At 40.6% G+C, this 144179-nt stretch overlaps 1 protein-coding gene across 2 annotated transcripts; it reads right to left on the minus strand.

The window, feature by feature from the left end:
• Positions 1-30940: 30940 nt before the first annotated feature.
• Positions 30941-121281, minus strand: ZFR (zinc finger RNA binding protein). Of its 2 annotated transcripts, XM_032136003.2 has the most exons (20): positions 121151-121280; positions 120758-120857; positions 96654-96936; positions 94474-94618; positions 91775-91993; positions 83581-83828; positions 80713-80904; positions 79912-80203; positions 76475-76671; positions 73937-74056; positions 71858-72003; positions 67916-68078; positions 66094-66299; positions 65168-65318; positions 63142-63283; positions 57703-57800; positions 56740-56835; positions 40784-40895; positions 40568-40665; positions 30941-32540 (listed from the first exon to the last, which is right to left on the minus strand). In XM_032136003.2, exons 1-20 carry the CDS (start codon positions 121185-121187, stop codon positions 32361-32363), a joined length of 3225 nt encoding a protein of 1074 aa, XP_031991894.1. In that variant the 5' UTR covers positions 121188-121280; the 3' UTR covers positions 30941-32360. The 2 variants fall into 2 exon arrangements, with proteins under 2 accessions (XP_031991894.1, XP_058286008.1); XM_058430025.1 differs by lacking the exons at positions 30941-32540; positions 40568-40665; positions 40784-40895; positions 57703-57800 and having other exon boundaries at positions 56760-56835; positions 121151-121281.
• Between the last annotated feature and the right edge of the window lie 22898 nt (positions 121282-144179).

The following is a 144179-nucleotide window of genomic DNA, read 5'->3' on the forward strand; positions in this document are numbered from 1 at the left end:
AGCCAGGATCGCACCACTGCACTCCAGCCTGGTCGGCAGAGCAAGACTCTGTCTCAAACAGAAAAAAAAAAAAGTGTCAAATCAAGTGTTAACAAAGCAGTAAGGAATAAGTTTGAGTGTTTGATAATAAAAGACTTTGTCAACTTCATTTTTCCAAACCTTTTCCTTTCTTTGTGTTTCCAACAGGAAGAATATCAAGAGCCCTTAAGAGATTTTTATTTACTCTACGAAGTTATTGCTAAAACCCCCGTTTTTTAGTCAAGATTGCAAAGAAAATTCATTTCAGTTCTACATTTGGTGCCAAGCGTTGTTAGTTGCAGATAAATAAGATAGAATCCAGCTCTTAAGAAATTCAATCTAGTGGAAAAAAACTGATAAATATTTGCAGTTAATTTTTTAGGCATTAGGCACTGTGCTAAGTACTCTCATTGGTGACCTTGATTTTTACCCTCTTAATCTCCATGTGCTCCCCCTTCCCAAATACACTCCAAGTAAATATAAAATCTTAGTGAAAACAAATGTGCTTGCTTTTGCAAACATAGTTTCAACACAAGTCCTGCAGCTGTTTCCAGCTAGATTGCCACCTGTAAGCCTATTTGGTATAGCTGTGCTGCAGCCGCCGCTGAGTTTCCTTGTCCCTGTTTCCAGGTGACAAAACAGAGATGCAAGTAATTTGGCCAGGTCTCAACAACTAGTCACCGAGAGAGCTGGGATTTCAACCCAGGTTTGTCTCATTCGAAATCCCAAGTTCTTAGCATTATAATTATACAAATTAGAAAGGAGCGCAATGAAAGTGTGGTCAATTCTATTTGGGGAGTCCAAGTTGAGGCCATCCTTACAAGGTTGAGAAGAATTCTGCACAGAAATAGAGTTATAACTAAGCATTAATCAGGCTGCAGTTGGGCCTGCTTCTGTGTATTGATAACTCAACTTCAGGTAACACTAGGTACTGACCATTTGCATCCCTGTTGTTTCAATAGGTAGGATTTCTGGCTCTGGAATCATAAGGGTTTTATTTAAGAATTGCTTAGGCAGATCCTAAGTTCCAGCAGAATAGCCGACATCAACCAGTTTAAAGACCGCCCCCCGCCCCAACACACACACACACACACACACACACACACGAACCGAATCAGTGTGAGAATACAATTTCTTCATCTCTCTGTCTCATGACTTCGCCCTGCACTTTTCAACCAATTGATGATCTCCACACTTTGGTCCACTTCAAAACCCTTAAATACCCTAGCCCCAGGCAGGGTGCAGTAGCTCACACTTGTAACCCCAGTACTTTTAAAGGTCAAAGTAGGAGGCTCACTTGAGTTCAGGAGTTCAAGACCAGACCAGACAACATAGTGAGGCCCTGTCTCTATGAAACATTAAAAAATTAGTTGGGCATGGTGGTGCAAGCCTGTAGTCCAAGGTACTCAGGAGGTTGAGGTGGAAAAATTGTTTAAGCCCAGGAGTTTGAGGTTACGGTGAGCTGATACGTCACTGCACTCCAGCCTAGGTGACAAAGCAAAATCCTGTCTCAACCCCCACCCCACCCCCAAAAAAAACCCTAGCCCAAAACTCCTTGACTCCTCAGGGAGACGAATTTGATGAGAGAATCCTGTCTCCTCATCTTGCAGCCCTACAATTAAACCTCTTTCACTGCTGTAACCTGGTGTCTTGGTGTATTGACTTGTCCAGTGCATTGGGCAACAAACCTATTATGGTTACAAAATAAGGCTTCATAAAAAAAGATATTCCTCATGGGAGTGTTAAAGTATACGTTTCTTTGTCAAGACTAATATCACTATATTTTGCAGCAGCCTTCACTTTTCTAAGTAGAATGGCAGGGCAGATTTTTAGACACTGAGAAAATGTTTCCATTCTCACTTTTCAAAGTATTTTGAATTTCCATGACCTTTCACCATAGTTGTTAGTAAATGTGACTATGTCCAAGGCTGGCTTCTTTGGACATGAAACTAGTGCAGTCACACAGAATCTCATACTTAAGAAGGCTCGGAGGCCAGGTGCAGTGGGATTACACCTGTAATCTCAGCACTTTGGGAGGTCAAAAGAGGCAGATTACTTGAGTCCAGGAGTTTGAAGCCAGACTGGGCAACATAGGGAGACTCGGTCTCTACAAAAAATACAAAGAATTAGCCTGGCATGGTGGTGTGCACCTGTAGTCCCAGTCTCAGCTACTTGAATGGCTGAGGTGGGAGGATCACTTGAGCCCTGGAGGCAGCAGTGACCCATGATTATGCCACTCACTCCAGCCTGGGTGACAGAGCAAGCCCCTGCCTCAAAAAAAAAAAAAAAAAAAGGGCAGGGGGCGGGGGGCTTGGGGTTTAATCCTTTGTAGTTTTGGCCTCGAGCTTTTTTTTTTTTTTTTTGGTGGCAGGGGGAACGGAGTCTCACTCTGTTGCCCAGGCTGGAGTGCAGTGGCGTGATCTCAGCTCATTGCAACCTCTGCCACCTGGGTTCAAGTGATTCTCCTGCCTCAGCCTCCTGAGTAGATGGGATTACAGGCGCCTGCTACTGTGCCTGGCTAGTTTTTGTATTTTTAGTAGAGACGGGGTTGCACCATGTCGGCCAGGCTGGTCTTGAACTTCTGACCTTGTGATCCACCCACCTCATCCTCCCAAAGTGCTGGGATTTCAGGTGTGAGCCACCACTCCTGGCCAGCCTTGAGCTTCTTAGTAATTTTATCTTTGAGTTTGTGTTTTAAGTGAAGGTTAACAGTTGATGAGCAATGGGGCACACACAAGGGGTCTTGGCGCCTCAGCTCATACACAGCCCCACCTACCAGCCCCTCCTCTATCCTCCTGGGTGCCTGCTACCCCATTGCACTGTGGTTCTGCCTAGCCAACTCCACACTGCTGCTCACTTCTACCCAGGGCAGCAACCAGGCCTCATTGCCCAGAGGTGTGGGCGGGTGGAATCTCCTGTGCTGCCGTTGCCATCCATCCTCCCGGTAGGTGCCTGGGCACGTCTCACAGAGGATCAGGGTGAGGCACAGCTCCCCGACCCTCTCTGGTGTCTCCGGGTTAAGGCGGCAGCTATCTCTGCCCTAGGTTGGCAGTGCCTCAGCGACTGGCAGGGGCTTCCGCCCACCCCCGTCCAGGTGCCAAATATGGCATGGGTGGCAGAGGCAGCCGTCCCTTAGGGGTCACCCATCCACTATGAGAAGGGGGGTTGACTTCCCCACTCCCTGGCCAGAGCCCCACATTCTCATTTTGTGCTTGGCCCTGCAAATGATGCAGCCAGCCCAGCCTATTCCCTGTCTTATCTCTGTGTCTTTGGGCAAAGTACTTCCTCTCTCTGTGCCTCTATTTCCTCACCTCAAAATGAGGGTGACAACAACAATAATAACTACTTCACGGTGGTTAGGGGACTGTATTAGTCAGGTTCTCTAGGGGGACAGAACTAATGCTATATATATATATAGATATAAAGGGCATTTATTAAGTATTAACTCACACAATCACAAGGTCCCACAATAGGCCGTCTGCAGGCTGAGGAGCAAGGAGAGCCAGTCCGAGCTCCAAAACTGAAGAACTTGGAGTTCGATGTTCTAGGGCAGGAAGCATCCAGCATGGGAGAAGGATGTACGCTAGGAGGCTTGGCCAGTCTCTCTTTTCACATTTTTCTGCCTGCTTATATTCTAGCTGTGCTGGCAGCTGACTAGATTTCACCCATCCAGATTAAGGGTGGGACTGTCTTTCCCAGCCCACTGACTCAAATGTTGTCTCCTTTGACAACACCCTCACAGACACACCCAGGATCAATACTTTGTATCCTTCAATCCAATCAAGTTGACACTCAGTGTTAACCATCACAGGGACTGTTCGGAAGATTAAACAAGTTGATTCAGGTGATGTCTGGTACACAGCAAGAACTAAATAGGTGATAGCTATGCTCTATAGGATCTCACCAAGTAGAACATAACTTACTCAGTTTCAGGGATTACAGAAGGAAAAGCAAAGTGACTCCTCCCTGCTAATTAATTATGGGACTTGGTTAAAGAAAGAAGTTTGATTGTTTGTCTTTGTCTTTAACTTCTGGCCCAAACCTTGGACTAGATTTTTAACTTCATAGTTTTGTTTGGTGTTTTGTTTTTTTTGTTTTTTTTTTTTGAGACAGAGTCTCACTCTGTCACCCAGGCTGCAGTGCAGTGGCACGATCTCGGCTCACTGCAAGCTCCGCCTCCCAGGTTCACGCCATTCTCCTGCCTCAGCCTCCCGAGTAGCTGGGACTACAGGCGCCCGCCACCACGCCTGGCTAATTTTTTGTATTTTTAGTAGAAACAGGGTTTCACCGTGTTAGCCAGGATGGTCTCAATCTCCTGACCTCATGATCCACCTGCCTCGGCCTCCCAAAGTGCTGGGATTACAGGCATGAGCCACGATGCCCAGCCTGTTTTTGTTTTTGAGACAAGGTCTCACTCTATTGCCCCCGCTGGAGTGCAGTGGTACAATCATCGCTCACTGCAGCATCAGCCTCCGGGGCTCAGGTAAAGATCCTCCCGTCTCAGTCTCTCAAGTAGCTGGGACTATAGGCACATGCCACCACGCCCAGCTAATTTTTGTTTTGTTTTGTTTTTTGTAGAGATGAGGTCTCACTATGTTGCCCAGGCTGGTCTCAAACTCCTGGACTCAAGTGATCCTCTTGCCTCTGCCTTGCAAAGTGCCGGGATTACAGGTGTAAGCCACCATGGCCCGCCCTAGATTTCAAATTTCTAGTTCATGACACCAAATTTCCCATCTTTCAAATCATCCTGTGTCATATAATTACTTTATCCTGACTTTCAGTATCCATTTGTGGTCAGGTTAGTTTGCAATGTGATGATTCCGATAACTTGACACTATTATGGGATCCTTGGGCATGTTGCTTTTCTGGCCAGAAGCCTCTGTGGCTGGTGGCACCTTTGCCTGAGTTTGGTTTGGGCCCCCTGGGCCCACTCATCCTGGCAGGCGGTTCAAGGCCTGCACTACCAGCCTCGATTCCATGCCTTCAAAAAGTCTGGAGCAGAGTGGCTAGGGGCGTGTGAGTGAGCAAGCACGGGATCCAGCCACTGTGCACAGTCAGGCATGCTGGCTGCTGCAGTGCGGCAGGCAGCTCCAGGTGCCAGCTCACTGTGAGGCTGCAGCTGAACCAGGTGCACTGCAAGCAGCTTCCATAGCTAGCACCAGGGAATGCGGCGGTGCCTGGAAGCTTGGAGGCTCCAGGAACCACTGGCCCCAAAGCAGGAGTCACAGCCCTGGCTCGGGTAGCTCCCAGGTCTAGACTGCCTGAAGGGCCACAGCTCTTCTCTCCTTCTCTCTTCTCTCCTCCTTGTGGCCCACAATATGGTAAGGGGCATGTTTCAGCCCTGTTTGTGTTACTGCTATTTTAGCGCCACCATTTGGCAGGTCCCAGGTTCTTGTCCTGCATCCGGGAAGAATGAGGTACGCAGACAAGTGGAGGGTGAGCAAGATGAAGAGAAGCTTTATTGAGCAATAAAATAGCTCAGAGGAGATCCTCAGTGGGCAGCTCTTCTCCATAGTCAGGGTGTCCCGATGAGTGTTTAGCTCTCAGCAGACAGGACAGCTCTTCTCTGCTGTGCAGGTCGTCCTGACGAGTGTCCTGCTGTCAGCAGAGAGAATAACTTCTCTCTGCAGCTGGTCACCTTGTCGTTTTCCTTAATTTCTCCATCCTCTGTTAGAGTCTGGCTGAGTCCAGGCGTTTTTATGGGCCTCAGAGGAGAGGAAGTGCATGCTGACTGGTCCATGGTAGGCCATGGGCGGGCCCAGGAAAAAGCACCACAAGTTCCCCCTCTGGTCCAGGGGCCTGGTGGCCCAGCCCCCAGACTTCAGGCCCTCCCTGGTTTGAAGGTGGGGCTTCACCAGGGACCAGACCCCTTCTGCGCAGGAGCCTGCCTGCCTCCTGCTGCTGTTCATGGCACCCAGGCTATTCATGCCAACGGGCGCCTGCAGGCCAGTGCTGGGCCTGTCCTCAGCACCCCCTTGGCCTCTTTCCCATGCTTGTCAGTACTCAAAGTCTGGAGGGGGCCAAGGTGGCAGGGGCTGGTGTGTCAGTGCTGCTTCAAGACTGTGCACACCCAGCTGGGCTGTGACAGCACCCATGCTCAGCCTCAACTCCACCCCATGATCAGAGGGTGTGCCAACAACAGGAAGAGGCCAGGAAGCAGGAGCAGACACCTGCAGGGGTAAGGGGGGCCTTCCTGGGCCCGCCAAAAGTGCAGAGATGCCTGGGTCCGCAGCCCCAACCTGGGAGGCTGCAGCCACTCCTGGGAGGGTGGGGCTTCTGCCTGCTTCTGGCTCCTGCCAGCTCCCTAGAGTGCAGTACAACCCCAGGCCCAGCTCTGCCTTAGGGCCCCTCTCTGCCTGCCCCTCTGTGCCTCACCATGCTGCTCCCCAGCCAGTGGGCAGCAGGCTCCGGCGCTGGTGGGTGCTCCGAGGGGTGGGCTTTGGAAACTGTCTGCCTCCTCCCCACACCCTCCCCGTGGTGGTGGCAGGTGAGAGTGGCAACACGGGGCCAGGGGCCAGAGAAGTGGAGGCTCCGAGCCTGGGGGTGGGTTCTGCCTGGGTGTATGAGGGTGGGGGAGCGCAGTCAGCTGCCTCAGGGACACAGGGGTCCTGCTGCCACCACTGCCACTCTCATAGCCATTCCTGCTGCCACTGCCTGTACTGCCCCCAGTCCCAGCTGGTGTGATGGCAGCGGCTGCTCCAGATGGCCCACAAAACACACAACCTAAGCTAGTCGCGTGGTGGGAGTCTTGAGGAGCCTACTCTTTGTGATCTGTATTCTGCCTTCTTCAAAGCACAAGTTAATGACCTGGTTGGTTTATTCATCAAGTAGGGGTTACCAGTGGTCACTGTGACTCACCTCTTAGCCTCTCCTAATAAGACTGGAAGTTCTCAAGAGCAGGGATGGTCTCCTTTATCATGAGCACCTAACCAACCACTGACACTACAATATTAAGTGAGTCTTCAGTGAGGACTGGAGAAATGAGGACTCTCACCCATTAGGGTGTGAGTGTCAACTGACAGGGCAAGAGGAAAGGTAATTTTGCAATGTACATCAAAAATTGTCTCACAGCCCGGTACAGTGGCTCATGCCTGTAATACCGGCACTTCAGGAGGCCAAGGCTGGGGGGATCACTTGAGGTCAGGAGTTTGAGACCAGCCTGGACAACATAAAAATTAGCCAGGTGTGGTGGCGTGTGCCTGTAATCCCAGGTACTTGGAAGGCTGAGGCAGGAGAATTGCTTGAACCCAGGAGGCTGAGGGTGTAGTGAGCTGAGATTGGGCCACTGCACTCCAGCCTGGGTGACAGAGCAAGACTCTGTCTCCAAAATAAATAAATAAATAAATCGTCTCAGGGCCTTGACTTCTAAAAGTTTAGCCTACAGATATACATGTGTAAAGGTTGTAAAGTTTCATGGTTGAAGGCAGATATTCTGGACTCAGACTGCCTAGGTTCAAGTCCTGCCTCCACCAATTACTAAATATGTGACCCTTAATGATGCATTTATCTTCTTGGACCTCAATTTTCTCACCTACAAAAATGATGGTTGTGAGGATGATAATGGCAACTACCTCACAGGGTTGAATGAGTTAATAAATATAAAGTGTTTAGAGTGTTGACATATATTATATGACAGCCAAGATATAGTGAGTGATTAAAGCAAGGTGCAGAGCAGTATGCGTCTGTAAAAATGGGTGGATTATAGACTACATGTATCTCTTTTTTTCTTTTTCTTTTCTTTTTTTTTTTTGAGATAGATTCTCACTCTGTTGCCCAGGCTGGAGTGCAATGGCACGATCTTGGCTCACTGCAACCTCCACCTCCTGGGTTCAAATGATTCTCCTGTTTCAGCCTTCCGAGTAGCTGGGATTACAGGCACATGCCACCATGCCCAGCTAATTTTTGTGTTTTTCAGTAGAGACGGGGTTTCACCATGTTGGCCAGGCTGGTCTTGAACTCCCAACCTCAGGTGATCCTCCCCCCTCGGCCTCCCACAGTGGTACCTATCTCTTTATAGTTGCATAGAACATCTTTGGATAGATACAAAGGGAACTATAACATTCATTGCTTTTAGAAAGGGAAATTGGGGCTGGGTGTGGTGGCTCACACCTATAATCCCAGCACTTTGGGAGGCTGAGGTGGGCGGATCACGAGGTCAGGAGATCAAGACCACCCTGGCTAAAACAGTGAAAACCCGTCTCTACTACAAGTACAAAAAATTAGCTGGGCATGGTGGCGGGTGCCTGTAGTCCCAGCTACTCGGGAGGCTGAGGTAGGAGAATGGTGTGAACCCAGGAGGCAGAGCTTGCAGTGAGCCAAGATCGTGCCAATGCACTCCAGCCTGGGTGATAGAGTGAGACTCTGTCTCAAAGAAAAAAAAAAAAAAAAAAGAAAGGGAAACTGGGCCAGCCACGATGGCTCACACCTGTAATCCCAACACTTTGGGAGGCTGAGATGGGTGGATTGCTTGAGCTCAGAAGTTCAAGACTAGTCTGGGCAACATTGTGAAACCCTGTCTCTACAAAACATACAAAAATTAGCCCGGCATGGTGGCACATGCTTGTAGTCCTAGCTACTTGGGAGGCTGAGGCAGGAGGATTGCTTGAGCCCAGGAGGTAGAGGTTGCAATGAGCTTAGATCACACTACTGCACTCCAGCCTGGGTGACAGAGTAGGCCTCTCTCTCAAAACAAATAAATAAACAAACAAACAAACAAAAGGAAACTGGGTATTTGGAGAAATTATTGGGAAAAAAATGCCCTTTTTAAACTTTTGGATTTTGAGCCATGAGAATTATTTCCTAGCCCCAACAATAAATAAATTAGTTTTTTTTGCTGTCTCAATGTAGCTTTTTTTAACTGAGGTGAAAGTCGTATAAGATAATATTAGCCATTTTATAGTAGGAATTAAAGTAATCTAAATTTTAACATAAAAACATGAGCCTTTACCAAGAACTTCACCATTTTCTGTTTCTGCCTGTCTTGGTGTGGGTCACCAAGTCATCCCATCCAAATGTCTGCTCTCAATGCTACCAGCTCTTTTAATATCTTCCTTAGATACTGTTGGAAGTGATCTAGAGTTAGACTCTTTCTGAATCCTTTTTTTTTTTTTTTTGGAGATGAAGCCTTGCTCTGTTGCCCAGGCTAGAGTGCAGTGGCATGATCTCGGCTCACTGCAACCTCCGCCTCCCAGGTTTAAGTGATCCTCCCATCTCAGCCTCCCAAGTAGCTGGAATTACAGATATGTGCCACCACACCTGGCTACTTTTTGTATTTTTAGTAGACACAGGGTTTCGCCATGTTGGCCAGGCTGGTCTTGAACTCCTGGCCTCAAGCTATCCACCCGCCACAGCCTCCCAAAGTGCTGGGATTACAGGCGTGAGCCACCGCGCCCCACCTTCTTTCTGAATTCTTTTTTTTTTTTTTTTTTTGAGATGGAGTTGTGTTCTGTCACCCAGGCTGGAGTGCAGTGATGTGATCTCGGCTCACTGCAACCTCTGCCTCCCTGGTTCAAGCGATTCTCCTGCCTCAGCCTCCCGAGTAGCTGGGATTACAGGCACCTGCCATCATGCCTAATTTTTGTATTTTTGTGGAGACAGGGTTTTACCATGTTGGCTAGGCTGGTCTTGAACTCCTGACCTCAGGTGATCTGCCTGCCTCAGCCTCTCAAAGTGCTGGGATTACAGGCCTGAGCCACTATACTCGGCCTCTTTCTGAATTATTAAGCATCTAGATTCTGTTTGCTATCTTCGTCTGTCCTCATGAATATGTCTCGGATTGACTGGAATAGGTCCATGTCTTTTCTTCTTGAGAGCTACTGCGAGCTCCTCACGGTCAAAGGCCTCTCCTGCGCTCCCCGATATGCCCTGTTACCAAAGTGCCATCCTCAGTGCTTTGAGTAGATCAACAGATGGACAGAAAAGCCTTCAGGACTTGACTGAACCATGGGAGCCGCGGGGACGAGGACACTGTGCCCTCTACAGGACGATTTCAAAAGTGGTGACAAGAAAGGTATTCTCAGCACAGACTGGGAAATTCTCCCACGTAGCTGCACAAGATAAAGGAAGATGACAAAGGAGGCTGGGCCTGGTTCTTCCCTTCCCTCTGTCACCAGGCCTCCTCTGGGCACACTTACTGGGCCCACAACCACATCAGGCATGGAGTAGAAGCTCAGCTTGAGCTGCAGGCCACCTGGGGGCTATAGAACTGTAACTCCCAGGGCTGGGAGAAAACTCATTTTGAAGGCAGGGTCACAGGGCTCGGAAAAGTAAAACAACTCGCCCAGGATCACAGTGCTGGTCAGTGCCATCCTGACACTTACTCTGACCATGTAACTTCTGAACCCTGATTCTAAGCCAAGTGGTCTGATGCAGGCAACTGAATGCGGTTATTTTATTTTATTTTATTTTTTTGAGACGGAGTTTCGCTCTGTTGCCCGGGCTGGAGCGCGGTGGCGCGATCTTGGCTCATTGCAAACTCCGCCTCCTGGGTTCACGCCATTCTCCTGCCTCAGCCTCCCGAGTAGCTGGGACTACAGGCGCCCGCCACCATGCCCGGCTAATTTTTTGTATTTTTAGTAGAGATGGGGTTTCACCGTGTTAGCCAGGATGGTCTCGATCTCCTGACCTTGTGATCCGCCCACCTCGGCCTCCCAAAGTGCTGGGATTACAGGCATGAGCCACTGCACCCGGCCTGAATGCGGTTATTTCTGAGCTTTTTCTTTGTCAATCCGGGCCTTATGAGCCAGTCACAGTTCATTTCCAGCTCCTCTCTCTGTTTTCCTCCCTCTCCCCTCTGGGATGAATTGAAGGCTCTAGGAGTGCACAGAGCCTCTATCTGAGGTGGGATGGGTGGGATTGCCCATCTCCCTGACTTGGGTCCCAGGGCTGGGCTTGTCCGTTCCTTGGCAGGGAAGGTGCTTGGCTCAGAGGGTGCCAACTCAGGCCTGCCGTCACTCCTTCCTGCTCCTGTGCAGCTCGCTGGCTCAGTGCTTCCTCAGAGATGCAGCTAAGTCCTTTCTCACCCTTTGGCTGGCTTATGCCATGTCCTTGAACCGGTGTGCTCATTTCCTCTGCTGGGCGGCCTCCCAGTTGCACCTTGGCTCTCTCTCCTAATTACTTGCTGTGTCTCACTTGAGGGCCGTGGAAAACTTGGGAGACATAGAGACAAGCTCTGCAGCACCCGGAAAGGCCATGGCTCCATTTCAACCACTCCATACCATGCGTGTGCATGTGTGCACATGTGTGCATGTGTGTGTGTGTGCATGCAAGTATGTGTGTGCGTGCGTGTGTGGCAGGGTCGAGGTCGTTGGTCAGGAGGTCTACCAGCTACAAAACTCGCAGACAGAGGTGCAGGGCTCAGGCCCATTCTTCTCTTACATCCCCCAAATGACAGGCAAACTGTAGGGAGGCGATAAGTGGAATGACACTACCTCCTTCTCCCTCTGCTCTTTCCGGACCTGTCTCTCTCCTGGCTCAGAGCCGTCATGGCGCGTGTATGTGTATGTGTGCGCAGTCATGTTGGGAGGGAAGGAGAGTCGGGGTGTGGAAGAGGGAAGTAGCAGCTAGAAAAACCTGTTGTGTTCCCCATTTAAATTTCTCTTGACTCATTCCAGGATAATAGAGGTCAAGTTCAGGCATCTGACTTAGGGATGATCTCCATCCAGGAGGGAGGAATGAAGAAGCTTGTTGATGTCTCAAATTATTAAGATTGACACAATTAAATGCTTTACATGTCATTCAATCAAACAAAGGCTGCACATCACAAATAAAAATAATGTGTTCTCCCTTCTGGATTTTATCTGAGATCAAAGCATTAAGTTTAGATCTGAGAATTTCTGGTTGGGCTGAGCTGATCAGGGAAGGGTGAGAACAACCAGGCTCTCTGTTCTTTAAGCTGAAGGAAGATGACACTGAGACAATCTTCTCTTCCTTCCAAGTTTTGTTCAGGGCTGAATAGGGTTTGAAAATCTGGAAGAACAATGAGAAGACACCTCTTTTCCACAGGGGAGGGCTGCTGGTGTTTGGAGCCTAATGATCTTAGAAGGAAGCTGTTGCTGACTTAGGGGCTGGGGGAACCTTCTCAAATAAAAACAGGCTAGGCGTGCCTCACTGCTGGGATATTTGATCTTTGCTCAAAGTGCAGTCAGACCTGTTTTGGGCTTGGCTAACCGTTCCCACTCACTGAAGAGCTAGCTGAAAGGCTTATTGTTCAGGTGGCTGTAAAAGAAACCAGAGGTTGTGAAAGGCCCACTGTTTAATATTTGTAAAGGTCATCTGCCTCAGGGTTAAAATGTAATCAAACAAATTTTTAAAAAATCCTTTTTGTCCAAAGGTAAAAAAGAGAACATAAGCAATAGAAATTGTTAAGCTGCAAAGAAACATCTCTGTATTTTACAGAGTAACTTTTCTGCTTCGGCATTGTTCATGATCAGCCGTTTCCCTGTCCCCCTACCTCCCTCCAGAACACTGGAGTCTATTCACCATTCATTCACCTGGCCTCTGGAATGGGTTCTGAAAGCAGCCAAGTACAGCACCAAACAAGGCAACCTCAGATGCTGCAAATGTCTTACACATGTTTAAGTTGTCTGAAAAGAAGTTTTATGGGTTAGCTGAACTGGGAGGCCAGAAAGGGGGAGGAGCGGCGAGGGGAGTCTATTTATTTTCTCACCCCATGTAGGACGACATCAACTGAAAAGAAAATAACAAGAGAAACTCAGTTTGGAACCACATAAGGGCAGAGAAGTAATCCATTCATTTTTAGAAAGCTCCGTTCTCCTTTTTTACTGGTCTCTTCATGTCATCAGGACAACACCTTTCCCCATCCCAGAGGAAAGACTGTCACACTCGGTCAGAGAAGAAGCATCTCACAAAGGTCTGTGAGGCTGAACTCAGAGAGAAAGCAGGACATGCATATATGTGGGGAGGTGAGAGCAAGGACTTTGCTCTGGAGGTTACTGTTGGTTATAACACAGGGAGAAGTCAAAGACAAGACGAGAAGGACAGGTTGGAGCCACAGTTGGTGGGGCTTTGAATACCATGCTAAAAAGTTTGCAATTTATCCTTAAGTATGTTGCAATTTACCCTTAGGATAATTTTTACGCCTTTTAAATTTAAATTTTATGTTATATTTTATTTTGAGACAATGTCTCACTGTGTTGCCCAGACTGGTCTTGAACTCCTGGCCTCAAGCCATCCTCCTGCCTCAAGCTTCCGAGTGGCTGGGACTTATAGGCATGCACTACCGTGCCCAGCTTACAGCTTTAAAAAAAAGAGAATTATTAAGTCATCATTATTTAAGAATTATTAATTAATTCACTATTAAGCAGGAAAAATAATTACAGAAATACTAGAAACTAGATATTAGCAATTTTAATCAAATAGAAATCAAAACCCCAAACAAAACAAGCCATAATCATACTACACAGGGTAACCACAAGAACATTTTGGGGAATAATGGTCTATATGTATATTCATATCTATTCAAACAAAAAAGAATAATGATTTACACCTGTTTTTTGTTTGTTTGTTTGTTTTGAGATGGAGTCTGGCTCTGCCACACAGGCTGGAGTGCAGTGATGTGAGCTTGGCTCACTGCAACCTCTGCCTCCCAGGTTCAAGCAGTTCTCCTGCCTCAGCCTCCCAAGTAGCTGGGATTACAGGTGTGTGCCACCACGCCAGGCTAATAATTTTTAAATTTTTAATAGAGATGGGGTTCACCATGTTGGCCAGGCTGATCTTAAACTCCTGACCTCAAGCAATCCACCCACCTCGGCCTCCCAAAGTGCTGGGATTACAGGCAAGAGCCACCACGCCCAGCCTACACTTGGTTTTATGACCTGATTTTTTTTCACCAAACATTATAAAGTAGATTTCTTCATATGTTATTCGCCTACATAGTTATTTTGTCTTTTCCTGACCTAACATTCCTGAGGAGTTGACACCTCTCATGAGTAACAGGGATTGAAAAAGGAATAATATTTAAAAATGAGGCACTCCCCTTTAATTAATTAATTAATTAATATATATAAGGGGCCTCACTCTGTCACCCAGGCTGGAGTGCAGACCTCTCGGGCTCAAGGGATCCTCACACCTCAGTCCCCCAGTAACCAGGACTACATGTTCATACCCCCATGCCCAGATAACCTTTAAAATTTTTGCAGAGATGACATCTCACTGTGCCCCCAGGCTGGTCTCGAACTCCTGGGCTCAAGCGATCCTCCTGCCTTAGTCTCCCAAAGTGCTGGGATTACAGGTGTGAGCCACCACACCCAGCCAGCACTCTCCTTTTGACTTACTGTTCTATATATTAATTTAGGTGATTGGGCTGTATTTCACTAAAGTCCTTATGGGACAATTTCAATTGTTTTTAATGTTGCACATTTGCCAATAATGCTTCAGTGTATATATATATACTATGTATAGTATATATATGCTATATATATTTTATATATAGCATATATATACTATATATAGTATGTATAGATACTATACTATATATAGTATGTATAGATACTATACTATATATAGTATGTATAGATACTATACTATATATAGTATATATAGTACTATATATAGTATAGTATGTATACATACTATACATACTATATATAGTATGTATACATACCATATATATACGGGGCCTCACTCTGTCACCCAGGCTGGAGTGCAGTGGTACATCAGCTGAAAAGAAATAACAAGAGAAACTCAGTTTGGAACCACATAAGGGCAGAGAAGTAATCCATTCATTTTTAGAAAGCTCCGTTCTCCTTTTTTACTGGTCTCTTCATGTCATCAGGACAACACCTTTCCCCATCCCAGAGGAAAGACTGTCACACTCGGTCAGAGAAGAAGCACCTCCCAAAGGTCTGTGAGGCTGAACTCAGAGAGAAAGCAGGAAATTGGATTTGAGGGAGTCTGTTAAAGATGTTAAAAGTTTAAAACACTTAATATTATGCTTAACCAGTTTGACCATGAGGTGAGATTTTTATAAACCTTTTGTAATCCTTTACAATTTTTGTGAAAGATTTTTTTGAGATGGAGTTTTGCTTTTGTTGCCCAGGCTGGAGTGCAATTGGTGCCATCTGGGCTCACCACAACCTCTGCCTCCCAGGTTCAAGCGATTCTCCTGCCTCAGCCTCCTGAGTAGCTGGGATTACAGGCATATGCCATCGCACTTGGCTAATTTTGTATTTTTAGTAGAGATGGGGTTTCTCCACGTTGGTCAGGCTGGTCTCAAACTCCCAACCTCAGGTGATCTGCCTGTCTTGGCCTCCCAAAGTGCTGGGATTACAGGCATGAGCTATTGCGCCCAGCCGAGTAAATCAGGTTTTTAAGAAAACCCTGTTGTGTTTTTTTTTCAATGTTCAATTTATGGAAAACCAAATAATAACCCTTTAAATTTAGTCAGTATGTTCACACACAAATTTTTTTGTTTTTTTGAGACAGAGTCTTGCTCTGTTGCCCAGGCTGGAGTGCAGCGGCATGATCCCAGCTCACTGCAAGCTCTGCCTCCCAGATTCATGCCATTGGCCTGCCTCAGCCACCCAAGTAGCTGGGACTACTGGCAGCTGCCACCATGCTCAGCTAATTTTTTGTATTTTTAGTAGAGACAAGGTTTCACCGTGTTAGCCAGGATAATCTCGATCTTCTGACCTCGTGATCCACCCACCTCGGCCTCCCAAAGTGCTGGGATTACAGGTGTGCGCCACTGTGCCTAGCCACACACAGAATTTTTTTTTACAAGATTAATTTTTCCACAATTTGCTTCAACTTTTAGACTTATGTTATCTAATTTAAAAATCCTTTCATCCTTTAAATTAGGCAAAAATTTACATTCTCATGCCTTTTTATAATCTTTTACCAAAAACATATTTTACTTTCCTCTCACACTTTGTACATGAACCTATTTCTCCAGTAGTCTCAATTACATGTTTGATTGATAACTCTTAACAACTTTTACTTTTGGTGCATAAATTTCCTTTCATGAGTCCTTTCACGACTTACACAGACCATCTATGACATTTTTGGACTTTGACTTGTCTTGAACATCTCTCTTTTTAAATAACCAGTTATTTTATTTTAGGACAAGAATTTATTATACAAGGTCTTTCTTATATAAAATCTCTTTTCTTTATAACCTTCTTTGTATAGTTAGGGGGCACTGTTAATTCCACGTTTGCAGGCCTTATGTAGAATCTAAAGCTCCAAAATAAATTGAACAATTTTTAAAAGTCAAGGAAGCAGTTTATGACCTTAAAGCATTTAGTAAACCTAATATCCAATCTGTATAATTTAGACAAAATGTTTTTATTTTGTCAATAATCTTTAAAGCTGTTTTTATTTCCCAAAGAGCACTAAAGTTATGTGAACTAAAAGACATTATAGTTTTTATTTTTTTCAAAATATTTGATTTAAGCACTTATTTTTCTTTAAGCCAATTAATTAGAGCTCTTTTATATAAACATTATACACACAACACATATGTAACTACACAGACAGAAGAAGATTAAGTAGCTGTAATATTTTTAATTTACATTTTTAAGTTTCTTAATTGGATTATTGGCTTTTGGGTAGAGTCCTTGGAAGAAACAGCTATGGAAGCATGTAGTTTCTGCGGCCTAATAAGTAGGCACAGATGGAGGGCAAAAACAAATCCCCAAAATTAAGGGTCTCTTTTTTTTTTTTTTTTGAGATGGAGTCTCACTCTGTCACCTGGGCTAGAGTGCAGTGGCGCAATCTGGGCTCACTGCAACCTCTGCTTCCCAGGTACAAGCATTTCTCCTGCCTCAGTCTCCCAAGTAGCTGAGATTACAGGTGCCCACCACTACACCCAGATAAATATTTTGTATTTTTAGTAGAGATGGGGTTTCACCATGTTGGTCAGGTTGGTCTCAAACTCCTGACCTCGTGATTCTCCCACCTCAGCCTCCCAACATGCTGGTATTACAGGTGTGAGCCACTGTGCCTGGCCAAGGGGCTCATTTTCTTTTTTTTCTTTTTTTTTTTTTTTTTTGAGACAGAGTCTCGCTGTCTCCCAGGCTGGAGTGCAGTGGCGCGATCTCGGCTCACTGCAGCCTCCGCCCCCCAGGGTTCACGCCATTCTCCTGCCTCAGCCTCCGGAGTAGCTGGGACTACAGGCGCCCGCCACGTCGGTCGGCTAATTTTTTTTGTATTTTTAGTAGAGATGGGGTTTCACTGTGTTAGCCAGGATGCCAAGGGGCTCATTTTCATATTGTATCCTGGATCCCCCTACAAAGGGAAATCCTATTGGAGAAGACAGTGTAATGTTACTACTATGTATTTCATTATATGGCAAACTAAAGCCAATCAATCCATTTTGTAATTAGTCCATCTCCCATGAGAGTCTCATTCTCACTGGGGTTGGAGACATCTCCATGCTTCTTAAGGGTGGCCAAGAGTATGTTTCTCTGATACAAATGTGTAGAGCTGAGTGTTTCCCCATAACTGTCATTAGACACCCCTAAAAATATATTTTCTACCTAGTTATTACACACCAAATCTCTCTTATAATGTAAAGTAGTTTCTGATAACCTCAAAAGTAAAAAATGGTGGATAATGTAATACAAAACAGATCAGAGACTTAGATTTTGAAAGGAGTCTATCCATTTTCAATTTTGGGGATTTCATGAAGAAAACAGGTTTTTCCAAAAACGGGCTCTCTAGCATCTCCTGTTTTTCCCAAAGGGTCTCAGGCTGTTAGGGCTTGAATATCTGTTTTTAATTAAGCTGACTTTTAAAAATAGTGCTCTTTTTAAAAAAATCTTTTTAAATTTCTTTTAAATTACCCTACTTTAGCCAGATCAAATGGCCAATATTTCTGACTTTTAAACTTTACCAAGTAAACTTACAGGTGTTCTGAGAAAGGAAAATTCAAGATGGTTACAGAAGGGGAAGACAATCAACAAATGGTAATGGCTATGCAGATATTAAACAAGAAAGGACTTATTTTCTAAGTCAGGAATTGAACCTGGGCTGTCACTGTGAAAGGACAAAATCTTAGTTACTGAGTTACAGCACTGGGTGGTTTATATTGCCTTTTCCAGAAGGAGTCTAGAGTAGTTAATTTTGAGCTTGTAATGGCTTTTAACTACTTAGGGTAATTTTTAGAGTTAACTATGACATGAACTTTAAAATTCTTCTTCCTTGGAAGGTGGAGACCAAGAGAAAGTACCGTCATGTTGTCACAAGGTCAAGTTCCCAAGGACATAAAACAAGATGGAGACCTCATCCAGTTTTCTTGTTTGTTTGTTTCAGTAAGGTTTGTTATTAACCAGTTTGTTGAGCCATCTTGAGCAGCTGGCTTATGGGGTTTTAAGCCCATGTTCTATCCTAAAGAACTCCTCTTTATGACAGAATGAGATAGGAAGACACATAAAGCTTACCAGATTGGCTATAGTTCAAAAATAGCCTCATAAATCCTTTTTTTTCATTAACCAAAACTTCACAGGAGATAATGATTTTTATCATTCATTCAACCAGTTCGTACAGGGAGAGAGAGGCAGAAGTCTGACTGGTAAGAAATTTTTACTGTTTTGCTGACATGTCAGGCTTCTGGGTTCCCTTTCCCCAAGTGGCCCTAGTGACCTGCTGGCTGCACCACAGCCCTGGGGGCCAAGCTGCAACACAAAGGAAAATAATATTTTTCTGTCTCATGGAACCACAGGCAAAAGCCTCTCAATTTTGCAAGTTGCCACCCAGCTGGCTGCATGGAGGCACCAAATATTAAACTGGCAAGGCTCAAACTTGCCCCGGTGGGGCTCTGTCATCTTTAAACCATTTTTAACCAAGAGGGACTTTACTGAGGGGAGGGCCTCTAACCCGATGCCATCCTTTACTCAGGTAAAATGTACCCCATTACTTATTCAAAGTCAGTCAGTTGGTGCTGTAGTCTATTTCCTTTAGATGGGGATAGTAACTAAGTTAAAAGGTTAGCAGATTTTAATTTTTGGGAGTCTTTATTTTTAAATGTACTTCAGTCTGTCGTGGTTCATTCAGAACGTTCCACTGTAAGTTACCTTTAGTAAGATTTCATCGTTTCTGTAAGACTATGCTATTTTTTGTGTTTAACGTATAAGTCAGAAGGAGCTCAGTTTTCCAGAAATTAAGGATCCCACTTTTATCTAAAATATTGGCTTTACTCTCAGGTGCCCTTGATTAACTTATTCAATGATTTTTTTCCTACCTAAGCATATAAGAAAAATGAAACAAAGGGGTAGAACACAAACACCCCCATGAATTTTTAAAAGTCAAATCTTACACCCCCTGTAATATTACTGTTTACCACCAGTTTCTTTCTGATTCAGTCAGTTGTAAGAGGCATCTCACTGGATCCAAGCCAAGTAATTACCCACTTCTTGTACTATCTGTTAAAAGAAAAAATTCAGCCAAATTAAATTTAAGGGAGTTTAATTGAGCAATGAATGATTCACGAATCAAGCAGCCCCCAGAATAACAGCAGATTCAGAGAGACTCCAGCACAGCCAAGTGGTGGAAGATTTATAGACAAAAATGGGAAGCGACACCTATGGGTGATGGGACTAGGCATGTACAGGATCATGGGACATAGAGAACCTTTTTCTTCCCAAAGGGGAAACTTGAGAGCTAATGTGATGCTGGAGAAGATCTCTTTGCTAGTGACAAGTGGCTGTCTGACTTTTGATTCAGCATTGCTGCAGTGGGTGAGTGTTTCTCTGACCTTGCCTTCCCCACCCTGCTGCAAGCAATGCTTTTTTCCCTTTCTCCATTTTTTCTATTACTGAGGGCAATTGTCCACTCTTTGATCTTGCCCAGAGACCACATGCTGAAATTCCTGGTCAGAAGATCATTCCACCCCACTCTGAGTGGCTTGAGTTTGTAACCATGTGGCAGTACTTTCTTTTGGTCTCTGCCATTCAGTGGACCACAAATTTGGAATTCATGTCATAGTAAGCTCTAAAGATTATCTCGAGCAGTTAAAAGTCATTGCAAGCTCAAAATTGGCTGCTCTAAGCCCCTTCTGGGAAGAGCAATGGAAACTGCCCAATGCTGTAACCTGTGAGGTTACTTTTGGTAAAATTCAAAAGCCAGAAATATTGGCAGTTTAGCCTGGCTAAAGTCAGGCAATAAGAGATTAAAGAGGACTTTTTCTTTTTCTTTCTTGTTTTTTTTTTAAGAGCTCTATGGATAAAAGTCAGCTTATTCAAGCTGTAACAGTCTGGGACTCCTTGAGAAAAACAGAGGAGGTGCTACAGACCGTTTTGGGAAAAACATCTGTTTTCCTCATGAAATCCCAGGAATTAGAAGTGAATAGATCCTTCTCAAAATCTAAGGCTCTGTTCTGTTTTGCTTTGCGTTATCTGTCGGTTTTTATTTTGGGGGGTATCAGAAATTATTATTATTATTATTATTATTATTATTATTATTATTATTATTATTTTGCGACAGAGTTTTCGCTCTTGTAGCCCAGGCTGGAGTGCAATGGCGCGATCTCGGCTCACCTCAACCTCCACCTCCTGGGTTCAAGCGATTCTCCTGCCTCAGCCTCCTGAGTAACTGGGATTACAGGCATGTGCCTCCACGCCTGGCTAACTTTGTATTTTTAGTAGAGACAGGGTTTCTCCATGTTGGTCAGGCGGGTCTCGAACTCCTGACCTCAGGTGATCCGCCCGCCTCGGCCTCCCAAAGTGTTAGGATTACAGGCGTGAGCCACTGCGCTGGGCCTCAGAAATTATTTTACATTATGAGAGTGCTTTGATGTGTAATAGCTAGGTAGGAAATATACTTTGGGGATGGCTAATGGCAGTTATGGGAGGATGCTCAGCTCTTTGTACGTTTGGATTAGAGAAGCATGCTCTTGGCCACGTGGAAGGTAGGGCAATATCCCAACCCCAACACTGAGAGATAAGACTCCCATGGGGAATGGGCTAATTGGCTTCAGATTGTTTTGCAATGAAATGTAAGTTGCCAGGCATGGTGGCTCACGCCTGTTAATTATAGCACTTTGGGAAGCCAAGGCAGGCAGATTGCTTGAGGTCAAGAGCTGGAGACCAGCCTGGCCAACATGGTAAAACGCCATCTCTACTAAAAACACAAAAATTAGCCAGGCATGGTGGTGCGTGCCTGTAATCTCGGTTACTAAGGCATGAGAATTGCTTAAACCTGGGAGGTGGAGGTAGCAGTGAGCCGAAGTTGTGCCACTGCACTCCAGCCTCGGCAACAGAGTGAGACTCAAAGAAATGCATGGTAAAATATCTGCACTGTCTTGTTCTGTTGTGTTTCTCTTTTGGGGATCCAGGATTCAGTATAAAAATGGGACCCTTCATTTTGGGGGTCTGTTTTTGTCTTCCAGCTGTGCCTGTCATAGAAACTGTATGCTTTCCTGGTCTTTCCCTCCAAGGGCTCTACCCTGAAGCCCATAATCCAATTAAGAAACTGGCAAATGAGGCTGGGCGAGGTGGCTTATACCTGTAATCCTAGCACTTTGGGAGGCCAAGGCACGTGGATCATTTAAGGCCAGGAGTTTGAGACCAGCTTGGCTAACATGGTGAAACCTTGTCTCTACTAAAAATACAAAAAATTGGCTGGGCGCAGTGGCTCAAGACTATAATCCCAGCACTTTGGGAGGCTGAGGCAGGGGCAGGTCATGAGGTCAGGAGATTGAGACCAGCCTGGCCAACATGGTGAAACCCCGTCTCTACTAAAAATACAAAAATTAGCTGGGCATAGCGGCGCATGCCTGTAGTCCCAGCTACTTGGGAGGCTAAGGCAGGAGAATTGCTTGAACCCAGGAGGTGGAGGTTGCAGTAAGCTGAGATCACACTACTGCTTTCCAGCCTGGTGACAGAGCAGGACTCTGTCTCAAAAAAAAAAAAAAAAAAAGGTCAACCACAGTGGCTCACACCTGTAATCCCAGCTCTATGGATGGCCAAGGTGGGCAGATCATGAGGTCAAAAGATCAAGATCATCCTGGCCAACATGGTGAAACCCATCTCTACTAAAAATACAAGAATTAGCTGGGCATGTTGGCATGTGCCTCCAATCCCAGCTACTCAGAGGCTGAGACAGGAGAATCGCTTGAACCTGGGAGGTGGAGGTTGCAGTAAGCCAAGATCGTGCCATTGCACTCTAGCCTGGTGACAGAGCGAGACTCCATCTCAAAAAAAAAGAAAGAAAAGAAACTGGCAAATGAAAAATCTTACAACTACTGGATCTTCTTCTGTCTGCCTATTTATATGTGCTGTGTGTTTTGTTTATGTATGAAAGAGCTCTGATTAATTGGCTTATAAAATGAGAGCTTAATTCAAATATTTTGTCAGAAAAGTAAAAGGTGCAATGTCTTTTAGTTCATGTGACTTAAGTAATTTTTGGGAAGTAAAAACAGTTTTACATGCAAGGTGTGTAAGAAAAGTGAAATGTGTTTTTGGTTTTTATATATATATATGTATTTTTTTTTTTTTTTTTTTTTTTTGAGACTGAGTCTTGCTCTGTCACCCAGGCCCAGGCTGGAGTGCAGTGGTGTGATCTCTGCTCACTGCAAACTCCACCTCCCGGGTTCACACCATTCTCCTGCCTCAGCCTCCCAAGTAGCTGGGACTACAGGCGCTTGCCACCACGCCTGGCTAATTTTTTGTATTTTTAGTAGAGATGGGGTTTTACTGTGTTAGCCAGGATGGTCTTGATCTCCTGACCTCGTGAGCCGCCCACCTCAGCCTCCCAAAGTGCTGGGATTATAGGCATGAGCCACTGCACCCGCCCCAAGTAAAATATTTTAAGGAGGCATGGGAATGTGGGATTTTTTTTTGCTTAAAGGGTTAAATGATTGTTTCAAGTTAGGATAAAGCTGACGGTTTGTGAAAAATTAATGGTTTTTTTGTTTTTGTTTTTTGTTTGTTTGTTTTTTGAGACAGAGTTTCACTCTTGTTGCCCAGGCTGGAGTGCAATGGCATGATCTTGGCTCACCGTAACCTCTGCCTCCCGGGTTCAAGCGATTCTCTTGTCTCAGCCTCGAGTAGCTGGGATTACAGGCGCCTGCCACCACGCCCAGCTAACTTTTTTCTATTTTTAGTAAAGATGGGGTTTCACCATGTTGGCCAAGCTAGTCTCGAACTCCTGACCTCAGTTGATCCGCCTGCCTTGGCCTCCCAAAGTGCTGGGATTACAGGCGTGAGCCCCCGCACCCAGCCAAGGTTTTATTAAGAATTGGGTTTAACATTAATAGTACATTAATGCAAAGGTGAGACTGGCTTATTTGGTATAAAAATCATATAGGAAGCATTGCCAAATATGAAATGGTGGCTTTCTTTGCACTATATTTGTATAAATACATTATTGGTATGTGTTCCAAAATTATGGGAAACTTCTATAATTCTGATATGACTTAGTGTGTGTTATTAATACTTATGTTATGTAAAGTTATTGTGTGCCATAGAGGTAACCAAAATTCCTAATCTATTGTGGCTTAAATAATGTCTGGTCTAAGAGTTTTTGTCATCCACAGACTATTGTTGTTTTGTTTTAATCCTCTTCAAAAGGTGGTGTATATTAGCTATAGGACTTTGACAAGTGCTGTTGAATGCAGGTTTCTGACAACTTTGAAGACTGTGACATTAGAATAGAGGAAAAAACTTTCAGGACTCTCATGGAGAGTTGAAATGTTCACGAATATCAACAGGAGTTAACTGCATGGACTGAACTAATAGAAGACTGAAGTAATCTTTTTTGACCTTTTGCTTAAAATATTGCTAATCCTTTGTTTTGTTTTTCAGAGTCAAGACAACTTTTCTTTTGAGCTATTTACAGCTTTTAACAATTGTGTAAAGTATATTCCCGTGAACAAAATTTGGACTATATTTGTTTTCTCTCTACCTGATTTATCTTTTCAAAAAAAGCTTATTTTTGCAAGCAAATCGGTCTTAGTATGATTTGTGTTTAGTAAAAATGGGAGACTGGAAAGAGAAAAAATCAGGTTTCAAGAACTATGATACACCTGTGATTAGATTCTAGTCTCATCAGTAGTTTTTAAGTTTTTTTTAATTCTGCAATTTAGACCAACTGCTTATTCCTGTGAACCAACCAGTGATCTTTGGCTACAGCTTAGAAAAAACAAGAGATGAATGGGTACTGTGAAAAAAGTCTGGATAAGTATTCTAATTCTAGGCACATATTGGAATCAGCTGGCAACCCTGTATCAGCTTGGTTCCAACAGTTGCCCAGTTCATGGAAAGTCTTCTATTTAGTTTACTTGGGATAATTTTACTTATTTTGCTTTACTGTTGTAGAATATATTGCTGTTGTACTCTTTGTGTAGGAATGCAGGATAAGCTTACTGAATGTTTTCTTAAATTGAACACTTAATATCTTCTAGATATTACCTTTTGTTGGAACTCAAAGTTATGAATGGCCCTCACCATACTGATGCTTTCTTACTGAGTGCCTCTCTACCACAAATACAAGAGACCCTACTTTGTTAGGCAGGAATATCATTGCCCTTATTCACCCTGAAGTTACAGAAGATGGATCTTTGTCCCTCTAGAACTCAGGATTAAGGGTTTTCTTATAAAAGGCAGGGGGAAAATATGTCAGAGGCATTCAAACCAGAGCAACTCCATCTTGAATAGAAGCTGGGTAAAATAAGGCTGAGACCTACGGGCCTGCATTTTCAGGAGGTTAGGTATTTGTAGTCACAGGAAGAGTTAGGAGGTTGGCACAAGATACAGGTAACAAAGACCTTGCTGATAAAACAGCATGCAGTAAAGAAGCTGGCCAAATCCTACCAAAACAAAGATGGTGATGAAAGTGACCTTTGGTCATCCTCACTGCTCATTATACATTAATTATAATTCATTAGCATGCTAAAAGACACTCCTACCAGCACCACGACAGTTTACAAATGCCATGGCAATGTCAGGAAGTTGCCCTACATGGTCTAAAAAGGGAAGAAACCCTCAGTTCCAGGAATTGCCCACCCCTTTCCCAGAAAACTCATGAATAATCCACCCTTTGTTTAGCATATAATCAAGAAGTAACAGTAAGTATAAGCAGTTGAGCAGCCCAGGCTGCTGCTCTGCCTATGGAGTAGCCATTCTTTATTCCTTTACTTTCCTAATAAACTTGTTTTCACCTTACTCTATGGACTTGCCCTGAATTCTTTCTTGAGTGAGATCCAAGAAATTGGGACCCCTTTCCAGTAACAATACAATTAAAAATTTTGTCATCTAGAAATATCTTATTTTCCTTTTAGCTCATCTATGTTTTCTTCTTCTTCAACTCCCAATGCCCTTTCTTCTACCTCTTTCTTTTAGTCCAGAGAGCAGACAGGATGACAGGCACGCTACTCCAATGTGACTGAGATTTTAAGAAGGTAAATGGACTTGGTCTCTCCAATGAAAGGACGGATTTTCTTAAGGCTGTAGCTTGCTTAAATTTCAGGCCTTCTTCCTGATATTTCTTTTGAAAAAAATCAGTGAAGAAAGCACAAGTGTTTCTCTGTGGTTGTCTGTTACATTAAGTAGAGGAGGATTAAATATCCTAATGTATAGGAAATGCCTGATTACAGAATTTAAAAATTTAGAATAGAAAATAACTAGAGATTTTTCCCAAGCTTAGCAGATATGGTTCCATGTTAAAGTTGGAAGAATACATAGGTAAAATGTCTGGGGTCTGAGATATAATAAAATCAAATGCCAACGGGGCTAGCCTGGTAGACAAATAGGAAATGATGGAGGCTGTGGTAAACTGCTCAGAACAGGTTATGTCTAAAATTTATCTTCTAAAGGGAGTGGCCCCTACTCTCAGCTTTAGCAAATTGTTACCATGTCAAAACACAAGCCCTGTGTCATCAAGTTTTCTCATTTTTCTTTTTCTTTTTTTGAGATGGAGTCTTGCTCTGTTGCCCAGGCTGGAGTGCAGTGGAATGATCTTGGCTCACTGCAATCACCACCTCCTAGGTTCAAGAAATTCTCTTCCCTCAGCATCCCGAGTAGCTAGGCCTACAGGCATGCACCATCACACTAGCTAATTTTTGTATTTTCAGTAGAGACAGGGTTTCACCATGTTGGCCAGGCTGTTCTGGAACTCCTGACCTCAGGTGATCTGCCCACTGGGGCCTCCCAAAGTGTTGGGATTACAGGCGTGAGCCACTGTACTCAGCCTGAACTCTTAATCTTCATGTATTTTTAGAGTAATCAGTTCCTACAATCAATTTAATCACCTTTTCATACTTTTATTCAATAGGTTGCTTCTTTTTAGAAAAAGGCTTTCACATTAGGTTTGTTGCTAAACTGAATAGTCCTTTCCAAACTCTTTTAAAGACCCAATTTCTTTAATATTAAATAGCATGTCTCACTTGGGATTATATTAGAATGAGGTGAATATATTAGCTTTGTATTTAACATAGAATCAGCTTAATTAATGTTAAAAAATATTTTTCAGGCCAGGTGCAGTGGTTCACACCTGTAATCCCAGCACTTCGGGAGGCCGAGGCTGGCGGATCACTTGAGGTCAGGAAATGGAGAGCAGCCTGGACAACATGGTGAAACCCTGTCTCTACTAAAAATACAAAAATTAGGCAGGTGTGGTGGCACTTGCCTGTAATTCCAGCTACTCAGGAGGCTGAAGCAGGAGAATGGCTTGAACCTGGGAGGTAGAGGTTGCAGTGAGCCATGATTGCGCCACTGCACTCCAGCTTGGGGGACAGAGCAAAACTCTGTCTCAAAAAAAAAAAAAAATTCAGGCTTTAAGTTAGTAATATAACTGTTTCATATTTCCAGATTTTATTTTACACCCAATATTATTACATTAAGCAAGATAAAGGAAGACTAAAATTACCTAGACTACAGGTAATCAATAAAATTCACCAGGGCCTGTTGTGGTGTGGGGGGAGGGAGGAGGGATAGCATTAGGAGATATACCTAATGTTAAATGACGAGTTAATGGGCCCAGCACACCAACATGGCACATGTATATATATGTAACAAACCTGTATGTTGTGCACATGTACCCTAAAACTTAAAGTATTAAAAAAAAATTCCTTACGGAATGGGGATATTACGATTTGCTTAATATTCCAATTAATATACTGATAACTATAGATACATGATTTGGCTGATGACAAAATACTCTTAATACTAAATTTAAAATATAGTTTAGTTTTGCACCATATAGTATATTATGGTCACTGCTATAAAGCATTTATTAAAGCATGATCCACAATTTGTATCAGAACCATGTACATTTTTTTGTTTGTTTGTTTTAGATGGAGTCTCGCCCTGTTGCCCAGGCTGGAGTGCAGTGGTGTGATCTTGGCTCACTGCAACCTCCGCCTCCTAGGTTCAAGTGATTCTTCTGCCTCAGCTTTCCGAGTAGCTGGGATTACTGGTGCGCGCCACCATGCCCAGCTAATTTTTGTATCTTTAGTAGAGATGGAGTTTCATTATGTTGGTCAGGCTGGTCTCGAACTCCTGACCTCGTGACCTGCCTGCCTCAGCCTCCCAAACTGTTGGGATTACAGGCGTGAGCCACCTCTCCTTGGCTTTTTTTTTTTTTTCTGAGACAGAGTCTTGCTCTGTCACCCAGGCTGGAGTGCAGTGGCACGATCTTGGCTTACTGCAAGCTCCACTTCCTGGGTTCACGTCATTCTCCTCCCTCAGCCTCCCGAGTAGCTGGGATTACAGGCTCCCGCCACCATGCCTGGCTACTTTTTGTATTTTTAGTAGAGAGGGGGTTTCATCATGTTGGCCAGACTGGTCTCAAACTCCTGACCTCAGGAGATCCACCTGCCTCAGTCTCCCAAAGTGCTGATTATAGGCATCAGCCACTGTGCCTGGCTTTTTTTTTTTTTTTTTTTTTTTGACATGGATTTTTGCTCGTCACCCAGGCTGGAGTGCAATGGCGTAGTCTCCCACATAAAATTTAAGAAAAACAAAAAGTCTAATTTGGAATGATCCTATAGTGATTGTTAGAAATGCAGCTTCTCTATGTGTACTGATACATAATAACCTCCAAGACTCCAGGATACCTTAAATAAAAAGCAGCAAGGTGTAGATCATACACAGTATGCTATCATTTTTGTAAAGAACAAACACGATGCATCCATTTATGCTAACACATACAGTGATCATCTGTGGAAGGACACACAAAGAGCTGACACTGCCTCTTGGAAGGGAGATAACATAATTGGAAGGCAAGGTAAAGGAGAATACTTGTTTTATGCTATACATCACCTTATACCTGTCAACTTTTTTAATATCATGTGTATGAACCACCCATTCAAATAAATTACCTAATATAGTCATCTTAAACTGCAGATTCTCAGGCTTTTCTGGCCTACCTCAGTAAGAATCTTTGCAGTTAGGGTTTAGAACTCAACTTTTTAGAACAGGGTTTTGCTACATTGCCCAGGCTAGTCTTGAACTCCTGGGCTCAAGGAATCTGCCTGCCTTGGCCTCCCAAACTGTTAGGATTACAGGCATGAGCCACCACGCCTGGCCAGAAATCTTAACTTTTAGAATGTTCCTGAGATGACTCATGAACAGTCAAGTTTCAGACCACTGCTATGAACATTATCATCTTTGTATGACCCTGTATTTGTCCTTTTTTTGTTTTTTGTTTTTTTGAGACGGAGTTTAGCTCTTGTTGCCCAGGCTGAAGTGCAATGGTGTGATCTCAGCTCACTGCAACCTCTGCCTCCTGGGTTCAAGCGATTCTCCTGCCTCAGCCTCCTGAGTAGCTAGGATTACAGGTGTGCACCACCACGCCCGACTAATTTTTTGTATTTTTAGTAGAGACGGGGTTTCACCACGGGCAGGCTGGACTTGAACTCCTGACCTCAGGTGATCTGCCCGCCTCGGCCTCCTAGAGTGCTGGGATTACTGGCGTGAGCCACCGTGCCTGGCCAGTATTTGTCCTTTACTGGGAAAATTTTTTAAATAAAATAGCTCTGTCAAATTCAAAAAATGGTGGCTCCTCTAAAGGAACTGCTTATAAATTCATAACACATAATAATGTAATGACCATGCAAAAACAAGACTTCTGCTTTTTTTCAGTAAGCAGAAAAATTATTTACAATACTGTTGACTTAAAAAAATCAGGCCAGCCTGTAATCCCAGCACTTTGGAAGAACGAGGCAGGTGGATCACTTGAGGCCAGCAGTTCACAAGACCAGCCTGGCCAACATGGCAAAACCCTGTCACCACTAAAAATACAAAAATTAGCTGGGCATGGTGGTGCACATCTGTAATACCAGCTACTCGGGAGGCCGAGGCACGAGAATTACTTGAACCTGAAAGGCAGAGGTTGCAGTGAGCCAAGATAGCGCCACTGAACTCCAGCCTGGGTGACAAGAGCGAGACTGTCTCAAACAACAAAATCAGGCCAGGTGTGGTGGCTCATGCCTGTAAATCCAGTGCTTTGGGAGGCCGACGTGGGTAAGGACTCCTTGAGACCAGAAGTTTGAGACCAGCCTGGGCAATACTGCAAGGCCTCCATCTCTACAAAAAAGGAGCTGGGTGTAGTGGTGCACACCTCTAGACCTAGCTACTTGAGAGGCTTAAGCGGAATTGCTTGAGCCCAGGAGTTCGAGGCTGCTGTGAACTATGACCGTGCTACTGCACCCCAGCCTGGGGTACAGAGCGTGACCGTCTCAAAAAACAAAACAACCAAACAAAAGAACTGTCAAAGCAGAGGATACTACGGAATATTCAATCCAAGTTACTCTTTCATATAACTAATGTGGGTCTAGCCACAGCTATGAAAACAAGCTATGTAAAAAATACAGAAATAATTATTTTAGTAAGAAACTTTAATGGTACCAATTGCATTTTTGGATGAAGACACTCAAACCAAATGCAAAATTTTGGTCCCAGATGGGCTGAAAACATCTTTAGTACATAATTGGAGGGTGAAGGAAGCAGCCTGGCAAAGTGCTGACCATGAACTTTGAAACTGTCATTTAAACAGTGACATAAGGTGTATAATCTACATTTAGCCATTCTGGGCTTGTTTCCTCATCTAAAAAATATTATGTTTACTACCTACAATTCACTTACGATAGTTTTAAATGGGAAAATACATAAAAAGACCTAGCATGGTGCCCAGAATCAACATGTAGTAAAGGTCAGTTCCCTTTTTTTTTTTTAAGACAGGATCTCACTCTGTCACTCAGGCTGGAGTGCAGTGGCGTGATCTCACTGCAGCCTTGACCTCCCAGGCTCAAGCAATCCTCCTGCCTCAGCCTCCTGAGTAGCTGAGACTACAGGCATGTTCCACCATGCTCAGCCAATATTTTTGTATTTTTAGTAAAGACGGGGTTTCGTCATGTTGCCCAGGCTGGTCTCAAACTCCTAGGCTCAAGCAGATCTGCCTGCCTCAGGCTCCGTAAGTGTTAGGATTACAGGCGTGAGCCATCATGCCAGGCCAGCATTCTTCCCTTTTAAGAGAACTGTGAGGAACGAAATTCTAAAAGAGAGTAAAATGAGACCCAGAAAAATTTAAAAAGGGAAAAAAAGCCTTGTCCAAGTTAAACAGACAGTACAGGTTGAGTATATCTTAGCCGAAATGCTTGGTACCAGAACTGTTTTGGACTGTGGAATATTTCTATCAGTTGAGTATCCCTAATCTGAAAATCTGAAATGGTCCAATGAGCATTTCCTTTGAATGTCATGTAGGCCCTCAAAAAGTTTCAGATTTTGACAATTTTCAGGTTTTTAGATTAGATAATCTATATGTGATGAATCTGGGAGAAAAGTCTGAGTCTCCTACTCTATTTCCCCCGTGGTCTCCTATGGTTTCCTGGCCCTCTAAGACTCTGGGGGAAGATTCTGACCCTAGAAAGAAATTAAGCCAATATAGTATTGAATTACAAAATTTTCTGAAAATTATGTGCTTAAGCAACAAACATTTGTCAGGAATAACAAGATGCAGTACTCAATAAATTTGAATATGATTTTACTGAAGCATACATCATTTCAAAGCAAAAGTAGTTTATGTTGTCAATTCTAACATATAATACATTTAAGTCATTATATGAATTTCATTTTTTGTGTATTTCACTGTAGTGCTGTGACAACAAAATGACATCTGTGTACCAGAGCATACATATATCAACAGTAAGATGTAATTTTTCATTACATCACTGCTAGAATATTTAGCTTTGTGTAGGAGACATAAGCATGTTAATAAGATGGCCACACCAAATAATTTTCTGTTTTTTTCCTTAGATAATCTTCATTTTTTATCAGTAATACTTTATCAACCTCACTGTTAACAGAACTGTAAATTATCTGGGTGATGGGGTGTGTGGAGAAGATCATCTGTGTTATACTGTAATAGTTGCTAGAGTAATCTCACACACACCAATAAGGAACTGTCACCATAATTAAGGGCTAGTTACTGTTGTTAGTTGCACAATGATGAAGTTCTTTTGAAAATATTGGTTAGCCCACTTATATGTGAAAAATGCCCTTTCCACTTATACACAAGAAAAAAATATTCAGAAAGTTATTTTTGGCCTTGCTATGTCAAAAAGTCAACTGTACAAAGATCTACGTGTTAAACCTAAAATTATAATTTTAAAAGTCTATTAAAAACAAAAAAGTCATGCATTTTTATTATCAATTATGCAGAGGCTTTAAAACTGTTGCAAGACCATATAGTATATATTAGCTTTTATACTGCTAATGCACAACTAACAGCAAACTTGATTAGATTAACAGAATTCTGTCTTAATTACACCTTTATATATCACACTAGAGACAAATGCCACAAGATCTGCAGAAACATTCAGTTCTGAGCACTCGAATGGCAGGGTAACTTTTTGTGTTGTAATCCTTCACATATAGAAAAACAAATTCTGCAGTCTCACGTTACAAAAAAACGTACTGCTGTAAAATATTAAGAAGGGGTAAAGGATATCGTCTATAACACAAAGTAACTTACAACTAGTGTCAAAAAGCAAACAAAACCTCTAAATCAAAATACACAGAGCAACTGAAGCACAAATCCTGCATTAAATACAGTGAAGATTTAATAAGACAATGCACTAGTTAATAAAAGACACAAAAATAGGGGGGGAAGCTAGGGCAACCAGAAAATAAAAAAAAAATAATGGGAAAAAATCGGAACTACTGTTTTCCCCCTAGTCGGAGTACATTTTTTTTTTTTTTTTTGGGTGCCTTTCCATTCAAATAATACCTAACACTGTACATTTTTTAATGACATAGAAAAACTTGGTTCTTCCATGAAATCCTTTAAATTCTTGATAAATTTTTCAATGTAGACATTATTATGAATGAAAAACAGCCAACAAGTGGGCACCTGTTTTTTTAACACTGAAAATTTACAGACAGTTTTTAAAAATTATCATAATCTTTTTTGTCTTTTTTCCCCTCAGCTTCAAACCCATCAACTCCATCACTATCTCTTCTTCGTTTCCTGTTGTTGTGGATGTTAAAACGTTGGCTCATTTGCGGTAATGGATCCATGCCTAGAACTTTGTGTATCTGGCGGAATGCAAGGAGTCTCAATGCAAACTGCAACAAAGAGAGTCAGAATTTTGAGTTAACTGAAAAACCCCAAGTAGTAATACTTATTACATTTACCTCCCTCCAAATGCAACATTAAAAAGCATGTATAATGAAAGAAATATTTAAAGGAATTACTTTCACAACTGAAATAATCTGTTATGTTCTCATGTTTTTATTTCCTAGCTTTTCTGTGTGCATGCCATTTTGTTTTCTTAAACATTAAGTAAAAAAACACAAAACTTTAACACACACACAAAATTACAAAAATTATGAGAGGTGACATCAAAGAAACAAGCAGGATGTTGAAAACAAAGAAAAATGGGAGCTACCTGCTTTAACAGAATGGTTGCTGATGGCCTTCCTAGGCATTTGGTAGACAGTATATAATTTAAGAACTGTAATTATACTCATGTGGATGTACCAAACTTATTTACCTAATTTTCTACTGGTAAACACTAGGCTGGTTTCAGTACTTTTTTTTTTTTTTTGAGACGGAGTCTTGCTCTGTCGCCCAGGCTGGAGTGCAGTGGCGCAAGCTCGGCTCACTGCAAGCTCCGCTCACTGCAAGCTCCGCCTCCCAGGTTCACGCCATTTTCCTGCCTCAGCCTCCCAAGTAGCTGGGACTACAGGTGCCCGCCACCACGCTCAGCTAATTTTCTGTATTTTTAGTAGAGACGGGGTTTCACTGTGTTAGCCAGGATGGTCTCAATCTCCTGACCTCGTGATCCGCCCGCCTCGGCCTCCCAAAGTGCAGGGATTACAGGCGTGAGCCACCGCGACTGGCCTCCAAGTATTTTTATTACTGTATTACAATGAATGCTTGTTTTAAGATGTTTCTGTGCACTTATGTGAGAAGTTCTGGAGAAAGAACTTTTATTAATCAGTGGGACCGCTGGACATATAAAAGTGGTAAGTACTAACAAATGAAGCTCCCCAAAATTTATACTGATTAATATATCCACTAGTAATATGTATGCGAGTCTGCTTCCCCCCTTCTGGATACTATAAACGGAAAAATATTCTCACAAGTATGATGGGCAAAACAGTATCTAATTGTTATCTACAACATTTTTGAGACATGGTCTTACTCTGTTGCCCAGGCTGGAGTGCAGTGGTGCCATCACAACTCACTGCAACCTCGACCTCCCTGGGCTCAGATCTCACTCAGCCTCCCGAGTAGCCAGGAACACAGGCTCACACCAACACACCTGGCTCATTTTTCTATTTTCTGTAGAGACGGGGTATTTTCGCCATGTTGCCCAGGCTGGTCTTGAACTCTGCCCACCTGCTAGGATTACAGGCGTGAGCCATCATGCCCAGCTATAACTTGTATTTATTTATTTTTTGAGACAGAGTCTTGCTCTGTTGCCCAGGTTGGAATGCAGTGGCGCGATCTTGGCTTACTGCAACCTCCGCCTCTAGGGTTCAAGTGATTCTCCTGCCTCAGCCTCCAAAGTAGCTGAGATCACAGGCGCGTGCCACCATGCCAGGCTAACTTTTGTATTTTTAGTAGAGATGGGGTTTCACCATGTTGGCCAGGCTGGTCTTGAACTCCTGACCTCAGGAGATCTGCCTGCCTCGGCCTCCCAAAGTTCTGGGATTACAGATGTGAGCCACTGGGGCCAGCCAACGTGTATTTTTTAATCAATCAGTGAGGTGCAGCATATTTTTGCTGGCTCATTTGCTTAAGTTTAAAGATACCATATGAAATTTCCAATAATATCTTTCACGGCTTCCTGTATTTACAGCCTTCTTAAAAAGATCTTGCCTATGTAAAAATTATATTTTTCTTAATATTTTGATAATTTATGTGTGGCTCCTTAAGTCAGTTGGTATTTACTTGTATATATGTATAGCTTAATTTTTTCCTTAGATGATTAGCCAGTTATCTCAACACCACTTTGCTGATGATTCATCTTTTTCCACTGATTTGAAGCATCAGGTCTGTCATACATTAATTCCCTTATATCTAATGGTCTACTTCAAGGCTCTTCCATTCCAAAGGTTTATCTGTCTACTTCCGTGCCATAACTACATTGTTTAAATTTCTGTTGTTTTATAGGATGTTTTGGTATCTGGTAGAGTTGAACTTTTCTTAGCAGTTCTCTTGTATTTCCAATTCCAAATGAAAATTAAAATTGGCTGAGTGTGGTGGCTCATGCCTGTAATCTCAGCACTTTGGGAGGCCAAGGTGGACGGATCACTTAAGTTAGGAGTTTGAGACTAGCCTGGCCAACATGGTGTAACCCCATCTCTACTAAAAATAGAAAAATTAGCTGGGTGTGATGGCGTGCACCTGTAGTCCTAGCTACTCGGGAGGCTGAGGCAGGAGTATCGTTTTAACCAGGGAGGCAGAGGTTGCAGTGAGCCAAAATTGTGCCACTGCAATCCAGCCTGGGTGACAGAGTGAGACTCTGTCTCAAAAAATACAAAAAGAAAATTTAAGGACGGGTGCGGTGGCGCAAGCCTGTAATCCTAGCACTTTGGGAGGCCTAGACGGGCGGATCACGAGGTCAGGAGATCCAGACCATCCTGGCTAACACGGTGAAACCCCGTCTCTACTGAAAATACAAAAAATTAGCCGGGCGTGGTGGTGGGCGCCTATAGTCCCAGCTACTTGGGAGGCAGAGGCAGGAGAATGGCATGAACCCCGGAGGCGGCTGCACTCCAGCCCGGGCGACAGGGCGAGACTCCGTCTCAAAGAAAAAAGAATTTTTTTAAATCGATTTTTAAAGTTCTATCCTCTTCTCCCTCTGAAATTTTAATTAACCTCTTTTTTTAAAATTAAAAAAAAAGGGGAGAGGGGGAAGTTCAGACCAAATGTTAATTAATCCTCTTGGCTGAAGGGCATATCGAGCTATCAGCAGAACTGAGAGCCAAAAAGAGCCTATTGTTTTCCAAGATAAGGGAAGGGAAGGCAAACTTCTCACTGAATCATATCATCTTACCTTGTGCTTTTACTTCATTTTTCTTTTATTAAAATTTATTAAAATCTATTAAAATTCTAAAGCTTAGCCGGGCATGGTGGCTAAGCACTTTGGGAGGTGGAGGTGGGAAGATCACTTGAGCCCAGCCTGGGCAACATAGGGAGACCCTGTCTCTACAAATAATTAGCTGGCCATGGTGTCGCACACCTGTGGTTCCAACTACTTGCAAGGCTAAGGCAGGATTGTGTGAGACGGGGAGGTTGAGGAGGTTGAGGCTGCAGTGGGCCCAGATGGTGCCACTGCACTCCAGCCTGTGTGACAGAGTGAGACCGTCTCAAAAAAAACTGCAAAAACAAAACCAAAAAACCCCTAAAGCAAGTTTGTCCAATCCGTGGCCCTCAGTGTTGAATGTGGCCCAATACAAATTCATAAACTTTCTTAAAACACTATGAGATTTTTTTGCGATTTTTCTTTTTAGCCCATTAGCTATCATTAGTGTTAGCGTATTTTATGCATGGCCCAACACAATTATTTCAATGTGGCCCAGGGAAGCCAAAAGACTGGATACCCCTGCCCTAAAGCTTAAAGATATGCTAATATCTATTTAATGGGTTGTTTACTTTCAGCCAGAAGCATGTGCCATTCACTATGCAATCTTAAAAATGTACTGATACTGTAGCTGGTTTTCAATGAGTCTAAGTTGCTCCCTAACAGTAGCCAATGCCAAAAGATTCCTTCCTTAGAACACAAAAAAATGTGCATCAGTACAGAAACATTGTGTATGACTGAAATCACTATGATTAGAAAAGAAAATCCTTGACCAGGTGCGGTGGCTCACGCCTGTAATCCCAGCACTTTGGGAGACAAAGGTGGGTGGATCACGAGGTCAGAAGTTCAACACCAGCCTGGCCATCATGGTGAAACCCCGGCTCTACTAAAAATACAAAAATTATCCAGGGGGTGGTGGCGCATGCCTGTAATCCCAGCTACTCAGGAGGCTGAAGCAGGAAAATCGCTTGAACTCAGGAGGTGGAGGTGAGCTGAGATCACGCCATTGCACTCCAGCCTGGGTGACAGAGTGAGACTCCGTCTCAAGAAAAAAAAAAAAAGAAAGAAAAGAAATTCCTTGTTACTTCATGAATAAAAATAAAACTTTCACTACATGACCATGTCTATGTAAGACTATCTTTGGCACCAATTTAAAAAGATTTCTTAAAATCTTGAAACTAGGGGGACTTCAGAGACATGATTTAATCTATCCCTCCATTTCTAGGGATATACCCACTTAACCTAATTCAAGGAAATTTTACAGTCACTTGATTAAACAGCAACTTTCTCTACATAGTTACAGCCTTCAATGTAACTGGACTCTTTTTTTCTGGTAAAATTCACATACCTTTAAAACGTATACCTTTAAAATGTAAAATTCAGAAGCTTTCAGAATACTTAGAAAGTTACTCAACTATCACTATTATCTTATCCTAGAACATTTTCATTACCCTAAATGGAAACCCCAAGCCCAAAAGCAGTTACTCCCCAACCCCTCTATCCTCAGTCCCTGAGAACTACCATTGCCTATTATGAATATTTCATATAAACGAGATAATTAGGATAAAGTTTTTAAGGTTCATTCATGTCACAGCATGTGTCAGTACTTTATTTCTTTTAATGGCTGGCTGAATAATATTCTAATGTATGACTGTATTTGTTTATTCACCCATTCATCAATTGATGGACATTTAGGTTGTTGCTACTTTTTGACTATCACATATAATGCTGTTTTGAACATTTGTGTACAAGTTTTTGTGGGGACATATTTTTTTCAGTTCTCTTGAGTATACATCTAGATATGAAAGAGTTGCTGAGGCATATAGCAATCCATGTTTAACTTACTGAGGAGCTGCTAACCTGTTTCTCTTTTCCTTTTTTTAAGCGATGAGGTCTTGCTATGTTGCTCAGGCTGGTAATGCACTCCTGGGCTCAAGAGATCCTCCTACCTCGGCCTTGCAAAGTGTTCAGATTACAGGCATGAGCGGTTGCTCACTGAACCCTCAACTTCCCGGGCTTAAGTGATTCTCTCACCTCAAGCCACCTGAGTAGCTGAGATTACAGGTACATGCCACCATGGCCCAGAGCTAATTAAAAAATTTTTTTATAGACATAAGGTTATGCTACGTTGCCAGGTCGTTCTTGAACTCATGGGCTCAACCAATCCTCTTACCTCAGCCTCCTAAAGTCTTGAGACTACAGGCGTAAACCACTGTGCCTGGCCCTAATCTGTTTTTCAAAGTGACTGCTGTTCACACTATTTTAAATCCCTGCTCTGATTTTGAGATAAAGGATAGTTACTGGTTTAGTCATCCACATAGGAATTTATTGCTCCAAAACTTTTCCCCCAAGTTAGATAATTCTAGTTGCTAAGAATTTTGGCTCATACAGCTGCTTTGAAAATCCTGAAAGTCTCAAAGTCATCTGTAGTCAGGACTTGATACAGCATTCTACTTAAGTCTATAATTATTAGGGACTTTTGCCAGTAGTTTCTCTACTTCACTTAAGTTGTAAGACTGTTAACTTCCCAGGTGAGAACTAGGAATATTTATCATCATAATATACTAATTCTTTTTTCAGAGAGACTTATAAAAGGTCCTTCCTAAAGATAACATAATAGGGTTTTCTTCTACATTAATAGAAAATATCCGAAGATATCTCATATATAATAATGAATATTTATACATTTTTACCACAGAGATATTCTTACTAAGCATCAGCCTATTTTTTTTTTTTTTTTTTTTTTGAGATGGAGTCTCACTCTGTTGCCCAGGCTAGAGTGCAGTGGTGCGATTTTGGCTTACTGCAACCTGTGCCTCCTGGGTTCAAGCGATTCTCATGCCTTAGTCTCCCAAGTAGCTTGGACTACACGCACTCACATGCCACCACACCCGGCTAATTCTTGTATTTTTAGTAGACGCAGGGTTTTGCCACGCTGGTCTCAAACTCCTGACCTCAGGTGGCCCACCCGCCTCAACCTCCTTAAGTGCTGGGATTGATTACAGGTGGAAGCCACCGCACCTGGCCCAGCCTATGCTAATATTTTATGAGTTTCTAAATGAAGGAATACTCCAGTAAGTAAAACCAATATAGCATTTGAGGTTTGAGTGAGCACCCTACAATCTCTTGTTCTGCATGTGGTTTGTAGGTACTTCTAAGGTCTGACAAGAAGAGAAAATTCTACCATATTACTGGCAATTATTTAGCAGCAAGCTGAATTTGAAGATTGATACAAATCATTCCCATACAAAGACATTTTGGAATTTTAATCATCATCGAGGATTAAAGGTTTATTTTATAATCCATTTCCTTCTTGGGAAGGGATGATTAACCCTATAACTTTTGCCCGTTTAAAGGTATGTTAAACTATGTACACCTACCTATAGAAAGGAATTTTAATAAATGACAAAGGCTGTATCTGGCAGAAGCAACTTGAAAAGGATCACTGGAGAAAAGACATATAGGGGCATACAAGAATAAAGGCAGACACTGTGGAAGGAAATAGGGAATCATTCCAGAGACAAAGGAAGGAAGAGGGACATTAACATGGGCACTACAGGCCACCGAAAAACAAACTGAAATTGACACTGGTACTTCAGATTTCACCAGTTATATATGCACTAATTTATGTGTGCATGTGTGTATAGCTCTGGGCAATTTTATCACACATGCCACCTTATGTCATGTAACTACCATCACAATCAAGATGGTTAACTGTTCTATTGCCACAAGACCCCCTTTAGAGCCATGCCATTCCTTCTTCCTATCCTTAACTCCTAGGAAACACTAATCTGTTTTCCCCCTCATGCAAGTATTATGTCATGAGTGCTACATAAATGCATTATATATTATGTAACTCCTTTACTTTTATTAAGAACACTTCTAAATGTTCTCCTGAACATCCTCCTAAAATCAGACCACTTTCTTTAAGGTCACGTTTTTAGAAAAGTAAGCATTCTTCTTAATGAATTTTGTTAGTTTTCAAGTGTTTCCTCCTGAATTTCTTTTCCCTTAGATTTATAACTAATTCCTTTAAGTATTAAAGGGAGAAAGAACAGACACTCAAGGCAACTATCTTCTTCCCTAGAATATAAAATGAAAGAAATAAAAACAACGAATGCATAAGAATTTGGTCATGTTGTGAGTCTGTAAGATATCCATACTATTCTATTACTACTCTCTCTCCTTCAATACCATTTCTGGCATAACAGTTTACATTGGTCCTGACATCTTTCAAATTCCAAATTATTCAAGATAACCAATCAAGATCTTAAATCCAACAACTCCTAAGCATCTTAGAGTGGATTATTGTTCATAGCTAGTATGCTTTTTTCCCCTACTCAGCACATTTCTGGAATCAACAAAGGGAAGCTATACCAATCTTAGGTTGATTTTTTCCATTCACTCATTAGGTTCAATGTTTTTTCTTTTTCATAATTATTCAATAGGGTTAATAAGATGATGATAATACTAGCTAACATTTAAGATCCTTCCATATACCAGGTGCTAAGATGGTTACACATATTAACTCATTTAATCTTCTCAACAATCCTGTTTGAGACAGATACTGCTTTTATATCCATATTATAGATGAGATGGCAGAGTTGGTAGTCAAATCCAGGGAGTCTGTCTCCAGAGCCCACATTTTTATTTACTTTATTTGACAGTGGCAGGAAAGGTTAAATTATAACAATAATGACCATAAACACCACAGCAAATTACTTTTGTACAACCAGAGGACATAAGAATTTCTGTTGATCTTGATACATAACCTATTACCCAGATTTAATGAGACACTGAAAATATTGCTGTATTTTTATAATATATAATACACTTACTTAGAAATGCCCATATAATTAAATAATAAAATTTTAAACTCTATTAGTGAAATCTAGTTTTGGGCAAGCTATTTTAATATCCTTTCTAGGGGCTTGCTTACTACAGAAGCAAAAGAATGAATATTATATAGTGACTTACAATATTCCTTAAGACAATAACAGAAAAGTAAAACCTTAATGGAGTAACCCAATAGGGCTCTGAATTTAGGAATACTAGTACCTGTGCACTGGATGTGATGTCTTCACGCTGCTGGTCAGTCATTGTTGCCAAGGTATCAAAGGGATCCTTTTCACAAGGATCCAGAAGTCCAGGACTACCTATAGCAATCACCACAGGGAGAGGAAATCATTAGCATTGTCCACTTATAAAAAAAATTATTCAACCAGCAAATGAGTAAACTTCATTTCATTTCATTAAAAACAAAGTAAAAGTTACCTTTAAGAATAATCCCTGAAGAAATGCACTCAAAAACTCTTCTCAGTGCATCCCCAGGGCTCTGAGGGCTAGAAGCACTGCTGATTGCTTTCTCTACTAATAACTCCATAGCCTAAAAATACAACATAAAAATGTGTTTAACAGCTCACCAAAGGAATTACTCATTTTCAAACACTAGAATGAAAAACTAAAATTTTAAAGATTGAAAAAGCTACATAGAACAAGTCACAAAAACAGAAAATAAATATTACATATAATATAAAAACATTCAAAATTAAGGAATAGGCCGGGCACAGTGGCTCACGTCTGTAATCCCAACACTTTGGGAGGCAGACTGCCTGAGTTCAGGGGTTAAAGACCAGCCTGGGCAAGATGGCAAAACCCTGTCTCTACAAAAAAACCCCCCAAAAACCAAAAATTAGCTGGATGTGGTGGCACGTCCTGGTGGCCCCAGCTACTTGGGGGACTGAGGCGGGAGGATCGCTTGAGCCTGGGATTGTTTACTGGCTGCAGTAAGCTGAGATCACGCCATTGCACTCTAGCAGCCTGAGTGATGGAATGAGACCATCTCTCTTCACAAACAAAAAACAAACAAACAAAAACCCAATGCAGTGAGTGGTGTTTTGAAGGGTCTCATGATAAAAATTTGTATTTAGATTTTTAAAAATTGAGACATAATTCACATATAAGATTCACTCTTTTAAACTGTACAATTCAGTAGTTTTTAGTATATTTACAAAGTTGTTCAATAATCATCATTGCCTAATTCTAGAACATTTTCATGATCTCCAAAAGAAACCACATAACCACCAGTGTCATTCTCCATTCTCCCTTTCTTCTAGCCCTTGGCAACCCCTAAATCACTTCCAGCTTCTACAGATTTGCCTACTCTGGACGTTTTATACAAATGGAATCATGTAATACGTGCTTTGTGTTTGACTTCTCTCACGTAGCATAATATTTAAGGCTTATCCATGTTGTAGCTTTTATTTAAAAGTTTAAATGAGACTACTAACAGCAATTCAAAGAAACTAGTTTGGAACCACTATGAAATCCTTAAGATGATAATGAAAGCTGAAAAGACATTAGTGAGAATCCATACTTTTGGCTATACACTAAAAAAGGTCATGGATTTATTTATCAGAGGTAAAAACTACGTCAACCCATTCACTCCAAGGCCACTTCTCAGAATCTCTTTACATTTTAAGGGATGGGAATTTAAAGAAATAGTGCACATTAACAGCTATGAAAAATAAATGATAGCTTCCAGCACGATTGGAAAAAATCTGAAAATAATGAATATTAATAATGATAAATTTAAGTCACAATTTAAAAAATTAAGACAGCTCAGTTTATTACGTTGAAGAATGCAGGAAGATGTTCAAGATTCTTTTTTATTTTGAGAAAGGGTCTTGTTCTGTCACCCAGGCTAGAATGCAGTGGCATGACAACGGCTCACTGCAGCCTCAAGCTCTTGGGCTCAAGTGATCCTCCTACCTCAGCTCAGGATCACTTGAGCTCAAGAGCTTGAGGTTGCAGTGAGCTGTGGTCGTGCCACTGAACGACTGGGACAACAGGCGCAGCCACCATGCCTGGCTAATTTTTGTAGAGATGGGGTCTCACTATGCTGTCCAGGCTGGTTTTGAACTCCTGGGCTCATGCAAACCAACTGCCTTGGCCTCCCAAAGCCTTGGGATTACAGGCATCACAGCAACAGCCCCTCAAGACATTTTTCATTTTTTATGGATTTTCATTTTAAAGTTGTTTTAATATTTTAAGGGACAAGCTTCAGCCATCTAGAAAACTCTATGTATATGTATGGAATATGCATGTGCATGGAATATTTTAAGATGTGAAAAGACTGAGACCCTTGAGGATAAGGTCAGTGTTACTCATCTTGAACCCACTTGCCTAGTACAAGTAGCCAGAAATTTTGTAAATACTTAGTAAATGATTATGACATGGAATGATTTTGGAAAGAATGTGAGAATAATCCTGACAATTCAGTGATAAAATAAACCAAGAGTAGTAATTAGCAAAATATTGATGTTGTGATTAAAACACAAAATTGAAGTCATAAAATATGCAACTTTCGATAAATGCCTCAAATTTTTACTGAGTACTTTTAGCAAATTTTATGAGAAAAGTGAGGATTAAATAATCAGCTACAGTTCAGGTATGTCAAGACATAAAAATATGTTTCAAGTAACTCAAAGCTTTTTCAAAATCTGTTTATTGATTGGCTTTAAGAATCAGGCATTTCTGATTTATACCAGCAGGTAAAAGCAGAAATTAATTAAAAGTCAAGAAAGAAATCAATTATTTATGGAACACAAAAAAGTCAATATACTTAAACACACACAATAAAACTAATCAATAAAACCATTTACTGTGAACTAAGCAATTAAAACATATTAATTTTCTAAAGAACATAGCTATTCTCCAAGCACATGTCTACAGTTAAAAGAACAATGAAAATAGACTATAATTCAAAAGTAAAAAGTTAATATCAAAAATAAATAGAATCAAATTAAGGATTACAACACTTCAGGTTGTAATATAAAGGGTCTTGGAGGCTATAATTATATAAGAGAATAACTTATTAAGAGTTACTATAACTGGAGACGGAAAAAGCTCCCCATATTAAATGATTAAAAAAATCAAGGATTGTAATATTTGCTTTAAAAGATTTTTTAATTTTTTTTTTTTTTTTACAGACAGGGTCTCGCTATGTTGCCCAGGATGGAGTGCAGTAGTTATTCACAGGCACGATCATAGCACACTGCAGCTGAGCTTGAACTCCTGGGCTCAAGTAATCCTACCTCGGTTTCCCCAGTAGCTGAGACTACAAGTGAATGCCACTGCACTCCACTGCAATATTTGCTTTTATTTTTTGAGAGACAGGGTCTTGCTCTGTTTCCTAGACTGGAATGCAGTGGTGTGATTATAACTGCCTGTAGCAGGCTGGGTGTGGTGATTCACGCCTGTAATCCCAGCACTTTCGGAGGTCAAGGTGGGCAGATCACCTGAGGTGAAGAGTTTGAGACCAGCCTGCCCAACATGGCGAAATCCTGTCTCTACTAAAAACACAAAAAATTAGCTGAGTGTGGTGGCAGGTGCCTGTAATCTCAGCTACTAGGGAGGCTGAGGCAGGAGAATCACTTGAACCCGGGAGGCGGAGGTTGCAGTGAGCTGAGATCGTGCCACTGCACTCCAGCCTGGGCGACAAGAGTGAAACTCCGTCTCAAAAATAATAAATAAATAAACAAATAAATAAATAACTCACTGTAGCCTTGACCTCCCAGGCTCAAGTGATTGACCTCAGCCTCCTGAGTAGCTGGCACTACAGGACCCACTACCATGCTTGGCTAATTTTTATTTTTAGTAGAGATGAGGTCTTGCTATGTTGCCTGAGCTGGTCTTGAACTCCTAGGCTCAAGCGATCTTTCCATCTTGGTGTCCCAAAGTGATGAGATTGGCCGGGTGCAGTGGCTCATGCCTGTAATCCCAGCACTTTGGGAGGCCAAGGTGGGCGGATCACAAGGTCAGGAGATTGAGACCATCCTGGCTAACAAGATGAAACCCCGTCTCTACCAAAAAATACAAAAAAAGTTAGCCAGGCGTGGTGGCGGGCGCCTGTAGTCCCAGCTACTCGGGAGACTGAAGCAGGAGAATGGCGGGAATCCGGGAGGCGGAGCTTGCAGTGAGCTGAGATCGTGCCACTGCACTCCAGCCTGGGCGACAGAGCGAGACTCCGCCTCAAAAAACAAACAAACAAACAAAAACAAACAAACAAAAAAACAAAGTAATGAGATTACAGGCGTGAGCCACTGCACCCAGCCCTATTTGCTCTTTAAAAACACTCATGAAGTGTATTTTTTCCCTTCCCATCTCCAGTTATAATAAGAGTAACTCTTAGTAAGTGGCAGGCACCATGCTAAATGATCACTTACATGCATAATTTAATTCAAGATGGAAAAAAAACCCATAAATTTAAGCTAAAAATAGTTTTGTCCCAGGTCATGTAGCTAGGTGACAAAGCTGAGATTTGAAACCAGGTCTTTCTGAAATCAAAATAATGCTTTTTTTTTTCTTCTTTCCCTTATGTTTTCTTTCCTACTATGTTTCAATAAGTATCTTTCATCAATGGGTGATCCAGAGAGAAAACATGAACTAGTTTCTGTGAATATTAGTTTCCAGCTCTGGTAAAGATAAAGACCTTTGTAAAACAAACAAAACAAAGCCACCTGATGAGATTTCAGTAACATAGGCACTTTCACTGGTGGGAGTGTAAACCAGTAAAATCTTCCTTTAAAGCACAAGTGGCAAACTGTATCAAAACTTTTTTTTCCCCCCAACAAGAGACGGAGTTTCACTCTTGTTGTCCAGGCTGCAATGGCGTGATCTCAGCTCACTGCAACCTCCACCTCCTGGGTTCAAGCGATTCTCCTGCCTCTGCCTCCCAAGTAGCTGGGATTATGGGCATAATCCACCACGCCCAGCTAATTTTGTATTTTTAGTAGAGATGGGAGGTTCTCCATATTGGTCAGGCTGGTCTTGAATTCTTGACCTCAGGTGATCTGCCCACCTCAGCTTCCCAAAGTGCTAAGATTACAGGTGTGAGCCATTGCACCTGGCCACAAAATTTTAAAAGACACACATTAATTAGCCCAGCAATGGCAGTACTAAGATTTACAACAGGGCTATTACTACATAACAAAAGCACAAAAAATATTCTGCCCAGCTCTTAATTTGTAACAGTCTGGAAACAATCACTAGCACTAGGAGTTCTGGCTAAATAATAGTAGTAGCAGTTATCCTCTTCATTATAGCTACCACTTACTGAGTGCTTATCCTTGCTAAGTGATGCTCTAAGTCTTCACATATATTAACCAATTCTAACTATTATAATCACATTCTGAAGGCAGATATGACTACCATTCCCATTTTACAAATTAAGATGTTTATGCTCTTAAAATGTGATTTTATGAATACCATAACAATGGGCAATTGTACATACAAAAGCCACTTACATAGTCCAGTTGACATGGATCACTATTGATACATGCACAACAGACTTTGATTTGTAAGCCCATTTGCAGGTTGTTGCATTTTTGTAATATATTTACTCACAGCACTTTATTTTATATGGTGAAATGTATGAAAGTCTTAATAAAAATGGTCATGTCTTGCAGGGAAAAGGTTTACTTACGGCTTTTAGTGATTTAGGGGTATGCATACAGTTAAATAGATGATTTTTGTTAAGGGGTATCTAAATGCTGAGTTAGTTCATGTACCATTTGCTGATTTTTTTGTAAGCTGAGACTGTTTGTTCTTTGCCCTGAGATGTCAGTGTCCTATCATTTTAGAACTCTTTGTTGGTTCTATCAGCAACAGCTAGGAGAACTGTTAGTACAAACCACCACGACCACTAAAATCTGTATTACTTACAAATATCTCTGAAAGCCAGTAAAATATGTGAAAAGAAATGTTAATGTATTTCAACTGATATTTGGGCAGGAAGAATAATTATAGCAGTTTTCTTCACCTTTCTTTGAGAATGATTCCTTTACATTTGATATATCATTCTTTAAAACAAAACAAAACAAAACAAAACAAAACAAAACAAAACAAAAAACTGGTCAGGAATGGTGGCTCACACCTATAATCCCAGCACTTCTGAAGGCCAAGTCGGGAGGATCCCTTGGTTCTAGGAGTTTCAGACCAGGCTGGGCAACATAGTGAGACCTTACCTCTACAAAAAATTTAAAAAAAAAATGTAACCAGGCATGGTAGTATGCACCTACAGTTCTATGTACGTGGGAGGCTGAGTTAGGAGGATCACTTAAGCCTGGGAAGTCGAGGCTGCAGTGAGTCATGATCATGCCATTGCACTCCAGCCCGAGTGACAGAGTGAAACTCTGTCTCAAAAAAGATAACATTAAACATTTTAAAGTGAATAATTCAGCAGCATTATTATACTATGTTGTGCATATCAAGTTCCAAAACATTTCCATTACCCCAAAGTAAACCCCCTTACCCATTAAGCAACTTATCCCTATTTCCATAGAGACATGCACTGTCTCTGTGGATTTATATATTCTTGATATTTCATATAAATGGAATCACACAACATGTGACCTTTTGAGCCTGGATTCTTGCACTCAGCATACTGTTTTCAACGTTAATCAATACGGTGGCAGAGTTTTGGTGTTTTTTTTTGTTTTTTTGTTTTTTTTCTTGAGATAGGGTCTCGTGATGTGCCCAGGCTGGCCTCAAAATCCTGGGCTCAAGAGATCCTCTTGCCTCAGTCTCTTGAGTACCTGGGACTACAGGCATGGGCCACTGTGCCCAGCTCAGTAACAGATTTTTTTGCTTAAATACTCATCACTGTCTAGAAATAAAATATATAATAAACATTGTGTGTGTGTGTGTGTGTGTGTGTGTGTGTGTGTGTGTGTGAGGGAGGGAAGGAGGCAGAGGGAGAGGGACAGAGAGAGACAGACAGACAGACATGGTCTTGCCCTGTCACCCAGGGTGAAGTGCAGTGGTGCAATCACAGCTCATTGCAGCCTCAAACTCCTGGGCTCAAGTGATTCTCTGACCTCACCTCCTGAGTAGCTGGGACTATAGGTGTGCACCATCTCATCCGGCTAATTTTTAAGTTTGTCTTTTGTAGACATAGGGTCTTGCCATACAAATAAGGCTGGTTTTGAACTCCTGGCCTCAAGTGACCTTCCCACCTCGGCTTCCTAAAGTGCTGGGATTACAGGTAGGAGCCATTTTGCTAGGTCTATAATAAACATTAAAAAAATTACATGCCTTTTATAAGTTACTGCAGTTATACTATTATAAAGGTTTAGATAGCACACAGCAATTCTGATATCAGACCAACATTACAACAGAACTCTACCTATATTTTATTTCATCACCATGGATTCATGACAAAAGAACAACTAATCTGAAGGCAGAACACCATTTTCAATCCTCACTGCAGTGGTAAAGGAAAGGCCACAAAAGCAGGCTTTGTTACTTAAGGATTTTTTTTTTTTTTTTTTTTTTTGAGACGGGGTCTTGCTCTGTCGCCCAGGCTGGAGTGCAGTGGCGCGATCTCGGCTCACTGCAACCTCCGCCTCCCGGGTTCACGCCATTCTCCTGCCTCAGCCTCTCCGAGTAGCTGGGACTACAGGCGCCCGCCACCACGCCCGGCTAATTTTTTGTATTTTTGGTAGAGACGGGGTTTCACCGTGGTCTCGATCTCCTGACCTCGTGATCCGCCCGCCTCGGCCTCCCAAAGTGCTGGGATTACAAGCGTGAGCCACCGCGCCCGGCTTACTTAAGGATTTGTTCAAAGTAATCTGAATGCTAAATAAAATTAAACACAATACAGTTCATAAGAATTTCAAATTTATTTGATAAAAGAAAAAAAGTTACTCCTGTTTATGACAATAGCACAGACCCAAACTGAAGATCTCTTGCCTCCAAAACATGATTAAGAAATATATTAGGGCCATGCATGTTGGCTCATGCCTATAATCCCAGCACTTTGGGAGACCGTGGCAAGAGGATCGCTTGAGCCCAGGAGTTTGAGACCAGCTGGGGCAACATAGTGAGATCTCATCTCTACTAAAAATAAAGACATTAGTCAGGTGTGGTGGCATGTGCCTATCGTCACAGGCTCTGGGAAGGTTCAGGCAGAAGGAATGCTTGAGCCCAGGAGTTCAAAGCTGTAGTGAGCCAGGGTTGCTCCATTGCACTCCAGTCTAGATGACAGAGCAGGACCCTGTCTCAAAAACAAATAATAGAATATACACACTACTGCCTTTCAAGAAAAAATGTAATAGCTTGAATCAAACAGGAAAAGGCCAGTGACAGAGAACATTCCTGAAGAACAGAGTGTTTACCCTGCTTAGCCTTGGCTCTCCAGAGATGAGGGTGGGGATGACAGATGATTCAACAAATCCCAAAAATTTCACCAATAACTTTCAATTTGGAGAAAGGTAAAATGAATCACATTATAAGCAGTTCCAGAAGAAATTTTCCTAAAAGTAAAAACTCCATCTGACCATCTTCTATCTCACCAGAGAAAAGAAAAACACTAGAATTTGCTATCCTGAAGACTTTGAAAACCAGGAAAGAACAGAAGCAATCAGGAAATCAGGAAACAGCAGAAAAATGGTAGTCATTCACATCTAACTATTTCCAATAATAAATGCATTTGGCTAAAATGCAGATAAAAGAAAAAATAAAGGTAAGATCTTCCAAAGGAATTAGAGGTAGGGAAAAAAAAACTTCATAGAGCCCCAAATTAGCTTCACATACCCAAATGCTCTCTTGGTTCGGGGGAATATAAATTGTTAGTGAAAAGAAATGGTAAAACAGGTTCAGGAAACAAATGGAGCAAATCCTGCAAAGACAAAAGCTCTAGGAGTCTATTCTTGGGCTGAAACCTGAAACTGAAGGGGTGGCAATAAAATCCAGCACATTTGGAGTGCCATAGTATATTTGATAAAGACACACAAGAGTGTAGCCTACATTTGCTAACAAGGCTGCAGGTAGCCAAATCCTACTCCTTTTCATAAGCAATCCTCCAATCATATCTCACAGGGGAAGGAAAAGAAGAGTTATCAAAGAAGATGAGAATAGATTTGCATGACATCTTTGTACTTGTGTGGAACATAGCATGAAAACTAGTGATAAAAATCTATTCTGTAGGGACTCTGGGTGATAGTCACAGGTCAATGTAGGTTCATTAATTGTAACAAACATACTACTCTAGTGTCGGGGGGGCTGTGTATGTGTGAGGGCAGGGGATATGTGGGAACTCTATATGGTTGACCCTTGAAAAACATGAGTTTGAACTGTACAGATCCACTTATATGGGAGTTATCTTTCATCTCTGCCACCAGAGACAGCAACAGCAATCTTCCTTCCTCACCCTTAGCCTATTCAATAAGAAGTTGAGGGCTGGGCACAGTGGCTCACACCTATAATCCAAGCACTTTGGGAGGCCGAGGGGAGCAGATCACTTGAGGCCAAGAGCTCCAGACCAACCTGGCCAACGTGGTGAAACCCCGCCTCTACTAAAAATACAAAAATTATCCAGACATGGTGGCGCGCGCGCTTGTAATCCCAGCTATTTGAAAGGCTGAGGCAGGAAAATCGCTTGAACCCAGGAGGTGGAGGTTACAGTGAGTTGAAATCACACCACTGCACTCTAGTCTGGGTGACACAGCGAGACTCGGTCTCAAACAAACAAACAAACAAACAAAAAACAAAAAAGGAACAAAATGACTGAAGTTAAAAAATTAAGCGGTATACATTATACCTTGTTGAGAGCAGATCTCTTAAATAATCATAGTTTATAAAAATTGAACACATATTAGGCAACAAAAAAACCCTGTAAATTCCAAAAATTGCAAATAGCTGACTACATTTTTTGAATCACAATGCCATAAAAACTGAATTATTATTTACAAAAACAAAAGCAACCCTCCTTCAACTGAGCAGAATATAAAAATTCCCTTGGCTGGGTGCCGTGGCCCACGCCTTAATCCCAGCACTTTGGGAGGCCGAGGCAGGCGGATCATGAGGTGAGAAGTTCAAGACCAGCCTGGCCAACATGGTGAAAGCCTATCTCTACTAAAAATACAAAAATTAGTCAGGCGTGGTGGTGCATGCCTGTAATCCCAGCTACTCAGGACGCTGACACAGGAGAATCGCTTGAACCCGGGAGGTGGAGGTTGCAGTGACCCCAGGTCGAGCCACTGCACTCCAGCATGGGCGACAGAGCAACACTCTGTCTCGGGGAGAGGGCGGGGAAATAAAATTCCCTCAAAACTACTGTTGGCTTACAGACAGTATGAAAACAAATTACAAAGCATTACCTCTGCAGCCAAAACTCTGTGTTCATCTTTAAACTGCAGCTTTAAAACCTCTATAACTACAGAATAAATCAATCAATCAAGCATCTAACTCAAGAAGCTTGTAAGATAATAACAGAAAACCCCAAGGAAAATATAGAAAGATAAAATCATAAGGTAATAAATTATTAATGAGGACTACAATAGAGCTGATTTTGAGGAGACAAAAAAGCAATAAAACAGATAAACCACTGCCTAAAGAATACAATACTAGGAGCGAATTTTAAATGTCAAAATACTGACATTTTGGTAGTTTTTTAAAGTACCAAAATACTAGTGTATTTGTTGTTATATGTAAATGATTTCAAAGATCAGCCAGCAGCTTTTTTCACTTTTGACTTTCTTCACAATCATTTCCCCTGCCATGGCCAATGCTCCTTCAATTCCTTTGACCTGTGCATTCTCTTTTCTTCTCAGTTCTTACGGCTCTCCACCCTCAAAGAAAACATCCCGTGAAGTGCATGGGTGACTCTCTCAAAGAAGGCCTGGGTAGGACCAATCTGCAATGCTGAAAATCCAGACTGCAAGAGTGGCCGAGACGCAGTGGTCTTGAGAGTCTATTCATACAAGTAACAACGTGGACTTACTACAACAGAGATAGCTTCAAGGACACCTTGGGTGGGTAGAGGGGACCAAAGTTTAAGAAAGCAGGAAGCAGGATGATGATGTACAATGCTTGTATTTCCACACATTCTTAAAATTTGGGATGGGCACGGTGGCTCACGCCTGTAATCCCAGCACCTTGGGAGGCCAAGGCGGGCGGATCACTTGAGCTCAGGAGTTCTAGACTACCCAGGCCAACATGATGAAACTCTGTCTCTACTAAAAATACAATCAGCCAGGCGTGGTGGTGCATGCCTGTAATCCTAGCTACTCGGGAGGCTGAGGCAGGAGAATCGCTTGAACCTGGGAGGTGGAGGTTGCAGTGAGCCAAGAAAGCACTGCTGCACTCCAGGCTGGGGTACAGAGCGAGACTCAGCTTCAAAAAGAAATAAATAAATAAAATTTGAAGCTATACAATGCCTACAAATTATTGTATTTAAAATCTATCAAGAATCTAATAAATTCCAAACACCTAAATACTGAAACACCCACATTGTTATTTTGCTCCCATCTGGCAAATACTTTACCGGCTAGTCTAATCAACGACACAAAGAAGAATTAAAAGCAAACAAACAAGCAAGCAAAAAAAAAAAAAAAAAAAAAAAATCCTAAAATAGCGTAACTCTATTGAATGGGTTTTTTTAAGGGAAATATAAATTGCCAAAATTAACCACCAGAGAGAGACTAATTACAATAGGAGAAATTGAGAAAACACTACTCCCTTAAAAGGAATTGGAAAGTGATGATGTCACATAAATTTTTATAAACTGTCAAGAAACAAAGTTTTGATGCTATTAAAACTGCTTCAGAGTTTAAAGAAAGCTCCCAAATTATTTTTACAGAGTTAGCGATCACTGCTTCTAAATTTGACAAAGAGCACAGAAACAAAACATAAAAAATTTGTTTCCTGTCACTGAGAAATTCTTTTTTTTTTTTTTTTTTTTTGAGACGGAGTCTCGCTCTGTCGCCCAGGCTGGAGTGCAGTGGCGCAATCTCAGCTCACTGCAAGCTCTGCCTCCCGGGTTCACGCCATTCTCCTGCCTCAGCCTCTCCAAGTAGCTGGGACTACAGGCGCCCGCCACCACGCCCGGCTAATTTTTTGTATTTTTAGTAGAGACGGGGTTTCACCATGGTCTCGATCTCCTGACCTCGTGATCCGCCCGCCTCGGCCTCCCAAAGTGCTGGGATTACAAGCGTGAGCCACCGCGCCCGGCCGTCACTGAGAAATTCTTAAACAAACTATTGGCAAACAGAACTTAAGAGTTCATTACAACACTTTTCTCATATGTATGAAGAATCATTCCCAGAATGCAAAGGTAGTTCAATATGAAGAAATCTATTTACACACTATTAACGGGTTGAAGGAGAAAAACTATACATTCATGTTAATAAGACTTAAAAAACTGATAAAAGTTCAACTTCTGTTACTGATTCAAAAATTACTTAAACTGGAAAAAGACTGATAATTCAACGTGACAAGTAAATATCTCAAATAAAAGGCTATATACCGTCATGCTTAATACACTTTATAGACCAGAAACATTTTTAGTACAATCAGGAACGTATCATACATGTCAAGTAGTATTTCTTTTATTCCGTATTTATTACTCTAGAATTCTTTTAATTAAAATAGAAAAAAAAAAGTATTGGAAAGAAGGCAAAATATCATTTGTAGATATGTCTCAAAGAAAAAAAGAGAGATAAGGTCTCATTCTGTCACCCAGGCTGGAGTGCCGTGGCACAATCATGGCTCACTGTAGACCTGACCTGGGCTCAACAGATCTTCCCACTTCAGTCTCTCCAGTAGCTGGAACCACAAGCACATGCCACCAAACCTGGCTAATTTTTGTATCTTTTCTAGAGAAAGGGTTTCACCATGTTGCCCAAGCTGGTCTCCAACTCCTGGATTCAAGCGATCCTCCTGCCTCGGGCCTCTCAAATAATGGGATTACAGGCATGAGCCACTAGACCACAACTGGTTGATCTTTGATCTATCGATTTATAGTTTTTAAATTAGTTTTTTCTTTTTGAGATGGAGTCTCACTATGGCGCCCAGGCTGGAGTACAGTGGCATGATCTCGGCTCATTGCAACCTCCGCCCTCTGAGTTCAAGAGATTCTCCTGCCTCAGCCTCCCGAGTAGCTGGGATTACAGGCGTCTGCCACCGAGCCCAGCTAATTTTTTGTGTTTTTAGTAGAGATGGGGTTTCACCACCTTGGCCAGGCTGGTCTTGAACTCCTGACCTTGTGATCGACCTGCCTGGGCCTCCTGAAGTGCTGGGATTACAGGCATGAGCCACCATGCCCGGTTTTAAATTAGTTTTTAAGTAATGCACATGTCTACTTTATCCTGGCAAAAATTAAACATTACAGATCTCTATACTAGTCATCTCTTCCTCCCACTCTTCAGAAATAATCACTACTGTAAATTAGAATATATCCTACCAAAAATTTTGCTATGTATTTAAATTTACATATACGTATCTATAGAAAATATAATTCGATGAAAAAAAGCCCTAAAACGAAGGAGATGTGCCGGGCACAGTGGCTCATGCCTATAATCCCAGCATTTTGGGAGGCCAAGGCGGGTGGATCACAAGGTCAGGAGTTTGAAACCAACCTGGCCAATATGGTGAAACCCTGTCTCTACTAAATATACAAAAATTAGCCAGGTGTGGTGGCATGTGCCTGTAGTGTGTAGTGAGCCCAGATAGCCGTACCGTACTACAGCTGCCACTGCACTCCAGCCTGGGCGACACAGCGAGACTCTGCGTCCAAAAAAAAAAAAAAGAAAGCAGATGTGAGCTAATTTGTCAGAATACAAAATCCAGAAATGATAAAAAAAAAATTAATGAATCAAAATTTGTAATGCCAGGTACAGTGGGGCTCAGGCCTATAATCCCAGCAGTTTAGGAGGCCAAGGCGGGCAGATCACCCGAGGTTAGCAGTTTGAGACCAACATGACGAAACCCCATCTCTACTAAAAATACAAATTATTAGCAGGGCGTGGTGGCCTCTGCCTGTAATCCCAGCTACTTGGGAAATAGAGGAAGGAGAATCGCTTGAACTTGGGAGGCAAAGGTTGCAGTGAGCCGAGATCATGCCACTGCACTCCAGCCTAGGCGACAAGCTGTCTGAAAAAAAAAAAAAAAAAAAAATTGCAAAAATGTGGCAACTTTCGGCTGGGTGCGGTGGCTCACGCCTGTAATCCCAGCACTTTGGGAGGCCGAGGTGCGCAGATCACGAGGTCAGGAGACGGAGACCATCCTGGCTAACACAGTGAAATCTTGTCTCTACTAAAAATACAAAAAATTTAGCCAGGCGTGGTGGTGGGCGCCTGTAGTCCCAGCTACTCGGGAGGCTGAGGAAGGAGAATGGCATGAACCTGGGAAGTGGAGCTTGCAATGAGCCGAGATTGTGCCACTGCACTCCAGCCTTGGCAACAGAGTAAGACTCCATCTAAAAAAAAAAAAAAAAAAAAAAAAAAAAAAAAAAAAAAAAGTGGTAACTTTGCTTCTCTTTCTTTCTTTCTCTCTCTCTCTCTCTCTTCTCTCTCTCTTTCTTTCTTTTGAGACAGAATCTTGCTCTGTTGCCAGGCTGGAGTGCAGTGGCATGATCTCGGCTCACTGCAACCTCTGCCTCCCAGGTTCAAGCGATTCTCCTGCCTCAGCCTCCTGAGTAGCTGGGATTACAGGTGTGCATGTTGGTCAGGGCGGTCTTGATCTTCTGACCTTGTGATCCACCCGCCTGGGCCTCCCAGTGCTGGAATTACAGGCGTCAGCCACTGTGCCCAGCAAAATGTGGTAACTTTCATATAGCAAAAATCATCATAAAGCTGAAAAGTAGATGAAAAACTGGAGAACACAATTTTCAACACAGGTAAAGGCTAATTATTGTAAAAAGAATTACTTATAATAAAATGATAAGAAACTGGCAGTTAAGAAAAAAACAATTACAAATGCCAACCATTACACAATTAAAGAAATACAAAAAATAAGACAGCATATATATATTTTTTTGAGATGAAGTCTCACTCTGTCACCCAGACTAGAGCTAGTGGCACAATCTCGGCTCACTGCAACCTCCGCCTCCCGGGTTCAAGTGATTCTCCTCTCCTGCCTCAGCCTCCCGAGTAGCTCGGATTACAGGTGCCCGCCACCATGCCCAGCTAATTGTTGTATTATTAGTAGAGACGAGGTTTCACTATGTGGGCCAGGCTGGTCTCGAACTCCTGACCTCAGTGATCTGCCCGCCTCGGCCTCCCAAAGTGTTGGGATTACAGGCGTGAGCCACTGTGCTTGGTGAATACCATATTTTGCCTATCATATCGTTAACTATTAAGAAGTGTGAGTGTGATAATATCCCAGAACTATGAGTGTAAAGAATATAATTAGTCTAATAGTTTTTTGAAATTTTCAATGACCCAACCTTCTGGTGAACAATTAGTACATGTTCTTTGACCTTGATATTTCAGCCCTAGCAATTTATTCTGCCCTCAAAAGCTTGACAACAATATATACAATGAGGTATAACAAGGATTTAATAGCAAAAGATTGTAAACCTAAATGTCTATCAAATGAATGTAAGTTAAATAAAATACGGCATGTCCATAGAAAGAATGCAGTAGATGTGACTGCCTTTTCAAAGAACTCTAAGATGAGCTTTGTTAAGAAAGTTTTAAACTGTACAGTTTTAAACTGTGATAGCAAGGCCATGCTTTTGTTAAAAAAGATTTAAAAAAAAAAAGAACTAAGGTAATCTTGCCTATTAACTCTGATTCAACTCTGGAGTCAATAGGTTGTTTTATTTTTTAATGAATCCCTGTCTATCTGAATTCTTGCTCTTCAGGAATCAAAGTTTCAAACAGTAATGTACATAAAGATAGAAACATATACTGTATATGGGTATAAATTTTTCTCCTAGAAGAAATCACAGCAGATTGTTAAGATAATCTGCCTTTAAATAAGAAGGCTTTTGGTTATTTCGTAGCTTTCTGCGTTACTGAATCTCCTATTTTTTTGTATTATTTTTGAATAATATATATTTCTGAATTTTTACAGTTCCCAACCACATACATTATTTTAAAAAATGTCCCTGCATAAAGAGATTAACAGTTCTTCAGTCTTCTTTATACATTTGTATATTATATGTAAAAGCCAACTAATAAATGCTGTAATATTTAAAAAAAAAATACTGTGAAAACAGCAAAAAGAAAAAAATACACGAAGAGAAACATCAATGAAAATTCTTTAATTAGTCACATCTGAGAAAATTAAACATTCTAAGACTCCCCCAGGATTTTTCAGCAGAAAAGAAAAACTGTATTTAGTAAATGCAAATAAGGCTGATAATTATAATGTAAACTGAGAGGATAAAAACTGCAGAATTATTTCCTACATGTTTTTACACCATACAGTTACGTACTACTTACCCAGCTTGGAAAATCAGACCAAGTTGGAACTCGCTGACAGAGGTCTCGAAGAATGCGTATGATAATCACACAGGACTGCAGACCATTAGCTCTAGCCTTGAGAGCAACACAAAAACCAATTGAATTAATCTTAGAAATACTGAATATATCCCTTGATGAAAAAAAGTTAAAATACCACCGTTCAATGGAAGCTCAGATAAAAACAAAAACAATCACACTTAAAATTGGATTCAATGAGCTGCCATTTACAGCAGTATTTTATGCCAGGGTTAGTATTTAAAAGCTGGTATTTAGGTCAAAGTAAACAGATTATACAAGAATAATATTTCTTGATCCCCTGTGAACCTTGACCTGTGTTCATTTAAAACAGTAAACTTAAAAAAAAAAAAAAAGTCTGCCTACATTAGAAATAAAAGAAAAAGTAAAGAGCTAAAAAGTTTGTCTAGGGACTGAAAGGTTAAGGAAATCTGTTTGGTTTCCCTTCTGTGCCTTTGCATGACTGCAAAGTCACTAAACCAAACAGCTGCTTCCTCACCTTTCACTCCCTACACTTATTAACTTAGAGAAAGAGGGGGAAAAAAATCTTAAAACTATACACAAAGCTTTAAACACATATTCCATTATTTAAAGCAAAGTTAATCTGCAGCCTTATGGAATATAATATATATACACAAACATGTGATGTTCCTAAACAAGTCAACTTTAAATATAGCCACTAAAAATAAAAAATAAAAAAACCCCAACTACAAAACACTCCCCAAACCTAAGTTCATTGTCAAATTAATAATAACTGCAATATGCAGATCATCATACCCAGCTTTCTATGTTAACATATTTTCTGATATTTAATTTAAAATAGTATTGCTTGGGCAGTCTTTTGAAATGTTTAAGCACAGTTAAACATGTTGTACTGAACTACTCTCTCATAAGGCTACAAGAAAAAAGTAAAATGATGTTCCGAACCTGGAACCACTTAGCGTGGCGTAGAGCAGCCAGAGCGTCAAGGCATTTTTGCCTGTCCAAGACGTCCGGTGGGTCTTTCACCATACCCGAGGTTACATCTAAAATGGATTGAATTGGCAAAATGCAGTGAGGAATGGGTGTTTGACCAGGTGAGCAAGACACTTCCTTAAGGTAGCATCAGTGTCACATGAGCCATTTGAGAGCTTGTCAGCACTTTAATATATCCACGGAGTTATTTTCAAAAAATTTACATAATCCAATATGAGGAACAAAAGAAAAGTTAACTTATTAATTTAGTAATATAATAAACAATTTCTGGATATATAAACCCTACCCACCAAAATGAAATCTGAAGGAAAGATTACTGGACACAGTGCACTAGCACAAAGACAACAAGACAAGAGGGAACACAAAAATCCACCTTAATAAATGAGAATGTACAATAAACTACTGAGTTTGTTCAGTACTCTAAATGGTCACAAATTATCCTGGAGCTAATATAACAAAGAACTGATGATAAGTATAAAATGCTCAATATAGTTATAGTTACAGAAAAAAAATGAAGAACCTAAAACAGGCATTTCTTTTTTTTTTTGAGACGGAGTGTCACTCTGTCCCCCAGGCTGAAGTGCACGATCTCAGATCACTGCAACCTCGGCCTCCTGGGTTCAAGCGATTCTCCTGTCTCAGCCTCCCAAGTAGCTGGGATTACAGGTGTGCACCACCACACCAGGCCAATTTTTTGTATTTTTAGTAGAGACAAGGTTTCACCATGTTGGCCAGGCTGGTTTTTAACTCCTGACCTCAAGTGATACACCTGCCTCGGCCTCCCAAAGTGCTAGGATTACAGGCGTGAGCCACTGCGCCCGGCCCAAAACAGGCATTTCTAAAAGTTTAATGCTCCCCCTTCCGCATGAAAATTTTAGTTACCAGAGAGTATGAAATGCCCTTTAAAATTTAAAGTTCCCATAAAGTATTTCAAAAAATGATAAAAGAGAAACAATAGGCAAGCAGAACAGCGAATAGGAACTAGCATGGTTAAACAGAATTAAGAGTGGAAAAGATGCAACAAACAGCATCCTGTGATGATAGATGTGTAGGGTTTTTAAGCTGATTAAAACATAAATGAGCTACACAAAACTTGAGAATATATGAAACTAAACCAGGACAGGAAGTTAACTTTACATTAATACGTCATTCATAAAAGTAGACAAAGGGCTATCTGTATATCCATCTAAACATCTGTAAAATGTGTATATTAACAGCAAATCTGCTAATCAAGCTATTCATAAGCAAATGGCAATTATTCCAATCTAATTCACAGCTCTCAGTGATTTAAATAGTATATTTTCTCAATATAGAAAAATTATATAATCTATTAAATATAATAGTCCTTTGGAAATTATGGGGCATTTAGAATACAGTTTAGTAATTGAGTATATAAAATGAATATGGACAAAAGAAAAAATACATGATAAAAGTATGAAAAAGTTAATTATCTTCAGAGTACTAGTTGCAGTTCTGGTCAAGTTACTCATATCTCATAAGCATTCAGATATCTTAAAAGATAACTTGTTCTTATTCTGAGTAGATGACATATAAAAGACATTTTGAAACTGATAGAGAATTCTATTCTCTGTCTAAAGTTTCTTTTTCTTAGTTTTTTACTCCTCGAGTAATCAGATGGACACAGATTCTTCAGAAGACATATTTAGAGGAAAGACAGATAATCAAGGAAAACTGTGTGGCATTTTGAGAATGAATACCAAAAGATGAATTTGGTGCTAAAAAGAAGTTATCAAGACAAAAATATTAGTATTCTCAAAACTTATATGACCAACTATTGAACCTAGAAATAACCTGAACATAAGAAATGAACTATTCTGTTAGGAAGAGATAAGAAAAGGGACCCAAGAAACAGCTAACTATGAAGTTTTAAAAAAGAAAAAAAAGGCCAGATGCAGTGGCTCATGCCTGTAATCCCAGCACTTTGGGAGGCTGAGGCAGGTGGATCATCTGAGGTAGGGAGTTCGAGACCAGACCGGCCAACATGCTGAAACTCCATCCCTACTCAAAAATACAAAAATTAGCTGGGCGTGGTGGCACATGCCTGTGGTCCCAGCTCCTCAGCTACTTGGGAGGCTGAGGCATGAGAATTGCTTGAACCTGGGAGGTGGAGGTTGCAATGAGCCGAGATTGTGCTGCTGCACTCCAGCCTGGGTGACAGAGCGACTGTTTCAAAAACAAAACAAAAACAAAACAAAAGCCCTCGCACACACAAAAAAAGAAAAAGCTGACTTCCCCAAAGCAGTATTATAACATGCTAAAGAAACTCTTTCTACATCCCTTTTTATTTACATTTGCTAAAGCTAGAATGCAAATAGGTGACAATATGCAATCTCTTTCTAAAATGTTTCTAAATTTCTAATGTTAATTCACAATTTTATTTCCTCCAATATGCAAGAAAATTTTGTTTTGCACATAAGCATTCATAACTTTGGAAATTTTAATCCATGATATAAATTCAAAGATGCCAAGATACCTATTGCAATTTTTTTTTTCTTTGAGATGGAGTTTCACTCTTGTTGCCCAGGCCAGAGTGCAATGGCATGATCTCAGCTCACTGCAACCTACACCTTCTGGGTTCAAGCAATTCTCCTGCCTCAGCCTCCCAAGTAGCTGGGATTATAGGCACCCGTCACCACGCCCAGCTAATACCTATTGCAATTTAAAAACAAATTACAGCTATAAGTAGAAAATTTTTGTTAAATTTAGTGTGGATTTTTGTACCCATTTTCTATTTCAAGTAGATTAACCCCTTAGATATATTCTGCTAAAATCATACTTGTTGCCTAACACCCAGTTAACAAAGCAAAACAAAAACCAGTTAATTTATAAAAACAAAATGCTAATTCTTGTTCTACATGAACGTATTTCATAGATTTTAAGGGGTTAATCACCAATTAGAAGACATGCTGTGTCCACACTATTTTAAGATTAATCGTTAATGGGAATATATTAATTCAAATTAACATGGTAATGTAAAATATATAACCCACTCAACCATTTAAAAACTAGTGTGAACACTGCTCAATTCTAGAAGAGACGAAGACAAAACAAAACAGCCACACAAAGGACAATAAATGCCAGGCTCTGCATCCAAAATCCCTCCTTTATCAAATGGCAGATGTGACACTGAGCTTTTGAAAACCTTGGTCAAAAATCCTTCCGATGTCTTGGCAGCAACCCCTGACAGGATCAATCCCCTCTGCTAGAAGGCTTTGGACCGGGCCTGATAAGCTACAGGTGGGAAAAAAACACACAAAATACTTAACTTGCTGCAGAAAAGATTCTGTAGCAAGGGTTAGAGCATTCTGAACATTTCAAGCTTAAAGTCAATTAAATGTTTACTTAATGTTTAACTGTCAAACACAGTATCATAAAACAGATCTGTCATGCGTTTAACAGTTATTTGGACAATGTAATCATTTCCTTTATTAATTAATTTTTGGTATTAAAAAGGACCATTATGCACTAAAGAGGCTACCACACAATGTGCACGTAGTAACTCTCATGATTTACAATTGTTCTTCCGGCAAAGCCTTCCTTAACCCCTGTACTAACTCCCCAAAGCAAGCTATAGGCTTTAAATGATTTTAAGACACAGAGCATTGGGAGCTGCAGTGAGAGAGAATACATACCGTTATTCTGCAGCAAGAAAGAAGCAATCTTCATAATGAAGCTAAAGACATGGTTTACTGCAGTTATCTGCAGCAAGGAACACTATCAATGTTTCTACACTTTGGCACATCCAACTTTTCAGCTCAGTGTCTTGAAGCAGAATCTTTCTATTTTGGACTATTTTCCTCATCATAATATTTATGAAATTCAGAACAATAATTCTAACTCAAGTCTGGGTCAGACAAAAATATAATTTTGTTTCCTTTAGAAGGGATAGGTTATCAAATAATTTACTGCAAATATGATACTACTCACTTTAGACTTTTACAACATAATAAAATGGTTTGATACTGTACAAATTTAATTAAGTCTAAACATAAATGAACAAAATGTATTCTGAAATAAAGTTAATAGTTATCGTTTTACACTAAATATAGCAACATTTATGATGTATCATATTAGTTTTATCAAATCCCATATGCTGTATATGACCTGACCAGATTGACTCAGGAACTGTTTCTCCAGCAACACCCATGGCCAGACCTTGACTAGAAACTCACATTCACATAAGAAAATCCTTTACATAAAACTCATTTAAGATGCAAAGCTTAAGATATAAATATCATCTGATTATGGTATACATGCAAAGTATGTAAAATTAGACATAGCTCCCAATGACATTTTTGGTAAAATGTTCTTTTCCTGGGTTGTGAAAAGCCCAGTGTCTTAAAAAAATTGCTTTGTTATACGCAAACAAATTTAAAGAAACAGTAATTGAGAGACTACTGATGCTGTTTTATACAAATGAATTTTAATATTAAGTATGTTGTACCCTCTTCCTCCTCAACCTATATCACAAATAAATATTAGTGTAGACTGTTATTCCATACTCAACAAGATGTACAAAAACATGAAAGGAAACAAAGTAAATTTTATCTGACCCATAAAACAACAGAACCAACATACTGCAGACACTGATCATGCTTTTCAGCTTAAAAGCTTTTGAAGCTTTGAAAATGTTACAGAATAGTCCCTAAAGCAACATTGCTGGCACCAGCAGGATTTCATATTCTATAGTTGTAAATTAAGTTTAAAAACCCTGAATTGTGCTGTGACTCACTATCTACATTTACACAGTTTATTTTTCGGTATCTCAAGTGTGATATTAGGGTCAAATGTCCAAATCCTCCTGCTTTAGGATGTTCTGCATTTATGAAAGCGCTCCAAGCCAAAGAGCAACCTCAGAGAACTAGAAATATTTACCACAGGACAAGCCAAATCCATTATTACATATATAAAAATGCCTCTTAAAAATATAAGTGTTACGAATACTTAGCCAATTTTGTTTGTGAAAACTCTTGTCTTTTTTGTAAGACAAGGCAAGAGCAAAAACTTCTTAATCCAACTTAAAGTTGTGCCCCCTAGTCACTAGCAACATTTTAAAACCATTTTTTCATGCACTGACTATGCCAGTAAAAATAATTTTGAAGTTTTTTTCCAGAAATCTGAGGTTAGCAAGAAAAGAAAGAAATCAAGAAAATCAATCATACCATAGTGTTTTATATGAAAATACATCACTAAAAAGAGCATTTACTCTGTGGGAAATTATCTTAGGCAAAACCAGTTGCTAAATAAGTCAAATCTATCAAATTCACATGTAATGCCAGCATGTTGCCTTCTAGGGCTTAATGCCATCTTAAAGAGTAGATAAATGAAAAAAAAGTTAACAGAAAGTAGAAAGTTTAATGGCTTTCCAACCTCCTTCCCTCATGTTCTCTTCTCGAATAATTGGAGATGTCAGTGTGATAGTGACTTGCATTTTGGGTTCCACACATGAATTCAAAATTATTGCCGCTTCAGATACAGCACATTTTATGTCATACTTCTCAGGGCTTATAACCTGTGTAATGAAGATTATAAGAAACAAATTGGATTGATCTGTTGTATTAACAAACAAAAGCACCTTCATTATGGATCTTTCACTCTCTTACTACCCTAACCATTCTATATGAGGACTGGATCATATACTGCTCCTTCTAGGAAGCCCTGCCATACATGCCAGTATTATTAGTCTTACTCCCTACTTTCAGAATTCTGTGTTGAACTAATATTTACCATTGTTTGTATTGTGAGTTATTTGTACATAGGTGTGTCTCTCTTAGATGATAAATTCTTGGATAAAAGAAACACTGCCATATTTATAATATATATTTGCATAATTTGAATGAAGCTAAAATGGCTACCTGACCTTAATAGGAGCTACAATTTATTCCCATATTGTACATTTTCTGTGAAATCCACATTTTATCAGGGAGCAGAAAGTCTCAGTAAATATCCAGAAAAACCAGGATTTGCTGTAATTTGGTAGACACGTAATAAGCTCCATTTTATACGAACAAATGAAGACTCTACAGAAACTACATACAGTATTTACAGTACAGTATCTAGGTTTAAATCCTAGCTCTGATACTTTACCAGTGATGCGATGATAGACAAATTATTTAACTATCCTGCACCTATTTCTGTAAGATGGAGAAAATAATTGTACCTAACCTGTAGGGTGGCTGGAAGATTAAATGAATCAACTATATAAAGCACTTACTATAGTACAAATTAACTATAAATGAATTTTATTTCACTTGCTTATCCACTTATATAGATGGGTTTGAAGAGTATTCCACTTTTAGCTTAACTGGTTGTTATTTAGTTATGATATATTCCTTGGTTTGCAGTTTTACTAAATACCACAATTAGGATCAAGATGTTTCTCGCAAATTCTATGATTCTTCCAAGGCTTCCAAACCTTTTATTTTCCCCCTTCATTGCCCTAGCAGCCTCAACAGGAGTAAGAAGTAAACACACAACAAAGCCAGTTCTCTTGGCTCCTGATAATTAAAAAAAAGACTCACCTACAATAAAAAATTTCCCATCTGGAATAACGGTAATATAAAACAAGCAACAGTAAGTGCAGAGTTGTCAGTTTTAAGTTTAATACTGTGCTTCATTGTCCCTTTTGTCATCAGTTGCTCTGCTACAGTAAGGTCCTGTTCTAATTCACTACTGTAGAATACATATTACCAATGAAATCTGATTCCTTGAATTTAGAATGCTTCATTAAATTGTGAGTTTTATACCCTCAATTATTAAAGGAATCACTATTTTAAATCTCAGTCATTCTGACAAGCTAATATATACAATTTTTATAAATTTAAGCTTAAAAAAAAGTTTGTTTTTGTAGGACCCAAATAAAATATTAGTTTTGCACTGCCATGTTTTGCTGAATGGAGACAAGTATTTCCTACCATTATAAACATGTAGGAAACTGAAAATATTCACAATAAAACTGGGGAAATTAAAATCAGAAAGACTATTTTAGTTACTATATTTTATTAAAAGCATTAAACTACATAGGCAAGAGATTCATGAATTAAAAAAATTTAACCTTGCTACACATGGGATTTTTTTTTAAAAATCACTTTGTCCTAACAACTGCCTTCTTATGATTCAAGTCTTGGAAAAAGAACAAGAAAGGGAAGGCATATGCTGCAATTTTACATTTTTAAATAAGTCAGCAAGATGGCTTCATGCCAAATATAATCACTATAAAACCTAAAAAAGATGAAGTAGAAAATAGTTTCATCAGTTTGCACAGTCAAACAAAAAATACAGAAAGTCAAGCCAAAATTTTAAAGGCTGGCTTAGGTTTAAACCGAAGTACGGTGAGTCCCGCCAAAAACTTCTGAACCAGACAAGGGGTAAAAATTAACATTTCCATCACACTTACAGCAAGCTGTTTGGGTAGGTTTTCTGCAATACGGCTTAATAATGTCTTTGAAGGTTTCTCTGAGCACAGCAAAACAAGGTTGACATTTCTATCTCCTCGGAGAAGTAATCCTTTTGCCAATACTCCCACTCGCAAAACTCCTTTCAAAGCTCTGCAGTAAAATAAAATTATATTATGATATTTCTCTGCTTAACCAGAAGCATGATATTCTGTAAACATACAATAGTAAGTGAAATAACTTTTATACCATTAAAATTTCCATCAACCGCAGTAGAAAGACATCCAGCATTTTCAGAACTATACTTCATTTAAGCAATGTGGATTAAAAAAAAAAAAAAAAAGAAAGAAAGAGCTAAGTTCTTTACAGAAAGACAAGTGCAAAGCAATGGACATTAATACTTCTGTTTCTTATTTCACAAGTCAGAATAATAAGAGTTATGTTTAATGTAATACAAAAATTTTTCCAAATGGTAAAAGGAAAATAAAAAGTCACAGCTAATAATGCAAACTTGATATAAAGACATTGCTAAAGCTTAGGCTTAATCATGCTTTATAGTCAGTGCTTTAAGGAAATAGTTACTAAAACAAAGACTGAGTGTGGGGCAGAACCAACAAATAAATAAAAACAGAAAAACAGCAGCTGAGTACAACTGTAAAACTATAATGGCTGCTTTGAAATAGACTCAAAATGGTTTATATAAACTTAAAATGCGTACAATCACAAGGTTAGAGACTACGTATGTCCGTGGAACTGTGTATTTCTATTTTTCCAAGCAGCGGCTGAATATATGAAATATCTAACACAGGTATGGTTAAAACAAATAGAACTCACACCAGAGTTATCAATCATAAGCTATATTTCAAATGTAAGAAGTCCACATAAGAAAAACCAAAATTACACATGGTAAATAACTTTCAAAACACACCTGTCTTTACCTCCCTCTTTCTTATCATCTCCCTCTTTGTTCTTGTTCTTCTCATGTTCAGACAAACTGTCTGAAACGAGTTTTAAAGCACGTTCAGTAATAGAAACAATTTTCTGAACTGCCTGTAACTCCTCTTCAGTTGGATAAATGGTGGCATGTTTTGTCATTACATAACGGTCATCAGATGAGTCAGGACGACGTAAGGGCTACAGAGAAACAAAGTTGCTCAATTTAAAAAAAAGTTTCCTGAGCAAAAGCAAATTATATTTTTCAACTATACATATTTGTTGTATCTTTTCAATAAGAAAGCCTTTATCTTCTTTTTTCCATTTCAGTAAAAATGAAAATGCAAACTACGGAAAGTTATACCATCAAGACTATATGTTTGTATGTAGGCATGCATGCATGCATGCATGTATACCCACTTTGCCTCAAAACAAGTAACATTTATAATACATATAAACCTAAAGCTATGAAAATGCTCTTTACTCAACCTTAAAAACCAGTGATTCTGAAACTTTCTTTGCTTTCAGTAATTCAAGTCTTACAACTGCCAACTCTCTGAGCAAAGATAAATGAGCGAATAGGTTAAAGAAGAGAAGTCTACTTTTTTCTTATAACTGCTCTATAGAGAAACAAATCTTGTTTTTGGTAGACTGAACTTACACAAAATGTCCCTTTTATCCAGCTTCTGTACAACATAAACTCTCAAGATGCAGATTTTTCCTATAGTCTTAATAACACATCAACTCTGGGGCTTATCTTAAAACCATTTTATCTACCCCTTATCTTTCACTCAATTCAGAAGTAGTAGGTTTTAGATGGTCAAAACTGGAAGAAGGAAAAAATATTCTAAACCACTGGTAATGGAAAAATAAGAATAAATTTATTTTTATTAAAAAAAAATGTTTATAGACACTGGGTCTCACCATGTTGCCCAGGCTAGTCTTGAACTTCTAGCATCAAGCCATCCTTTCACCTTGGTTTTCCCAAAGTACTGGGATTATAGGCATGAGCCACTGCACCCAGACCAGTAAGAATAAATCTAAAGACAAAGCAGTTGCCTTCAACATCAGTTGTTCCTGACAGGTATACAGGCTCATGCCTGTGTCCCGGCTACTAGGGAAGCTGAGGCTGCGGTGAGCTATGATCATGCCACTGCATTCCAGAGGAAAAATAAGAAAAGAAACAAGAAAAAAAATTAGTTGTTCCTGCTCATGTAAGGAAAACCAAAGGCAAGAGTTTCATGTGAAAGAAGAGTTGGCATAAAAAGCTCTGTTCCCGTTTAGCATATACTGAAAATAAGAAAGATTCCCAGAAATTCTATGAGGTCCTTATACAGAAGACACAGGAAAACATATTCCCTTCCTGTAAAAAATGGAGGAAAGATTCTAAATCAGATTCAAAACTTTTATCAAGCTGGGTGCGGTGGCTCATGCCTGTAATCCCAGCATTTTGGGAGGCCCGGGCGGACGGATCTCCTGAGGTCAGGAGTTCAAGACCAGCCTGGCCAACATGGCGAAACTGTATCTTTACTAATAATACAAAAATTATCCAGGTGTGGTGGTGAGTGCCTGTAATCCCAGTTACTTGGGAGGCGGAGGCAGGAGAATTGCTTGAACCTGGGAAGCGCAGGTTGCATGCAGTGAGCCTAGATCACGCCACTGCACTCCAGCCTGGGCGACAAGCAAGACTCTGTCTCAAAAAAACTACCAAGATTACAAGATTATTAAGTCTAAACATTAGCCCCTCCAAAATTGTTTTCTTCTAATGCTGAACCAGTCAAACTTTCAACCCTTATATCACCAACGCGGACACTCACTGCAGGCCCCTGAGGCTGAGGAGGCATGCCTGGTCGGACTCCCAGAAGGCCTAATGGGCCTGGAGGACCATGAGGATAACCTCCATCTGGCATTCGGCGGCGATCATCCCAATGATGTTGTTCTTCCTCCATTCTTCTCCAGTACATGTCCTCTTCGTAACGTCTGAAACATAAAGAATGACATTATAAGCATATGAGGAAAAATACAGCCCAAGAACTTACATCAATAGTGACATCAAAAGCAATAAAAAATCCCACCAACATCAGCCTAGCTAAAATTCCTTCCCAAATGTATCTGATTTTCCATGTTTGCTTTCATTGAGAAGTAAATGAAAGAGAAAAGAGAGCATGAAAAGCAGAAGAAAATTTCAGCCTGAGGAAAAAGTAAAAAGAACAGGCATCAGAAACCTCACAGTTTCTTACAACCTCTCTCCTGCTTTAAGTATGAATTAGAAACCCAATGCCACCTAAAGGAGGCAGGCCAACACTGTGAGTAAATGACCTGAAGTGCACATATCACATTTGGGAATTTTCTTCATGTCCTCAAAGAAACATGCTCTTTCCTATGTCTCTACTATGAAGAAAAACAGTGCAAGGCAGTGATAAACGGCAAGTCATAGTCAGTATTACTGTTGGAGACATATTAAGGGTGTTGGGAATTATGGTAAAGTAGAAAGAACATGTCCTGGCTAGAGATAACAGCTGCTGCAACTCAGCTCCTATTAATTGTTGCCATAAGGGAATACAATAGTCACCACCATCCTCATCGCTGTGGTTTCAGTTACCTATGGTCAACCACAGTATACAAATATTGAACAGAATGTTCCAGAAAGAAACAATTCATAAGTTTTAAATCTTGTGCCATTTTGAGTAGTGTGATGAAATCTTGCGCTGTCCAGTTCCATCCCACCTATGAAGCATCCCTTTGTCCAGCATGTCCACACAGTATACACCCTACTAGCCTATTATTTGCTTAGTAACTAACACCGTTATCAGATGGAAAACACATAGTATATACAGGGTTTCGTACAACCTGCGATTTTAGGTATCCACTGGTGGTCTTGTAACGTAACCCCCTTGGACAAGGAGGGACTACTGCACAGGCTGTATTGCTGAGGTCATCACGATTTTTGTGAAACTTCACAGTTGCTTATTCAGATTATAAAATACTATGCATACCAAATATAACACCTCTGAGCTGAACTCAGAATGTGGGCAGCTAGTGTATAGCCTCTGCTTTACTGACCAACATCTGCAGAATCTACTTTTTTTTTTTTTTTTTTTTACCATCTCCTCCCCTCTGCCCTCCCAGTTCTTTCCTCATTTTCAACTTCAAACTAGGATACCAATAATTCCCAAGGGAAAACATGTGTCTACAGCAAATTCTGTTAACAATTAGGTTAAGGTTTTACTAATGTAATCTGTTAACACATAAGAAAGAAGTGTGCTTCCTGACTACCATTATAGAAACTACCAATTTCCTCAGGTTGGGAATAAGCAGTGCTTTTTTTTTTTTTTTCCTTAAATTGGCAGAGTCCCACTCTGTCACCCAGTGCAGTGGTGTGATCACCGGTCTCTACAGCCTTGACCTCCCATGATCAGGTGATCCTCCCACTTCAGCCCCCCAAGCAGATGGGAATACAGGTGTGCACCACCACACCCAACTACTTGGGAGGCTGAGGCAAGAGAATCGCTTAAACCCCAGGAGGTGGAGAGTGCAGTGAGCCAAGATCGTGCCATTGCACTCCAGCCTGGGCAACACAGTGAGACTCTGCTTAAAAAAAAAAAAAAATTATTTTCATAATAAATACTAAGACACTTATTTGCTCTTTCATTCTAGGTGTACAGTGAAATTATCCAGAGGCAACATGTGTTATTCACCACATATGAACACAAAAGCAAACATGAGAATCTTGCTGCCTTCTGTAAAACCAGACATTAAAGAGATGTACAAAAATGTAAAATAGCATAACTTTTCCCACTATTCTGTGGAATAGTTAATTTTTTTTACTGTATTTTATTGATTAAATATATTATGTGTAATATTTTAACAAATATACATGTAACCATATTTCAAAAAATAATTAAAATGTCATTTTAAAATGAATTAACAAATATTTAAATTTCTTAGTTTTAATTTTTTTTTATTTTTTGAGACGGAGTTTTGCTCTTGTTGCCCAGGCTGGAGTATAATGGAACGATCTCACCTCACTGCAACCTCCTCCTCCCGGGTTCAAGCGATTCTCCTGCTTCAGCCTCCTGAGTAGCTGGGATTACAGGCATGTGCCACCACGGCCAGCTAATTTTGTATTTTTAGTAGAGACGGGGATTTCTCCATGTTGGTCAGGCTGGTCTTGAACTCCCGACCTCAGGTGATACACCCGCCTCACCCTCCCAAAGTGCTGGAATTATAGGCATGAGCAACTGTGCCCGGCCAGTTTTAATTTTTAATACAGTTAAGTCTTGACAGATATAACCCACATAAGGACTCTTTGGAGTCCTTCGTAATTGAGGATAAAGGATCCTGAGACCAAAAAGTTTGAGAACCACTGAGTTATGCTATCCAATATAGACAGACATGTGAGTATCCTTCAAACATTTCCATTTCCAATATTCTATTATTAGCAACTAACGATAATGTATGCAGTAATATCACCTCAATAGGTTCACATACTTGGTGAAAGAAACAAAAAAGTGCCTCAAGGAGGGTCAATATATTAATAATTATAATAAGGAAACACTAGAAACTACCTAAATATCTAAACAATAACAACAAGGATTGGTTATAAAGAAAATTTTACATATGCACAAAAATTACTATGTCCTCATGAAAAACAAAATAATCCAAATTTAGTTTTTAAAGTTGAAGATACGTAAACGAAAAAAATGGATTATGAAAATAGTGTATGTTATGTTTCTGCTAAAACTGTATTTTAAAAGTTATACAAAAATATTCACAGCGGCAATATTCGTAATAGCAAAAACGTGGAAACATGTTGCATGTCCATCAACTAACGAACGAATAAACAAAATGTGGTACATAAGGATGTATTATTCGGTATTATTTAGTCATAAAAGAAAATGGAATACTGATACATGTTACAATCTGGATGAACCATGAAAACATTATGCTAAGTGAACGATGCCAGACACAAAAGACCATAAACTGTATTAAGTTGCAAAAATAATCGCGGTTTGTACCAAATGAATTTATTAATTCAAATCGTCATCTGGCACAAACCATGATTACTTTTGCATTAACCTAATATGACTCCATTTATATGAAATCTCTAGAACAGGCAAATCTAGAGACAGAAAGGTTAGAGGCTGTCTAGGGCTGGGGCTGGAGGAGATACTAGGGGACACATGGGGAATTATTGTTAATGGGTACGTGACTTCTTTTGAGGGTGATGAACTGTCCTAAATTGATTGTGGTGATTGTTGCACAACTCTGTCACTGTATAAGTTTAGAAGATATGTTATATTTCAATAAAACTTAACATTTATATCTTTATGTATATAAATAAATATTTGAAATATGTTTTCTCAATTCTCCTTCCCTGTAGCCACTAAAGTTTCTTAATAGACATTATTAACATGTAGAATCTATCCAATCTTATACTTCTATCAGGTAATGTATGTCTATTTTGCTTGTTTGAAACTGAGGCACTTATTTATAATACGAAACTATTTCTTCATATGTTTAATTTATAAAAGATGCCACTTAAACATATAACTCTAATACCAAGGCCACAGTAAAATATTAGTGTAGCCAGTAACAATTTTAATGCATGTCTTTCCTAGACCTAGGATCTTCCTCAAGAGTGAAAATTGGAAGTGAATAAATCAGATTGCTTTGAATGGGAGTCACATGCCCAGAATGGCTAAGTTTTTAAGAAAGGCTGAACCACTTACCAGGCTATTAAAAGTTAAAGATATTACCTCATTTCCATTCTCCAACGCTCCTCTTCTTCTCGTCTTCGCCAGTACTCCTCCTTCTGCATTTGCTTCCTCATTTTCTCTTCTTGAATCTTTCTTGCTCGAATACTAGGCTTCACTTCTACTTGCAAGTCTGGATTTACTTTTTTCTATTAATATAAATAAGACGTTAAAAAAATAGCAGCCCCAAAACAATCTACATGTATTTTTAATCATACAATTACATGTATTCTTTAATCATGGAGGCTTTTAGTTGCAAGTTTCCCACTAGAGAGTAAAATCAATATAATTAAGGTAAATCAGAGAAAAGATTCAAAACACATTAATAAAAATTATGTAAAAAGTACGTAACTTAGTGCTGACCAACAAATCATGAAATCCTTAGAAAAACTAATGGATATTTAATTTTACTTTACATTTGACCCTTGAACAACACGGGTTTGAAGTGTATGAATACCCTTACATCTATGCTGCTGAGTTTCTTCTGCCTCTGCCACCCCTGAGAGAGTAAGACCAACCCCTCCTCTTCTTCCTCAGCCTACTCAACTTGAAGATGATGAGGATGAAGACCTTTATATGATGACCCACTTCCACTTAATGAATACTAAATATTTTCTCACTGATTTTCTTAATATTTTCTCTTCTCTAGCTTACTTTATTCTAAGAATACAGTATATATGAGACACACATGACATACCAAATATGTGTTAACATAAAAATAACTGTTTATGTTATCAGTAAGGCTTCTGGTCATCAGTAGGCTTTTAGAAGTTTTTAGGGAGTCAAAAGTTATAAGCAGCCTGGAATCCCAGCACTTGGGGAGGCCAGGGCAGGAGGATAACTTGAGGCCAGGAGTTTCAGACTAGCCTGGCCAACATGGTGAAACCTTCTCCAGAAAAATACAAAAGCTAGCCAGGCATGGTGGCACATGCCTGTAGTCCCAGCTACTTGGGAGGCTGCGGTGGGAGGATCACTGGAGCCCAGGAGGTTGCAGTGAGCCACGTTCATGTCATTGTACTCCAGCCTGGGCAACAGAGCAAGGCCCTACCTCAAAAAAAAAAAAAGAAAGGCAAATTTTTGAGTACATGAGGGGCCCCTGACCTCCATGTTGTTCAAGGGTCAACTGTAACTGTTTATAAACAGATGACTCTAAATGTCTATGTTGGGGTTAAAAAGTTTCTTTCCATATTTAAGTACTACCCTTTTACACTGTTTTAATTTTCACCTCCTCCGTGTTTAAAACAGAAAACATGGATCTAGTACATCAATCCAGCCTAGTTAAAAATTTCAAATACAGGCCGGGCATGGTGGCTCACGCACGTAATCCCAGCACTTTGGGAGGCCAAGGAGGGTGGATCATGAGGTCAGGAGTTCAGGCCAACCTGGCCAACATGGTGAAACCCCATCTCTACTAAAAATACAAAAATTAGCTGGGCATGGGGGCGCATGCCTGTAATCCCAGCTACTCAGGAGGCAGAGGCAGGAGAATTGCCTGAACAGGGACCCAGGAGGCAGAGGCTGCAGTGAGCCGAGATCATGCCACTGCACTCCAGCCTTGGCTATAGAGCGAGACTCTATCTCATTAAAAAAACAAAAAAACAAACAAAAAAACAAAAAAAACTTCAAATACAGTATCTGATTTATCTTAACATTTGAAGTGTATTCAGTGAAGAATTCCTACGCTAAGATAAGTGAAGGGATTTTCCAACATATCAACTGGTCTCAAAGTTCATTTTGGGGGGAATTCTACCAGATAAAGGTGGATAAAGAGTTGAGACTTTTTTCAAACATTTTATGTGAATTAATTATCTTTACATGACTGCTTGGTCCAGGCAATGCTTCAGTTTTTGCCACAATTACTAAAACTGATGAGAATGTTATTCTTCTTTAAGTATAAAAATGGATAAATAAAAACCAAACATCCATCTGAGTCTATCAACATGACATGCTAATCTTAGAATGAGACATCATGGACTTGGCAAGCTGTGTTTAGATGCTTTGTTTTGCATATAGAATGCTCTGGGTGTTTTTTTTTTTTTTTTTTTTTTTTTTAAAGAAGGTAATAGCTGAAATTTTACTCACTTTATATTGAAGTCTGTGTCTTCGCCCTTTTAAGTGCATCTCCTTAGCATTGGGATCATTAAAGCTGCACTCGCATAATTTACAATGGAAGCGAATTACTTTTCCTTCATCGTTTCGTACCTTGGTATGGAAAAAAAATTCAAGAATCATCATAGTTGAAGATGACATCATTCATAAACCCCCACATATTATTTGATGAAGTTGTACACAGTTAGAAGCGGCAATGTCTGTTACTTTTTTTTTTTTTTTCCCCAGGACACAGTCTTGCTCTGTCGCCCATGCTGGAGTGCAGTGGTTCCATCTCAGCTCACTGCAACCTCAGCCTCCTGGGTTCAAGCGATTCTCCCGCCTCAGCCACCCGAGTAGCTGGGATTAAAGTTATGCACCACCATGACCGGCTCATTTTTTTTTTTTTGTATTTTTAGTACAGAAAGGTTTTCACCATGTTGGCCAGGCTGGTCTCAAACTCCCTGTGATCTGCCCACCTTGGCCTCCCAAAGTGCTGGGATTATAGGCATGAGCCACCGCGCCTAGCCTATTACTTTTTAAAAGGATAGAAACTGTAGAAATGGGAATGAAAAGTTGGAATTTTAGTATGCAAGATGTGATAGCATATGTTTGCTCTTGTATCATTTTTTTTTTTTTTTTTTTTGAGACAGAGTCTTGCTCTGTCACCCAGGCTAGAGTGCAGTGGTGTGATCTTGGCTCACTGCCAGCTCCGCCTCCCAGGTTCACACCATTCTCCTGCCTCAGTCTCCCGAGTAGCTGGGACTACAGGTGCCCGCCACCACGCCCGTCTAATTTTTTGTATTTTTAGTAGAGATGGGGGTTTCACCATGTTAGCCAGGATGGTCTTCATCTCCTGACCTCGTGATCCGCCTGCCTTGGCCTCCCAAAGTGCTGGGATTACAGGCGTGAGCCACCGCACCTGGCCACTATCTTTCAATTTAATATTTTTGTCTGTATGTAAGCATTTAGATTTAAATGTAGCTAGATGTCTTAAATTTTCTAATAGTTACTGAATAATTGCTGCTGGCCAAGCATTGTTCTTGAAAATGAAGATAAAGAAGATTAACAGCATTATTTTGGTATACAAAATTTCTCAAAGCTCAAGGTTTTATAATATGTAACTTTATGGAAAATTAAGATGAATGTTTTTTCTAACTCAACAGTTATAGGAGGACAAGTAAACTTGAGTCTTACTATGAAGTCTATTAAGAATACTAAGTTCAAATTGTGCAAGCTTTAAGATCGGTTCTGAATGTAATTCTCTGAAGTTTAGGATTAAACAGTATCATCAAAAATTGGGTGTTTTGGTTGAGTTTTTTTGAGATAATCAAATCTTACTCCTTTAAGAGATGAAACTTAAAAGTCAGAATTATTTCTGAACTAATTATAAATTCCATAATCCAGCTATCCACCTTGTACACAAAGAATATACAATTTTTCTTTTTCTTGTTTTCTTTTCTTTTTTGTGAGACAGAGTCTCACTGTGTTGCCCAGGCTGGAGTACAGTTGTGTGATCTCGGCTCACTGCAACCTCCACCTCCCAGGTTCAAGTGATTGTGCCTCAGCGTCCTGAGTAGCTGGGATTACAGGCGTGTGCAACTACTGGCCTTGAACTCCTGGCCTCAAGTGATTCAGCCACCTCGGCCTCCCAAAGTGCTGCAATTACAGGCGTGAGCCACTGTGCCTGGCCATCAATATAAAATTTTTCTTGATAGGAAAAAGGATGCAAGAACAAATATTTATTTAAAACCTACTAGGCTGGGTGCAGTGGCTCATGCCTGTAATCACAGCACTTTGGAAGGCTGAGGCAGGAGGATCATGAGGTCGGGAGTTCGAGACCAGCCTGGCCAACATAGTGAAACCCTATCTACTAAAAAAAATACAAAAATCAAAAGTAAAAAAAAAAAGGAATATCCCAATTTTATAGATATCGACACTGAAGCTCAAAAAACATATATGCTCTAAAGTCAAAGTAAATAGTAGTCATATGCCACTGTATGTCTTTCTGCTAAGAGCAGGTATTTATCCAGTCCCCTCTGATATCCCTTCACTCCTTTATTTTACTGAGTTTACTTTACCTGTAAAACAGCAAGTCTTCTACTCCACTTGAGAAACCAAATGAATATAGTTAAATCAGCAAACTTAATTTTATCACAAAACTGACTATTCAAAAATATACTGGTTCTCTTTATCAACATTTTTGCTGCTCAGAACTTTTAAACTTTTATGATAGTTGAAGGATGTATTACAAGAATGCTTGCTAGTAAATAGAAAGTTACTTTGCACACCACAGTTAATACACAGGGAAAATAATATAAAAGTTAGCAAAAAAAAAAAACATTGTGATGTCACTTAGGCAGGCGTAAAGGACCTGCTTTCTTATAACAAAGATTCCTTTAATATCCTTTCATTAAGTAAGCTAAATCTAAAATACAATTAAGTATATTTAATTTTACACATAACATATGCTTGTAATGCACTTCTTCCCTTTATCCAATTTCACAGCAATGGTATTCTCAAATCAATTACCTCTTCCACATAATCGTGGCCCACTGGCTGCACATCACTCTGTAAAACAGCAAGAGACGCAGGTGTGACTGGTTCTGACACTGTGTCTTGCTTTACTTCAGGAATCTGCACAGCAGAAGTGACAGGAGTACTTTTAACACATTCAGTTCCTTTTATGTCTTCTGTTTTATTTCCTGTTGACTGCAGCTTATTACCACCTAGAAAAGTATCAAAAAGTTAAAAAAAATTTAATTTTTGTATAAATATATATACCTGATAAGATGAAAACTTCAGATAAAGTTCTTTTCTGCTAATAGTCAAACTCCTATCTGACATACAACAGATGAGAATTTTGAAGAACTATATAAACTACTTGGCTTTTTTACCCTATTAGTGAAATACGTTTCTGAATTTTTCTCTTTTCCATCTTGGAACACCCAACACCCTCCTCATCCCCCCTCAAAGTGAATAGCAAGTACCTGAAATGGTAAGACTAAGCCTAATTCATGTTTGTAGCCCTAGTTCCTTGGCAAGTGACTGAAATGAGTAGTATTTATTCCTTTAAAAATGCTAACTTCCAGTTGGGTGTGGTGGCTCCTTGAGCCCAGGAGTTTGAGCCTAGAAGTTTGAGACCAGCCGGGGCAACATGGCAAAACCTGGTCACTACAAAAATTAGTTGGATGTGATGGTGCACGCCTGTAGTCCTAGCTACTTGTGGGGCTGAGGTGGGAGGACTGCTTGAGCCTAAGAGGCAGAGGTTGCAGTGAGCTGAGATCGCACCACTGCACTCCGGGCCTGGTCAGACCCTGTCTCCAAAAAAAGTTGGGGGTAACGTCTAGGTCACGCCCTACAATTTAGAAAAATTTAAAAAAGGTAAGTTCAATGATTAGATCTCTTTGCAAACTTAGTCCAAATAAAGTTTCCCATTAGGGAAGGAAATAGAACCAATTTAGGTTTTATCACTGTTTATTTCCTTTAACTTATTGTCTACTGAAATTAGACATGAATTTACACTAAGAGTTATTTACAAAAGATTTTCTATTATTGTTCTAAACTGAAAGTATGAAGAACCTCAGAAACTGATGTAGAAGTGACTATAAATGATAGCTTTCATTTTTATTATCAATTAAACTCAACGCTTCAACTAACTGTCCAAGAGAATACCATGTTAATTGTGAATCTCCTACTTTTTTTTTTTTTTTTTTTTTTTTTGAGACGGAGTCTCGCTCTATCGCCCAGGCTGGAGTGCAGTGGCGCAATCTCGGCTCACTGCAAGCTCCGCCTCCCGGGTTCACGCCATTCTCCTGCCTCAGCCTCTCCGAGTAGCTGGGACTACAGGCGCCCGCCACCACGCCCGGCTAATTTTTTGTATTTTTAGTAGAGACGGGGTTTCACCGTGGTCTCGATCTCCCGACCTCGTGATCCGCCCGCCTCGGCCTCCCAAAGTGCTGGGATTACAAGCGTGAGCCACCGCGCCCGGCTGTGAATCTCCTACTTTTAAACTTTTCTTTCAAAAATATTCTTAAGTATCTACAACAATCTGGATATGGCGCTAAGTTCTGGTAATACAGTAAGAGAAGACAATGTAGCTGCCTTTCAAGTGCCCAATTTATGGGAAGATACAAATAACGATAATGCAACGTGATAAGCACTATAATAAGCATGGACTGAATATTGCGGAAATGTAGAAGAAAGGAGCCACCACCCTTTAACATGATCCAGTAAGGAAAGGTTTCACAAACGGTGTGACACTTGAACTGGGATTTGAAAGAAGAATATGAACTGGTCAGAAAGAAAAGAATGACTTTTAAAAAGAAAAAAATAGCATGTACATAAAAGCACAGCAACATGGTGTGAAAAAGGCTATGGTAAACTCAAGGAAGAGCCAGTAATTCAATATGAATTACTACATAGGTAGAAGGGATGAGTTATGAGGCTGGAAAGGTAGGCATGGGTCAGGAAACGATGGCCTTATATGACAAATGAGGACTACAGATTTTATCCTATCACAGTGGAAGGCTGCTGAGCAGAAGACTAACACAATAGATATGTATTTTAATAAAATAATAAGAGTGTGGAGAATATGTTGAGACTGGGTACAGTAAGAAATAAAGCTCCAAGGAAGAGACTTTTAAGGCCTAAAAAAAGGCAATGGCAACGAAGAAGTTTTTGTAGAAATATTATAAAGATAGAAACATTAAGACTTGGTAAACAGCTGGAGGAGGCAATAAATACGAAGAAATAATGTTAGTGGATTTTCCACTTGAGAAATTGGCAATTTTATGACGTTATTTCATGGTGTTTCTCATGAATTAACTGGTTAGAATGAGAACTGGGAGGCATCTACACAGCCATATAGAAGATGTCCAGGGAATATTTAAAATGTGGCTGTCCAACTCAGGTGGGGGTTTTGAATTTACCAGAAATATTTTAAAAGTCACTGCCCACATGGGAATGAATGAGACTACCCATTAATAGTGGCGGACTGTGAGATGAGGGCCAGGGTTACAATCTTAGTAACACTACCATTTAATGAACACATAGGCAGGACAACCAATAAGGAAAACTGAGAAAGGGGTGGATGGACACATAATTGAGAGACAGAGATGTATCTTAAGCCTAAAGGTATAGCAGTCAAACTGTGTCAAGTATTAGGAGAGTCAACAGGATGAAACTGAAAACTGGCCACTGGATTGGCAATTAGGTCTTTGGTGACTACTGAAAGCAGCTTCAGAAAAAGGTAGAGTAGAAACACTATAGCAGACTGAGGATTGCGTAGGAAGTACAGACATAGAGAAAAAATCAGGGCCATGCGTTGTGGTGCATGCTTATAACCCAAGCACTTTGGAAGTTGAGGCAGGCAGCTCACTTGAGCTCAGGTGAATTCGAGATCAGTCTGGGCAATGCGGTGAAACCCCATCTCTACCAAAAAAAACAAAAAACAAAAAACGAAAAACAAAAAACAAACAAACAAAAAAAACTGGCTGTGTTTGATGGTGCACACCTATAGTCCCAGCTACTCAGGAGACTGAGGTGGGTGGATCGCTTGAGCCCTGGAGATTGAGGCTGCAGTGAGCCAAGATCATGCTACTGCACTTCAGCCTCGGTGACAGAGTGGGGCTCTGTCTCAAAAATTAAAAAAACAAATGAACAAAAAAAACCAATCAGGTTACCTTAAGATTACAGAAATGGGAAAAGGGTCTTTGTGTGTGCAGATCTTTTTTTTTAAACAACTAGAGGAAGACACAGATATATCTGTATGGCTGAAGGGAAGAAACCAGTAGACGATAGACTAAAAATTAAAAATACACACACACTAGGCAGATATGTGAAGAAACAAGGTCCCAGAGAGAAGGGAGGAGACAGGTCCAAGAACACAGGGAGAAGTGTTAGTGCTGCAATGGAGAAGAAACAACACTTTGACAGAGTCAGCAGGGACAGAGAATATCAGTACTTGCCAACAAAATTTATTTTGGGGGTAGATGTTTTCTTGGCAGCCATATTTGTAGGCACTGCTGATACTTTAGTGTTAGTTGTGCTATTAAGAGACGAGTTTCCTGTAGTCGTAAGACCCTTCATTGAAGACGTTGCAATTGATGACGTATTCACAGTACAATTGTTTGCTGCAATGCTTGAAGGAGAGGCAGTCGGCTTTGAAGCAGATACAGCTGTTGAAGAAGTAGCTTGGCTAACAACGTTTGGTTCTGTTGATGGAATGGGTTTACCAAGTTTTGTGTGTAACTTAACCACCTATAAAACAAAAGCACACTTATTTGTCAGGAAACTCCAAATAGATTTTGAAAAGTCTGCCTGGAACATTATAAAACGAAAATCTAAACCATGCTTTTCTTTGTTGTATTTTTTCTGCTATATGTTTTTGTATATACACACATATACAAAACTCATTACTTTCAAGGTAATCTCTGTGAAGCAAATATGCATACATATTCCATCTACTATTAGGTGAGGAAACTGAGGTAGAGAAAGATGAACAGACTTGGCTACATTAAAAATAATCACATGACAATTCCCAGTTAGTGAAATAAATGGTTTAGTTCAATTTAAAGACAGGTCTCCAGTCTTTCCCTCTTTTAGCAATGATTATTTGATGTCACCTTTATGTATTATTAGCACATAAGCAAGCCTTATAATGCACTTAAAAGTTTTCAAAATTTGAAGTTACCTTTACCTAACCCCCTTTGAAAAAGTAAAAGATAACAGAATCAAGACATAAGGGTGTGTGGGAAAAAAACACCTACTTTCTGATGCTTAGCACCACGAATGTGGGCAGCATATGCATCTGCTCCTGTACAAGACACATCGCAGAGCTCACAACGTAGCTGATTTTGAGTCCCACGAGTAGAATTGTTGCTGCTGCTGGTATTTTGTGAGGCTTTCAATGCAGCTTCTTTTTTTTTATGTTTCTGTCCTTCTAAATGTTCTTTATAAGTCTGTTTCAAATAAAAAGGAAACATTTTGCTTCACTAATTTTCTTTATACATTAATTTAAGATTATTCAATTCTCAAGAAATCTCTAATACTCATTTAACAATGAGACCAAAGCAAATCTTTTTAAGTTGAAAAAGGGCATGTGGCATTCGTTACATATGTGACATATCTATGGTTCTCTGTATCTTGTTTATCAAGAATATTATCTAACACTGAGTTACAAAGTACTTTCATACATAGCCATAATATAAAGCAATGGCTTTCAGTTTTAAAAATTTTATCTTTTGTTGCTTATATAAATGTTGGACAGAGAATAATAGACAGTGATCATTCTATAAAGAAATTATATTTAGTTACAGGGTTAAGATGAGGCGGGGGAGATGTGCCTATATCATTAGAAGAAAAGGTTACCGTATGGTAACAAGATTCTTTACAAACAGCTATGTTTATAAAACTGACTTTTCTAATTCAGAATACATTTTGACATAGAATCTGTATTAGAATCCATGGTCCTTAAATGAATGCTTATTTAAAATACATAAGGGCCAATATGGTACATACTTGCAAGCAAAAATAGTATAGTAATATTTGCCAATAAAATAGTGAAATTACATATTAAAAATCATTGTGAATGCAGATGATTGAGGAAGGCTGTTAATTAATATGAGAGGAAATTAGTAAGAACAACTGGACAGTTTTGTGAGTAGAACCAAATGGTTCCTCTGTTACTTTTTTTTTTGAGATGAGTCTCACTCTGTTACCCAGGCTTCAGTGCGGTGGCACAATCTTGGGTCACTGCAATCTCCGCCTCCCAGGCTCATGTGATCCTCCCACCTTAGACTCCCAAGTAGCTGGGACCACAGGTGCCTGCCACCATGCCTAGCTCATTTTTCATATTTTTGGTAAAGATAGGAGTTGGCCATGTTGCCCAGGCTGGTCTCAAACTCTCTTTTTTAAAACTGCCTCTTAAAAGACAGTTGTAAACTGACAAATAATTAGCATACAATTATGTGTTCATCATACAATTTCAGAGCTGGATGGGACTTTCATTATCTGCAGTGGCTGAAATAGCTCCACCAAGCAGTCTGAGCCTCACATATTTAGGGCAAGTCCTGTTACAGAAAAGTGAGGAAATAAAAGCCCAAAGAAGTTAAGGTCTCTAAATTGCCCAAGGTTATATAGCTAGTAGCAGAGCCAGGACTGCAATCTTGGCCCCCCAAAGCTGAATCAACTTACTCTTTTCCTTCTTATGTACACATCTAGAACTCTAACTCAATCTCAATGATATTTTTCGCTAAGGCTCATTAACTACCCCCTTAAGGCACTGACACTGACTTGCAGAAATACCTGTGGCCTGTTCTTTTTGTAACCATCCAGCACAGCAAAAATAGCCAGCCTTATATGCACTCATTCCACATACTGCTGTTAACCTATCACCCAAGCGTCACGTTGTATACTTTCATATAAGCCAGGTAATCAATAAATTTCTTCTGTCCAAGTCTGGCACTCATGACACTAACCCCTCTGAACAGTCAACATAGAGTAGGAAATGCTCCTTAAATACTAAGACCGCCCACCATTCTTGTTCCCTTTCATGTTTACTCCAGGTCCCTGCAAACATTTCCCACCTGTGCCACATCTGCCTCCTGTCACCTCCTGCCAACCATGCAATCCACAACAAAACTATTTCCTGCCATACTCAAAACAGGGGAAAAGAGGGTTTTATATATCTAGCCACATATATTAAAATGTTCTGTAATTTGGTATAACTCAGGGAACGTTAGAAACTGAAAATACCCCCCAAAATTCAGAAGTAGAGAAAACTAATCCAGTAAAGTAAAAAACATGTTACAGAGGTAGGGCAAATGAGAGATGGATATAACTTGGAGAAGCTAGTAGACAGTCAAAATTGGTTGTTTCCAAATAACATGCCTTTTATCTGCCAAGCTGTTTACCAAATTTTAATATAAAAAGTTGACACTCTTAAGCATAATAATAACGCTGGGAGTTGAATCCATTAATTTTAATAAAGAGAATCATGCCATAATCACCCATTTTAACGTTTAGCAACCAGAAACAATACAATACCGAAAAAAGAATAAGGGTTTTACATTTACATGCCTCATTAATTGGTATTTTTGAAAAAGACACTTCCTTACACCTTCCTTGTTCCCGAAGTTCCTACTCCCCTTATGAAAGAGATTACAGAAATAAGTAACATACTATAAAGTATATATCAAAGTCAGTCTCATTAGAAATGCAATCCTGAAAATTATAGATTATCAGTAACCTGTTATATTAAGTTAAAGAATTTTGAATAAAGGCTTTGGCAAGTAAATTATAGATGCTAAAAACAAAATGAAATAAAAATTCAATCTTACCCAAGTCGCAATTAATTTGACTACAAAATTTTTAAACTAAATTTAAGTTTTAAAGAGCAAAGTCTCCTTCTGGAAAAAAAGGTCAATTTGCCTATTTATCATGTACATTCACAATCATCTTTACAGTTTTTTTTTTTTCCCTGAAAATTCTCATGGCACAATACAAGTAACTTAAAAAATGCACTGGCTAAAAGCTAACAGGGAAAAATGTAAACCTCTTTGTAGGCTCAGGAGTTAGAATACCAACTACACTTAATTACCACTGAAGACTCAAGGTAAAACATACAACGTAAGTACCTGTGGTCCAGCACAGCTGATCTTACAAACATCACAATAGTGAATCTGTGGTGGTTTGGGAGGCTGTTTTGGTTTCAGTTGTTTATTTTGGAATGGTGCTTTTTTAGTAAAGGTGGTCCCTGTCCAGGCAGCTGTTGCAGCAGCAGCAGCAGCTGCTGCTGCTGCCTGCTTCTGTTGCTGCTGCTGCTGTTGATAGTAGGAAGATGCAGCTGAATACACTGCTGCTTCATAACCTGAATAAGAGGTACCTTACAAATGAAATCAAACAAAAATTATGTTACATACTTATAGAAGGACAAGTTAAAATTTACAAATTTAAATTAAATTAATCCTGCCAATAAAGATAGATTTACATGTGCATATTTACAAATGTGTATCTCACAGAACCAGAAAAAATCTTGTTTTCCTTCTAAGAAAGTCATCAACTAGTATTTACTCAACACATGCCAAGTGTTATAGAGGTATAAAGACAGTGTAAAATTTGGTCCCTGCCTTGAAGAAGCTTATAGTTTAATTGGAGAGATGTGATAGTGTGTTTGACAAACTTGTCTGTTTATAGAATCTGGTAATATGTCCCCAAATAAAATCCTGTGAACAAAATTTAGGAAGTGTGGGATTTGAGGAAGAATCTGAAGTAGGATACTAGATAGGAAAAACAAAAACTCATGAAAGTAAGATTCGACATGCTTGGTAGCTAAGAGGACAAAAGAGATAAAAGAAGAGGAAAATATACAGATATGACACTAAAATCTGGAGCCCCAGCGATCAACTGATGGGTTGTGCAACTGCTAGAACCAAGAAGCTGACAGACGCTAGTCTGGGGAGGCAAGGTAAATAAAGTTTAGCAGAAGTTTGTGATGTGGAACTGAAGTTCACATGAAAATATAGAACAACTGTTAAAAGATTTAGGAATCAGGGACCAATACATTGGTTCTCATCTTCCAAAAGATGAAAAAGCATTGTGTTTTCTGGTTAAATGTATGAATTATACCCAGTTCCATTGTTCAGAGACTCCACTGAGGAAGTACATTATGCAAGCTGTTTATATAATATATACATGTTGTTTATGTTCAGTGATTTACAGATTTTTAATCTGTGAACGTGAAGACGGGGTTTTGCCATGTTGCCTAGGCCAGACACAGACACAGCCTTGTATCTGTTTTCCTACAATGCTTTTTCTAAGAAATGTACATTTGTTTGCCAGTAGTTATAGGAGAATTTAAGATACCCTTTAACAGAGTTCCAGAATCTTTAGCCCACCTTTCAGTGCATGCTTTACTTTTATAATTAAGTAGTAAGTTATAATTAAATTTGCCTTTTATTAGTTTTAGACTACTTATGTGCAAGTAGAGATTATTTTATGAATATTAAGCTTAACTTGGTGATTTTTATGGTTAAATTAGATCAGTGTTTAAAGGATACTGCAATTTCTAAACCTAACTATTCTCATATTTAAAGATAGTGATACTTGTCTTATAGATGTGTTCTAAAAACTACAGTGTCTGGCACATTGCTTCCTGTACTGTGAACTCTTGATAAAAAAAACCAAAAAACAAAAAACTGGAAGAACTATTCTTTCAGCACTGTTGGCCTCTGTTGTCCTTATTCCGCTTCATATTTTCTTAATGCATAATTCATAAAGTTACATTTCTGTGGCATTTGTATAGTTTCCATATAGAAGAACTGAAGTCATTTGGAAAATATGTGTTATAAAGATTTTATGTAAAAATCATGATCCTACTTGGTAATAAATCTAAAAACATGTTTATTATTTGTAATTGGACAATTTTATGGTATTTCTCTACAGTAAAATTTGAACTACACGTTTTTGCCTGTAAGCTTGAAAACATTTGGCTGTGAGCTTGTGTTCTTTTATCACATTCGTAAGTAATAGAGGACGTTTGTAGGACTGCCCAGTAGAGTTTATTGGTTTATAGAAATTTTCTTTTCAGCAATTACGTCAATTGTTTTCTCAGTTTTATCTGATCATATATATGCTTTATCATTGATATACAGCTACCTGTTTCTATTTTCATTTCAGGTGTTTTCTTGTCTATTATCACACTTTCTATCTTAAAACTTTATATACTATAGTGGCCTCACATAAAAGTCTAAGAAGGCTTTTCTCAAAAGTTGCCTGACTACTTTTCTTCTGGATATGTCTGGTTTTCCATGCATTTTAGCTATCACCATTCCAATTTATTTTTCCTTCCCTACGTGTACAGACATATTGGAGTTAGGGGGTCCCAAGTCTTTCAGTATTGCAGTCTGCATTTGAGACACCAAAAAGTTTAATTCTCTGTAAGCAGTTCTTCTGTGCTATTCTGTCAACCAGGAATCTCTCTCAAGCTTTGTATCACTCTTTGCCCATCCATTACCACTTAAAGGAATAAGGAAATTTAACTGAAATACAGTGAATAGGCAGTCTACCAAATTTCCAGAGATCCTAGTTTAGAAACGGTCAGTTTACCAGTTTTCAGGTAGGCTTATACGTAAAATCCACAGCTTTCAAATTTAAAACGTCCTCTTAAATACATTAAATTATCTCTGGATTACTTACAATACCTAATACCATGTAAGTGCTATATAAATGGTTGTTAAGCTGTACTGAGTTTTGTATTATATTTTCTATTCCCCCCACCAATTTTTTTTTTGAGACAGTGTCTCACTCTGCTGCCCAGGCTGGGGTGCAGTGGCGCAATCTCAACTCACTGCAACCTCTGCCTCCCAGATTCAAGCGATTCTTATACCTCAGCCTCCCAAGTAGCTGGGATTACAGGCGTGTACCACCATATCTGGCTCATTTTTATATTTTTAGTAGAGACGGGGTTTTACCACGGTGGCCAGGCTGGTCTGAAACTCCTGACTTCAGGTGACCCACCTACCTCGGCCTCTCAAAGTGCTGGGATTACAGGCATGAGTCACTGCATCTGCCTCCGAATATTTTCAGTTCATGGTTGATTGAATCCATGGTTGCTGAACCAATGGATACAGAGAGTGACTATATTATAATCTGTTACTCTCATTTCTCTCTTTGAGGCTCACAAGGTTTTAAATTTGCCCAATGGGATCTGCTCAAACCAGCTTAGCCAAGTGTGGTGGCATGCCTGTAGTCCCAGCTACTCAGGAGGCTGAGGTAGGAGGTCGAGGCTGCAGTGAACAATGATGATAGTGCCACTAGACTCCAGCCTGGGTGACAGAATGAGACCCTGTTTCAAAGAAAAAGAAAAAAAGAAATCTGTGTCTAACAACTAAGTAAAAGCACAATTTTTGAAAACTAAAATAGTTTCACTTAAAAAGTACTTTTACTAGGCCAGGCTCGTGGAACACTTGAGCCCAGGAGTTCAAGACCAGCCTAGGCAGTGTGGTGAAACCCCATCTCAATTAAAAATATAAAAAATTAGCCCGGTATGGTGGCATGCACCGAGGCGGGATGGATCATTTGAGCGCAGGAGGTGGAGGTTGCAGTGAGCTGGGATTGTGCCACTCTACTCCAAGCCTGGGTGACAGAGCAAGACACTGTCTTCAAAAAAAAAAAAAGGGGCCAGGCGTGGTGGCTCACACCTGTAATCCCAACACTTTGAGAGGCCGAGGTGGGCAGACTGCTTGAGCTCGGGAGTTCGAGACCAGCCTGCGCAACATGGCAAAACCCCATCTCTACAAAAAATATAAAAATAAAAAATTAGCCAGGCATGGTGGCTCATGTCTGTAGTCCTAGCTATCTGGGAGGCTGAGGTGGGAGGATCGCTTGAGGTGGAGGTTGCAGTGAGCTGAGATGGTGCTATTGCACTCTAGCCTGGGTGATGGAATGAGACCTAGTCTCAAAAAAAAAAAAAAAAAAAATCAATTAGTAAGCTATGATATTAGAAGAGCCGGCATACAGCTTTTAAATGTATGATACCAGAAACAAAAAAAATAACATTTCAGTAGTAAATTCATCATGCTACAAGTCATCATTTAGTAGGGGGCAATACTCTAGAACTCATTTTACTAAGATAAAGAGAATAGCCGACCAAAATTGTAGCTGCCAAAAATTGCAGATAAATAACTCAGAAGTCTTAATAATGGTTTCTCTGATTTGGCAATTCTGGACTGTGTATCACGTAGTCTTTAAAAAACAGATACTTTTAAACAGTTCCACAACTAGAAATTTATCCTAGGGAAACAAGTGGGCAAATGTACAAATCTTTACATGTAAGGATGTTCTACCTAGTGCTGTTTCCAGTTTCTGTCTCATATACAACTAAATGTCCTCAAATACACATTTTAAAATATAGTACATCCATACAATAAAACACTTTGTGGCCATTAGAATGGTTTCTAAATACCACTGGCATTTAAAAGAAATCATGGCTCCTGTGTGACATGGCTGACTGTGACTCTAGGGCAGGGAAAGCTCAAAGTGTATCTGTAATAACCTTCATTGGCAAAGAGGAAAGATGTGCTCAAAGACGAATGAGAATATGTCAAAAAGACTCAGGAGCTGGTTTGAGCGGATCCTACTGGGCAAATTTAAAACCGTGTGAGCCTCAAAGAGAGAAATGAGAGTAACAGATTATAATATAGTTACTCTCTGTATCCATCAGTTCAGCAACCATGGATTCAATCAACCATGAACTGAAAGTATTCGGAGGCAGGTGCGGTGACTCATGCCTGTAATCCCAGCACTTTGAGAGGCCGAGGTAGGTGGGTCACCTGAAGTCAGGAGTTTCAGACCAGCCTGGCCACCATGGCAAAACCCCGTCTCTACTAAAAATACAAAAATAAGCCAGGTATGGTGGTACACGCCTGTAATCCCAGCTACTTGGGAGGCTGAGGTGTAAGAATCGCTTGAGCCTGTGAGGCAGAGGTTGCAGAGTCGAGATTGCGCCACTGCACCCCAGCCTGGGCAACAGAGTGAGACGCTGTCTCAAAAAAAAAACTGGGGGGGGGGGGGGGGGGGCGGGGAATAGAAAATATAATACAAAACTCAGTACAGCTTAACAACCATTTATATAGCACTTACATGGTATTAGGTATTATAAGTAATCTAGAGATAATTTAATGTATTTAAGAGGATGTACATAAGGATAAAGGCAAATACTATGTCATTTTATATATGGAACTTGAGCATCCACAAATTTTGGTATTAATGGGGGCCCTGGAACCAATCTCCCATGGATAGCAGGGACGACTGTACATTGAATAAAAATGAGTAAGTTCATAGTAATAACAAAAAAGGCAGTGGAAGGAGGGGACTCTAGAGAAGAATGCCTAAGAATCAATGTGAAAGGATTTTGCAACTACCACTCTAGAAACTCATTCAGTTTTCAAAGGATCTACCATCACAGGGTAAAAGACAGTTGAGCAACAGGCCCACAGATTACTTGTTCATTATAAAGGAAAAAGGTATCTTTATAATGGAGAGATCTGATAGGCACAGCTTTAACCAGTAAAGCCAGCATCAATAAGGAATAAACAAACATTACTTATTACATGCTTCTGATGTGATGAAATGGAAGGCTGGTCAAGTAATCTTCTTGTCTAAAAAGTTACCTGAATCTAAACATAAATCATCAGATAAATCCAGATATGGGACATTCTACAAGACAATTGGCCTGAACACTTCAAAAATATCACTATCATGAGAGACAAGATAAAAATAGTGAACTGTTCTACATTAAAGTAAATTAACAAAGAATGGCAACCAAATACAATCCATGATCCTTGACTAGATTCTCAATTTCAAAAACAAAGCGCAAGCACAAACATACATACACCAAATACATACAAAGCCCAGCCATAAAATACATTTTTGGACAACTGGAGAAATTTATGTATTAGATAGTATAGTATCCATGTTCAATTCCTTTTCATAATGTTGCCATTGTGGCTACATAAAAGAATGTCCTTATTCTTGGGAAATACCTTCTGAAGAATTCAGGGCAAAGTACCATGTCATCTACAACTTGTAAAGCATATTGCTTATAAAACATATTGCTGAGCCATTTGCAAATAGCCTTTCAGAGAAAGGAGAGATAAAGCAAATTTGAAAAATTATTAATAATTGGTGAACCTAGCTGAATGGCATAAAAAATAGTTCTTGGAACTATTTTTTTCCACTTTTCTGCAGAATTAAAATTTTCTGGGGCGGGAACGGTGGCTCATGCCTGTACTGTAATCCCAGCACTTTGGGAGGCCAAGGCGGGTGGATCACTTGAGGTCAGGAGTTCCAGACCAGCCTGGCCAACATGGCGAAACCCTGTCTCTACTAAAAATACAAAAATTAGCCAGGCGTGGTGGCACATGCCTGTAGTCCTGGCTACTTGGGAGGCTGACGCAGGAGAATCACTTAAACCCAAGAGGCAGAGGTTGCAGTGAGCCAAGCTGGCACCACTGCATTCCAGCCGAGGCGACAGAGTGAGACTCTATCTCAAAAACAAAACAAAACAAAACAAAAACAAAACAAAACAAAAAACAAAAAAAAAACCTGACAGAAAAAGTTGGGAAAAAACATTAATCAAAGGTATATATCTATACTTAGTGACACGAAAGGCAATCACAGTAACATTAAAGCAGTTTACAGAATAGCATGTATGAAACAAATGCATTTTTATAAACCGTATTTATACGTGTATATTCCATGGAAGAAAAGTAGACAGAGACACGCACTAAAATGTTAATGACGATTAGTGTCTAGGAGTAGAAATCTAGTGGTTTAACTTTTTTCTTTCTAAAAAAATAGTTTCTAATTTTTAAATAATAAATTACTCATGTAAATAAAAATTATCTTCATACTGTATAAGCAACCAGAGAGAGAAAGAGAAAGGAAAGGAAGCACATGTAAGAGAGAAACAATGAATAGGAAAGGCTACTCTGGTACTTCCTATTTTGTTGAAGCTAATGTGGACATTTAAAAAAAAAAAAGTGACTAATCAGATTTCATTGTAATATAATCCTAGTTACAATTCTGGCTAGTCAACCAAATAGGGAGAGACAGTAAAGTCCTATCTGAGAAATCTTAAATGACAGATCTAGGAATCATAAATTCAGTATTTTCTTGAGATCTTAACAAAAGATTTCTTTCCTAAATAAGGAATCTCCTGTACTATGCCTTTAATAGATTATAAAATGTCTCTCTACCATCATTCATACTGGTGAATGATGAGCAGGTCCTCATCATTCACCACTCCAGCCAGAGTTGTCAGACGATAATGTCTCTTCATTCAATTCATTTCCACCTGGTTGTCCGGTTAACTTACAAATCTGCTCATACCACTCCATTTCTTAATATAGCCTCTGCAGCTCCCTTTCTGCCCACAAGATAAAGACACACACCATAACAGAGCACACATGGCTTTACATACTCTGACACTTCTGGCCTCATCTACTGACATTTACCCCATGTATCCTGTATTCCAGCCACGATGAACTGCAGTTCTCAAACACTCCATGCATGCCTAATTCATCATTGTATCCCTAGCACCCCAGAGTAAGAGGTAAGAAATCTCTGAAATAAAAAAGTGTAATTCACGGCATATCTTCTGGGAGGAATACAAAAGCTGAGTGTCTACAAAAAAGGCAATGTGTGATTTTAATCACTGTGAAAATGCAAACTTCCTCAGCTAGAAATTGGCAACAGCAGTGGACACAAAAAGGTTTTAGCCATTGTACCTCTCTGGGAGAAATATATAATTATTTAAGGAAAATAAAGGTACTCTGTTCTTCCAAAAGAGGTGTGTTACATAACCACCATCTTATGGATGTTTAGAAAGGGCTACCCAACATTTCCATGATGAACTATTTCTGATAATAAAGAAATAGCTCTTCAAGAGCCAAAATAAACAGAAATAATTTGTCTGTGGTATTCCCTGAGTATTAACCTTGAGTTTTCAATTTCATTTGGAAAAGCAGGAAAGTAAACAATCCTGTAGAAAACTGGGTGTTACTTCCTTTAATTGCAACGCTAAGCCCAAGACTCACAATGAGCTTTAAACCCCCCAAGAACATTTTATATTCTTCTAAGATCTTCTCCTCCCCACCCCCCTAAAAAAGCATACAATTTACAGTACAGTCACGTTATGTACCTATATTTATGTCTATCAATTAATTTAATACCTATTATTGGGAGTAAGGTAATTTCACAGACAAGATAGTTTCTACTAAGTCTCTTCCTAATTTGTTTACTCATTTAAACACAGTTTATCAGTCTTACCAGAATAAGTAACTGCTGTGGTACTGTAAGTAGCACTCTGAGTATAGGATGGCACCACAGTAGCCGCAGCTGCTACTGGCTGTACGGTGGAGGATACAGGATAGATGGAGAAAGTAGTGGTAGCTGGACTTGGTGTGGCTGGTTTTATGGCTGTCACTTGTCGAGTTTGCTGGGCTTGAGTATACTGAGTTGCACCTTGGCTGTAACCTGCTTTGGGGGCTGAAGTGGGAAAGAGACATCAGAAAATTAGAAGAGTATGCCACTATACTGTACCAGTATCCTTAAAAGCTGGAAAGAATAGGTACAAACATCATTAACTATAAATTTTATGCCAGCAATTTCTCCTTAGCAAAAGGTATAAAACTCTTATTACCAATATGAATAGAATATATAAATTAATATACTATCTTCTGCCAAATGCTTTCTATGTATTTCCAAAATGATTATTTTGGCAAAACTTACAACTAACTGAAATAGCAGTGCTACCAGTAAACAAACTTTTCTGAAAAGGGGTGTATGTGTGTGTGTGCGCGCACGTGCATGTGTGCACGTGCACACTAGTCAGTCTACTTCAGTTAGGCTTAATACTGCAAACAGGATAGAATGAGTTACAATGTACATATTTCAATTCACAGTAAAAACTTCAATGTTTAATCATATGAAACTTGTTCATATACCATTCATTGCATTTTAACTGATTTTTCCATAGTGAACTACAATCTAACAAGGTACTACATAATTTTTCAAATGTCAATAACTTGAATGCAGCTATTCTTAAATGGCTGCCACTGATGTCTGTCAACTTCTTTGCTGCCTCTGACATATTCAAAACAATGTATATTTTTAAAGAGTCTTAGAAGGCTTATGACTAAATTAATAACCACTTGTAAATGATCACTAAAGCACATAAATGTTATTTCTGAAAAAGGCCCAAAATCACAGGGCCAAGCTCATTTTATGTTCAGTTAAGTAAAAGCACATTAGAACTTTCATCTTTTTTTTTTTTGAGACAGGGTCCCATTCTGTTGCCCAGGCTGAAGTTATGGTGGTGTGATCATGGCTCACTGCAACCTCAAACTCCTGGACTCAAGTGATCCTCCCACCTCAGCCTCAAGTAGAACTTTTATCTCAAGTAGAACTTATCTGCTTATGAAATCCATGTAACACAAAAAGATAATACTTTACAGAGATAAGACTAATATCCAAGAGCTAAATAACTTAAAAAAGTCACGGTCAATACCAGAGTTAGACTAAATCAAGATTTCTCTTAGATAATTCAGCACTCAAGCACAACCTAAGCTTGGTAATTAAACAGGAAGTTTACTATAGATTATTATACATGGAAATCAATAGAGAAGAGACCACAAGGCTGGGCATGGTGGCTCACGCCTGTAATCCCAGCACTTTGGGAGGCCGAAGCGGGCAGATCACCTGAGGTTAGGAGTTCAAGGCCAGCCCAACCAACATGGAGAAACCCTGCCTCTACTAAAAATACAAAATTAGCTGGGCATGGTGGCGCATGCCTGTAATCCCAGCTACTTGGGAGGCTGAGGCAGGAGAATCGCTTGAATCCAGGAGGCGGAGGTTGCGGTGAGCCAAGATCGCACCATTGCACTCCAGCCTGGGCGACAAGAATAAAACTCCATCTCAAAAAAAAAAAAAAAAAAAAGAAGAGACCACCGGAAGAGTCAGATAGTCACTATAATTCAAAACATGTTAAAACCACTTTTAAGGGACTCATAAAATCTTAGAACTAGAAGGGGCCCTACTGAAATTTGGGTCAACTACCTCATTTACAGGTAAGAGAACAGAGATAAGAGAGGTAAAAAATCACTTGCCCACATTAGCAATAAAGCCAGTACTGGAATGGAAGCCAGTTCTACTCTTTTACAATCCAAGGCTCTACCCACACCCTCACAGCCTTCAAAAATAATTACAGGAAGTGCCCATTTTTTTTTCTTTTTTTTTTTTTATTACACTTTAAGTTCTAGGGTATATGTGCACAACGTGAAGGTTTGCTACATGTGTATACATGTGCCATGTTAGTGTGCTGCACCCATTAACTTGTCATTTACATTAGGTATATCTCCTAGTGCTTTCCCTTCCCCCACCCCACGAATTGCCCACTTTTCAAAATCTTTGTTTTAAAAATGATATATCAAGTCTCTCTCTAAAAAAAAAAAAAATCCATCTTTTAAAGTCTATAAATATACAGGTTTCTTTGCAAACGAAATGCTTCCTAGATTTGAACCATTCTACATACTGTATTTAACATGATTGGTGGCTGATAACAGAACCAACTGTCATTAGAGAACAGAGAAAGATTAATTAAAAATACAGGCCCATTAAAGAGTCTCCACTGGTTACAAAGGCTGTTTGTTGGCAATATCATATGTTCTGGGCATTTCTGGCAAAGATAAAAATGTGTTCAGAAGTTATCATCACAGGTTCTTTTGCACAGCTTATTTCAGCAGGAATGGACTGTGGGCTGAAAATCCAGAAACGGAGTACATTTCCAGGAGAGAAAGGCATGATTATGAATTGTGACTCCAAGGCATTTAGTAGGACATGTCTAGAACCTGCCTCCTAAGATGATGTGATATGAGTTTAGATGGACTCAAAAGCTTATCTTCATTAAACACAATAAGTCATATACTTCAATAGTTTACAAAGAAACTGTGTAGGTTAAGAAAACCCACCTGTCTGATAGTAAGTTTCAGCAACAGAAGGCTGAGGTTGGGCAGCGGCAGCTACAGCAGCAGCAGTTGCTGTTGGTTGTTGGTAGTATTGCTTACTATCATAAGCTACAGCAGGAGCTGTGGACCTTACATATGAGTATGAATCCTAAAGAAAAGGAATTAAAGAAAATCTTGCTATGAGACAAGTGGAAGGAAAAAAAATACTATATAAAAGCGCAATAAAGGAAAACAAAACACTAAATACGTAGTTTCATGACAGATCTAAACATAAAAGAATCAAATTAAATACACAGAAGATTCATTTCGTATTTCATTAAAATAATCAAGGCTGGGTGCAGTGGCTCACGCCTGTAATCCCAGCACTTTGGGAGGCCAAGCCGGGCGGATCACAAGGCAAGCAGATCAAGACCATCCTGGCTAACACGGCGAAACCCCGTCTCTACTAAAAATACAAAAAATTAGCCAGGCATGGTGGCGGGCACCTGTAGTCCCAGCTACTCAGGAGGCTGAGGTAGGAGAATGGCATGAACCCGGGAGGCAGAGGTCTCAGTGAGCCGAGATCATGCCACCACACTCCAGCCTAGGCGACAGAGAGAGATTCTGCCTCAAAACAAAACAAAACAAAACAAACAAACAAAAAAAACAAAAGCATTTCAAGCAGCATGTTGAACTTTTACAATCAGAACAATCACCAAAACATTTCTAAATAATACTTCAGTAAAAATTAATTTTTTAAAAAATTCACGGCAGTTTTGCCTTAAAGATGGATCCCACAATATTACAAAAGAACACCTGTGTTACTAAACTTTGTAATTGCTCCTTTTCAGTATTTCTTTTTCAAGAAAGATCAAGGTGGGCTGAGTGAATTCTGGCAGTCCATGAAGTAAAGAGGGGTAGAAAGGTATGCAGGTGAAATGGCTGAAGAAGCAGGTAGGGCCCAGAAAACACTGAGTTTCACAGACACTATTAAAAACAACAAAATTTATTATATTCCGTCTCTGGGCATAAATAATCACACCTCAAAAGGAATTTCATTTAGTAACCTGCCTAAAATTAATAGCAAATACTAATATTGTTGATTTACATTTCAACTTTTTACTGCATAAATTCCTATGCTTTAGAAAGAATATAGCAAAACCAGGGAAAGTTCAGAAGGACCAAAGTTTAAAAAACAGATCCTAAAAGCAAATAAGCAAAAAAACAGATCAAATAAATTAGGACCAAATTTAATTTAAATAAGCAAGTAGTAATCTAGTACTGTTTTCAAACATAATAAAGAGAATGTAGAATTCCTATAAGACTGAGTACGAGGCAACTGGATGAATAAGGGCATGATCAATTTTTGTTATAATATGTATTTAAAAAGAACATCTTGACAGGATAAATGTAAAGGGGACAGAATTTCCACCTTTGCTAAGTTTCAAGAAGAAAATATGTAATATGTTTGTCCTGTTCTCAAAATATTCTCAAAATAGGAGACATACCTGTGTTCCAGATGAATAATGCCCTAGTACAAACAAGGGAAGTCTTTTCTATGTCTTCAGTTAAAACAATAACAAACAAACGAACTTGGGGTAAACAATGAAATATTTAACTAGCAATTAATGTGAAAGTTTTTAACAGACAGCTATAAATAATAGAGTCAAATGGACGGGGGGGTGAGAGGAAGGATTATTAATATGAAGCTCATTGCAAGGAATTTTTTTTTTTTCTTGAGACAGGGTCTCGTTCTGTCACCCAGGCTGGAATGCAATGGCATAATTTTGGCTCACTGCAGCCTCTGCCTCCTGGATTCAAGTGATTCTCGTGCCTCAGCCTCCCGAGTAGCTGGGACTACAGGTGCGCACCAATGCATCTGGCTAATTTTTGTATTTTTAGCAGAGACGGGGTTTCGCCATGTTGGACACACTGGTCTTGAACTCCTGACCTCAGGTGATCCACCCGCCTCAGCCTCTCAAAGTGCTGGGATTACAGGCACGAGCCACCGCGCCCAGCCGGCAAGGAACCTTAATGGTTGGTATGTCCCCAAACTACCAAGGAATACTCATTTACTTTTCTCTATCAGTACATGTGTATTTTGGAAGCCCCAAGTTTGAGAAGCAATGGCTAGGGCATTACATTATACACAGAGGACAATGAAATTCGCATGTTAAGGCTAGCAAAACTAGTAGTTTTCTTACCTGGTAGTTTTGTGTAGTAGCTGGGGGTGGTGGTGGTGGTGCTTCTTGTTGCCTCTGAGTATAACCATAATCAGTTGCTGTGTGTGCAGTGGGGTAGCCTCCATAAGCAGCAGCTGTTGCAGCAGCTGCAACAGCTACTGGAGCAGGCCTGGCAACTGCAACTGTGGCGGCTGCTGGTGCATAGGCAGCAGTAACAGTGTGAGCAGCTACTGGAGCCTGATGGACAGTGTAGCTAGCAACTGTAGTTGGATGAGAATAGGCTACACCCGACGCTGGCTGCTGGCTACATTGTGGAGTACAAGAATAAATATAATACAATTTTAATATCCAGGAGTTAACCAACTTCAATTAAAAGCTATTTATCAACTGAAATAAAAAGCACATTTTCAAGTAATTTAATCATGCACCACAAAAGGTCAAGTACTTGAACTCAATAAACTTCTTATTCAATATCATATTTATTACTGTTCTGTAATTTTCATTCTTTAATCTCAATACATTATACAGTCACACGTTTCAGATCATAGATTGTAACACATAACAGGAATTAAAAACTAGAATAAAAAACAGTATTAGGAAGAAAAGAAAAAATTGACCAAATTAGGAACTTTAGTGTTAGTTACATGTAAAGTTCTTTATTATGTTGTACAGTTTTACAAATCTCTACAAAGAAATCATAAGAAAAATATTCTATTCTAGCCCAATTACAGAAAGAAATTTAAGGTAGAAACTATTGACCAGCTGATTAAAAAATACTTCTGTTGCTTTAGGACAGTTGGTATTCAACTGGGGGAATTTTTCCCCCAGGGGACATATGGCCGTATCTGCATATATTTTTGATGACCAAACTGCAGAGGAGGTGGTGATATGTGAGCTACTGGCATCTAGTGGATAGAGGCCAGGGATGCTGTTACACATCCTACAATGCACAGGACAGCCGTGCATAACAAAGAATTATTTAAAGTATGTCAATATGACATACTTGAGAAGGGTTGAGAAGTCCTGTTCTAGGGTACAAAACCTACAATGGAATATCTATTATTTTAGATACATTTTCCAGCTTACAAGGAGCATTTCATTATACAAAGTTACTTTTACAAATATAATAGCATGTTTTGTAAAAGAAGACACAAGTCAGATGCTTTGCAATTAAAAACATTTACACCTCAAAGAGACAAAAACATTTTCCAAAACAGCAATTAAATGAATTTCTAGCTAAAGTTCTTAGAGCAATATGTTTAACTTTTAAATTGAAAGCCTGTATCACTAAAACCAAAGGCCTACAGATGTTAGCATACAAAAGTGTATTTCTTGTTCTAGGTTTTCTGAATAATACACTCAATTTCACTTGGTAAAGATACATTACTAAGGCAGAAACACCTACTAAAAAAAGGAGAGCCCCAACAGTTATTTAGCTAGTAGGTTTTAGCTGACCACATTTTAGTATGAGCCAACAACTGATAATAGCTAAGAAAAAGAAAAAAAAAAAGTTGAAGCTGCACTAATTAACTCAGTCTCTGATTAATGGGCTATAGTACAAGGTATTCTACATTGGTGTGCATAGTAACATAGAAATATAGTATAGAATTAAATTAAAATTTGGGGCTATCATATTTTAACTGTATTATGGAAAACACTGATAACTAGGATGTTTATATTAGATTATAAGATTCCAAAGCGTATCAATGTGAAGGTCAGAGATATGGGTTTTAATTTCATATAAAAAGGGGAGGACACCTGGAGAAATTCAGTCTAGAAAAGGTGATAGATGCCTTCTAATAGAAGACACTTACTCCATGCTGCTCCAGAGAACAGAACTAGAACCAATAGTTGGAAGTTACAGGGTGGCAGATTTCAGTCCAATATGAAAAAGAAAACAAAAAACAAAAAACAAAAAAACTTAGAACAGAGTCCAAAGAAACTCATATAATTTCTATCTGGATGAGGTTTCCATATTTTGATATAAAACTAACATTTTCTACATATATGCCAATATGACAGGAAAAGTTTACATTAAAACAGTGAAAAACTTGTTTGGGAATAACATTTTCTAAGAACAACTCCATATCCGTAAGAAAATGCCAGTAACATGTCATACTTTTTCAAAATTCCTAGAACTGAAAAAAAAGATACTATTTAAAATACAACAGGTCTGTGAAACTCATATTTAACATTTACTAATAGGATAAGATTAAATACATCCAGACTATACCACCTAAGAGTAATTTTGGTTATACAAAAGACTGTTTCTATTCATCCCACTGCTCCTTATCTAGTATCTGTCCCCAAAACATGTCCTATTAGACAAAAAGCAGGTGGGAATAGGATGGGAATGTTAAGTCAGCTAGGAAGGCAATTTAACTGATGATACTGCCTCTGATCCTCACCCTAAATGTCTATGAGACTCAAGAAGGAATGACCATATGTTCTGGTTAATGCCTACTGCCGGTGTAATTATTACTTTTAGTACTTTTCACTCTCCTACGTGTCTCAGTTTGAACAATAAATTATACAGTCACCAGTCCCAGGAAAACATGAAATATGAAAAAGATGCCAGCAGATTTAGCAATTGCTATTTACACATCCCTGGCATTGTCTAACTCTGCTCTGTATAGCCAGGTCTCTACCCATCATCTGGACTGGAACTGTATCTTCTACCAAAAGCATGAGGAAGGCTGAGCAGGGTGGCTCACACCAGCAATCTCAGCACTTTGGGAGGCCAAGGCAGGAGGACTGCTTGAAGTCAGGAGTTTGAGACCAGCCTGGGCAATGTAGAAAGACCACATCTCTACAGAAAATTTTTTAAAAATTAGCCACACGTGGTAGTGTGTGCCTGTAGCCCCAGCTAGTCAGGAGGCTGAGGTGGGAGGATCGCTTGAGCAGAGGAGGTTGAGGCTACAGTGAACCAAGATTGTGCCACTGCACTCCAGCCTGGATGACAGAGTAAAACCTGTCTCAAAAAAAAAAAAAAAAAAAAAAAAAAAAAAAAAAAAAAAAAAAAAAAAAGAAGCCAAGAAACACTTCAAGCGTCAGTCATAAATGGAAGAGTACTTTCCCTGAGGAGAAACAGGAAAAGCAAGCATGTAAGCAAGTATTACAGAGTACACAGACTCTATATTCTTACTCAAGAAATGGCCAGCTCCTTACCTACTTATCAAAAAAAAAAAGTGAGCCAGGGACTCACTACAAGAAATAAGACTTTCAAGACTTCCAGGCAATCTTACTGCTTAAAAAAATAACAGTCAAGCTGGGCATGGAATACCTGTAATCTCAGCACTTTGGGAGGCCAAGAAGGCTGGATCTTGAGTTTGAGACCAGACTTGGCAACACAGTGAGACTCCATCACTACAAAAAACACAAAAATTAGCCGCGTGTCGTGGCATGCATTTGTAGTCTCAGGTATTTGGGTGGCTGAGACGGGAGGATCACTTGAGCCCAGGAGGCAGAGGTTGCAGTGAGCTGAGATCATACCACTGCAAGCCTGGGCAACAGAGTGAGACCCCTGTCTCAAAAAAAATTTTTTTTACTTTAAAAAAAGTTTTAAAAAATGAACAGACAACATAAATCACCACATGTCTGAAGAAAGTCGATTATAAACTGCAAAATAAGTAAGAAAGACCATGTGGGAAATGAACGTATGAAGGCAACAGATGAGAATTTTCAAAAACTCTAATTTGTATCTATAAAACAAGAACTTTATACTACCTAGAAGAGAAGATAAAGTTGAGAAATAGACAAGATAAATATATGAAAAATATAAAAGAAAGGATAAGTCTAGGAGGCTCAATGTCCTGCCTGAAGGAATGACAGAAAAGAAAAAAGCAGATCAAAAAAATTAAGAAATAAAATTTCCCACTCCTGAGGGGAACCACATTTTCAAATTCAAAAAGCTCACAGAGAGCAAAACAGAGTGAAAAAAACGAACCTAGAGACATAGCATTCTACTTTTCAAGACAAAAAGATTCTGTCTCCAGAGAGGGAAAAACTGGGCACCTGCAACTAAATGAAAATTAGACTTCTTACTGATAACACTAGAGCAAGAAGATAAGGTATTATCTTCAAAATTCAAGGGAAAATGATTACTAATGTAGAATTTTGTACCCAGCCAAACTATGGGGAGGCAGAATAAAGATTTTTTAACCATTCAAGGATGGAAGGAGTTTACCTACTATAACCTTTTCTTAGGAAGCTACATAAAGATATATTCCAGCTAAAACAAAAAGCAAACCAACAAAACATGGGATCCTGCAAACAGATGAAAGCCTAGGTCAGCAGCTGTGGCAGCAGGCCCAGAGAGAAGTGAGTATAGGTTGGAATTAGAGGAAGGACAGAAGCCTCTCAGAGAAAGATATCCAGAAAAACAGAGGACTTGGCACAGAGCCAGTAGACAGGGAGCCTAGACAAATTTTAAGAAATGACAACATGATTAAGAAAAAAAAGGTAATGAATGAATTCAGGAAATGTAAACTGCTCAAGAAAGGCATGATCCCAATAAAAGACTTTATAGGTGAGCAATCAGTGTGGTATAAAAAAGGAAAAAATCCATTTGAACTTGAGCCTAGGAAGATTTTCTAATAAGTGGTACAAGATGGTAAAACGGAACACATTAGAAATCATAATCATAGAATGGTACTAGGCTCCACAATAGATACTATTGATAAAAGTTTTTGCTTTGAAGTTTTAGAATCAATCTAAATTAGAGAAGATAAACTATGATTACAGAACCTAATGTAAATGTTATCACAAATAAGAGTATACATTAAATTTGGGGAGTGAAGTAGGGAAAGAGAAGTGAAACACAAGAGTTTCAAGAATTCTTAAAAAGTACAGAGTACTGATATACTGTCTAGCTTTGATTGAACTAGAAATGGAGTATATCGTCCAAATTAACAGAAATAGTCTGAATTTGGGAAGAGGAGAAATGAGAAGAGAGCATATGCAATGCAGTCCTAAACTGTGATTGTAGGAAATAAAAATATATGCATAAAGTCAATAAGTTACAAAATAGCAAAAGAGGAATACTATTCAGTGATGTGGAGGTTAGCACCAAAAGAAATAAAACCAGAATGCTTTAAAGGTCTCTGGGGAGTTTTTAATTTGTATACAACAGTGGTTCTCAATGTGATCCAGGGACCCCCCTAAGGGTTCCTGAGACCCTTTCAGGAGGTCCACACAAGGTTGTTCTCTTTTTAATTACACACTGGTGTGAGGCCAGGCTGCCTTCGTATATTCTAATCCAAATAATTTACTGCAACAGTCTGAATGCAAAAGTAAATTTTAGAATCAATATTCTTAATTTAAGACATTAAAAAGATTTGTAAAAATGTAAAACAATGCCTCTCATCTCACTGTTTTTGAAACTAATTTTTCATAAGCATATTTTTGGTTAATGTGTAATAGTTTTATTCTTTCTTTTTGAGTCGGAGTCTCACTCTGTAGCCCAGCTGGAGGGCAGTGGCACAATCTCGGCTCACTGCAACCTCTGCCTCCTAGGTTCAAGCAGTTCTCCCTGCCTCAGCCACTCGAGTAGCTAGGATTACAGGTGGCTGCCACCTTCTGGCTAATTTTTGTATTTTTAGTAGAGACACGGTTTCACCATGTTGGCCAGGCTGGTCTCAAACTCCTGACCTCAGGTGATCCACCTGCCTTGGCCTCCCAAAGTGCTGGGATTACAGGCATGAGCCACTGCACCCAGCCTGATTCTAATACAGAAAATACCAATATAACCCAAATAAACAAAAACTCTGGGGTTCTGAATAATTAGAAGTGCTAAAGGAATCTTGAAACCCAAAAGTTTGAGAATCTTCATTTCAGATGCAGACCATTAACTTGGAGTCTGTAATGGTTATTCACCATTCATTTTCTTGGTCTCTACTTATTATCCCTTTATGCAAAAAGTTTCTATCATGCAACAGGAAAATGAAATTGCTTAATTCATTAATAAAAACTACTAATTAAAGTAAAATAAGGTTTATAATTAATGGAAACATAGCAGAAAATTATTTAATCTAAACCCAAGATATGAAATCACTAGTAAGTGGCAGAGCAAAAGCCAGAACCTAAGCAGTGTGTGTGTGCTCTTAACCATCACATCTACTCTCTATAACATTTGTGTTTTCTTTAACAGTTTAAAATACGGTGACGAGTTCAACATATAAATCAATGTAATACACATTAATAAAATGAAAGACAAACCCAAGCAATCATCTCAATAGCATTTGACAAGAGTCAACATCCTTTTATGATTAAAAAAAAAAAAAAACAAACTCAACCAACTAGGAATTGAAGGAAATAACCTCAATATAATAAAAACTATGAAAAGCCCATAGCTAACCTCACACTCATTGACACACTGAAAGCTTTTCCTCTAAGATCAGGAAGAAGACAAAGCTGCATGCTTTCACTGCTTCTATTCAACATAGTACTTAAGTTCCAGCCAAAGCAATATGGCAGGAAAAATAAAAGGCATCCAAATTAGGCCAGGTGCTGGTGGCTCACACCTGTAATCACAGCACTTTGCGAGACCAAGGCAGGTGGATCACTTCAGCCCAGGAGTTCGAGACCAGACTGGCCAACACAGTGAAACCCCGTCTCTAATAAAAATACAATAAATTAGCCATACATGCTGGCATGTGCCTGTAGCCCCAGCTACTTGCGAGGCTGAAGCACAGGAATTGCTTGAAAACCCAGGGGGCGGAGGTTGCAGTGAGTTGAGATTGTGCCACAGCACTCCAGCCTGGATGACAAAGAAACACTCTTTCTAAGAAAAAAAAAAGCATCCTAACTGAAAAAGATCAAGACATCTGTTCACAGATGACATCATTTTATACATGGAAAACACTAAACACTCCACAAAAAACTGTTAGAACTAATAAAGGAAATAAGCAAAGTTTCAGGATACAAAAATCAGTTGCATTCCTATACGTTAACAATAAACAGGCAATTAAGAAAACAATTCCACTTACAATAGCATCAAAAAGAATAAAAATCTCGGGCCAGGCACTGTGGCTGGCTCACGCCTGTAATCTTAGCACTTTCAGAGGCTAAGCTGGGAGGACGATATAGTGAGACCTCATCTGTACGAAAAATACAAAAAAAAAAACTAGTAGGGCATGGTGACACGTGCATGTAGTCCCAGCTACTTGGGTGGCTGGGATCACTTGAGCCCAGGTCAGGGCTGCAGGTGGCCGTGATCGTGCCAGTCTGGGCAACACAGCAAGACTCTGTCTCAAAAAAAAAAAAAGGAAAAGAAAAGAAAAACAAAGAAAAAAAAAAACCCTTATGAGGAAACCTAGCCAAGAAGGTGAAAAACGTGTATATTAAAAACTACAAAACACTGCTGAAAGATTTAAAGACACAAATAAATGGAAAGACATCCCATGTTCATGGATTAGAAGGCAAACTATTGTTAGGATGTTAATACTACCCAAAGTGATCTAAAAATTCAATGCAATGCCTATAAAAATCCCAGTGATTTTTTTTTTTTGCCAGAAAAGAAATCTATCCTAAAATTCCTGTGGAATCTCAAGAGACCCCTAACAGCCAAAACAACCTTAAAATATTAGAACAAAGTTGGAAGTCTCACACTTGCTAATTTCAAACTATAATAATCAAAATAGTATAGTACTGGCATACAGACATATAGGGCAATGAAATAGAATAGAGGACCCAGATATATAGCCTTGCATATACAGTCAAATAAATTTTGACAAGGATGCCAAGACCATTCAGTGCGTTGTCTTCTCAACAAATGGTGTTGGGAAAACTGGATACCCACACGAAAAGGAAAAAAGCTGGAGCCTCACCTTACAAAATATACAAAAATTAACTCAAAATGGATGAAAGATCTAAACGTAACGGCTAAAACTATACAACTCTTAGTAGAAAACGCGGGGGGAAAAAAGCTTCATGACATTAAATTTGGCAATGATTTATTGGATGTGACATCAAAAGCACAGGCAAAAAATTAAAAATAGACAAATGAGACTACATCAAAATTAAAAACCTCTGTGTGGCTGAGTGCAGTGGCTCATGCCTGTAATCTCAGCACCGTGGGAGGCCGAGGTGGGCAGATCACCTGAAGTCAGGAGTTCGAGACCAGTCTGGCCAACATGGTGAAACTCTGTCTCTACTAAAAATACAAAAATTAGCCAGGCATGGTGGCACATGCCTGTAGTCCCAGCTACTCGGGGGGCTGAGGCAGGAGAATCGCTTGAACCCAGGAGGTAGAGGTTGCAGTGAGCTGAGATCACACCACTGCACTCCAGCCTGGGCGACAGAGAGAGAGTCTGTCTCAAAGAAAAGAAATCAGTCTAGCATGTAGGTACATGCCTATAGTCCCAGCTACTCAAGAGGCTGAGACAGGAGGATCACTTGAGCCTAGGAGGAGTTCCAGACTTCAGTGAGCTGTGACTGCACCACTACACTTCAACCTGAGTGAAGAGGAAGACTCCGTCTCAAAACAAACAAACAATTATAGTACGTTTAGCAGCTGGTTGACTTACATTATCCTACAAATAACTTTTACGAGGCAGTAACAAGAGAAGTCACAGAGCAGCACCAGTCTGCCTACCACACTTTGAGTAGTATAAAAGCAGAGCTTCCCACCAGATGTTGGTGTTAGTTCTCAGGGAGAATGCACAGTGCATGAGTGGCCTGACGGAGGTCCCGATTCTGTTGCCTGCAGCTGCAATATCCCTTATCCAAGGCTCCAATCTCTCAGCTTACACAGTAAGCTACTGTACAAATATCACTTTCCGTGTTAGCAGAGACATGGAACAATTGGAAAGCAACAGCTTACAACTTTGGGGTTACCAAACGAACCACCACAGTAGGTGAATTAGAAAAAAGTCTTCTTCCATCTTTTTTTTTTTTTTTTTTTTTGAGGCAGAGTCTTGCTCTGTTGCCCAGGCTGGAGTGCAGTGGCGCAAGCTCAGCTCACTGCAAGCTCGGCTCACTGCAAGCTCCGCCTCCCAGGTTCACGCCATTCTCCTGCCTCAGCCTCCCGAGTAGCTGGGACTACAGGCACCCGCCACCACGCCCGGCTAATTTTTTTGTATCTTTAGTAGAGACGGGGCTTCACCATGTTAGCCAGGATGGTCTCGATATTCTGACCCCGTGATCTGTCCGGCTTGGCCTCCCAAAGTGCTGGGATTACAGGCTTGAGCCACTGCGCCTGGCCTCTTCTTCCATCTTTAAGGGAGAACTGTAAGGAAACTTTTTCCTATATCAGTCTTGGCTCTGGGTAAAGAAGAGAAAAGACTTCCTGACAGTTATTAGGCACAAGACGTGGTGAAACCCTGTCTCTACTAAAAAATACAAAAATTAGCAAGGTGTGGGTAAAGAAGAGAAAATACTTTCCTGACAGTTCTTAGGCACAAGACAGTCTTCCCCTAGGTTTGGACTCTAGAATTCACATTATCTGACCAGGCAAATTCCCAACCAAGAAGTTAGTTTAATTCAGACTGACTATTATTATCTGAAATGCATGGGACCAGAAGTTTCCGATTTTGGAATATTTGCATTACACTTACCCGTTGAGCAAGCCTAACCCGAAAATACTTAACCTGTGTAACTCTAGGCTGACAGTGCTTCCAGGTCACACAAAACACATATTATTCTGTAAATGCTGCAAATAACATTCCAACAAACAGGAAACCTCAATCAAAAAAATCCTAAGAGGCCAGGCGCAGTAGCTCATGCTTGTAATCCTGGCATTTTGGGAGGTCAAAAGGGGAGAATCACTTGAGGCAAGGAGTTTGACACTAGGCTGGGTAATAAAGGGAGGCCCTGCCTTTAAAAAAAATTTTTTTGTTTTGTTTTAATTAGCCAGGTATGGTGGGGTCCTGAAGGCTGAGGCAGGAGGACTGCTTGAACCCAGGAGGTGGAGGCTGCTGTGAGCCACGACTGTACCACTGCAATCCTGGGTGATGTTGCCTGGGATGTAGCCTGGGTGACAAAGGTGAGACCCTATTTCAAAAAAAAAAAAAAAAAAAAAAAATCACAATAAAACCCAAGGGAAAAACACTACTATAAGCAAAAATGTACAGAATTAAAAGAAAAAAATTTTTTGAGACCACAGGCATTAGAATTATTGGATACAAAATGTAAGCATACTTAAGTAAAAGAGATTGTCAAAACTAAGGAACAAGATGGGTCAAAAACAACCAAATGAACTTTTAAAACTAAATCATCTGACAAATTTATAGTCAGGAACTCAGAAAGGTTATTGCATAACTAATTAGACATGGCTGGCAATAAACTGGTGAATGAGAAAATTATCTGTAAAAATTACCCAGAATGCAGAGAGAGAGGAAGAGATGAAAAATATTAAAGAGATTAAAATACTTGGAAGATAAAATAAAAAGTGGTAACTTACATCTAATTGGAATTACAAATGGAGAGAAAGACTAGGAGAGAACATAGAAAAAAAATGTCAAGACATTCCCTAAAATTAATGAAAGATAACAATGTCAGATTCAGGAGTTCCAAGAAACCCTAGTAAACAAGAATTTACAGTAAGATATATCTAAGTGAAACAAACCCTAGTAAACAAGAATTTACAGTAAGATATATCTAAGTGAAACTGTAAACATGAAAGATAAAGAAAAACTCTTATAAGCAGCCAGAGGGAAAAAACAGCCTACAGAGATTAAGTGATGACTACTCAAGGAGGTAGAATCAAAGATATTTTAAGATGAAGAAAAAAAACCCCCCAAAAATCTCAGGCTGATTGTGGTGCCTCACACCTGTAACCCCAGCACTTTGGGAGGCTACTGCAGGCAGATCTTTTGAGTCCAGGAGTTTGAGACCAGCCTGGGCATCATGGTGAAACTCTGTCTCGACTAAAAAATACAAAAATTAGCCAGGCATGGTGGCGTGCCTGTAATCCTAGCTACTCAGGGGGCTGAGGTGGGAGGACTGCTTGAGCCTGGGAGGTTGAAACTGCAGTGAGCTGAAATTCCACCATTGCACTCCAGCCTGGGCAACACAGTGAGACCCTGTCTCAAAAAAAGAAAGAGAAAAACCTGTTTTTTTAGACCATGCTAATGGAAATTCTCAAAGATCTACTTTAGAAAGAATAAAAATGATCTCAGAATGAATGAATGTTGAGCAAAAAGAGTGGTAAATATGAAGGTAAACTTAAATAATCATTGACAATATAAAACAAGTAATTATGTCCAACAGTAATTGGTCACAGGGTTAAAAAAATCTGAGCTATCATATAACAAGAACACAAAATCAGGAGGACTGATCAAGTTTAAAACGTTTTAAGTCTGTTGGTTAGGGGAATAAAACTAATGACTAACTTTAGACTAAGTAAAATATTCATGTTAAATTTCTAGAGGAACCACTACCAGGTGGAAACAGAATACTGTATTTCTGCAGTTATAAAGAATGAAGTGGGAAAAATCTGAAGAAAACATAGCTTCTGTTATTCACATTAAATGTGCTTTTCATACCTTAGAAAACATACTGTGTGTGTGCATGTTTCAATTTTGGGTAAAATAGCCAAGTAATTGATAGATACAACATTTCTTTCTCTTTCATGGCACACAAAACACAATCTGACTTTCCCTTTAGTCCAAGTTTAATGCTCAACAGTGTTGGACTTTTCTAGGTCAAATTGTGGTATTTTATGTATCTACGAAATTACTGACATTTAAATGTCTTTAAATTAGGTATAACATTGAAAAAAAAAAAAGACAAACTTCCTCACAGAATCACCCCAAAGACAAAGCAACTTTATTCCTTTTTTTGGTTTTGTTTTTTTTAACGCAACAGGGTTTACTGTTTCCCAGTAAGTGCAGTGGCAAGATCATGGCTCACTGCAGACTAGACTCAGATGATCTTCCCACCTCAGCCTCCCGAGCAGTAGCTGGGACTATGCACGTGTGCCACCATGCTCAGCTATTTTTTTTTTTTTTTTGGACACAGCGTCTCACTTTGTCACCCAGGCTGGAGTGCAGTGGTATTAACGTGGCTCACTGCAGCCTCAACCTCCCAGGTTCAAGCAATCCACCCACCTCAGCCTCCTGAGTAGCTAGGACCACAGAAACCTGCCACCAAACCTGGGTAATTGTTTGTAGAGATGGGGGTCTCGCTATGTTGAGCTGGAGATGTTGAGGGTACAGTGAGCTGTGATTGTGCCACTGCAAGTTTGTGCATCAAAGTTGAACAGTTAGTTGTATTTAGAGAACACGGTCCATATACCTTTCAGGGCAATACAGAATAAAAAATTGGGTTTACTATAATGTAGGTAATAGCTCACTAAATGTGAGGTGATGGCTCATTGTGGTTTTGATTTGCATTTCTTTGATAGTGATGTTGAGCATCTTTTCATATGCTTTTTGGCCATTTGTATGTCATTTTTGGTAAAGTTTCTATTTGTCTCTTGCCAACTTTTAAATTGGATTATTTGACTTTTGTTGAGTTTTAAGAGTTCTTTATACATAGCTGGTCTCAAACTCCTGAGGTCAAGTAATCCTCTCCCCTCAGCCTCCCAAAGTGTTGGGATTACAGGTGTGAGCCACAGCACCTGGCTATTCCTTATTCTTGATGTTGTAATGTCATGCTCCCATTATCTTTACAATGTTGTTATAATAATAATTTTATTACCATAGAATTTTAGAAGAAATTTAAATTTAGGTTCCATTTATTCTTTTTATTTTTTCACTCTGTCACCCAGGAAGGAGTGCAGTGGTGCAATCACAGCTCACTGCACCCTCAACATCCCCAGCTCACATGATTCTCCTACCTCAGTCTTCTAAGTAGCTGGGACCACAGGTGTACTCCACCAGGCCTGGCTAATTTTTTTTTTTTTTACAGAGATGAGGTCTTGCCATGCTACCCAGGCTGGTCTCAAACTCCTGAGCTTCAAGTGATCCTCCCGCTTCAGCCTCCCAAAGTGCTGAGATTATAGACATGAACCACTGTGCCCTGCCGCTTGATTTCTTCTTAAAAACTAGAGTCAGATAGCTTATCCTACAATTCCTACCAACTCACTAGAATGGTAGACCACAGGGGAGGGAGGTGGTTAAATGTCGTATGAAAATTGTTAATTTTCTTGTAATCTTTAACTCACCAGGAAAGACAGCTATTGCCATTTCCCATCTGCGTCCATTGGATCTTTTAAATTATTTTAATTTTAGTCATTTAACAAATAATTTCCATTAAAATAAGGGATAATGAAAAAGAACTATTAGAAACTTTTATAAATAAGAATTACAGTAGTTAAAAAATTATAGTAAACCCAAACTTTTATTCCATATTGCCCTGATTTCAAAGGTATATGGACCATGTTCTCTAAACACAGCTAACTGCTCAATTTTGATGCACAAACTTGGAACACGCCCATCTCACAAATGCTAACTCCAAATTTAAAATATATCTCTAACAGGTTCTATCTGGTTCATCATTACTTCTGGTTCTTCTTCCTGCACTTGCAGGGTCAAAATACAATCCATAAAAATTTTCTCTGAAATGTCTGATGGCTCCTATTTTGTTAAAGAGATGGCCATCTTCTTTACTCCCTAACTGCAAAACATTTTCAATTTTAGATTTGGAATGTTTAATCTAATAACTCATTTCTACACCAACTACTTTTTTCCAATCACTTTTGTATAAAGCATCTGTTTTCAGCATTCGTCCACTAATGAACCATGTCAAGTATATTTTAGTGCACAAACGTCACAAAAGATGAAAGAATTCACCAGGCACGGTGGCTCAGGCCTGTAATTCCAGCACTTTGGGAGGCCAAGGCAGGCAGATTGCTTGAATCCAGGAGCTTGAGACCAACCTGGGCAACATGGCAAAAACCCCATGTCTACAAAAATAAGCTGGGCATGGTGGCACATGCCTGTAGTCCCACTTACTCGGGAGGCTGAGGAGGGAGGATCACTTGCGCCCGGGAGGCAGAGGTTTGCAGTGAGCCAAGATTGTGCCACCGCACTCCAGCGTAGGCTAGAGTCCGAGACCCTCGTCTCAAAACAACAACAAAAAGGTGAAAGAATTCTGCCAAGTATCTGCTTAGCAAAATAGGATGTTCTGGTTCTCGTCACAGAATATTATATAACGAAGTCCCTTCTAGTGAATGACTAACTGAATGAGAATGGCGTATTTCCTTTTTAATCCTTAGAAATATATTATGTATTGATTCTTGAGTTTGAAAAATTCATGTAGGACATTATCAGCTGAAGACTTGTAGCCTGAGATTTTTTGCTTATACAATTTCAACATTATCATTGGTCTAGAGTGGTGCTTTTTGCATTCCTCTTATGATATAACTGATAATTGGGAAACATTTTCCTGTGTCAACTTTCTTCTCCTTTGCTGGTATGGGCAGAGAATGAACCATTTTGCATTCTCAACTGTGTTGAAGGAAAACTAAAAGCCAATTATGAAGTTAGTGTCTCTACTTTCTTTTCTAGCTTCTTGAAAGAAGTTATGATACTTAGGCAATGCAGTATCATCCAGTTATTTCGCTACTGTACCACCCTTGTAGGTGATTCCAACATTCTTCCATTTTCCAATTATATTAGTCTTTAACATAGTTGGGAATACATGATAGAGGAAATAATTCACAGAATGATAAAACAGCAAAATGTTTAAGATTCCATCATGTAAATCTTGCTAGATAGGATGAATTTTATTCCATTTTGAAAAATAAGGGAAATGTTTTCTTTGCTCTTTGGAAGTCCTCTAAGAAAGAATAAAGGTCATGGAATGTCAATCCTTGTAACTAGAGCTACTCAAAAAGGAAACTCACTATTGGTTGGGTACAATAAACCCTGAAGGATACCATAAATTAATTAAAATGAAGTGCTCTATAACTTTCTTTCTTTCTTTTTTAAAGATAGGCTTTCACTCTGTCACCCAGGCTGCAGTGTAGTGGCTGGATCAAGGCTCACTGCAGCCTCGACCTCCCCAGGCTCCGGTGATCCTTGTACCTCAGCCTCTCGAAGAGCAGGGACCACAGGTGTATACCATGATGGGGGGCTAATTTTTGTAGAGGCAAGTGGATTGCTTGAGGTCAGGCTGGTGACCTCAAATTCCTGGGCTCAAGCAATCCACCCACATCAGCCTCCCGAAATGCTGGGATTACAGGCATGAACCACCACACGCGACCTCTGTAACTTTTTATACTCACGAAAAACAAATCCTTCATAATTTCTCAAACGTATTAACATTTCTTCAAGGAAAGGTATGAATATTCACACTGAGTGAGATGGGAAAAAAGCTAACCTTCTGTCAATTCAGTTTTTACTGTCAAGCTTTTACAAGCTTACTACGAATATTTTCGGAAGTGTGTGAATTTCATAAATGTGGGTGAAGCATTACAGACTTCTAAATATAAAACTAGGATAACCAGATATTGATAGTAACTTAAACAGAAGACTGTTATCATTAAATTTACATTTCATAGAGACCATTATGCTTACAGTATAAAACGGTTTGGGAATGGGCAGGATTGGGGAAGTAGGAGAAGCTATAAAGCCACTTTCATAAATCACAGCACTCTTTGCTCTCATCTACATGGTTACTGTTTAAAGTTTTATTGTTTTTCCCATCAAAAAGGTTCACATTTCTTCAAGTCTATTTTCAAAGACAAGCCTTGCCCATTTAATGCTGACTACCATACTAGTAGTGTATTTTATACTATAGCTTTTCCCAGAAATATGAATTCAAAAAATTTATTTTCATTTGATTGATTTCAACCACAGTGCTTCCCAATACTTTAAGCCCGTGTGACCTCTGGAGCTCTTAAGTATCTAGGTGAACACTAGACTACAAACTTATTTTAAGCAAAATTTCATGCTATTTTTTTTCTGTAGCTCCAAGTGATCAGATTCTAGTTTCCCTATAAAGGCTACTCATTAAAATTACACCAGTAATTTGATAACTTACTAAATCCCTAATCCAGCATCTCTAAAGCTGACGACCTCACTATCATCTTTTGGTTTTCATGACCCTAAATTCTTCTGGCTCTCTGTTCACCCAGGATTTCTTTCTTTCTTTCTCTGGTCCTACCTTAAAGTTGGTAACCACAATTGTATTCTTTTTTTTTTTTTTTGAGATGGAGTCTCGCTCTGTCGCCCAGGCTGGAGTGCAGTGGCGCGATCTCTGCTCACTGCAAGCTCCGCCTCCCGGGTTCACTCCCGAGTAGCTGGGACTACAGGCGCCCACCACCACGCCCGGCTAATTTTTTTTTTTAATTTTTAGTAGAGACGTGGTTTCACCGTGTTAGCCAGGATGGTCTCGATCTCCTGACCTCGTGATCCGCCCGCCTAAGCCTCCCAAAGTGCTGGTATTACAGGCGTAAGCCACCGCGCCTGGCCCCATAGTTGTATTATTTTTCTATAAATAATTCAAAACATGTCTACTGAATGCTTGATATATGCCAGGCACTGTACTTTCTCTGGTTTCATCCATATTCACCAGCCACCTACTGAATAATGGCTAACATTGATAGAGATATAATACATGCCAGATACTGTTCTGAACACTTCACAAATAATGTTTTCTTTTCTTCTTTCTTTTATTAATAATACAGACAGAGTCTCACTTTGCTGTTCACGCTAGTCTCAAAATCCTGGGATTAAAATCCTCCCACCTAGGCCTACCAAAGTGCTAGGGTTACAGGTGTGAGTCACTGCCAGGTCCACTTTACAAATAATATTGAATCCTCAAAACAACACAATGGAGAATGTAAAAACCTCCTGGGATACTGATAATGTTCTGTTTTTGTTTTTAATTTAAGTGCAAGTTACACAGGTACACTCGGTTTATGACATTTCATTGAATTATCCTCTTACATGTGCAGTTTTCCTATGAGGCAAAGAAAATATTATCTTCAATTTATAGATAAAAAAAACTAACAAGAGACTGTTTGCCCAAGGTCACATGGCAGGTAAATAGGAGGAGCCAGATTGAGCTCAGGTAGTCTGACTTCAGAGCCAACCCAGTCTCTATTGTATCATGCAATCCAGATATTTGTCTTGGCTCAATACTTTTCCTTTGTCTAAAATGACCTTCCCTTGATTTTCAGAATGAAAGAACATGAAGTCTACCTCAAACTCCATTGTCAAAATCCTCCAATTTCCCATTTTAGTATTTCATTAAAACTTAATTATAATGGCATAGTTATTTGTAGACTCATCTGTCTCCACCCTCATGCCCCAAAAGTGTAAACTCCCTGAGAGCAGGGACTATGCATATTGTAGATGCTCATAAAATATTAAATAAGTGAATTATTCCCTACAAATGCACTTTAATATAAAGTGTATACAAGACTAATATTCAAATAAAACAAAAAAACCCAAAGTTTATTTCATTCATTTTATCTCTGTATGAATAAAAGCTGTACTGTACATGGCTTTTATGAAATACTAAGAAATTATATACTCAGAACAATCACTGTAATCCTGTATTCTGACAGAGAGGTGTCATGGACAATTAATAGTCAAGCACCTTTAATAAGCAGACTAAAGATCCATCCAAATAATTCTAACATACTTCATCAATTACAACATTTATAAGCCTGAATGGTCTTCTGATTAACCTGATGATCTATGTCTCTGAGTAATAATGTAGCTGATTTTTTTTTTTTTTCACAAATACATCTATTTAAACAGATATATATTAGACCTATATTCTAATCCATCTGCTTATATAAGCATGTCTATCTCTGGGATCTCTATTTTAACTCAATAATCTATTTGTCTATCCCTGTACCAATACCACATTTTTCTATTAATAATATTTTGGTATCTGATTAAGTCCTTCCTTATCATTTTTGCAAGACTTTCATGGTATTTTTAGCTGAACACTCTCCTCACTATATACATTAAAATCCCTTTATCAAGTTATACCAAAAATCCTACGAGATTTTTATTGGAGTGACACTAAATATATATAGGAGATAATAATTTGATGGCATTAGTTTTTCACTCATGAACACAGTACATCTTTGTCATCTTTTATGACTTTTTTATCCTATTGTATTTTCTCCTCAAAGTGTTTTGAATATTTCATTTGTTTTATTCCTGCTTACTTAATAGATTTAGTGGCTATACACAAACAGGACTTATTTGAAATTTAATAATCTAATTCAATATTGATGAAACAAGAATGCTACTGATTTTATCTGATTTTTTTTTTTTTTTTTGAGATGGAGTTTCACTCGTCGCCCAGGCTGGAGTGCAATGGCGCGATCTTGGCTCACCGCACCCTCCACCTCCTGGATTCAAGCGATTCTCCTGCCTCAGCCTCCCAAGTAGCTGGGATTACAGGCATGCGCCACCATGCCTGGCTAATTTTGTAGTTTTAGTAGAGACAGGGTTTCTCCATGTTGGTCAGGCTGGTTTCGAATTCCCGACCTCAAGTGATCTGCCCACCTCGGCCTCCCAAAGTGCTGGGATTACAGGCATGAGCCACCACTCCTGGCCTTTGCCTGATCATAGATCCAGAAAACTTGCTGTACTCTTATTAGTTCTCACATTTTTGCCTGACAAGCATAATAATCATGTTACCTGTAAATAGAAACTTTCCTTCTTTCTCTATTGGTAATGAGGACTCCAAACGTTTTACTTTTAAAACATTTTACTGTGAGATTATGAAACTCTCTATATAAATACATGATAGATATTAACCAAGGAATCCTTCTAGAACCCTTATAATATTATTACTTAAATCTCTACAGGAAACAGCATTGGTAGGAATGCCTACTGATAATCAGGCACTAGGCTAGAAAATTTTATATTCAAACTTCACCTCGAGGCAAGTCAGGTGAGGAAATCAAGTCTTAAGAGAAGTTGAGACTTGGCCAGGGTGCCTGAAGGGATGAAGCTGGGATTCAAACTCTATCTAGTTCCAAAGTTATGTCCTTTTGTTCATAGTGTACTATCAGGCAGTTTACAAAAGCATACTCAAGCAGATACCTATTCTATACAGGGATAGTCTGGCTCACCCTACTCTATTAAGACTAATAGCCATTATATCATCAGTGTAATAGCAACAACCCTTTTGGAAAGAAAATTATCTCATTTCAAGCTTATCCATGCAGTATGCATCCTAAGGTCTCTGATTCAACAATGGAAGGATTGATGTTACTAGTCGTTGCAATATTTCTTTTTTTTTGTAAAGCCAGTAAATTTCCATCACCAAGGTTGGTTTCAAAAACCTGTTCACCTGGTTTTTTTACTTTCTCAGTGTTTAATCATTTTCTACCTTACTAGTGTTACTTTTATTCCTTCCTGAATTCAAGACACAATATTCTTAACACTACAAATAAAAAGTAAAAAAGAGAAAGGAAAAAAGGAAAACTCATTAGCTTATCAGCCTATCCAAGCTACTGTTACCCTACCCCAGTTATCCTTTAGGAATAGAAGTCCCTAAGACATCTCAAAATCATTAGATGAGATGCTTTCTTTTGACTGGCAGATGCTTAAGGTACAGCAATAGTCAAAATCCACTTACTGCTATGTCCAAGGTTTTTCTAAAGTATAAATAAAGAAAAAGTGGGTGTTTACAACTCTCAACGAGGCTGCGCATAGTGGCTCACACCTGTAATGCCAGCACCTTGGAAGCCCATCGCAGGAGGATCACTTGAGCTCAGGGGTTCAAGGCTGCAGTGAGCTATGATCACCACTACACTGCAGCCTGGGTGAGAGAGTGAGACCATGTCTTAAAAACAAACAAACAAACAAAAACCTCAAAGAAATGGTTATGTGTCATTAATTGTGGGATATAATGGGATTATTTTATAACGTTTGTTACATATGCTTTTATAAATGTATATGCCACAAATTCTCCTCAAAAACTGAAGAATTCCTATCAGAACTTCTCTATCACTGACAATGAAGAAGTTAAAAAAAATGATTTTTGATCCTATGAAACTATTAGGAAGTTTTTTCTGAGAATCATCTTTCCTCATATTCTTTGCTATCCTAAAGTCCTTAGAACTGTCATAATAGTTCTCTCCACAAGATTTATTTAAAACTAAAACTAGATTTATGTAAGTGCATTTCCTCAAACAAAAAAGGTACTCTACTCTTATCAGGTTATCTACCTAACCAAGTTCCCTTTTGGCCATGAAGCCATCCTTACATTTTCACCATGTCTGAAATCTGCTTTCTCCTGCGCACCCTCAAATTATCATGCTATCAGAAATGTACACATGTAAACACATACAAACGAATACTTAACTGGCGTATTTACTTGACTTAAAAAAATGCAAAACAAGGCTGGGCGCGGTGGCTCATGCCTGTAATCCCAGCACTTTTGGAGGCTGAGGCGGGCAGAGGACCTGAGTTCGGGAGTTTGAGACCAGCCTGGCCAATATGGTGAAACTCGTCTCTACTAAAAATACAAAAACTTGCCAGGCGTGGTGGCACACGCCTGTAATCCCAGCTACTCAGGAGGCTGAGGCAGGAGAATCACTTGAACCCGAGAGGCAGAGGTTGCAGTGAGCCAAGATCGTGCCATTGCACTCCAGCCTGGGTGACAGAGGGAGACTCTGTCTCAAAAACAAAAAAAAAAAAACAAAAAATACAAAACAGGAAAAAAAAAATTCCATAGTTTATGGGACTTAGAACACAAAGACTGAGAAATGCTTACCACAAAATTGTCCAATATGCATTAACACAAATGAAAAACGTGGTCACTAATCTACAAGTTACTAGTAGCCATACTTGACAAATTCACTATTACAGATCTTTACAACATCTTAAAGAATCTGATCTTTAGCATGCCATTATGAATCTCAAATATTAACAAGCTAAAAAGTCTAAATCTAAAATAAATTTAATCAAATATCTTACAGAGCTGTAATCAAGAAAACTAAGAGCTGGAATTACTTTTATTTTATTTTATTTTGAGACGGAGTCTGTCTCTGTCGCCCAGGCGGAGCGTAATGGCACGATCTTGGCTCACTACAACCTCTACCTCCCCAGTTCAAGCGATTCTCCTGCCTCAGCCTCCGGAGTAGCTAGGATTACAAGGCGCCTGCCACCACGCCCAGCTAACTTTTGTATTTTTAGTAGTAGAGACTGGGTTTTGCCATGTTGGTCAGGCTGATCTCGTACTCCTGACCTCAGGTGATCCACCTGCCTTAGCCTCCCAATGTGCTGGGATTACAGGCGTGAACCACCACGCCTGGCCTCTGGAATTACACTTAGGTGTAGGATGTTTATCTGTATTCAATGACAGGTGAAGCAATTCAATCACATCATTCACACATAAATACAGTCATCCCCCCATATAAGCAGGGGATTGGTTCCAGGACTGCTACGTATACAAAAATCCATACATAAAGTCCCACAGTAGGCCCTGTGGAACCTGCGAATACAAAAAGTTGGTCCTCCATGAATATTCTATTTTCTATCCAAATTTGATTGAAAAAAAAAAAATCTTCATATGTTTTCAGGTGTGAACTGTACTGAAGATTTTCCTGAGTTTGAGATCTTTCAAATTTGAAAAAATATTAGCAAAGTAGATCTTGGTCTTCCATCTCTAAAAGTTCCATTATAATTATTTCCAGCCAGGAAGAAAAATTAGCATCACCACCACACTTTTTGCATGTGCTTTTGTTATTAATGTTATTCATTCATCTTCCTTGCCAAAATTCCCAGTATTATTGGGCCTGATTTCTTGCCATTAAATGCAAACAATTTTCATGTACTATGTTTATATACAAGGCCTTATGTATGAGAGTGCCTAAGTTTTAGCAATATAAGTAACGTCAAAAGACTAGTCTTTTCTCATCAGATGTACACTTAATCAATTTAGTAATCTGGATTGTTGTTACAGTTTAAACTTTTGAGTTTCAAGGCCAAAAAAAAACCAATTATTAGAAACAGAAATTCTGTCACAGTTCCCTATATTGGGATAAAACAATCACATAAATATTTTATCAAAAAATTATTATCTTTAAATCAGCATTTCCTTCCTTCATTTCTATCTGTAGGTCTGCATTTAGGAAAAATATTTCAGAAGTGCCACAAAGAACCCACCACTTTACAGTAAATAAAGTTAGTAATTCAACAAATCTTATCACTCAGCCCATATTAGGAAAACAGAAAAAACCTGAGTAAAGCAAGTAAAATTTTAATGGTTAAACACAATCTTTTCTAGACGGAACACTAGTACTTGCCAGCAGATTTATGGCACAGATGCTGATTAGCTATCTGTTCTCAGAAAAAGATGTTTTTTTCCTCTCCTTGAAAATTATTAGCCCTACTAAAATCTCAGAATTCACTATATAATTCATCCATGTAACCAAAAACCACTTGTACCCCAAAAAGCTGTTGAATTTTTTAGAAGTCCTAAACAGTTTTATCAAAGTAGCTGAAACGTTTTTCGTTGTCTAATTATCAAAAATTATAAGCAAAGGATTTGCTAATACCTGAAATGCCTCAAGATTTTGCTATAATAATTTGTCATCTCAGTGCTTTTTCTGGAATGCAGGCCTCATGAAAAAACACTTGTAAAATGCCACATGGCATTCAACAATTAGTAAAATCTAGTTTTACCAATATGATGCACATTTATACATTTTGACATCTGTTAATGGAGTCTTAAGCAGTGTCTTATTTTAACCGGCAGTATTTTTTTTTAGTGCTACATACAATAATGGTACCTTTCACAACAAATGGCAACTTAGGATGCCATGGAATACAGTAACTTGGTTTCTCAAAACCACAAGTTTCAGCCCAAAAAGACAGTTTGCCCAGCATCTCATTTTACAGACGATGAAAATGAAAACCCAACTACATGATGTTCCCAACGTCATAAAATCAAGAGCAAAGGAGGCCAGGTGTGGTGGCTCATGCCTGTAATCCTAGCACTTTGGGAGGCCGAGGCAGGACTTGAGTCCAGGAGTTCGAGATCAGCCTGGGCAACATAGATCCTTTCTCTGTAAGAAAAATTATTTATTCAAAAAAAAAAAAAATCAAGAGCAAAAGAGACTGAACTCGGGTCTTCTGGCTCCTAGTGATGCCCTTCCCATTAAACATGCCTCCTGAAGTAAATCAGATGAAAACAACTGCCTGGGTTTAACCAACATCTAATACACATAAAAAGCATATCATGCAGGAGCCTGTGCGCTTATGGCCTGAATCAAAAGTCTCAGATTGACTCAAAAGTAACAATTTAAAAATCCACTGTTGTGTGTGTTTATCTTTGATAAGATGTATAATGAACTACAGACTTCAGAAATAAGAGCTTCCCTTAAGGTAGGGATTTCATCCGGTACATTACAATGACTCAGTACAATCTCAGTTGCATCTTCTTCCCTCCCCACCATTCCCTGCAGGGGAAAGACCCCCGCAAGGAGAATGACAGGCCCACCTGGGGCCTAAACTCCATGGCTCAAACAAGGCTGTGCGCTCATTTATCAGCACTAGAAACTTCGCACATCTTTTCCAGTCTAAGAACTACACAATTTACAGGTGGTTGGTATGTGAACCTCTCTCCTTGCAGGAAAAACTAAAGGAACCCGATGAATACAGTGACACCCGCAGTTTGTCAGCAGGAGTCGCCAGCGATGATGGAGCGTCTGGGGAAGAAGCCCCAAGGCGGAGGAAAAGGTACCCGAGACAACGACACGTTATCTGGGCTCCGGGGGCTGAAGCACCAGGCGACGACGCAGAGAGGCGTCGCAGGAGAAGCCAGTGGACCTGCGACACGGCACTCCCCGTGAGGTCCCTTCAGCCACCCTCTCCATCCCTCAAGTGGGAAGAAGATGGGAGGTGGGGGCTGGACGCGCGGAGGCGGGGACTGGGGAGGCCTGCCGGGCGGCAGTGGCGGCTCCGCTCGGCGGCCGCAGGAGGCCATTTTAGTTAAGGGGCCGCCGAATGGCCCTGAGGCCTCCACGTCCCTACACCTCCGCCGTCTCTACCTCCCCCCTACTGGGGGCCGCTCCCCGCCGCGGGCCGGGCCGGGCAAGGCGGGGCGGGGCGGGAGAGGCCGCGGGGCTGGGCCGGGCCAGGCCTGCAGCGGGCCGGGGCACTGGGCTGGCTGGGGGCGGGCGCGGGGGCGTCGCATCGACAAGATCCGGGCTGAGGGGAGAGCAGAGGGCGAGCAGGGAGAAGACAGGGTGCCGTTACCTATATTGGGCCGCAGCCGCCGCCGCCGCCGCCCCGCTGTGGGTGAATCCAAAGTAGTTGCCGGTCGCCATTTTGGCATCTTCCCCCAGCCGGCTGGGCACTGCGGCGGGCACGGAGAGTCGGGTCCCATGGCGGGAGGAGAGACACAGAGGAGCCGAGACGCCGAGGGAGGGCAGGGAGAGAGAGAGAGAGGCGGCGTGAGAGCAGCCCTGGCGGGGCCCAGGCCGCGGCCGCGCCGCCTCCACCTCCCGCCTCGCACTCCCTCACTCACTCGCACGCCCGGGTGGCGGCCGCCGCCTCCTCCCCGGAGCCTGCCCCAACCCCCTCGCCTCTCCGCTGCCCGGGGCCAGGGAGGGGGCCAGGCAGAGGCCTCGCGGGCCACATTAGACTCACCATAGGTGAAAGAAACTACAGGGCATATGGGAATCATGGGCTCGGGCTGCTGCTGCTGAACTCTGAACTCTCACCCGCTGCCTCCCTCCTCTGCCCCGCTCCTCCTCAGCGGAGAACAGACCGCCGCCTCCGGCCGCACTGCGCAGGCGCGCCCGTGCTCGGCATCCTGGGAGCTGTAGTCCCCACCGTCTTCGCGGCTTCCCCGCGCGCGTGCTGGGGCCTCGGCGGTGCGGGCGCGGGGAAGCCCGCGGTGGAAGAGGGGCCTGGCCTTCTCCGAAGTGGTGGTGACGCCGCGCTTCCGCGGGACGACGGGGGCGCGTGCCAGGAGCGCCTCGCCCGGCCTCGGGGGAGTCGGGGAGCGTGACCAGAGAGAGTGACGTCTGTTCGCCTTTTTCCATACTTTCCACTGGTTTCCTTCACTTTTGCGTGTGCATTTATTCTCTGCCTCCCTGTCTTCCTCGCTCATGAATTTTTCATTGGAATTCGAGCTGGACAATTTAGGATTTTTCCTTATTTCCTGCTTTCCCGCAGCTTTTCCCCAACCTCTGAAGTGCGGAGGGAGGGAGAAGGAGAGGAGAGAAATAGAAAAAGGATGGAAAGTGCTTTTCTGTTGGACTAAAAGCACACCCTAAACATCCCTCCCGGACACACCTCTTGCTATACCCTTTCCTCGACCTGCACCCACTCCCTGAGCCATCCGGCGTATATCGGTCACCCAGCAGGGTGTCACGCACTGTTGTAGTTGCTGGAGATACAGCAGGGAAGAAAAAAAGTCCCTGTTCCCGTGGAGTTTACGTTCTAGGAGCGGGTATATGTCAGACAACAGCCAGTAGCCAAAACACAGAAAGTCTGTCTGGTGGTGACTGGAGCTTCAAGCATAAAGAAAGCAGAGTAAGGAAAATAAGGGTAAGGGAGGTGCTATTTCATGTAGAGTGTGGTTAGGGAGACCACTTGAAGGAAGGACAGGCCTGGGAGATGCCTGCAGGAAGAGCAGCAAGTGGAAGGGTCCAGATGCAGGAATGTTCAAGAGCGAGAAGATCAGTCTGGCTGGAGTCAAGTGAGAGGGAGACCAGATCACGTGCCAGATCTTTCGTGGTGAGGACAGAACAGTACTTGCCCCCGTGTAAGCATTTCTTCTTTCCCTCTGTTTCCTCGCTGTCTTCCCTTTAGTTTCTCGGGTCGTTTTCAACCATTCTCTTTCCTCTTCCAGTCCCTCTTCCGATGGTCTAGTTTCTCTGGCCTTATCTGTTTCGTGTCTTCCATCAATGCATACCTACTGCCTGCATTTCACCTCTTCCTTACCTTCTCCATGCGCATCCCCCAGACTCCCTGCTCTTCATCTCTCCTCATTGTTGGATATGAACATTAAAACGAAATGCTAGCCGGGCGCGGTGGCTCACGCCTGTAATCCCAGCACTTTGGGAGGCCGAGGCGGGTGGATCACGAGGTGAGGTCAGTGGCCAACATGGTGAAACCCCGTCTCAGAAAAAAAAAAAAAAAAAAGCCGGGCGTGGTGGCGGGTGCCTATAGTCCCAGCTACTCAGAAGGCTGAGGCAGGAGAATCGCTTGAACCCTGGAAGCAGAGGTTGCAGTGAGCCGAGATCCGATATCGCGCCACTGCACTCCAGCCTGGGCGACAGAGCGAGACTCCGTCTCAAAAAAAAAAAAAAAAGAAGAAGAAAAGGAAAAAAAGAAATGCAAAGGGTGAATCAGAACCCACCCGTGAAATTCAGGGCTTTGTCCTACTTTCTTGTGCCAGAGCAGAAACAATGCCTCAATTCTTTCTTGTGCCAACCTGCTCCCCACGCCTCCTACAAAAGTACAGGCTCTCAGAACCTGTCTGATTTGTCCTGTTACTCATTTCAAAAAGAGAAAATGTAGAACTTTGGAGAAAAGTAAGTGTCATTATTTTTGAGAATACTGATGTTTTCCCAGGCAAAAGTTATTTGTGCTCCAAGGATGTTGCTAGAAAGAAATACCTACTACACATAGGACATTAGAACTGTATTTTAAAGGTACTTTGCCTTGAACCTCATTGAGCAGTCAAGCTTCAAGACACTGTAACTGCTTTGATGAACCGGCTCTATTAGTTACTAGGCTATTTGAATGAAGCTGGAGGAGAAAAGACAGGTGTTAATTGCTTGCCTAAAAAGAGTCTGTGTAGGCCAGTTTTATGCTTGGTTGCTTGGCAGCCCTTTGGAGGCCGTCGTGCTGCTGGCACACCCCAATGAGCAAGCACATAACTAGAAAGAGGAAGACGGGGCCTCTCCCCTGGTTCTTAGGGGTCAAAGTAGGTGTGGCAGTAGTGAAAATTATTTACAACAGCACTCTCAAAGATGCAGCCTGTAGGAACAGCCTTTCAGTATAGCACCTACTTGCCCCTGACGTGGGCTTCTTTAAGGAAGGAGTTTTGCAGGGGTCCTGAATATTTTTCCTGGGCATCTAGTAGTGGAGTAACCTGATAGGTATTTAACCTATCTGAACCCATATGGCAAGAATAACAATAACATCTTCCTGACGGGACTCTGGTGGGGTTTAAATGAGGCAGCATTTATGTAAGACATCTAGTTTTTTTTTTGTTTTGAGATAGGGTTTCACTCTGTTGCCCAGGCTAAGTGCAGTGTTGTGATTTCAGCTCAATGCAGCCTCAACCTCCTGGGCTCAAGCTATCCTCCCACCTCAGCCTCCTGAGTAGCTGGGACTACAGGCACATGCCACCATGCCCAGCTAATTTTGTATTTTTTGTAGAGATGGAGTTTTGCCACATTGCCTAGGCTGGTCTCCAATTCCTGAGCTCAGGCGATCTGCTCACTTTGGCCTCCCAAAGTGCTGGGATTACTGGTGAGAGTGAGCCACCATGCCTGGCCTAACGCCTAGCTTTTTGATGTAAAAAGACGAGGCTAGATGATTGTCAGTCCTTTATTTTTATTTATTTATTTATTTATTTATTTATTTATTTATTTATTTATTTGAGACAAAGTCTTGCTTTGTCACCCAGGCTGTGCAATGGCGCGATCTCAGCTCACTACAAACTCCGCTTCTCAAGATCAAGCAATTCTCCTGCCTCGGTCTCCCAAGTAGCTGGGACTACAGGCATGCGCCACCACACCCAGCTAATTTTTGTATTTTTAGTAGAGAGGGGTTTCACCATGTTGGCCAGGCTGTTCTCAAAGTCCTGACCTCAAGTGATCTGCCCACCTTGGCCTCCCAAAGTGCTGGGATTACAGGCGTGAGCCACCGTGCCAGGCTGATTGTCAGTCTTTTAAAATTAACCTTCTGGTAAGTGAATGCACTGTGCGAATCACACCTACAAGTCAAAAGTAGGTGGCTCTGCCCTGGAAGAATTTATGTTCTAGAGTACCTGGTCTAGGCAACATGGCTGTACATAGTCTTCTGGTCAACAATTAAAGACGAAATACTTGACCAGAAGCAACCAATTATAATAGGGATTGTCATCCTTCATGTCCAGAACTGGTTTGGTCTGCAAATCTGATCAAATCCTCTGTGCTTTCGTCTCTCAGGATAAAGCAAATTCTTCCATGTGGCCCTCAAGACTCTGTGGCCTGGCCCACCTGCCTTTTCAGCATCTTCCTCTTTATTCACTCTATCCCAGCTATCTTGGCCTCCTGTTCACCATGCTCCCTCCCACCAGGGGCTTTGCATGTTCTCCCTGCCTAGAATGTTCTCCCTTCTTCCCTTTACCTGGTTTACCCTCATGCTTGGGGATCGCAACTCAGTCAACCCCTCGTGACCTTGATGGGTCAAACCCTTGTTATGCTCTCAGAGCACCAGGGATCTCTTCTTAGTTGCCCTTGTCACAGTTGCAATCTTATACTTATTGTGTGATTATATGATTAATATATATTTCTCTCTCTCATCAAACTATAAGCTTCATGAGGGCAGGTTGCCAGTATTGGATGCCTGGTGGTAGGCACCCAATAAGTACTTATGGAATGAATGAACCACGCTGTGCACAGTTTAATCTTTCTTTCATGATTCAGAAGGTGGTTCAAGAACCTGTAGTGCCTCAGGGTCATAATTATGAACCTCAGTTAGGATCTGAAGGTAAATGAGGAAATGTCGTTGACAGTCAATTAGCTACAAGGTAGAGCTAGCCTGAGAAAGCCAGCCCCTAAACTCACCAAAAATAAATCTGTAATAGTTGTCTTCTGTCACACCTTTGAGTCAAGTTGTGGTATCTTGAAAGACCTTGATAAAATACAGATAAATTAGCCAGAAAGGATATCATACTAGCTACTCTATACCAAGAGGAGTATAGTGAGGTGAATAAGAGCAAGAACTCTAAAGCTGGACACACCTGGCTTCAAATCCCAGCTCTGTCACTTTCTTCTCTGTGACCTCAGCCACAATCTCTCTGCTTCATTTTTCTTCCTCCTCTGTAAATAGAGATGTAAAAGTAGTATCTTCATCAGGGGATTGTTGGTAGCGGTTAAAGACTTCCTAGATGTAAAGCTCTTAGATCAGTGCCTGGCTCATTGTAAGCACATTTTCATCATCTCATAATAAATCCTGTACCCATTAGTGGTCACTCCCCATTTCTACCTCCTTCCAATGCCTAACAACCACAAAATTACTTTGTGTCTCTATGGATTTGTCTATCTTGGACATATAAATGGAATCATACAATAATGTGGCCTTTTGCGTCTGGCTTCTTTCACTTAGCATAACGTTTTCAAATTTTATTGTCCATTGTTTGGATATACCACATTTTATTTATTCATTCATAGGTTGATGGATGTTTGGGATGCTTCCATTATTGGGCTATTATGAATAACGTCACTGTGAACATTGATATGCAAGTTTTTGTGTGGACAGATGTTTTCAATTCTCCTGAGTATAGCCCTAGGAGTGGAATTGCTGGTATACCTTTTTTCCCCCAAACTCTCTGAATATCTGAAATTCTTTTCCTCTCTACAACCACTACTCTAGTTCATCTCTTCCCCAAGCCTACTTCAACAGCCCACTAATTGGTCTCTCTTCCCAAGAATCTAATCCTTTCAAATCTATCCTCTACACAATGATCAAGGATCTAAGATTAAAAAAATAAATAAATAGGGCTGGGTGCGGTGGCTGTAATCCCAGCGCTCTGGGAGGCTGAGGAGTGTGGATCACCTGAGGTCAGGAGTTCAAGACCAGCCTGGCCAACATGGTGAAACCCTGTCTGTACTAAAAATACAAAAATTAGCCTGGCATGGTGGCACACACCTGTAATCCCAGCTACTCGGGAGGCTGAGGCAGGAGAATTGCTCCAACCCAGGAGGCAGAGGTTGCAGTGAGCCAAGATCGCGCCACTGCACTCCAGCCTGGGCGACAGAGTGAGACTCTGTAACAACAACAACAACAAAAGTAGTAGTAATAATAGTGTACATTATAATGCATTGTCTCTTTTATTCTTTACAAAAACCTACAAGGTAGGTACTATTATGATTATCCCATTTACAGATAGTAAAAGTGAGTTCACGAGGGTAATAAGTGTCAAATGCAGGATTTAAACTATACCTTTCTGTTTCCAGAATGCCTGACCTCTGTGACATACTGCTTCCCTGAAACACATCTGAACATGTCATTACCCTGCTAAAAATCTTGTAAAGATTCACACTTGCCTAAAGTAAGAAGACGTCCTATTACTGGTGGGTCACTAGAGTCACCTTTATGTTTCCAGTTTTAGTGCACATGGCTATTTTTCATTTATGAACTCCTAGAGCACTTACATTATTGGCTCTTTAATTATTTCATTCCAAGGCATCCTATAGTTCCCATTTTGTAACACTCATCAGACTGGTCATTTCTTACTCAATCTCTCTCTTCCCCCAGGAAAGAACATAAACTCCACAGGGTCAGGAACCATGTCTGTTTTATCTGCCAATGAATTTCCAATGCCTAGAACCATTCCGGCCGAGCATGGTGGCTCATGCCTATAATCCCAGCACTTTGGGAAGCTGAGACGGGCAGATCACTTGAGCTCAGGAGTTCGAGACCAGCCTGGGCAACATAGTGAAACCCTGTCTCTACAGAAAATACAAAAACTAGCTGGTTGTGGTGGCACGCACCTGTAATCCCAGCTACAGGAGGCTGAGGTGAGAGGATCCCTTGAGTCTGGGAGATGGAGGTTGGAGTGCGCCGAGATCATGCCACTGCACTCCAGCCTGAGTGACAGCATGAGATGCTGTCTCAAAAAATAAAATATTAAAAAGAGAGAACTATTCCAAGAACACAGTATGCACTTAATAAATATTTTGGGGATGAATGAAATTAGTCTTGTGTCCACTTTTTGAGGGCAATGGTTTTATGATATAGGTCTTTAATATCTTTCTTCCCCCTCCCCCAAGTACCATCTGACATAGTACCAGGCACAAATGCAGATGCCAACCTATTTTAGTCCTTGCAGCTCCCTTGACATTCTAGCAAATGCTATCTGCTGCCAAGCTTGAACCCCCAACACCAATGTTATAAGGGTTTCTTTGTGTCAGTAACATATGCATAGGAACCTGAAGAAGCTACAGGACTCAAGGCAGCCATAGGAGTAGCTGTTCAGCAACTTGGAGAAGAGTCTCAGCCACACTGTGACCTGATGTAGAGCTTGATATGATTATCAATGGGAGATGCTGAAGGACATATTGGTTTAAAGCCCACACTCTAGATCAACACTGTCCAATAGAACTTTCTTCAAAGATAGAAATGTTCTCTCTCTGTGCTGTGCAATATGGTAACCGCTGGCCACATGTGGCTATTGAACACTTGAAATGGGGCTAGTATGACAGCAACTAAATTTTAATTTAATTTAATTTAAAAAACCCATACATGGCTAGTGGCTACTATATTGGATAGTATAGTACTAGAGTCAGATGATCTATGTTCAAATCCTTGTTTTACTGCTTACTGACAATATGACTTTGGTCAATTTACTTAACCTTCTCATGGCCTGGTCTCATCTACAAAACAGAAAAAATAATAATAGTACTAACCTCATAATTTGACATGAGGATTAAAAAACTAAACACATATTTTGTACAGGAGCCCATCAGGCTAGCACTAAGGTGGCTGGGGAAAAAGGCTGACTGTTGCTAGGCGTGGTGGCTCAGCTGTAATCCCAGTGCTTCGGGAGGCCGAGGAGGGTGGATCACTTGAGCCCAGGGGTTCAAGACTCAGCCTGGGCAACAGAGTGAGACCCTGTCTCTATTTAAAATAAAATTGTTTTTAAAAGGCTGACTGCAGCCAGGTGTGGTGGCTCACACCTGTAATCCTAGCACTTTGTGAGGCCAAGGTGGGCAGATCACTTGAGACCAGGAGTTCGAGACCAACCTGACCAATATGGTGAAACCCCATCTCTACAAAAAATACTAAAAATTTGCCAGGCATGGTGACGCATGCCTGTAATCCCAGCTACTTGGGAGGCTGAGGCACGAGAATTGCTTGAATCCAGGAGGCAGAGGTTGCAGTGAGCAGAGATTGCAGCCTGGGTGACAGGGTGAGACTCTGTCTCAAAAAAATAAAAATAGAAAAGGCTAGCTTTATGCAGTGGCAGTATCATAGACAATGGGGTTTATCTGAGGCGCGATTATTGTCCAGCCTGGGTGACAGAGTGAGACTCTGTCTCAAAAAAATAAAAATAAAAAATAAAAAAGGCTAGCTTTATGCAGTGGCAGTATCATAGACAATGGGGTTTATCTGAGGCGCGATTATTGCTAATTGAGAAAAAAATAAAGGCTGACTGCCATCTATAAAACAAGTCATCTGCCCACCTGATTGATGAAGTGCCCCCTCCGCTGGGAACACTCTGGTGGGCATTTACATGGTATATGAGCTTCTTATTGCTGCTGTAAAAGATCACCACAGAATTCCTGGCTTAAAACTACACGTGTTTATTATCTTACAGTTCTGTAGTTTAGAAGCCTCACTGGGCTAAAATCAAATTGGCAACAGGGGCCGGGCGTGGTGACTCACTGTAATCCCAGCTTTGGGAAGCTGAGATGGGTGGGGTGGATCACTTGAGGTCAGGAGTTCAAGACCAGCCCTGACCAACATGAAGAAACCCCGTCTCTACTAAAAATACAAAAATTAGCCAGGCATGGTGGTGGGTGCCTGTAATCCCAGCTACTCAGGAGGCTGAGGCAAGGAGAATCCCTTGAACCTGAGAAGTGGAGGCTGCAGTGAGCTGAGATTGTGCCACTGCACTCTAGCCTGGGCCACAGAGTGAGACTCCATCTCAAAAAACAAACAAACAAACAAAAAAAATTGCCCCCAGGGATGCATGTTTGTCTGTTTGTTTTTTCCAGCTTATAGAGGATGCCTACATTCCTTGGCTCATGAACTCTTTTTTATTTATTTTATTTTATTTTATTTTATTTTATTTTATTTTATTTTATTTTATTTTATTTTAAGATGAACTATTGCTCTGTTGCCCAGGCTGGAGTGCAGTGGCGCAATCTCTGCTCACTGCAACTTCAAGCGATTCTCCTACCTCTGCCTCCTGAGTAGCTGGGATTATAGGTGCTTGCCACCAAGCCCGGTTAATTTTTTGTATTTTTAGTAGAGACAGGGTTTTACCATGTTGGTCAGGCTGGTCTTGAACTCCTGACCTCAGGTGATCCACCCGCCTTGGCCTCCCAAAGTGCTGGGATTACAGGTGTGAGCCACTGTGCCCAGCCATGAACTATTCTTTAAAGCTAACAGTATAGCATCTTCAAATCTCTCTCTGATTCTGACAATCCTGTCTTCTTCTTATAAGGATCCTTGTGGCCAGGCACAGTGGCTCATGCCTGTAATCCTAGCACTTTGGGCGGCTGAGGCGGGAGGATCACTTAAACCCAGGAGTTCAAGACCAGCCAGAGCAACATAATGAGATCTCGCCTCTACAAAAGATAAAAAATTAGCCTGGCATGGTGGCATGCACCTGTGGTCCCAGCTACATGGGAGACCGAGGTGGGAGGATTGCTTGAGCCTAGGCTCAAGTTTGTGTTTGAGACTGCAGTGAGCTGTGATTTTATCAACTGCACTCCTACCTGGGTGACAGAGGGAGACTGTGTCTTGAAAAAAAAAAAGGATCCTGGTGATTGCATTGGGTCTACCTGAATAATCTAGGATACTCTTCCCGTCTCAAATCCTTAATCACATCTACGAAGTTTCTTCCGCCATGTAAGATGACATATTCTTAGGTTTGAGGGCCTAAGATATATGGGACATAGCTCCACATTCTGTGACCATTTTGAAAGGTCCGTTCATGTACTTTCCACCCTCCAGATCTTATTGCCACAATTTTCTAGCCTAATTCTTTCCCAGGTCCTGATCAGCTAACAACCCACCAGCCAGTCCCCATTTATAAGTACAGATCCATACTCAGCCTACCTCTATTTATACATGAAGTAGATAATAAAGTGTCCTCCCCCAACCCTGTCCTTTACCACTATATTTCAGGGCCCCCTTGAGTGGAGCAGTAAGGCAGCAGTTGTCTAATTTCATCTCGTACCAACATGCCATGCAGATCGATCAATGAGGCAGGTCCTTGATTCTTCCTTGTCTGCCTCTTTCATTAACTGGCCACAGGGAACTCCCCATGAGGGTGTAAGGATGGCTGGAGGAAGGTACCAGGAGCAGGTATCATGGGCTTCTGGGCCACCTGCTTATGGTAGTTTATGGTGCCTTCTGGGCTGTTCCAGCCTGGTCTCATACATGATCGCTTCTATTTGGAATGCCACTGTGCATGTTTAATTATATGATTTGATGGATCATGAGTTAACTACCCCTCATGAATACTCAGTTCATGATGGGCATTTTTCATAGGCACACGGGGTCCCAGATTCAGGTGTTAAGTCTCTACAAGGGCTCAGGAGCCTCTTAAAAGCTACTTTTCAAGTAGAAGAGTATTCATTGGCAGACATGGTCCTCCAATTCCAAAACCTTAGGGATTTGTGTTTGATTTTCCTTTTGGGGCTTGCTAGGGGCTACATATAGCATTTTCAGCTGACATAGAAATTTCCAGGACCACTGTATCCTTGGGTTATAAAGCCCAGTGACAGGGAAGCTGGGATAACAGCCTGGACTTGCTTCAGAGTCTTTGCTTAAATGACTACACTCAAAATCAGTAGCCTTATGAGTTGTCCACTAAGTGGATTAGAGCAGCATGCCCAAATGTGGTCCATATTACCTCAAAAATCCAAAGATCAGAAGGCGGGGAGAGACAAAATTTTTTTTTTTGAGATGGAGTTTCGCTCTTGTTGCCCAGGCTGGAGTGTAATGGTGCAATTTCGGCTCACTGCAACCCCCATCTCCCGGGTTCAAGCTATTCTCCTGCCTCAGCCTCAGCCCCTCAAGTAGCTGGGATTACAGGCATGCGTCACCATGCCCAGCTAATTTTTGTAGTTTTGGTAGAGATGAAGTTTCACCATGTTGACAGGCTGGTCTCGCATTCCTGACCTCAGGTGATCCATCAGCCTCAGCCTCCCAAAGTGCTGGTATTACAGGCATGAGCCACTGTGCCCAGCTGAAGGATTTTTTAAAAATCCAAAGATGTCCACCAAGCCCTGTGCCTTGAGGCAATAAGGTATGCGGATGTGGGTCCTCAGAAGAGGCATTGGCTTATAAGGCAGCTGTCCCAAAATGCAACATTAAAGGGCTTTTGTGCAGGGAAGGCTGGCTCTGCAACCAAGGGTGGTGTGGGGAACTTGGGGTTTAGAGTTCTTAGCCTTGATTATTTCTTCCCATAGGTCCCATCCCATCCCGTGTCTCAAAGTTCCACCCTTTCCCCACTGGTGTTCTAGACTTAAACACTTGTCAACATTCAGCTTTTAATCAGTGCTGAAACTCTGTAGCTCTTACCATTAACCGTTAGGCCCTAAAAAGTTGGTCTTCAGCCATTCTTTCCCTGTGACCTTATAGGAGATGGGGGACTTCATCAAAACTGCCATTGAAGATTTCTGAATGACAATGTATTTTCTCAGTTGGAGTCAGTTGATTTCCCAATGCCTTGTCTTACCCCTTCACATCGTCTCATACCACATACCAGTCATATATGGGAAACTGTGATACCATCGCATGCCTGGCACTATTCATGTTCCTGTTCCCCTGGATAAGGTGAAGTGCCATGCACTCCTTAAATATGTGTGCAAACCAATTTATTTTTCCATTTCTTCTTCCTTAGCCACTCCTGGTACATTATACTGTACTACTCAGGACCTCCAAAAGGAAACAGAAGGTATGTTCAAATTGGGCAATTTGGCCTAAACTATCAAGGGAAGGGATAAGTTGAGGAACTCTGAGAGAGAGCTGTGTGGAGAAGGCCACCAGACAGGAGCTGTTGACCTGGAAGGGAGGGAGACAGGAGACAATAAATACTTCAAGCTGACTATCCTCTCTTTCTCTCTCTCTCTCTCTCTCTTTCTTTCTTTCTCTGATCTGCCAGGGCTCCAAATTGGCCGACCTTAACACGAAGCGTCTGTAATGCATACAATTCAGCCTCCCAGGACACAGAGAAGGGTGGAGAATGGTGGAGAGTGGATTTTGAGGAGCAAATAAATGGAAGTTTTTTTACCCAAAGATATAAGAGTTAAACATGTTTGAGACCTAGACTTATTTTTCACTTATTTCGTGAACATCTTCAATTGCATATTTCTCTCAGGCACCCCACAATCAACATAAGCAAAACATAACTACTCTGGCCTTTCAAACCCTCTTTTATTCTTAAGCCCCCAACTTTATATGGCACTATTTTTCATTTAGGCAGCTAGTCCAGAAACCTGGGAATTATACTTCTTTTTTCCTTTTTTTTTTTTTTTTTTTGTGGAGACAGGGTCAGTCTTTGTCACTCAGGCTGGACTGGAGTGCAGTGCAGTGGTGTGATGACTCCCTGCAGCCTTGACTTCCCAGAGTCAAGCCATCCTCCCATCTCAGCCTCCCAAGTAGCTGGGACCACAGGTGCAACCACCATGCTCGGCTAATTTTTTAATTTTTTTGTAGAGACAGGGTCTCCCTATGTTGTCCACGCTGGTCTCAAACTCCTGGGCTCAAGTGATCCTCCTACTTCGACCTCCCAAAGTGATGGGATTACAGGCGTGAGCCCCAATACTTGGCCTTTGAAATCATCCTTGATCCCTCCCTCATATTCTGCATCTCTTTGGTCAACATTCTACAAGTATCTTTCAGCTTCATTTCTTCTCCCTCATTTTCCTACCAGTTGTCAGTTAAAGCTGTCATCGTTTCTTGTCTGAATATGTCAACAACCTCTTAACTCATCTTACTTCCCTCACCCTTTTAAATGACAATCTACCATACCACCAGAGTGATTTTCCTGAACTTCAAATGTGAATCCAGATAGATCTCCTCTTTGTTTACAAACCTTCAGCACCCTTAACCCTGAGGATAAAATCCAAGCTTCTTAGGATGTTACCCAGCACCCTTGCAATCTGGTTCCTATGTTCTCCTAAAGCCTCATCTGCTAAGCTACCAATGTGTACTCTGTTGTCCAGCCATACAAGACACTTGACATTTTCCAAATGTGTCTTGTTTTTCTACATCTTTGTGACTTCCCACATATTTCCTCCTTTTGTCTCTTCTGTTCATTCCTTTCTGCCTGCCAGGTAAGTGACACTTCCTTTATAAGAGTCAGCTCACGTTTTCTCTGGGAAGCCAAAGTTGAAAACCACCAACCTGGGGTCCTCTAGAAATGCATGAATGAGTATTTAGAACATAATTGGAAGACTGCTGAGTATTATATTAATGTGCAAACATAAAGCTTTATTATGTAGCTACTCATAGAGCTAAGTAAAGTATTTAATTGAATCTAATATGCTGTAAATTGTAAAGGCAGCCAAGAAGAAAACTCTGCCAATAATAATTGTGAGACACCCATTGATTATAAGATGCATCCCAAGTTCAGAAATATTAAAATGTGAAAAAAGTGCACCTTAGAATAAGCAAAATCAGGTACCACCTAGTCTACACTTTCATTATTTACATAGGAATCAGGTCTAGAGATATAAGTGACTTGCTTAAGGTCACATAGCTCCTTAGTGGCAGTGCCACATCAAGACATATCTGATTTCCAGTCCAAAGCCATTTCATTTCATCATATATATTTATTATTGATGATCAGTGTGAGTAATAACAACTCCCAAATTGGCAAAATAAACTTAAATTAAGTGCCCTTATTCCTCTTTATGTCAGGAATAACAGAAAAAATAGATGCTGGTTCTTTAATGCCTGCACCCTGCCTTCCCCCAACACCACCAAAACCAGGTAAAAATACAAGGATCTTTCAGTAATGACTGTGGAAATTAGTTTGTGAAATAGTTTGGATGTTTGTCCCCTCAAAATCTCATGTGGAAATGTAATCCCCAATGTTAGAGGTTATATTAGTCTGTTTTCACACTGCTATAAAGAACTGCCTGAGATTGGGTAATTTATAAAGGAAAGAGGTTTAATTGACTCACAGTTCTGCATGGCTGGGGAGGCTTCAGGAAACTTACTATCATGGTGGAAGGTGAAGGGGAAGCAAGGCACATCTTACGTGGTGACAGGAGAGAGACAGCAGGAGAAACTGCCACTTTTAAACCATCAGATTTTCTGAGAACTCACTATCATGAGAACAGCATGGGGGAAACCACCCCCATGATCCAATCACCTCTCACCAGGTCCCTCCATCAACATGTGGGGATTACAACTAAAGATGAGGTTTGAGTGGGGACACAGAGCCAAACCATATCATTCCGCCTCTGGTCCTTCTCAAATCTCATGTCTTTTTCACATTTCAAAACCAGTCATACCTTCCTAACAGTCCCCCAAAGTCTTAACTCATTCCAGCATTAACCCAAAAGTCGAAGTCCAAAGTCTCATCTGAGACAAGGCAAGTCTTTTCTGCCTGTGAGCCTGTAAAACAAAAAACAAGTTAGCTACTTCCTAGAGACAGTGGGGGCACAGGCATTGGGTAAATGTTCCTGTTCCAAATGGGAGAAATTGGCCAAAACAAAGGGGCCACAGGCCCCATACAATTCCAAAACCCAATGGGGCAGTCATAAAATCTTAAAGCTCTGAAATGATCTCCTTTGGCTTCATGTCTCACATCCAGGGCACCCTGATGCAAGGGGTAGACTCCCAAAGCCTTGGGCAGCTCTGCAGGGTATAGACCCTGTGTCTGGTTTCATGGGCTGGCATTGTGTGCCTGCAGCTTTTCCAGCTTTGGTGGATCTACCATTCTGGGGTCTGCAGGATGGTAGCTCTCTTCTCACAGCTCCAGTAGGCAGTGCCCCAGTGGGGACTCTATGTGGGGGCTCCAATCCCACATTTTCCCTCTGCATTGCCGTAGTAGAGGTTCTCCATGAAGGCTTCGCCCCTGTAGCAGACTTCTGCCTGGACATCCAGACATTTCCATAAATCCTCTGAAATCTAGGCAGCGGCTGCCAAGCCTCAGCTCTTGATTTCTGCATGCCTGCAGGCCCATACCATGTGGAAGCTGCCAAGGCTTGGAGCTTGTACCCTCTGAAGCAATAGCCCAAGCTGTACCTTGATCCCTTTTAGCCACAGCTGGAGCTGGAGCAGCTAGGACACAGGGCACCAAGTCCTGAGTCTGCACAGAGCAGCAGGGCCAAGCCCTGGCCCAAGAAACCATTTTTCCCTCCTAAGCTTCTAGGCATGTGATGGGAGGGGCTGTCATGAAGGTCTCTGACATGCCCTGGAGACATTTTTTCCCATTGTCTTGGCTATTAACATTGGGCTCCTCCTTGCTTATGCAAATTTCTGCAGCCGCCTTGGATTTCTTCCCAGAAAAATGGGTTTTTCTTTTCTACCATATGGTCAGGCTGCAAATTTTCCAAACATTTATGCTCTGCTTCCCTTTTAAACATAAGTTTCAGTTTCAGATAAACTCTTTGTGAACACACATGACTGAATGCTTTCAGAATCAGCCAGGTTACCTCTTGAATGCTTTGATGCTTAGAAATTCTTCTGCCAGATACCCTAAATTGGTGGGGAGTGGTGGCTCACACCTGTAATCCCAGCACTTTGGGAGGCTGATGTGGGTGGATCACTTGAGGTCAGGAGTTCAAGACCAGCCTGATCAACATGGTGAAACCCTATCTCTATTAAAAATACAAAAAATTAGTGGGGTGGAGTGGTGGGCACCTGTAATTCCAGCTACTCAGGAGGCTGAGACAGGAGAATCTCTTGAACCTGAGAGGCAGTGAGCTGAGATCACACCATTGCACTCCAGCCTGGGCAACAAGAGCAAAACCCCATCTCAAAAAAAAAAAAAAAGGAAAAAGAAATTTCTTCTGCCAGATACCCTAATCATCTCTCTTAAATTCAAAGTTTCATAGATCTTGGCTGGGCATGGTGGCTCATGCCTATAATCCCAGCAATTTGGGAGGCTGAAGCAGGTGGATCACTTGAGGCCAGGAGTTTGATACATGGCAGAACCCTGTCTCTACTAAAAATATAAAAAATTAGCCAAGTATGGTGGTGCACGCCTGTAATCCCAGCTACGCAGGAGGCTGAGGCAGGAGAATAGCTTGAACCTGGGAAGCAGAGGGTACAGTTAGCCGAGATTGTGCCACTGTGCTCCAGCCTGGGCGACAGAGCAAGACTCTGTCTCAAAACAAAGCAAAACAAAACAAAACCATGTTCCACAGACCTCTAGGGAAGGGGCAAAATGCCACCAGTCCCTTTGCTAAAGCAGAGCAAGAGTGACCTTTGCTCCAGTTCCCAATAAGTTTCTCATCTCCATCTGAGACCACCTCAGCCTGGACTTCCATATCACTATCAGTATTTTGGTCAAAACCAATCAACAAGTCTCTAGGACATTCCAAACTTTCCCACATCTTCCTGTCTTCTTCCAAGCCCTCCAAACTGTTCCAACATCTGCCTCTTACCCAGTTCCAAAGTCACTTCCACATTTTCAGGTTATCTTTATAAGAGTACCCCACTATCCCGGTACCAGTTTTCCGTATTAGTTCATTTTGGTTCTGCTATAAAGAACTGTCTGAGAGTGGGTAATTTACAAAGGAAAGAGGTTTAATTGACTCACAGTTCCACATGGCTAGAGAGGTCTCAGAAAACTTAAAATCATGGCAGAAAGTGAAGGGGAAGCAAGGCACGTCTTACATGTAGCAGGACAGAGAGAAAGAGCAGGGGAAACTACTTTTAAACCATCAGATCTCATGATAACTCCCTCACTATCAGGAGAACATCATGGGGGAAACTGCCCCATGATTTAATCACCTCCCACCAGGTTCCCCTGACACATCGGGATTACAATTCCAGATGAGGTTTGAGTGGGGACACAGAGCCAAACCATATCAGAGGTGGAGCCTGGTGGGAGGTGTTTGGGTCATGGGGACAGATCCTTCATGAGTGGCTTGGTACTGTCCTCACAATGGTGAGTTATCACAAAATCTGGTTGTTTAAAACTGTGTGGTACCTCCCTGCTCTCTCTTTTGCTTCTGCTTTCACTGTGTAACGTGCCTGCTCCCCCTTTGCCTTCCACCATGATTAAAAGCTTCCTGAGGTCCTTACCAGAAGTAAGTATCAGCACCACACTTGTTGTACAGCCTGCAGAACCATCAGCCAATTAAACCTCTTTTCTTTATAAATGACCTAGGCTTAGGTATTTCTTTATAGTAACATAGGAATGGCCTAATACGGCCTGCATACACAGGCACACACATGTGCACATGCATGCACATGTGCACATGCACACGTGTGCCTGTGCTCACAAACACACTCAAGCCAGGGAAGGCCCTACAAGAGGTACAATCCATGTAGGGAAATGAATGCATCTTCTTGAGAGATTGTTTGCACTACTTCAGAGATTCTTCAGCTGTAAGAAGTCCTTTTGTAGGGGGCTACATTTCTAGTCCTAAGTTCCAAGTGTTTGGGTCATGTGATCCATTCAAGCTGAGATTTGGATTAAAACCCAGTCATACCCATCTGGGGAAGGCTTTAACTGCCTTCTGTTGTCTGTAGCCATCTCCATTTACTTCCCAGCTTTTACAGAAGAAGTCCCATACGTTCCTCTCCCGATTGATCCAAGCTCTCTAATCTTCACTGAATTGCCCAGAAAAGATGCTCCTTTCCTTGAGTCCGTGTCATCAGAGCAAACTAAATCACAATTACAAGCTTCCATGCATGCAAAAGCAACAAGACCAAGGAGAGGGGCCAACATTCCCCACTGTTACTGGAAAAGGGCCCACATGATGGCTTTCAGTCATTTTACTATGCTCCCATAAAGGCACCTTTCTTCTTTCTTCATTAGTTCTGATTTCTACAACATAATATCATATTAGGATTTCTAAAGGGCAGAATATTATAGGCTTTTGAAAATTTTTAACTGTTAGAGACTCTCTAAATCCAGTGTTTCTCCAAATTCCTAATAATAAGAGTCACCTAGAGATTCTTCCAATTATACAAATTCCTAAATCCCACTGCATTTTCACTAACTCAGAATCCCAGGGCCTTTGGTTGGAGAAATCATATGTTAAACAAGTCCTCCCAAATGAGTCTTACCAGCAAGTAAGTTTGGGAAACGTCCTGCCCAGCCTCATCATTCTAAGGATGAGGATGCTGAAGCCCAGTTTTTGTCCCCTCTAAAACTCATGTGTTGGAAACTTAACCCCCAAGGCAACAGTATAGGGATGTAGGGCCTAATCGGAGGTGTTTAAGCCCCCCTCAGGGGTCCACCCTCATAAATAGATTAATGCCACTTGTGAGGACACAGTTTCTTTTTGTATACTGCCTTCCACCATGTGATGGCGCAGCAAGAAGCCCCTCATCAGATGCCCGCATCTTGATCTTGGACTTCCCAGCATGCAGAACTGTGAGCCAATAAATTTCTGCTCATTATAATAAATTAGCCAGTTTACGATATTCTGTTATAACAGTACAAAATAGACTAAGACCCCTAAAGAAGTTGAATAACTTATTGAAGATACCTGTGTTTACGCTTATGTAAGTACAGACTGCTTCTGGAGGGACTGTGCCTGTCTTAGGGGAAACAGCCTGGAGAACTGTGAATCTAAGAGGTAAAAAAGACTTTATTTTTTCATTAGATGCCCTTTTGTGATGGTTGGGGAAACATTTTCCCCATATGATGAATAATTTTTCAATAAAAACCTAGTTCTGAGTACATCTGATTTGCATACATCTTAGAAATATAGTCATTGTACCCTAGCTTCCCCCACTCCCACCTACCTTGAATCTGCTTTCTAGCTGTCAGACAGCCCCCTCATTTCCCTTTCCTCTGCCTACTCCAGACTCCTTCACTTGTGCACAGTCAGCCCTGCTTTACTCCAGCCGCCCTGACTGGGCTGAAGGGAAGGAGCACTTGAAGAACCTCTTCTTCTACCAGGAGGGGCATGGAGTGAATCATCCTCTGTATGAGACAGAGCCCCAGAGCTGACTGCTGGGCTAGGCTGTGACTCAGCCAAGGCCTTTCTCCTTGGTGCCACCAATTCCACTAAGTGACACCCAACCTTGAGTACATTCAGACATGATGTGGAACAGGAACTCTGTGCTGGGGTGGCCATACTCCCACCTTTGTAGTTTCACATAGCAACTTCTCAAAGTCACGTAGACAAGCTTCTTTATGACACGGTGTTAGAAAAAAACATTTAAATATCTAAATACAAAAGTGTGGAGCAAGTGGAACTTTCATTACTAGGGTGGGAGTGCCAATTGTTTCAACCACTTTCGAAAACTGTTTGGCAGAGTCTGTTAAAGCTCAGCAGTGCATACTTATACGATCCAGCAATTCTATTCTCGGATCTATCTCAGAAATGTGTATATATGTTTACCAAAGGATAAGTACACAAATATTCATGGGAGCAACTATTCCTATTAGTCCAAAATTGGAAACTACCAAAGTGTTCATTGACATGGTTTGGCTCTGTGTCCTCAACCAAATCTCATCTCAAATTGTAATCCCCATGTATCGAGGGAGCGACCTGGTGGGAGGTGATTGGATCATGGGGTGGTTTACCCCATGCCGTTCTTGTGATAGTGAGGGAGTTCTCACCAGATCTGATGGTTTTAAAAGTGGCAGTTTACCCCTGAGCGCTCTCTCTCTCCTGCCACCTTGTAAAGAAGGTGCTTGCTTCCTGTTGCCTTCTGCCATAGTTGTAAGTTTCCTGAGGCGTCCCCAGCCATGTGGAATTGTAAGTCAATTAAACCGTTTTTGTTTTTAAATTACTCAGTCTCAGGTAGTATCTTTTTTTTTTTTTTTTTTGAGACAGAGTCTCTTTGCCCAGGCTGGAGTGCAGTGGTGCGATCTCGGCTCACTACAACCTCCGCCTCCCAGGTTTAGGCAATTCTCCTGCCTCAGCCTCCTGAGCAGCTGGGATTACAGGTGTGCACCACCACACCCAGCTAATTTTTATATTTTTATTAGAGACATGTTGGCCAGGCTGCTCTCGAACTTCTGAACTCAAGTGACCCGCTGGCCTTGGCCTCCCAAGGTACTGAGATTACAGGCGTGAGCCACTGTGCCTGGCCTCAGGTAGTATCTTTATAGCAGTGTGAAAATAGTTTAATACATTCATCAATAGTCAAATGATAAGCTATATCCTCTTCATAAAATAGAATATTATTGGCAATGAAAATGAATGAATTACTGTTACATGCAACAGCATGGATGATTCTTGCAAATATAATGTTCAGCCAAAAAAAAATAGCCAGACATAAGTAAAGATTATGTATGGTTATTTACATGAAGTTCTAAAGTTGAGCAAAATTAATCTCTGTTGTTTTAAGTCAGGATAATGGGTGGGAAGTGGCTGGGAAGGGGATGATAGTATTAGGGTCCAACCAAGGAGATGGGTAACTTATAACATTTAATTTATAAATGTATAAATTGGGTAAGAAATGAGTAATTTATAGAAATTCATCAAATGGCTACTCATGATTTGTATATTTATCTATATGTATGTTTACTTCAACCTAAAGCTTACTTAAAAAGAAGTAGCCCCGGCCAGCCACGGTGGCTCATGCCTGTAATCCCAGCACTTTGGGAGCCTGAGATGGGTGGATCACCTGAGGTCAGGAGTTCAAGACCAGCCTGGCCAACATGGTGAAACCCCATCTGTACTAAAAATATAAAAATTAGCCAGGCATGGTGGCAGGCACCTGTTATCCCAGCTATTTGGGAGGCCGAGGCAGGAGAATTGCTTGAACCCAGGAGGCGGAGGTTATGGTGAGCCGAGATTGCGCCACTGCACCCCAGCCTGGGAGACAGAGAGACAGAGTGAGACTCCATCTTAAAAAAAAAAACATGGGGTTTCTCCATGTTGGTCAGGCTGGTCTCAAACTTCTGACCTCAGGTGATTTGCCTGCCTTGGCCTCCCAAAGTGCTGGGATTACAGGCGTGAGCCACTGCTCCCGGCTGAAGAAGGCTCTTAATTACCTAGTGATGATGCGATTTTTTTTGAAGTGGTAAAACAATCTGTGCTAAAAGTGATAAACAGAGCACAGTACAACCACCCTTCCGTTTATATGATAATGACATCCCTTTAAAATCTAGAGTATGTTAAAACTAGGTAAAAATACTTTGTGTTTATATGTCAAAGCAGACTTAGATTCTAGGTTCAGATTGTTAAAAACATATCTTACCTATATATGAATGTCCATTTTGATATTATAAAGTCGTGGGGGATGTAGGACAATCCATTGTCTTACAAGACTGTCCTGCGCATTGTAGGATGTCTAACACTCATGGCCCCTGACCATCAAATGCTAGTAGTCTCTCTGTGACAACCAAAAATAACACCACAAATTTCCAACATTCCTCTAGGAGGTGCTGTCACTTTGATCAAGAACCATCAATATACAGGATCACTTCCAGGCTGCAAGCCATTTATGTTTGGATTCATGAAACCCTAGATGATCCATGGCCATCAAGGTAATTTGATGGGCATGATAATTTGAGCCAACTCTCTCACGTCTTCAAGGCCTCTCTACTCATTGCACTATAGGTCTGTTCCAAATTAGGCTCCCTGGAATCTCAGCTTAATGAACATTTGGATGTTCTGTGGTCGGTGACTGACCTCAAGAGTCTATCAGAAGATGTGGGTAATGTTCCTGGACAAACAGGTGGAAATTATCCCTGAATGTTTCAAATTATATTCCTATTTCTGCATTGAGATTTCACTTCCTTTATAAATAAGACTCCTCAGATGTTCTAGAGCAGAGCCAGGCACAGTAGCTCACGCCTGCAATCCCAGCACTTTGGGAGTCCAAGGTGGGAGGATCTCCTGAAGTCAGGAGTTCAAGACCGGCCTGGAGAAACCCCATCTCTACTAAAAATACAAAAATTAGCTGGGTGTGGTGGTGCGTGCCTGTAATCTCAGCGACTGGGGAGGCTGAGGCAGGAGAACCACATGAACCCAGGAGGTGGAGGTTGTAGTGAGCTGAGATTGCACTACTGCACTCCCGCCTGGGTGAGTTAGATTCCATCTGAAAAAAAAAAAAAAATTAAAAAATAAAATAAAATAAAAAAGGGCCAGGCGTGGTGGCTCATGCCTGTAATCCCAGCACTTGGGAGGCTGAGGCAGGAGAATCGCTTGAACCCGGGAGGCAGAGGTTGCGGTGAGCTGAGATCGCGCCACTGCACTCCAGCCTGGGCAACAAGAGCGAAACTCCATCTCAAAAAGAAAAAAAAAAAGAAAAAAAGATGTTCTAGAGCAGAGGGCTCCATTGATTTCTCAATTTGTACAATCAAGGGTTGGAATCCATGCTGGACATTATTGTCCACTAAATACTGGAGACCTTGTACCTCACCTTCTGTCATGGGATATAGCTAACATTTGAGTGATTATTATATGCTAGGCTATATACCAACCCAGTGCTATGCATTTTATAGGAGTTATTTAATTCTCAGAACAACCTTACAAGGTGGGTACTATTATTATTCCTAAAATGTGGCAAATAGACTTTGTGTTTGTTTGTCAATGCTGACTTGGATTCTAGGCTCAGACCATGATAAACACACATTTGGTGTTTATAAGGTTTTGGCCAGGTGCTGTGGCTTACGCCTGTAATCCCAGCACTTTGGGAGGCCGAGGTGGGTGGATCACCTGAGGTCAGGAGTTCGAGACCAGCCTGGCCAACATGGCAAAACCCCATCTCTACTAAAAATACAGGAAATTAGCTAGGTGTGGTGGTGGGTTCCTGTAATCCCAGCTACTGGGGAGGCTGAGGCAGGAGAATCGCTTGAACCCGGGACGTGGAGGTTGCAGTGAGCTGAGATTGCGCCACTGCACTCCAGCCTGGGCGAGAAGAGCGAAACTCCGTCTCATGGCGGTGGCGGGGGGGGGGAGGTTTTCATGAGGAAACTGAGGCACAGAGCAGTTAACTAACATTCTCAAGGTCACATAGTTAATAAGCTAAAGAGCCAGGATTTGAACCCAGGCATCTGATTCTAAAACTGGAGTTTTTAACCGTTTAGGGCATTCTGCCTCCAATGTAGGAGGACACACTTGCCAAGAAGCTGTATCTTGGGCCTAGATAAATGGTATAGCCTTACACTGGATAAATGCCTTTTGGCAATCAGCCTGCCTAGGAGAAGTCTGGTGCATTCCTGTATCAGTGAGGTTGCATTCAGCTTCAAATAGTAATAGAAAGCTGACTAGTAAGTCTGAACAATAAGAACATTTATTGCTTATTCAGTGTGAAGCCCCAAGGTTGGTTGAATGGCTCACTAATATTGTTAAGCACTCTCGGCCTCACAATCATCAGGATATTAACTTTTCTTCTTCTCGTGTGTTACCTCTTTGTCATGAGATGGCTGCTGCAGTTCCAATTGCACAAGAGAAAGGAAGGAGCTAGGAGCAGAGGAAAAAGGACTTTTAACGGCTTTTTATCCCTAGCCAACTTTCTTTTGGGTTTCATTGACTATAACTGATTGATATGCCTACTCCTAAACCTATTGGAAAAGAGACATGGTAGGTAAAATGATGATTGCCTTAGACAAATCACTATTTATCCCTAGGGTTCTGTTGCCAGGGGTTTCAACCATTACCAAATTAGGGTGCTG

This window comes from Hylobates moloch, unplaced genomic scaffold (assembly GCF_009828535.3).
Source record: "Hylobates moloch isolate HMO894 unplaced genomic scaffold, HMol_V3 SCAFFOLD_17, whole genome shotgun sequence".
Lineage (NCBI taxonomy): Eukaryota > Metazoa > Chordata > Mammalia > Primates > Hylobatidae > Hylobates > Hylobates moloch.

Bases quoted from the DNA above. Each gene is read 5' to 3' on its own strand.
- ZFR (XM_032136003.2), bottom strand. From the start codon at position 121,187: ATGATTCCCATATGCCCTGTAGTTTCTTTCACCTATG. The intron at 96,937-120,757 runs GTAACGGCACCC...TCCACAATGTAG, and splicing joins GCGGCTGCGGCCCAATATAG to CCAGCAGCCAGCGTCGGGTG. The intron at 80,204-80,712 runs GTAGGTGTTTTT...TTTGTTTTATAG, and splicing joins GTGGTGCTAAGCATCAGAAA to GTGGTTAAGTTACACACAAA.